The sequence below is a fragment of the Dipodomys spectabilis genome, unplaced genomic scaffold (assembly GCF_019054845.1).
Source record: "Dipodomys spectabilis isolate Male_0828 unplaced genomic scaffold, ASM1905484v1 ptg000039l, whole genome shotgun sequence".
NCBI lineage: Eukaryota > Metazoa > Chordata > Mammalia > Rodentia > Heteromyidae > Dipodomys > Dipodomys spectabilis.
Genome location: NW_024870716.1, coordinates 12,204,618 through 12,348,796, shown reverse-complemented (window position 1 = coordinate 12,348,796; position 144,179 = coordinate 12,204,618). Strand labels below are relative to the sequence as shown.

Here is a 144,179-nt window from a genome sequence, read left to right as displayed (position 1 = left end):
GATTTCAGGTAGGATTATAAGCATGATCCACCAATACCTGGCGGTACAACCTACTTTTTGGATTGAAATCCTCGCAAAGCACTTTGAAAGTATTTAAGTAACACCTAAGCATATAGGGGAACCCCCAAAATAGGCCAACCTTCCCGATTTTTACAAACAGACGAGGAGGACCTGATGATTCCTGGAGATCAGCAAACCAACTTGGCACCAACTGGGGAAACAGGGATTTATCTACTTCCTTACCTCAAACTCAAAAGTAGCCCAGTCAGTACCACCATTTGTATGCATCAGCTGTTTTGCTGCATTTAGAGGAGACGTATTTGACATGTAATAGGTACTTTTCACCTATCACTCAATGTCCTAAAAGTAAGACTGTGGGGATGGCTTTTAATGTGGAAAAAACCAAGATAATACCCAAGTAATAAAAATAGGCTCAGTGCTTGTCAAATTGCTGGACAATGAAATGTCATGCTTGCCCTTGGCTGTGTCACATATAAGATGAATTTAATTTGGGAACAGAAGGAGTTCCTAGTGAAAAGCCAAAGAACACAGGATGTATTCGCCTAAAAGGTCACTCCAGAGCTTGGGAAGCTGTTCTGAGAGCTGCAGGGAAGGAGCCAGACAAAGCAACTGCCCGAGGCCTTTGCATCTTGCTGCTTCTCTTGGGCATCTTCAATGAGCAAAGAAAGCTAACTCAAGGGCCTCTTCATCCCTCACCATGCTGTGGGCAGGGACTGAGGGATGGTAAAACCCAGGTGGCATCTGAGAGGCAGTGAGTGGGTATCGTAGTTCACAGCGAAAGCACAAAGTATCCCATGGAAGCCACTCCAGCCTTGTCCTCAAAATGCCCCTGGCAGCCTGTGCCGAAGAACTACTTTGCTGTTGTGTTTCATTACAGCAGGACTGTATTCCAGATTTACCAGTACTTAGGCTTGAACTCAAGGCCTGGGCACTGTCTCTGAGCTCCTTTTGTTAAAGGCTAGTGCTCTACCATTTGAGCCACAGCTCCACTTCTGGTTTTTGGTTGGTTAATTGGAGATGAGAGTTTCACAGATTTTCCTGCTCCTGCTGGCTTCGAACAGTGATTCTCAGATAGCCTCCTGAGTAGGTAGGATTACAGGTGTGAGACACCAGCACCCAACCTTACTGGTGATTGCTGTTTACCTAAGCTCAGTTCTCCAGCCACGAACAGGTCTGAGAGGTGTCCAGCACTCAAGACACTCTCATACTGATTGCCCCCTGCATGACAGGCAGTGATAAAAGGCACACAGGACCTTTATCACCTTCATCACAGAAGACAGTCTTGCTTTGTCTTCTTTTTCTCTTTTTCTTTCTTTCAGTGACACTAGGGTTTGAGGAGCTGGCTTGAACAGAGTCTCCACTTCTCAAACACCACATGGCCAGTATTGACAGCAACTTACTGACTGTGAGCAAGCACAGCTCCCCATGTGGGAAAAGTATAGACACTTTCTGTTTCTAGTAATAGCAAATGTCTGGAAGAAATATCCTCTCTCACTAGGGATCTAATTAGGTGACAATTCCCTCAAGTTTCACAAAATCATGTGTCAGCATGACATTGGTTATGAAACAAAGCTCAACTTCCTTTAAAGGAGTCTTCTAAAACCAGGTTGAAGCTGGGCATTAGTGGTTCATGCCTAGGATCTAGCTACTCAGGAGGCTGAGATATGAGAATTACAGCTCGAAGCCAGTCCAGCCAGGGAAAGTCAGAAAGACTCTTATTTCCAATTAACCACAAAAAGCTGGAAGTGGAACTGTGGCCTAAGTGGTAGTATGCTAGCTTTGTGCAAAAGAGCTCAGGAATATCACTCAGGGCTGGAGTTCAAGCCCCCTTACTGGTATACACACACAACGTTAAAAGTCATTTTATTTCAATCAAAATGCAATGTACTTATAAACTGATTTGTTGAATAGTACTCCCTCTGTACAACTACTTAAAGAAAAATAAATTTTCAAATCATTTTTCATTTCTGTTTTATTAAAGTATGCACTTTGAAATTTTAGTTTCAAAATTAGTGGCTCACTCCTGTTACCCTAGCCACTGACGAGGCTGAGATCTAAGGATCAAGGTTTGAATGTAGCCTGGGCAGAAAAGTCTGTGAGGCTCACCTCCAATTAACCATCAAAAATCCAGAAATGGGAGTGTGCCTGAAGATCCTCAGATCTCTGCCTCCTGATTTGCTAGGATGACAGGTGAGTGTCACTAGCACCTACCTTCATTTCCTGATTTCCTTATATTTATTATTCCTTCATTGTCATTCTGTCCACTGTTAAAATCAATTTATCAAAGAAGAAGGTTCAAGACTCTCAATCTCTGTGTTTTTGCTTCTTGCTCACACAAATCTGAATCTATACATTTGGAAAGAAAACACATTCCAGACTTAATAGTTGTGAAGAGGGACAAATGAAGACACAAGACCAAAATGTGGTGGATGATAAAGACAAGTTTGGCTAAGGCAGTGACACTGGTGTAGAGGGCTGTCCCAAATTCAGAGGAAGACAGAGAAAGGTACAGGCATCTGTGAGCTCTCACAGAACTTTTTTCTTTTTTCTTTTTTTGGTCAGTCATGGGACTTGAACTCTGGGCCTGGACGCTATCCCTCAGCTCTTCAGCTCAAGGCTAGCTCTCTATCACTTGAGCCACAGCACCACTTCCGGTTTTCTAGTGGTTTATTGGAAATAAGAGTCTCATAGACGTTCCTACCTGGACTGGCTTTGAACTATCTATGATCCTCAGATCTCAGCCTCCTGAGTAACTAGGATTACAGGCGTGAGCCACCAGAGCCCAGCTTCTCACAGAACTTTTAAAACAGGGAAATTCCCAGTTGAGCATAATGGCACAGGCCTGGAATACCAGCACTCAGGAGGCAGAGGCAAAAGGGTCATAGACTAAAGGCCAGCCTGGGCTACATAATGAGATTCTGACTGAAACAAATCAAGGTCTATGAATATCATTCAGTGGTAGACTGATTGTGTAAGCATGTGCAGGCAAGGTCCTGGATTCAATCCCCAGCAATGTGAAAGCAAGACAGGGAATTTCTGAAGTGAGATGGTTCAATGACTAATTTTCACTGTGCTAGGTGCTGGGGCCAACCGAGACCCTGCCTTCAAGGAGCTGACAGATTCAGTTCAGCATGACTCACAGAAGCAGGTGGGCAAGGTCTCAGGGAGAAGACAGGAAGACTCCACCCTCAATGTTGGGATGAAGGAAGGCTTCAGGAGGCAATGACTGCTAAGCTTGTGCTAAGAAACACTAGAAACTAGCTTCCAAAGGAAGAAGAGGAGGAAGATGAACCTGTCCATCACAGCAGGTTCAGACAAAAGAAATGTGGGGCTTCTGAGGAACTGAAAGAAATTCAAGACAGCAGAGATTGCAAAGGGCAGTCTGGAAGTAGAGCAGCAGAGGTGCATGTGAGCCACAGGGAAGACTTCAAGATTTCTTTTAGAGCAGAGGACTCAGTGGATGATGGTAAACAGATAAATCATATACCAGTTCATCATTTGCAAATATATCATATACCAATTTTCATATATCCATTTGAAAGAGAGTGCTGATTTCTGACTGGATGAGAAAAGGAATCAGAAGATGAAACAGAAAATGATGTTAGGGCTTATTTCAGTATCCAAGGAAAAGAGAAGTCTGGAACCACAGCAATGCTTCTCTAAACAATTACCAAAACCTTTGCCAAGTGCCAATGGCTCACATCTGAATCCTAGCTACTCAGGAGGCTGAAATCTGAGGCTCAAACAAGAATATATTTGGGCAAGTGACACATTGCTGAAAATCCTAAAACTAAAACTCCAACTAGCTATGTGGTTCAAGTGGTAACAGTACTTGCCTGGCAGGTTGTTACAAGATCCTGAGTTCAATACTCAATACCACAGATTTTGGTCTGGCACCGGTGATTCATGCCTATAATCTTAGCTACTTCAGAGGCTCAGATCTGGGGATCAAAGTTCAAAGCCAGCCCAGGCAGGAAAGTTTATGAGACTCTTACCTCCAATTAAGCAGGAAAAATTCATTAGTAGAGCTGTGGCTCCAGTGGTAGAGCACTACCATTTGGAAATAAATAAATAAATAAAACCTTAGGGCCAGTGCCCAGGTGAAGTTCAAGCTTCAAGATCTACACCAACAAAACTCTCCAGAGACAAAAATGTTTCTCCAATGCAAAGGATCTTTTAATTTGTGGATTTTCCCAGACCTCATCAATCCAACGCACTGGAAGAAAGGGCTCCTTCCCTACTGGAAGAGGCAGCAACAGCTTTTGTAAATAGAAATTGTACTCAAGAAGAAACATGTTTCTCTGGCCCTTGGGGAAATAAAACCAGTGTCCAAGATGAATGGTTGAGAGGGAGACTCTAGAGTGCTGAGCAGAAACTTCTACACAGAACACCAAGTAGCTTCTAAAACATAAGATTAAGTCTAGTTGCCAAAAGCTTGGTTTTCTTATCAAGAGCACACATTTATGATGCATCTTCAAAGCATGTCTGAGACATCAGTGGATCTCTGGAATGCTAAGCGATCATTTATTTGGATATTGTTGGTGTGTCACTGACAAGAGTATTAAATGAACAGCACTTTTGAGAAACCTACAAACTGCTTTCCAGAGTGGTTGAACAAGTTTACATTCGCACCAACAGTGTAGTAGCATTCCTTCTGACCACATCCCCACCACCATTCTTATTGTTCCTTTCCTTGGTAACAGCCATTCTGACTGGGTTGAGGTAGAATCTCAACGTTGTTTTGATTGGCATTTTTTTTATGGCCAGAGATGTTGAACATTTACTCATGTGACTATTGGCCATTGGCCATTCTTCCATCCTCTAAAAAGTCTCTTTAAATCTTTTTTTTTTCTTTTTTTGCTGGTACTGGGGCTTTATCTCAGGGCCTGGGCACTGTCCCTGAGCCTCTTTGTGCTCAAGGCTAGCACTCTATCATTTGAGCCACAGTGCCACCTCCAGTTTTCTCAGTGGTTTATTGGAGATTAGAGTCTCACAGACTTTCCTGCCTGGGCTGGCTTTGAACCATGATCCTCAGATCTCAACCTCCTGAGCAGCTAGAGTGACAGGTGTGAGCCACCAGCATCCAATCCCTCCACACACTTTTATGGTGAATGGTTAGCTAGAGGGATTGATCAGGAAAGGCAAATAACCAATATTTGTTCAAGTCAGAATTGTGGGCGTGTTCTTGGGGCGCGCAGCAGGGGAAGCGCAGCTGCATACACCCAGTGGAGCTCGCTGCGCTGGAGCCCCGCCTTCTAATTGTTCCCTTGCCGAAACAAAAGTTCCTGCAAAGACACCGCCCCCCACCCCCCCAAGGTGCGGACTGCCTACTGGCAGAAAGTTAGACCTGGCCGAATATGATTTGTTCAGTTACATCGGCCAAAGTCCGATTGGGCTAAAGCACGTGTATAAGTTGCCTAACATTGTACAATAAGCTAGATCTGCACCCCTGAGTCTGGTCCCCAGGTCTCTTTCGTGGGTTCTATCTCCTCTTCACCCCCCACCCCGCCCTCCCAAGCCGCTGGACGGCGACACAGAATAAAACAAATCTTCTTAGCTAAGCTTTTAAATCTGTTACTTCTGGACTTTGTAAGCATTTAATTCCTGTGTAAATTGTTCAAATACCCTTTCATTCATCACTCCTGAAGCTTGTAAATATTGAAAGGACAATATTTTCCATCCTAGTTTTCACAAACAACTTTCTAATTTGGGGGTACAGCATATTTTGTTTTTATGGTTCTGCCACAGGCAAAAAAAAAAAGCCATAAAATATAGGCTTCACTTTTTTATTACATGCAGCTAAAAGATAGTTTTTTCTATAGAGTATTAAATCCTACCTTTTTTGCATATTAGTGAGTTTATAATCTGCTGAGAGTCAGTATAAATAACATTAAAATATGAGATGTAATTTTATTACCTTATTATTTCAAAAACTTACATTAGAAATGTTGCTAGTTTGAAGGAAATGAGAGCCATTTCAAATATTTCCATTACTTGATCCCAAATTGGATCCTGTGCTGGAAAGGAAAGAAAACACTACAAAGAAAAAACAGGCCGGGCACCACGGTTCACACCTGTAATCCTACTCAGGATATTGAGATCTGAGGATCACAGTTCAAAGCCAGCCCCATTAGGAAAGTCCCAGAGACTCTTATCTCCAATTAATCACCAGAAAACTGGAAGTGGTGCTGTTGCTCAAAGTGGTAGAGCACTTGCCTTGAGCAAAAAAGCTCAAGGACAGTGCACAGGCCAAGTTCAAGCCCCACAACCAAAAAAAAAAAAAGAAGGAAGATAGGAAGGAAGGAAGGAAGGAAGGAAGGAAGGAAGGAAGGAAGGAAGGAAGGAAGGAAGGAGAGAGAGAGAGAGAACAGACCTGAATCAATGGAGAGAGGGGGACTGCAGATGGCATCTGAGTATATGTGTGTGTGTGTGTATATACAAGCTTATAGGACAGCAAATGATAAAGAAAAAATGTGTAGCAAAAAGTGATCTGAAGAAAGGCTTTCATTTTGCCTTTTGCAAACTTTTTGGCAAATTAAGGGTTATTTCCTATTGGAGAATTCAAAATTACATGTTACTAAAATTCTTCTAGAATGCTGTGTGCGTGCATGTGCATGTGCATGTGCGTGTGTGTGTGTGTGTGTGTGTGTGTGTGTGTGTGTGTGTGTGTGCCAGTACTGGGGCTTTGAACTCAAGGCCTGGGTACTTTCCCTTAGCTTTTTTTGCCCAAGAGTAGTGCTCTACCACTTGAGCACAGCTCCACTTTTGACTTTTTGCTGGTTAACTGGAGGTAAGAGTCTCACAGACTTTCCTGCCTGAGCTAGCTTCAAATGGTGATCCTCAGAATTCAGCCTCCTGAGTAGCTAGGATTACAGGTGTGACTACCTCCCTCCCCACTCCGGTACTGGCAGAATGCTCCCTATTGAATCTCAACCTGTCAAGATCCTATGAAGGATCAGAGGTTCATGTCACAGCTGTCTCACCAGAACTGGTCTCACCTGTCAGGTAACAACTTCATTGGGAGCCACCCCGATTTTGCATTGTGGGAGATAAAGACAGCCTATTGATTTCACAGAAACTCTTCTTTGGCTTTTAAAAAAAGAAGCACCTTTTAGGCTGATCTCCAAGATTTAAAGATTTTACTCAAAACTGAACAATTACAAATTCTCCACATGGCATGTATACATAAGCTTAAGAACTGAGCAGTCAAACAGCCATGCTGTCGCAGCTCAGAGCTATCTTTAATTTCCTTCTGTCTCTAAAACACTATCCAAATTCCATTCCCTTATTCTGTTATTCCTTACCAGTCTTACCCTGATGTACTGAGGCAGGCTTCATGCCTCCTTCTGTCCAGTCTTCCATTCCTCTCCTGAGGGGCTGAGGAGGGCCTTCTTAGACTGTCATGGGAATGATCACATCCTGACACTTTCCTTTGAGAATTCTCATCAAATTCTTCTGCCTCATTAAGTTCAAGAAATTTTAGACATTTGACCCAATCTAACACAGGTTTTTTTGCTTTGTTTTGTTTTTGTTTTTTTTTTTGGGGGGGGGGTCCAGTCATGGGGCCTGAACTTTGGGTCTGGGCCCAGCTCTTCAGCTCTTCAGCTCAAGGCTAGCGCTCTACCACTTGAGCCACAGCACCACTTCCAGCTTTTTCTTTTTTGCTTTTGTGGTGAGGAATCGAACCCAGGGCCTCATGCATGCAAGGCAAGCGCTCTACCACTGAGCCACCTTACCAGCCCCTTAACACAGGTTTTATGTAAACCAAAAAGGAGTACAAATATATGATCTTAGCATAGGAGGAAGAGATCAATAGTTCTATAAGGGATGATCTGAGCCACAAAGGTTTATGGTTTTGTCTTGTTTCGTTTTTTTACAAAGGAGTCCCATAATTCCTTTTCTTGTGTGCTGCCATTTTTTCCCTTCAACTGTTTCCCCTATTACCATAATCTGAGTGAAAAAAAAATTGTTTGTTCCCTTGCATATCTTTACCACAAATAAAAGGATTCTAAGTGTAATATTCTTGGAAGAATCACTTAAGAATTGAAAGCGCTTGCTGGGTGCCAGTGGCTCACACCTGTAATCCTAGCTACTCGAGAGGCTGAGATCTAAGGATCATGGTTCAGAGCCAGCCCAGGCAGGAAAGTCCATGAGATTCTTATCTCCAATTAACCACCAGAAAACCTAAGTGGCTCTGTGGCTCAAGTGGTAGAATGCTTGCCTTGAGCTGAAGAGCTGAGGGACAGCACCCAGGCCCAGAGTTCAAGCCCCCTGATGACAAAAAAAAGGAAAGAAAAGAAAAAAGAATTGAAAGAGCTCAAATAATTTATTGTTTTTGTTTTGTTTTTAGTCAGTCATGGGGCTTGAACTCAGGGCCTGGTCGCTGTCCCAGGCTCTTTTGCTCAAGGCTACTGCTCTAGCACTTTGAACACAGCGCCACTTCTGGTTTTCTGGTGGTTAACTGGAGATAAAGTCTCACAGACTTTCCTGCCTAGTCTGGCTTTAAACCACAATACTTTGATCTCAGCCTTCTGAGTAGCTATGATGACAAGTGAGAACCACTGGTGCCCTCCTTAAGTTTTATGATGTTAAGTACGTATGTTAACTGTAATAGAGTCTGGAAGTGAAAATTTTGGCACCAAATAAGAATAAATATTCCAAGTCTGGTATGTAAGAGCTATGTAACTAGGCAAATTATTGACTGTTGAACACCACCCTCTCTCCTGTATGTCCTAACTAAAAATAATAATAATTACAAATAGATAACATATATTGAATATTTACTCTTCTAATGTATAAGATTCTAATATTTTGTATTAGCACATTTAACCCTCAAATCACTTCAAAACAATGAGACTTGAGGTTGTCACAGCTAGTGCTTAAGCACTTCAACTATAAACATCATGTTTAAAATACCACTTAAATAAGCAATATTTGAGGCTGGGAATGTGGCTTAGTGGTAGAGTGCTTGCCTAGCATGAATGAAGCCCTGGGCTCCATTCCTTAATACCACATAAACAGAAAAAGTCAGAAGTAGCACTGTGGCTCAAGTGGTAGAGTGCTAGCCTTGAGCACAGAAAGGCTCACGGACAGTGCCCTGAGTTCAAGCTCCAGGACTGGCAAAAAGAAAGAAGGAGAGAGAGAGAGAGAGAGAGAGAGAGAGAGAGAGAGAGAGAGAGAAAGAAAGAAGAAAGAAAGAGAGAAAAAGGAAAGAAAGAGAGAGAGAGAGAGAGATAGATTTGAAATCAGGAATACAAAGCACTTGGGATCAAATATGATATAATCAAGTCTTTAGAATGGCCCAGTAAAGGTTTGGTAATATTTTTGATCGTATCAAAGAATGCTTTAGTTGGCACAAAAAGGGACTGATAAGTAACAGATTAAGGGACAGCTTAGCTTATTAAGTGTGCTGGATAGGCGGATAGGCAACTTCCTTCTTACAGTGAGCAGATTCCTTGAACATAGGCAGTGAGGGCCATTTATTTTTTGCAGCCTGAGATTCTAATGTTAAATGCCTATTTTAGAACAGATTATCTATAAATAGACATGGAGTTAAAACTTGCTCAGAATAGTCATGATATTCAGTGAAATCACATTTATTCTACCACAATCATCAAAACTCCCTAAGAAGCCAGGTGCTGGTGGCTCACGCCTGTAATCATAGCTACTCAGGAGGCTGAGATTTGAGGAACATGGTTTGAAGCCAGCCTGGGCAGGAAAGTCTGTGAGACTTATCTCCAATTAATCAGCAAAAAGCTGAAAGTGGAGCTATAGCTCACGAGGTAGAGCACCAGCCTTGAATAAAAGAGCTCAGGGACAGTGTGTCCAGGCCCTGAGCCCAAGCCCCAGGACTGGCAAAAAGAAAAAAAAAAATCTCTTAAAGCTCACCTTGGTATTAGCAACTGGCCTAGGAAAAAGGCCCTTGCCTCCTGTTACTGTCAGTATTGTAGATATAGACTTCATTATGAGCAAGATTATTTTAAGACCAATTCAAGATGCAAGGTACTCTATCTATCCTACTTTTGCCCTTATTAAATCATATGTAATTTTCAAATTGTAATGAAGTCATATGAGCACAGTAAGGCCTGGCCACTCCCTAATCAAGTCATTGCAACGAAACACTAAAATGCCTCAAAGAGCTTGACTAATTTCTATTGAGAAATGAAAGATTTTGAAACTCATTTCTAAGTAAAATGAATCATGAAAATAAAAATATTTCTTATTACAGTTTTGGTTTATAGTACTCCTTTCTGGAAATGGTTGGGGGGAGGGTTGTTTGTTTTTGTTTGTTTTGGTCCTGGGGCTTGAACTTTGGGCCTGGGCTCTGTCCCTCAGCTCTTCAGCTCAAGGCTAGCGCTCTACCACTTGAGCCACAGCACCACTTCCGGTTTTCTGAGTGGCTTATTGGAAATAAGAGTCTCACGGACTTTCCTGCCCGGGCTGGCTTTGAACCATGATCCTCAGATCTCAGCCTCCAGAATAGCTAGGATTACAGGCATGAACCACCAGTGCCCAGTGGAAATGATATTCTTATAGGTCATTCATAAAATAGTTGAAAGATTGGTCAATGATACATCAACAATGAAAAATAATGAAGTGGTGTACCCTGTTTATAGTAGAAGCATCAGCAATTTTCCAGAAATCAGAAGACAAGATCAAAGGTGCCCTTCAGAACAGTATTGTGACATGCTCAGGTAGTGACATTATATGACACGTATATGTGAATATTGTCTATTCAGATATCTAACATTGCTTAAATTCTTATTTTTCCTGCCGAATTCATGTGACAATTTCATAAACTAAACATTTCTTGTTGCTTATTTTTTTTTTGGGGGGGGGGGGGAGTTCCGGTCGTGGGGCCTGAACTCTGGGCCTGGGCGCTGTCCCTCAGCTCTTCAGCTCAAGGCTAGTGCTCTACCACTTTGAGCCACAGCGCCACTTCCGGCTTTTTTCTTTTTGCTTATGTGGTGCTAAGGAATCGAACCCAGGGCCTCATGCATGCAAAGCAAGCACTCTACCACTGAGCCACCTTCCCAGGCAAAAGTGGAGATTTGAGAGACCCTAGTCTTAGAAATTTCCCAGCAAACACAAGTGGAGCCATCCTCACTGAGTCTAGCCTAATTTACAGATTCATAAGCAAGATAGATGTTGTCTTTGTAAGCCATCACATGGTTTGCTAGTCAGCAACAGGCAGCCAAGGCACCCTGTTTTTGAAAGGTATAACCATGAAGAACAAACTAATTTTTATTTACTTCTACTACATGGACTTTTAATCAACTCCCACATTTTTTCCAACTTTCATTGAACAAAAAACAACGTAAGCCAATGTAAACCTTTAGATCAGTGTCACTGAATTTAACAAAGAAAGCCCTCAGGTAAAAGCTGGCACGTGAGAACATTCACATATTGTACTTCTGACAGGAAAGAGTGTTCCAGAAACACCTGAGATTTGTACGATATGGTCACTGAGTTAGACTAAAGCACGAGCCTAATTGAAGCAGACACTGCCTGCACAGCCTTGCTTCCTCCTGCCCATGGCAGCCCTGCTGCCCCAAAGCACCTGCTGGAAAACTCAATGACACTAATGCAATTTGGAATATTCAAGTTGTCTTCTCAGATGAATTGTGGTAGAGGGAGAAATAGCAGAAGAAAGGCTGAGCACAAAAGGGGATGTATGATGAATGGTCAAGTTTTAAATGCTAGTATGAGATCTGGTTTAAGCTTACGAGCTTTCATGGTACTTGTTATGGAGGGAATGCTTGTAAATCACCAGGTTTCACATTGTAAAATCCAAATGCATTGATTGCCAATGTGATGGAATTAAGAGAAGAAGCCTTTTTTTTTTTTTGATGGTGGTCATGGGGCTTGAACTCTGGGCTGGGCGCTGTCCCTCAGCTCGTCAGCTCAAGGCAAGCACTCTACCACTTGAGCCACAGCACCACTTCCAGTTTTCAGGTGGTTAATTGGAGGTAAGAGTCTCACAGACTTTCCTGCCTGGGCTGGCTTTGAACTTGATCCTCAGATCTCAGCCTCCTGAGTAGCTAGGATTACAGGCGTGAGTCACCGGTGACAGGCCAGAAGCCTTTGAGAGGTCACAAAAGTGAGGCCTATGAATGGGATTGGGGCCCTTACAATGGAAGCTCAGACAGCTCTTCTATTACTATGAGAGTGCCCAAAGGGAAGCTGCATCCAGGTCTGCAACCTGGACTGGGGCGCCACCTGACCAATGCTGACTCCCCAGTCTCAGATTTGCAGCCTTGATAACTCTGAGGGATACTTTTCTGTTATTGTAAGCCACCAGCCTGTGGCACTTTGTTACAGCAATGCAAATGAGCTAAGTCAGAGCCTCCCAATTTCACTCTCAGTTACAGTAGGTTAGGGGCATTCCAGAGAGAGCATACACAGTATTTGAAAAGAAGAAGATGGAAACACCACTGTACACTTGAGAACCATCTGAAGGCTTTTTGTTTTTTGCCTCGTTGGGCTGTACTAGGGTTTGAACTTAGGGCCTCATACTTGCAAGTCTGCTCTGACACCACTGAACCATGCTCCATTCCCGATTTTCTCTGGTTCCCAACTGGGCACTCATTTGAGCTTCAATCTGCCTCCTAGGTGTGTATGTGTGCATGCTGATCCTGGGGCTAGAACTCAGGGCCTGAATGCTGTCTCTGAGCTTTTTGTGCTCAAGGCCACTTAAGCTCTACTTCTGGCTTTTTGGTGGTTAACTGGAGATGAGAGTCTCATGGACTTTCCTGCTGAGGCTGACTTTGAACCACAATTCTCAGATTTCAATTTCTTGAGTAGCTAAAATTACTGGTGTGAGCCACAGGCATCCGGCCCTCAATCTACCTACCTTTATGCTCCCCATTTCTACTAGGATCACAGACACATACCACTACATTCATCTTCCCTTCCATGGAGATGGACTTTTGTAGACATTCCTGTCTGGCTTAGCCTAGAACCTTCTCCCAATTTTCAGCTTTTCATGTGGCTTAGGATCAGCAAGCATATGTCACGAGGTCTAGCTATGTGTTGAGAAAAGGTTCATAAACTTTTCTGCCTAGGCTTACCTCAAACTGCTGTCTTCCCATTCATTCTCAGACTCAAAAGTAGGGTTATATGCTTGAGCCAAGGTCTCCATCTTGTACTTTTTGTGTGCAAAGTGGCAAGGGAAGAATAGCTAAGAAATGACAGCATACCAAACGTCAATGGCTTGTGCCTGTAATCCTAGCTATTCTAGAGGCTAAGATTTGAGGATTGTGGCTTGAAGTCAGCCCATGAGACTATTATCTCCAATAAACCACTCAGAAAAAACCAAAAGTGGCACCGTGGCTCAAATGGTGAAATGCCAGCCTTGAGCACAAAAACTTAGGGACAGTGCCCAGACGCTGACTTTAAGCCCCAGGAAGAAGGAAGGAAAGCAAGAAGGAAGAAAAGCAGGGAGGGAGAGACGGAAGGAAGGGAGGCAGTCAGGAAGGAAAACAGGAAGGAATTAAAGCAGAGGGAAAGTGAAGGTCTTGCTGCTAAGTATCTACTAACAGAAAGGAAAGGTACAGATCAGTAGTGAGCAGGTTCAGAATCATATCATGTACACTTTTGCTCTTCTGTTCTGAGAATGTTAAGCTCATTGGAGCAGAGTTCTGAAGGTCCCCAACATACATCCTGTGAGTGGCCCCATCAGTGACAGAAGGTGGAGATTTCACAGGGTTTTCTGGAAGCTGTTGGGGCCACTACTGTGTACTTCTATAACACTGGCCTGAAAAGGCAGGGGGTGACTCTGTGGTTTTCTTACTTTTAAAGTATCAAATTAAAAAGCCCAGGTGCTGGTGGCTCACGCCTGTAATCCTAGCTACTCAGGAGGCTGAGATCTGAGCATGGCATTTCAAAGCTGCCAGCTGGGGCAGGAAAGTCTGTGAGACTTATCTCTAATAATAAACCACTCAGAAAAAGCCAGAAGTGGCATTGTGACTCATGTGGTCGAACACTAGCCTTGAGCAAAAGAAGCTCACGGACAGCCCCCAAAATATTTGATCTCTGTAAGAATAATTTGGAAATGAATATGCAAAATACTTCCTTAAGGTGAAATTGTACTTTTCAGAGCACTATTTTCCCTACCTCCTACCCAATTAGTCAAATTGGACTTGAAATACTGAAGATGACATTTCTTTCAAATCACATGTGCATCAGCCAAGCAGAAAGTTATAAAATGAGGCCAAGCTCTATCACTGAGCTGTGTCTGCATTTCCAAGGACAAGAAAGACTGGGAGCGGAGCCCAGTTTTGAAAGTGGGAATCCAAAATTGACTAAACATTTTTATAGTTTATTTTGACAAAACTGTCTAAAAAAATTAGAGTTATTTTAGCCAATTAAATTTAGATGAAATTCAAACACAATATGAGAGCCCAGAAAAGAGACATTGTGGCATTTTCCAGAATAAACATAGTGCTTTTTTTTTCTGAGAAAAAAAAAAAGTCCAATGAAAACAGGCTTATTCCTAATTATAGTAGTAAGGGAAGAGATTGGGAATTAGACATAGCTAATTATCTAGGCAAGTGAATTAATCCAGGGTAAAAGAGGCGGAGCTTAACTGTCAGCAGCCTTCCAGATGGATAAATTGGATCCTGACAGAGTCTAGGCCCTAATTTAGGACTGAAAGCTAACTGTTGTTCTGTGTAGAACTGCCTACCGTCAACTATGAGGCTGAAGGTTTGAGCCTTTGGCTCCAGTAATCTATGACTGTGTCCATTAGAAGACGGTCATGCTAGTGCTCACGTCTGTCATCCTAGCTACTCAGGAGTTGAGATCTGAGGATTGTGGTTTGAAGCCAGACGGGGGGAAAAAAGTCCATGAGACTCTTATCTCCAGTTAAACAGTAAAAAGCCGGAAGTGAAGCTGTGGCTCAAGTGCTGGAGCACCCGTGTTGGGGGAAAAAGCTAAGGGACAGCGCCTAGTCCATGGGGTCAAACTCAGAGCTGGCGCATGCGCAGACACGGGACAGCGGCGGGCCTCCCGAGCTGCCCTCGCCCGGCCTGGCAGCGTCCTCAGGTATGGACCTGAGGTGACAGTGCCAGCCCGGAGCGTGGCTCAGACACCGTGTCACAACGACGCCTCTGTGGAGCAGAGAAGGCCCCACCTCTCCCCAGCCCCCTGGACTGCCCCGGAAACCGGCCTCACCCCAAGCGCAGGAAGAGGACGCACCGACGCCTGTTCTCCGCACGCTCCGGCCCTCCCCGGCGCGCGTGCGCCACATGACGCAGGCTCACGTGATGCTTCCACGCATGCGCCACACACAGGCCGACACAGCCACACTCACAGGCGCAGAGGCAAGCAAGCAGATGGATCCAGGTATTCCGAGCTAGGAGTCGTGGTCTCACAGGTACAAGGACACACACTCACACTCATAATCCTATACACACAAACAGCATGGACCTAGAAATGAAACAGCAGTCACATCTGAATGTGTGAAGACCAATGCTGATACAGGCACCTGTCCGTACATGTGGACACACTGATGCACAGATCCACAGATCCTTACGTGTGTATACATGTGTCTACCTATATGTACACTGATGCCCCTACCCCTGTATGGATAAGACAGGCAGTCAGAGCCTTTCTCTCTCTCTCTCTCACACACACACACACACACACACACTACCACATGTACACAAACACCTCCACAAAGACAACCACACAAACCCACATGCACATGCATACTCACACACCCTCCAGACATGCAACAGAAGGAGGAGTGTGCAGAGGCAGCCTACCCCTGACAGTGCATATGCCACCACTTCAGACAGAAGACAGGCCTGCTCAGTACTAATAACTATCTGTTCTAACATGGTTTCTACTGACTCTTTAGGGAATCCTAACATGTTTGGAGCAAGTAAGTGCTTCCCGTTCTATGCAGAGCAACAGTTAGCTCTCAGTCCTGAATTAAATCCTAGACTCTTAACTGTCAGGATCCAATTTATCAATCTGGAAGACTGCTGACAGTTAAGCCCCACCTCCTTCACCCTGAATTAAGTCACTTGCCAAGCTGTTAGCTGCGGGGTTGAGTCTCTGTTTCCTTAGTCTCCCTGCTCCCCTGCTGGGGAGGCAAAATTTGTAATCTTGCCCCCCAAAACAGGCATGAGACCAGACCTCAGCACAGTCAGGGCTCAGGGAGTCCTGTGGAGTCCTCTTCCTGTGGCAGCTCAGCTGCTGCTCCTTCCTCCTTGCCTTCACTTGCAATCCAAGAGTGCCACATTTGAATATGCAGGGCTGAAAGTCAGCCACAGAATATCAGTGTGCTGGGTTTTTGTATTGTAGTGGGCTCTTTGGAGATTTTGAGCATTTCAGATCATCCTTGAAGACCCAGTGTCCCTTGCCCAAGGACCCTAGCTTGACAATTCCACACACCTCTCTTCACCATCTATACCTCTTAACTCACTGTTTCATCTCTGATTCTACGTCTGCTTTCCCATTATACTTGGGCTTTTTCAAGGATATGCAACTGTGCAAATTGATCATCTCAGGAAGATACAGGTACATAGTAGATGCTCAGTGGAAAGGTGATGGTAGGAAAGTCTGGCTGTGTGTATCACCAGGATTTCCTGCACTCACGTGGCTGAACTTCCCTCTATGCTGTATTCCATCTCTGATAACGCACTAGTAGCAGACTCTAACTGTGCCAACTTGATGTTCAGGTGGCAACTTTTCAGACCTTGAGCATCCAAGGTGTCTTGTAATACTGTCAGAGCTGATACTTGGTTTTTTGCGTTATGAAGAAGAAGAAGAAGAAGAAGAAGAAGAAGAAGAAGAAGAAGAAGAAGAAGAAGAAGAAGAAGAAGAAGAAGAAGAAGAAGAAGAAGAAGAAGGAGAAGAAGAAGAGAGGGAGGGGGAGGGGAGGAGGGGAAGGGGGAGGGGAGGAGGGGGAGGGGAGGGAGGGGGTGGGGAGGGGGAGGGAGACAGGGAGGGGGAGAGGGAGAGAGAGAAGGAGAAGGAGAAGAAGACGACCACGACGACCACCACCACCACCACCACCACCACCACCAGTGGTTTGCGTCTGAGACTCTTATATGGTATTCATAGTTCTTTGTAAGTACTTATTATCTTAATCACTATAATAACTTACTTGCTTGGAGGAATCAACATGTTTCAGAGATATTTCTTCTTTTTATTTTTAGGTTCCATTGCCATTGTGCCTTTTATCATGAAGCCCCAGAGCAGTATTTTGATTGGCTAACACCCTGCCTTATCCCACCCCTCAGCCCTTTCCCTTTCCAGCTATAATCCAATGAGCACATACCTGGCCCTGCCTCAAGCTAGTTCTTCCAAGAAACCCATGAGAAATACACCTAACCTGTAAGCAGCAGTGAAAACTTCTGGCACTGTGCTGTTGCATTTTGCCATCTCCTTTCAAAAACACTTACATGATCATTTCATATGATCATTTTTCACTTCACCTAATAGTTTATATTGTGATGCCATCCATTTTTTGCTCAAGACTAATGCTCTCCAACCCAAACCACAGTTTCTCTTCTGACTTTTTGGTGGCTAATTAGAGATAAGAGTCTCACAGACTTTCTGCCCAAGCCATCTTTGAACCAAAATCCTCAGATCTTGGACTTCTGAGTAGCTAGGATTACAGGCATGAACCACCAGCAACTCACTGGCTTTTAATCTTCCATTTTAAAACCCCCCTCATCCTCCCTTTCCTAGATTGGCAGATGTTTTTGAGTTCCTGTGAGCATCATTGGTGGTGGTGGTGGTCATGGGGCTTGAACTCAGGGCCTGGGTACTGTCCTTGAGCTTTTCTTCTCAAGGCTAACACCCTACCACTTTGAGCCACAGCTCTACTCCCAATTTTCTGGTGGTTAATTGAAGACAAGAGTCTCACGGACTTCCCTGCCTGAGCTGGTTTAAAACCACAATCTGTAGATCTCAGCCTCCTGAGTAGCTAGAATTTCTGGCGTGAGCCATCAGGACCTGCCTCCTGTGACCATCTTAATTGGATCCCCTACCAGAGCAACAATTCAGAAGCCTCAGAGGCACTGACAGGCTGAGTCTGGTCCGTGGGTTCAGCCATCTCCCAGCAGGAGTCGACCCCAATGCCCTTCTCTCTCCCTATGCTGCCTGCACAGTTCCAAGCCTCCTTCCAGCTTTTCTCCTTTTTCTCTACCTTAGTTTATATGAAAGCTTACAATGGAGCTAATCAGGTCAGTAGCTATGGTCCTATTTATCCTGTTACATCTCAGCGACAGCTGTTGATGAGCCTGTAGAGCCTGCAGCCCCCTTGGTAGAGTAGTAATCAGATGAGGCCTCCTCATGCCCACTCTGGAAAGTGGATTGCTAGTGTCATCATGGTGACAAGACACTCCCATGCCATGGTACCCGCATCTGTCCAACGCTAAGCCAGTTAAGATGGGCTAGCAGTACACAAAGAGTTTACAAAGGACACCTGGACCTGGCAGATGTAAAAGAATGTATTTTTAAGATTTCCACCTCCATTTTCCTCAAATTGCTTGAAATTTGTACATTTGATTGTGTCAGCCTGGTTCTTTTTCTCTTCCACAGTTACGTTTCTCTCAGTTTACAAAAATGAGGCATCCCTCTTCCCCAGAGTTGCTTTGTGCCACAAGGGCAGAAATTGCTCATGCACTAAACTAACACACAAGTGGTATAGCTCTCTTTCTTCATCAAAACCCCAGAGCCTCAGCATGGAGCTGTGTGTTTCCTATACTGCCCTCTTACGTCTGCAAAGGGTAATGCACAACATTCAATGCTGAGTGTGTGTGTGTGCACCAGTGTACAGGTGCATAAGCTGGTACTAGCGCTTGACCTCAGGGTCTGAGTGCTGTCCCTAAGCTTTTTCACTCAGGACTGGCACACTATCACCTGAGCTGCACCTCCACTTCTAGCATTTTGTTGGCTAATTGAAGATAAAGTCTCAAAGACTTTCCTGCCTTGGCTGGATTTGAACCCACATCCTCAGAACTCAGTGTCTTGAGTAGGATTAGAGGCATGAACCACTGGTGCCCAGATGATACAGGGTTTTTTTTTTGTCCCAGTTTGGGCCATTAATATAACTTAAAAGGGAATACCAAGAAAAAAAGATTTGAACTTTAGGCACAAAGTTGGCCTTCTTTCTAAGAGAAAGGAATCTTATTTGGCCATTTGATTTGCTAATACACAGTGACTTTAATAGTTAGGCTGGATGATATTTCTCCATAAATGGAAGATATTAATACACAACCCCCTCATATATATATGGTCAAAACCTATGCATTGGGAGATGGTTTTTCCTGAGACTAGCTCTTGTTCCTGCACAGTTTGTTGTCTTCTGAGCAAAGGACACAGGTAAACAGCAAACAGCTTTGGAAAGTAGACATAATGCATTCCTCAGTAGGAACTTATGGACACACAAAGCACAGACAGAAGCCTTTGAGAAAGATACTTTATTTTTATGTTTTGTTTTCTTTTTTGGGGTCCGGTCGTGGGACCTGAACTCTGGGCCTGGGCACTGTCCCTCAGCTCTTCAGCTCAAGGCTAGCGCTCTACCACTTGAGCCACAGCGCCACTTCCGGCTTTTTTCTTTTTGCTTATGTGGTGCTGGGGAATCGAACCCAGGGCCTCGGGCATGCAAGGCAAGCGCTCTACCACTGAGCCACCATCCCAGCCGATACTTTATTTTTAAATAGAGTTCTTCACACTTGCTCTTTGTTCATGTGAATTCCTGAGACATACTCAAGGAGGATGCAGAGTCTGTGGTCAACAATGGAACAACAACACTGGCAGGCACTGTCTGCTGCTGAGCAGTGACACTGTCAGATGTTGCCGACGACAGGCTTCAACCCTCGTGGTCTCTCCTGGCTGTGGAGCCAGAAGGACTGTGACACCAGAAGGGCCATGTAGACTCTGCCCTCTATAAACAACAACCGAAAAATTGATATTAATATTAGATAGACATGGCTTCACAGTTTTCAAATGTTTTCATGGAGTTTAATCCCCATAAGATGGCATTGTTTACAGTGGGGGAAACTAAGGCCAGAAGGTGCTACTGCATTGATTTCTGGTAAGCCAATTGTGGGAGAGCCCAGTGAGCCTGAGGTCCGTTAAGGTTGGTGGAAGCAGGGTCAGGCAGTGGAGAAGTAAGCCCTATGGCTCTGCAGGCATTCTGACATCATTGAAGACATTCTCCCCAGACTCCTGGTGATTCTCGCTTCAGTCATTCCTATGGCCCCAGCTGAGTGATGTTGGGTTGACGTGGTCGTCTATTGACCCCTAGGCTGCTGACTTCGATTGACCTCCTCAGTACCTGTGGCTGGGGCCAAGACTCAGCCCTTTGCTCACTGTGATGATTCCCAGACCCAGATTCTGACTGTTCAGGGCTGCTGCGTGGCCTGGCGGCTTGAGGATGCTGCCTTTCTCCACAAAGTCAGGGAGTGTGAAAGTGCGTGGCCTCCTTTCCCCTCAGTTCTGGCCCACAGAGGAGACTCACTGACAACCTTTGCATTCATTCTTCATTCGAACTCCCAAGTAGGTGTGTGTGTTGGGGGGAGAAGACAGGGGGAATCTCTGGTTAGTGTTCAGGCCTAACGTTGCATATCCTTGTCAGTGTGCCTTTCTCTGAGCCTTTTAGGCCATTTCCATCTGTGTTACCTGATTCTGACACTTACACCTCCCTCAGCATGAATCTTGGCTTTTTCATGCCTCTTGGAGTCTTGCTAGCAGAAAGTTCACACTATTTCCTGCGGGTTACTGAGGATTTAGATGTGGTTTCCCAACAGAATACTCTCCAGTTGACTTTTTTTTTTTTTTTTTTTTTTTTTGCCACTCTTGGGACTTGAACTCAGGGCCTGGGTGCTGTCCCTGAGCTTTTTCCTTTTTTTTTTTCTTAAAGCTAGTACTCTACCATTTGAGCCACAGCTCCACTTCTAGCTTTTCAGCAGTTCATTAAAGGTAAGTGTCTGCCCAGGATGACTTTGAACTGTGATCCTCAGATCTCAGCCTCATGACTAGCTAGGACAGACGTGACCTACAGGCACCCAGCTCAAGTGACCATTTCTAATCCAAATGTATGTCCTACACTCACAGATAACTTTTTTGGGGGGGAGGGGGGGTCCAGTCGTGGGGCCTGAACTCTGGGCCTGGGCGCTATCCCTCAGCTCTTCAGCTCAAGGCTAGCACTCTACCACTTGAGCCACAGCACCACTTCTGGCTTTTTTTCTTTTTGCTTATATGGTGCTGAGGAATTGAACCCAGGGCCTCATGCATGCAAGGCAAGCACTCTACCACTGAGCCACCTTCCCAGCCTCACAGATAACCTTTAACTGGTTATTTCTCATTCATCCTCTTTTCTCCTGATATTTCTCCTGTAATCTCTAGCATAGCAGTGATCTGGTTTCCATTATTCTGTGACTATTCTTTCCTCTCCACCCCACAGTCACCAACTAATTCAATCCCTCCCTGTATTTCACTGTATGGCAAAGACTAGCCATGCTTTTCTTAGCACTAGAAAGAAGCTCCCTGTTGCCAGCTGGGCAGATGTTTACAATGCAGCTCTAGAGCCCTGTCCTAGAACTCTACCATGCCACAACCATTCATTGTACCATGCAGATTGGAGCCTGGGATGGTTTTCCTGCACAATCCTTTTGAAAGAGTGCCTTGCCATCAGCCATCACTGCTGGTGCTCGAGAAAGGGAACTACGCTTGCTTGGGTGAGTGGGCGCTGCAGCTGCTGCACTGTGGAAGAGGCAATGGGGACATGGCAGAAGGGGGAAAGCATGGGGCTCTGCAGTACCCTCAGCATCCCTGCACTGATGACCCTTTGATCCTCTCCTGATGTCTCCAAGGGCACAGCTGCTCTTATACATTACAGCTCCTAGCTGGATGCCAGTGGCTCACACCTGTCACCCTAGCTGCTCAGGAGGCTGAGATTTGAGGATCGTCATTCAAAGCTAGCTTAAGCAGACAAACAGGAGAGACTCTTGTCTCCAATTAACCAACACAACGCTAGAAATGGAACTGCAGCTCAAGAGGGAGCACCACCTTGAGGGAAAAAACTAAGAGGGCAGCAGACAGGCCTTAAACTCAAGCCTAGTAGTGGCTCTAGAAAACAAACAAACAAATGTAGTTCCTCTGTGCCCTGGGGGAGCAAATAGAGTTTGTTCTCTTGGTAATTAACTGTTTGGTGCACAATACAAGAAGAGAGGAAGAGGGAGATTGAGATGAGATGAAGCCAGGCACCAGCGGCTCACGCCTGTAATCCTAACTGATCTGGAGGCTGAGACCTGAGGATCGAAGTGAGAAGCCAGCCCAAGCAGGAAATAGGAGAGTCTCATCTCCACCAAACTCCCTAAAAAGCTGGAAGTTCAGTAGTAGAGCACTAGCCTTGCGCAAGCTCAGGGACAATACCCATATCCTGAGTTCAAATCCCAGGACCAGCACACACACAAAGAATAAATAGAAAGAACAAATCAGAGTTGCATGCATGAAGAGCAAAGGCCTGGGCCCAGTCCCAGTGTGCTGAGGAAGGGCATCCCCCCTTCTCCCCTCCCCCCCCCACCACTTCAGACTAGCAAGGACTGCTTCCCAGGAGGTAGAGGCTGCTCCCAGGTCTGTTTCCATGACAACAGCATGAAGATTAGGTATGATCAACATCCTCAAAGATACCTGTTAGAGTAAATTAGACTTTGCCAGAAAACCATGCAGACAAAGAAAAGGTTTATTGCCTGGAGAGGGACCCACAAAATCCCTCCTCACAAGAGAGAAGCAGCTGACTATTGTATCCCGTGACCTTTTATAACCTACAAGGTTTAGGAGGCGGGGCCCCTGGTGTGGACGTGTGGATCAGGGGCTTCATCATGGCTGCTGCCCAAATAGTAGATAAGGGTTCTGCAGCTGCCCAGACCTGAAGGTCAACTTTAAGGGGCTCTTGTTGTCTTATATGGTGGTAGCTGCCCCAGAGAAGTGTCATCTCAAGGTAAAGAGGGTGGAGGCTGATTATCCACTGTTTTTACTAAATGGGCCTTCTGTTGCCTAGGAAAGGAGCATGCTAAGCTGTGGAAAGGGAGCTTATTGGGCTAAAAGACCTCTCTCGTGGCCTGCATTTCCTTCACTGCCACTGCTTGCAAGTAATTGATGACAGGGAAACCGTTGTGTTTGTACTGTGGCAGAATCACACTGTGGTCATTGATTCACTCGGGGAAGTGGCGCTGTGGCTCAAGTGGTAGAATGGTAGCCTTGAGCACAAAGAGGCTCAGAGACAGTGCCCAGGCTCTGAGTTCAAGCCCTAGGACTGGTAGACACACACACACACACACAGATTCAAACTCAGGGATTCGTGGCTCATGCCTGTAATCCTATCTACTTAAGAGACTGAGGATTAGTTCAAAACCAGGCCAGTGGGAAAAATCCAAGAGACTTTTATGGCCAATTAACCAGCAAAACGCCAGAAGTAGAGCTGTGACTCAAGTGGTAGAGCACCAGCCCTGAGCAAAAAAATTCAAGGATAGCACCTAGGCCCTGAGTTCAAGCCCCAGAACTGGCACACACACACACACAAATCCACCAGAGAAAAGTTGCTACATACACAACTCCCCTTTGCTTCTGGCTCTGGATACTATCTCCCCACAATCTACCCACCTGCTGAGTCTACATTAGGCCCCTAATCCCTTATGCCTTCTGGGATCCAGCCTAATACACAGGTACTAGCGTATCTAAATAGTTGAAGCTATGGCTTAGATCTAAAATGTTCACCCCAAAGTCTTAGGTGAGGGCTTTGAACTCAGCAGGTAGTGTCCTTTCCACTTTAGAAGTGGGGAATCTCACTGGAGGAAATGAATCCGTGGGGCAGGCCTTGCAACCACCTTCTCCCTGTCTCTACTTGTCTGTCCCTCTCCCCCTTCCTCTCTTCTTTTCTCTTTCCTCCTTCCCTTTTTCTCCCTTCCTTCCTCCATTCCTTTTTCCTCTTCTTCCTTTTCTCCCCTTCCTTACTCTTCTTTTTCCTATTTTTTTCATCTTTTTCTACTCTTCCTTTTTCTTCTTGTTCACGCTCTCTCCTCTCTCCCCATCTGTTTCTCTCCTTCCTGACCATGATAAGATGAAAACCATGTCTCGTCTCTCTGTGTCTCTCTTTCTCCTTCCTGACCACCAGAAGGTGAAGAACTTCCTTCACCATGCACCTCCCCACCTCCATATTCTGTCTTCAGTAGTCTGTGTCTTCCAGCAACACTGGAGGGCAAAGCAGCTCCAAGTGATGGCGTGTCCCCAGCTGCAACATAGATGGCCTATCTGAGCCACAGTGGCAAATGTGTAACATAACGCTCAACATCCTGTTCAAACCAAAGCTCAACCTCAGCAGCTCATTTAACTATGAGAATTTAGTGCAATCTTGATGAGAATGTTATGACTAGCCAGGCACCTGTGACTCACCCACATTTCAAACTGTAATCCTCAGATCTCAGCCTCCTGAGTATCTCGGGTTACAGGAGTGAGAAACTGGCACCCAGTTTATCATTTCTTTTTCAGTCTCCCACTTCTTTCTTCTCCCAGACAGGGAACTTCACTGTGTATGTGGCATCTTCTGTTACCTCCCATCATTAATACTGGATAAAGGGTGGGTTTTGTATGCAGGTTCTGAGTAGCTGGGATTACAGGCATGTACTGGTGCCCAGTCTGCTAATGGCTTTTTACCACCTGCCCCCTACTCCACATCTCAGCAAACATTGCATGCAGTAGATTGCAGAATCCCGGGCATCAGTCTGCATTTTATTTTACAGTACATTCATGGAAGTTCCCGCATTGCCAAGGTAACCAGATCACATTCAGATTAGCAGTGCTGACACAACCACTACACCATTGCCCTGACTTCCAGAACCACAGGGGTGACGCACAGAACCACAGCTTTCTTTTTAATACTGCCGATGACAATACAGACATCTACAATCGTGACCTGTATGATCCAGTGTGAGCCAAAATTAAATCTTGGAGGACAGAGGGGGAAAGACAAGTTCTAAAGCCCCCTAAAATTCCCCAATGCCACCTGTGTTTTGTGAAAGGGGGAGTGTTCATTTTCCATGCCTACCTAGAGAAGGAATGAAAAATGAGTCATGCTACTCTGTAAGTCATAGCTTTTCAAGCTATTTGTGTAAAAAGCAATTGAACAACCTAAAATGTTTTAAAAGGAGTTAATATGTATAAATAAGTTAATATGTATAAATAAGGAATAGCAATATACGGATCACCTGGGGGGAAAAATACTGTCACTGATGGAAAATTTAAGTGGTAGACATTTCACAAAAATGGAAAATGATGGATCACAGCTGGGAATGTCAGGTCCTGAAAGTATAAAAAACTTCATTTTGCTGAATTAAAACCTTCCGTCCACACCGTTCTCTACAAGTCATCTTACACCACTGCCCATCTGATATAGATCACCAATAAACCCAAGCCTTAAATTAGGATACTAGCCTGAAATTTAACATTGTCAAAGAACATCCAGATGTGAGAAAACACCATAAGTTAGCTTTCTTGACCATCTTGCTAAAGAAAAATGTATCAGCTGAGTGGAGCTGTGGCTCAAGTGGCTCCAGCATGAAAATTCAGGGACAGCACCCAGGCCCTGAGTTCAAGTCCCAGAACTGGCATCAGGGGGAAAAAAAGTATCAGCTGAGCTTCATAGCTCGTGCCTATAATCCCTGCTCTTAGGAAGCTGAGGCAGGTGTACTGTGAGCTTGAGGCTAGCCTAGACTGAGACCCTCCCTCTCCTAAAAAAAATAAAGATCCTAAAATGCTTTAGACTTCAGTGAAATAGCTGGAATGATGAGTTACTGAAGATGAAATCCACATCTGAAGACAGAGTGTGCTCACCTAACATCTGTCTCCTAGATGTTCAAAGTGGGTTAGTACTGTACTTTATTGTGTAAACCAAACTTGCTGTTTGTTACCACTCATGGTCACTGAGTCCCAACTGCTCAACTTTTCAGAGTAGTCTCTGGCCAAGAAACTACTGAATATTGAAGTTGCCAGGTTCTGGACTCAAGTGATACACATGGTTATTGATCCTGAAATACTCACCCCCATTCAAGTCAGAAAAACAAGATGAAAAAGGGAATAAAACACACGTGTGTGTGTGTGTGTGTGTGTGTGTGTGTCTGTGTGCGCGCGTGTGTATGTGCGTGCCAGTACTGAGGTTTGCACTCAGAACCTAGGCACTGTCCCTTAGCTTTTTCTAGCTCTACCACTTGAGCCACAGCTCTACTTCTGGCTTTCTGCTGCCTAGTGAGAGATAAGAGTCTCACGAACTTTCCTGCCAGGGTTGGCTTTCAACTTCAATCCTTCAGATTGCAGCCTTGAGTAGCTAAGATTACAGGCACAAGCCACCGGCACACAACAAAATACTTTTAAGAAAGTCACAAACAATGAAGAGCCAGAGCCAGTGCATATTTTGCAACCCTGAAGTGAGCCCCCTGCTCAAGAGTGGTCAAAGGTGGAGTTTTTTGAAATCAGATTCTCAGTGTAAGTGCTTAACAGTAAATTCACAGAGGAAAATGTACAATATATCAACATATAACCAAAGTTTACAGTATATCTAGAAATACATTTTATGCTTTTAAAAAAAAAAAGCTACAACACACTCCAGAAAATTTTTTCAGATAATTCATGTACAACAGAAGGCACTGTTCCCACGTGGGTCCGCTGATTCTGCATGGCAAAATAACCTGAGACACACAGGCCTATTCAGTCCTCTAGAGGTCGTCTTGGGGCTTTCCAGCCTCTGGATGCTTTATCTTTTCCATGTAATGATTTCTGTGTTGCCTTTAATTTCATACACGACAGTAGCTGTTGAGAAATACATACTTCAAGGTGAGAAGGGCCAAAGGGGAAAGGGAGAGTAGATATGCCGGCACTGGGACCGCAGGGGGCACTCTGCAAAGCAGCTCCCTGCCTCCCTATCCTCGACCCTCACATGTCCACAGTCCAGTGTGAGATCAAATGCAGTGGTGACATTGGGACAGCTCTGATCCCGCCTTCAGTCACTGCTGGGCACTGTTCCAAAGTTAAAGGCCGAGAGGACACCTTTGTTTTCAAATGTGAAGCCTCCTTGCAGTTCAATCTTCTTCTTTGCCTCTAGCAATACCAAAAGAGAAGGGAGGGAAGAAACAATAGTACTTCAAGTGAGAGTCAAAAATAACTGTAACAGTTTTTTTCACAATAAAAAAAAAAAAAAAACTTAAAAAAAAATAACTGCAACAGCCGGGTGCCAATGACTCACACCTGTATTTCTAGCTACTCAGGAAGCTGAGATCTGATGAGCACAGTTCAAAGCCAGCTAGGGGAGGGGGGGAGCGGGGGAGGGGGGGGGCAGGAAAATCTGTGAGATTCTTATCTCTAATATAAACTACAGAAAACTGGAAGTGGCGCTGTGGCTCAAGTGGTAGAGCGCTCGCCTTGAGCTGAAGAGCTGAGGAACAGCACCCAGGCCCAGAGTTCAAGCCCACAACCAACCAAAAAAAAAAAACCACAACAAAAAACTGCAACAGAGCCATATGCGTGTGTGTGTGTGTGTGTGTGTGTGTGTGTGTGTGTGTGTGTGTTGCACACATGCTGGCCTGGATCATATCCCTGAACTTTTGTGCTTAAGGCTAGTGATCTCCCACTTTTGAGCTGCACCTCTATTTCTGTGTTTTTTTTTTCTCCTGCCCAGGCTGGCTTTGAACCGTGATCCTCAGATCTCAGTCTCCTGAGTAGCTAGGGTTACAGGTGTGAGCCACCAGAGCCCAGCAAGCCAGATTCTTTTTTTTTTTTGGGTCCAGTCGTGGGGCCTAAACTCTGGGCCTGGCGCTGTCCCTCAGCTCTTCGGCACAAGGCTAGCGCTCTACCACTTGAGCCACAGTCCCAGTTCTGGCTTTTTTCTTTTTGCTTATGTGGTGCTGAGGAATCGAACCCAGGGCCTCAGGCATGTAAGGCTAGCACTCTACCACTGAGCCACCTTCCCAGCCCCAGCAAGCCAGATTCTTTATGTACTTACAACTGGAACTTAAAGCATTAATTAACTACTAAACTGAATATCAACATTTTTTTTCCGTTTCCTTTTTTTTTCTGGTACTAGGACCTGAACTCAGGACCCCACTCTGACTCAGCAACTCTACCACCTGATCCAGGCCTTCAGCCCAGCCTTCTGCTGGTTAACTGGAGATGGGGGTCTCTCAGATTTTTCTGCCGGGACAATCATTGATCCTCGAGATTTCAGCCTCTTGGGTAACTAGGACTGTAGGCATGAGCCACCAGACCAACAGCCATATGTAATTACGATTACTATCATTGGAAAAACTGTTCGGAGCTGGACTCCAAGAGCTTCATGGTCTCTCCTGCTGAAAGGGCAGACAAAAACTGACACAGAATCTGACACTGTCTCCGCAGAGGAGTCCGAGTTCTCAACTCTTAACTGCCTAAATGATACTAAACAATCTGGTAATCACAGTCTTATCCACTGACAATCGAGGAATGGTTGTAATAATTTCAACTTAAGAGTCACCAACAAAGAACTTCTACTATGATTTGGATCTTAATTGTACTAAAGGCCCACATGTGACAGAACTGGTTATCAGTCCATGGCTATAATGAGAGGTAGTTGAGCTTTTAAGAGGAAGAGACAAGCTGGACACCAGATGCTCCCACCTGTAATCCTAGCTACTTAGGATGCTGAGATCTGAGGATCACAGTTCAGGGCCAGGCTAGGCAGGAAAGTTGGTGAGACCCTTACCTCCAAGTAACCACCAAAAAGCCAAAAGTAGAATTGTGGCTCAAGTGATAGAACACCATTCTTAAGCTAAAAAGCTCAGGATCCGTAGGCCCATACCCAAGCACACACTCATACCCACACCAAAAAAACAAAACAAACAAAAAAAAAACCATCTCTTCATTCAGAAGAGGCAGGAAGACTAAGAGTTCAAGGCTAGGGGTCTGGGAACATGGCTCAGTGGTAGAGCGCTTGCTTTGCTTGCTTGCCCTGGGTTCAATTCCTCAGCACCACATAAGCAAAAAAAAAGAAAAAAAAAGCCAGAAGTGACACTGTGGCTCAAGTGGTAGAGCACTAGCCTTGAGCTGAAGAGCTGAGGGACAGCACCCAGGCCCAGAGTTTAGGCCCCACGACCAGACCCAAAAAAAAAGAGTTCAAGGCTAGCCTGGTCTGACTACATATAGTGAGACCTATCTCAAATCACACCCAAACAAACAGTAACAAAAAAAGACTACCACACAACAAAGTCAACAGCCCCAGTGCTGGCCCTGGGGCTTGAACCAGGGCCCAGTGCCCCCACTTGCCAGTTTTGCTTAAAGCAGGCATTCTACCACTCAAGTCATAGCTCTATTTCCTGCTTTTTGGTGGTGAATTGAAGATAAAAATTTCATGGACTATCCTGCCTGCACTGGCTTCCAACTGTGATCCTGAGATCTCAGCCACCTGAATAGCTAGAGCCACTGGCACTCAGCCTTTCCACAGTCTGTTTTTTGTTTGTTTATGTGGTCCTGAGGAATCAAACCCAGGTCCCCATGCAGGCTAAGCAAGCACTCTACCACTAAACCACATTTATAGCCCTTCTCCCCAATTTTTAAAACTGTATTTTGGTGCCACCTAGCTCACTGAACAAGGATGAACTAGTGCTCTGACGTGCATGCAGGGCAGAGATGGCTGGCTGACCTGCCACTGTCCTCCGATGCTCTGCCAGTGTGTACACCTCCTGTAGTGTTCTCTTCTGGTCTTCGCTGAGAGGTGCCATCAGTAGTTGGTACCAAGCCACATCCCGATTCTGCACAGCTGCACCATGGCAGTGGTGGGGAAGAGGAGGAGAGAAGGAGAACAGTGATGATCATATCAGAGGAAAACTAGTGGCATGCAATTATTTCAGATGGTAAGAGACAGGGTAATAAAACCATCCTGACAAAGGATGATTGTATATGTGTATGTGCAGGTACTGGGGCTTGAACTCAGGACCCTGTGTTCTTGCTTAGCTTTTTCACTCATGTCTTCCACTTCATATCTGTCTGTTGGTGGTTAACTGGAGACAGGAGGTGAACAGAACTTTACTGCTCTGGCTGGATGTGAACCTTGATTCTCAGATCTCAGCCTTCTGGGTAGCTAGGATGACAGGCGTGAGCCACTGGTGCCTAGCTCCAAGGATGATTTACAAGTGCCCAACTATGTGGGGTATCAAGGGAAGGTTAGGACAGCACAGATCTCTAGTTTGCCTAATTCTGTCTTCTTCTGGGAGTTTTCCTAACTATTGTGTAGCCTCAAATGCAGACCTTAGCAAACCATGTCGGCACTTATTAACCTCTAACCTGGGCGCTCTCATTCCAGTCGCAGCAGCAGCACTGCTTGTGAACCCAAGAGGGTAAAATTGACCCTTAATATGATCAATCTTATAAGGACTCCAGGCATTCAGTGAGTCCACAGGGGGACCCTCTTGGGGGAGAATACAAAGCCACAATTTTTGCTTCTGTGCCTCTGATCATAGCCAATATTATTTATTGAAGTGGCAATAAGAGGTTCTTTGCCTTTGTTTGCTCATTTATCTGTCTTCGGGAGGGTAAAGGGAGGCACAGAAATGGAGGGACAAAGGGTGAACAAATGCAGCAGTGATACTCGCTGGATGCTATGTTGAAAATGAACTCTACAACTTGTGGATGAGAACAGGAAGTAAAAACTGGGAGAGAGTAAGAGAAGAGGTGACACTGTCCAAAAAGAAATGCACTCATTACCTGACTTATGTAACTGTAGCCCTCTGTACATCACCTTTATAGTAACAAAAAATTAAACGTTAAAAAAAATTTAATTGTCCTTTAGGCAGAATCCTCCCTTTCAGCACCTGGGCTTTGTTGCTTTGTTTGACCTCCAAACTTACCACAGACTCAGCACAAACGGCTACACTGAAAGTGCTCACCGCTGTCGCTCGCTCTGCATCTCCATTACGGGTTGTGCTTGTCTCCGAGGGAACCATGGCAAACCCCTTTCACACCAGAGGCCGTGCCCTGCCTCTTTCTTAATGTCCTCCACCTACACACTTCTCCCATCACATTTCATCCTCTTCTCCAGGGTCCTATTATTCCTGTTAGAAACCTCCTAGCTGGATGTAGTGACTCACACCAGGAGGCAGAGATCTGAGGATCATGGATCCAGCCAGCCAGGGCAGGAAAAGTCTGTGAGACTCTTGCCTCCAATTAACCACCAAAAACCTGGAAGTAGAGCTGTTGCTGCAGTAAATGGCAGAGTGCTAGCCTTGAGCAAAAAACCAAACAAGTGAGAGCATGAGGCCCTGAGTTCAAGCCCTAGTATCAGCACAAAGAAACAAACAAAAAAACAAAAAAGCCTAAATGTATTTTGGGCCAGATCCTAAAATAACTCCTAGCTGGAAGAAATTAAGCAAGTTTAGCGGAAAAAAAAAAATCTGAAGCCAAGAGCCACTGGCTCATGCCTATAATGCTAGCTACTCAGGAGGCTGACATCTAAGGATCATAGTTCAAAACCAGCCTGTGCAAGAAAGTCCATGAGACTCTTCTCTCCAATTAACCACCAGAAAATCAGAAGTGGAGCTGTGGCTGGAGTAGTAGAGCACTAGCCTTGAGCACAAAAGCTCAGGGATAACATGTAGGTGCCAAGTTCAAGGCCTGGCCCACACATACACACGCACATGCGCGTGCGTGCATGCGCGCGCACACAGAGTGAAAATTCACAGCATAAAAACATACTTAGCAGAGCTTGAGTGAAAAATTGATATTCATCCACACTATTGTCTAGGTCAAGCGGAGTGCTGAATCCTTCCAGGGCCGTCTCCTCCAGGATTTCCTCCTCCCAGTCCTCGTCTTCATCTTCCTCATCTGCACCTCGCCTATTCACAGACTGCATCGCCTGCACAGACACACTTTTCTCCTCCTCGTCACTGGAAATCTCCTCTGGAAATCAATCCATTCATGATTTAAAAGGAATCAAAGCACACAGTTCAAAATACAAAATAAGAAAGCAAAAGCAAGCACTATAAAATACTCTGGAAGTGGAAAAGCTACTGTATAATATCCCAAATCGCTGAGTATAGAATTTATCTTTACTGTAGTTTCCTAAAGTGACACAAAATGTCACTTCCCCACAGAAAACAATTTCCTAAAATCAGTTGTCTAGCTGAACGTTACTGAAAAATTACTAACAATACTGTCTAAGCCAGGTACTAGTGGTTCGCATCTATAATCCTAGCTATTCAGGAGGCTGAGATCTTAGGTTTGTGGTTCGAAGCCAGCCTGGGAAGGAAAATCTATAAGACTCTTATCTCCAATTAGCCATCAAAAAAAGCCAAAGTAACAATCCCACTTTTGGGCATTTACTCAAACGATCCCAAACAAGACTATATTAAAGCTACCAGCACAACTATGTTTATCGCAGCATTATTTACATATCTAAGATATAGAACTAACCCAGATGTCCCTCAGTAGATGAATGGATGAAGAAAATGTATATTTATACAATGGAATTCTATGCCTCCATCAGAAAGAATGATATAACCCCATTTGTTAGGAAATGGAAAGACTTGGAAAAAATTATATTAAGTGAAGTAAGCCAGGCCCAAAGAAACATAGGCACCATGGTTTCCCTTATTTGCAATAACTAGTGTAAGTCTAGGACAAGCAGAAAAGGTCAAAAATCTATGTACATATGACCATATAAGATGATGTTAAGTGAAATGAATCCCAAGATAGGGAAACAAGTGGGTTTTTTTCCTTCTTGCTATTGTTTGTAATGTATTTAAAATGTACTGTGATTTTTTGTGTGTGTTTTTGTTTTTTGTATGTTCTTTCCCCATGGTATAACCCCTGTTTTCACTGTATTTGATGTAGACGCCCTGCATCTTGTATATACATTTTTCTAATCTGGGGAGGGGAAGAGAAATAACAAAATGCTGAAATAAGGATACAGGATGACCCATTGTAACAATGAGATGCACCAGACACTATGTTGAAAACGACCTTTACAACTTGGGGCAGGGAGGGAGCTGGGAAGGTGGGGAGGGAAGGGATGCTAGAGGAAAACCAAAGGAGGAGGTAACAATGCTTGATAGGAAATGTACTCATTACCTTACTCATGTAACTATAACCCCTCTGTACAGTATTTTTACAATAAAAAAAAAATTTTTTTTAAAAAGCCAAAGTAGAACTCAAGTGGAAGAGGGCTAGCCTTGAGCAAAAAAGCTCGGGAACAATGCCCAGGCCCTGAGTTCAAGCCCCAGGATTGGCACACACAGACACACACAAAAAAAGGTTCTTCAAAAGTTATAAAATTATAAATACAAGATATATTTGTAGTTTAAATAATAATTTTATGATGAGATCTCAGTGTGTAACCTAGTCTAGCACTCGAAATTCTCATGCCTCAGCCTCCCAAGTGCTAGAACAAACAAAACAAAAAAATAACTTTTTAAGCCACATGTACCAACTAGTTATTTTTCTTGATATTTTTATATTTTAAAAATATTTTAAAAATATTTACTATTGGGGCTGGGAAGGTGGCTCAGTGGTAGAGCGCTTGCCTTGCATGCATGAGGCCCTGGGTTTGATTCCTCAGCACCACATAAGCAGGAAAAAATGCCAGAAGTGGCGCTGTGGCTCAAGTGGTAGAGCGCTAGCCTTGAGCTGAAGAGCTGAGGGACAGCGCCCAGGCCCAGAGTTCAGGTCCACAACTGAACCCCCCCCCCAAAAAAAATAAAAATTCAATTAAAAAAAATATTTACTATTGGCTGGGAATGTGGTTTACTGGTAGAGTACTTGCGTAGCATCCATGAAGCCCTGAATTTGATTCCTCACTACCACATACACAGAAAAGGCCAGAAGTGGCACTGTGAATCAAGTGGTAGAAGTAGAATGCTAGAAACTCAGGGGCCAGGCGCTGGTGGCTCACGCCTGTAATCCTAGCTACTCAGGAGGCTGAGATTTGAGGATCGCGGTTCAAAGCCAGCCAGGGCAGCAAAGTCTGTGAGACTCTTATCTCCAATAAACCACCAGAAAACCATAAGTGGCGCTGTGGCTCAAGCAGTAGAGTGCTCACCTTGAGCTGAAGAGCACAGGGACAGCGACCAAGCCCAGATTTCAAGCCCCATAGCCGACCAAAAAAAAAAAAAACAACTCAGGAACAGTGCCCCAGGACTGCCAAAAAAAAAAATCTTTCATGGCCTCTTGCTCTCTCCCTTTTCTTTTTTGATCAAGGCTAGCACTCTACCACTTGAGCCACAGCTCTACTTCTGGCTTTTTGGTGGTTAATTGGTGGTAAGAGTGTCTCAGACTTTCCTGCCTGGGCTGGCTTCAAACCATGATCCTCAGATCTCAACCTCCTGAACAGCTAGGGTTACAAGCACAAGCCACCAGTGGCCTGACTTATAGTATTTCTGATGGGAGAAGTGATCTCTTCATGTGGACTTGGTTGGTGGTATTGGAGATTGAATCTAGATCCTCGAGATTGCTTGGCAGGTGCTCTACTACTTAAACCATACCTCAGCATTTGGGCATTTCTGAGTAGTTCCTATTAATTGTGAAGACATATGAATTCTCAATGGGAGGTCATGTCATTTTTACAACACATGGATTGGGTATACAATCATTTCATCTCTCTCTCTTTTTTAATAAAAAGAAATTATGAGAGGCCTGCAGTTAAATAGCATTGTTTTCTTGTTTGGTTTTTTTTTTTGAGAGAGAGAGAGAGAGAGAGAGAGTGTGTGTGTGTGTGTATGTGTGTGTGTGTATGTGTGTGTGTACTGGTACTAAGACTTGAATTCAGGGCCTAGGCACTGTCCCTGCAATTCTTAGCTCAAGGCTAGCACTCTATCACTTGAGCCACAGCTCTACTTTTGGCTTTTTTAGTAATTAATTGGAGATAAAAGGGGCACAGACTTTCCTGCCTAGGCTTCAAACTGTGATCCTCAGATCTCAGCCTCCTGAATAGCTAGGATAACAATCATAAGCCACCAGCACCCATCTTGAAGAACCATTATTTTTAAATGATACAATCTCAACTACCTAAACTGTACTAAGTTCTGCTCTTAATCTAGTGGCTCCTACCTTAGTTCTGCTCTTAATCTAGTGGCTCCTACCTTAACTCTGCTAGCCCAGATAATAAAATACTAAATTGCTAACTTCATAGTCAAGACCACAGGATTCTGTTACAAATTTATTTCTCAAGGTGTAACAAGATCTACTAGACTCCATTTAAAAATTATTGAGGGTGGCTGAGAAGGTGGCTTAGTGGTAGAGTGCTTGCCTAGCATGCATGAAGCCCTGGGTTCAATTCCTCAGTACCACACACACAGAAAAAGCCAGAAGTGGCACTGTGGCTCAAGTGGTAGAGTGCTATTCTTGAGCCAAAGAATCTCAGGGACAGTGCCCAGACCCTGAGTTCAAGCCCCAGTACTGGCAAAAACATAAAATTATATATACATATATATATATTACAATTTACTTATATCAAGTACCAGTGGCACTTCATGGTTTGAAGCCAGCTAAGTCAAGAAAGTCCATGGGACTCAAATCTCCATTTAACCACCAAAAATCCCGACATTTTTGGAGCTGTGATTCAAGTGGTAGGGTGCTAGCCTGGAGCACAAACACTCAGGGATAGCACCCAGGATCTAAGTTCAAGCCCTAAGACCAGCACAAAAGAAAAAAAAAAATCTCTGATCTAAATTTATCCCACATGATCATAACAACAAAGGAAGCAAACTCAACATCCTTGTTAAATGTGTACTAGGTACACTACAAGTCAGCTGAGTGACTCCCAACGGAATAAATTCAAAGACAACAAAGCCTGGTAGAAGGCCACATGCCTGAATCACAGTACTCAGAAGGCAGAGGCAAGAGGATCTCAAGTTCCAGGACAACCTGGACTCCACTGAATGTTTAAGTACTACATAGTTAGACACAGTCTCAAAGAACTAGAAATAAAATAATGAAATAAAAGGATGAAAGGCGATAATAACATGACATGAATTCAGTCACAGCATGCATCACAAGTAGAAGGCGTTACCATTTTCTTCCAGATCATCTTTCTCTACTTTGGGGCGATCTTCATGGTTTACCAGTTGTCTAGAAGCACAGACTTGCTTTAGGCCAAGGAAGAGGAAAAGAATAGAGGGGATGATCTGCCCTGCTACAGCGTCCACAGCAGGAGGCCGGTTTTGTAACTCCAAGAGGACACTCAACCCTATTATACACATTTTCCGGTCATGGTGCCTGGAGGTTTTCAAAGGAAAAAAAAGAGACATGAGAAATGCAATAAAGGACAAAGCCCAAATGCCGAAATGTATACAAGGTTCCTGTGGGAATTACATAAAAATACTCCATGTTTTGTTACACAAAATTCTATGGATATCAAAATTTGTAAGCCAATAACTATCAGACCTAAGGGAAGCAGAGTGTCAGTGTCTCATGCCTATAATCCTAGCTACTCAGGAGGCTGAGATGTGAGGATCATAGTTCAAAGTCTGCCCAGGCAGGAAAGTCTGTGACTCTTCTCTCCAATAAACTACCCTCCAAAAGCACCAGAAGTGTATCTGTGGCTCAAGTTGTAGAGTGCTAGCCTTGGCAAAATGAAGCTTAAGGACAGTGCCCAGGCCCAGAATTCAAGTTCAAGGATTGGTGTGTGTACACACACACTCACACACACGCCTATGGGTGTCAGCAATTAATATGGTGAATCTTGCTGTAATACCAACTTACAATTGATGCAAATGCTGTACCTGAGTGTTGGTGTGATGAGTTTTATTAAAGTAAATGTAACTTTGCTTGACAAGAGAAAATTTCTATACAATAGAAAAAATATGAAGTGTCCAGACTTTTCCACCATGAGTTGTGGGTTTCCTGGTCTGTGTACTTTACACAAATCTCAGCTCCCCAAAAGGTGTTTCAAAAACTAAGTGTCACTGGGCACTGATGGCTCATACCTATAATCCTAGCTAATCAGGAGATGGTGATCTGAAAAGCACAGTTCAGTGCCAGCCCAGGCAGATAAATCTGAGAGACTCTTGATCTCCAATGAACCAGCAAAAAGCTGGAATTAAAGGTTTGACACAAATATGATAGTGCTGGCCTTGAGTGAAAAAGGGATAGTGCCTAGGCCCTGATATTAAGCCCCAGTACTGGCATGCACACACACGTGCTCTCTCTCTCTCTCTCTCTCTCTCACACACACACACACACACACACACACACACTCACACAATCTACAAGGCACATACCCAAGGAAATAGTCAGTGTCATTCATCCACTGGTTTATGAACTGTACGGTGATGGGCCCCGGGTGGGGAGGCAGCTGGATGTGCTCTAAGGTGTGCAGCAGCAGGTCAGGGTTATAGTACAGCGCAGCAATAGCCACCTGCAGACACATAGTGCGGAGCTCGCTCGTTTTCACCCCTCGAGTTAATCTCTCCAAGACAAGTTGAACAAAAAGTGGAATGCACTAGAAGACAAAGAGAAAATCAGAGGAAAGTATACTAGAAACTTCCAGAAAGGTGAATACAAGCAAAAGGTGGTATCAAAGAAGAGTCCTAATGACAATACAATGTTGGCTTCAATTGTTTCTAGTTATTTAATAGCTTTACATTCATGCCAGGTTCTAGTGGCTCACACTTGTAATCCTAGTTACTCAGGAAGCTGAGATCTGAAGATCACAGTTCAAAGCCAGCCTGGGCAAGAAAGTCTGTTGAGTTGGGTTTTTTTTGTTTGTTTGTTTTTGTTGGTCGTGGGGCTTGAACTCTGGGCCTAAGCGCTGTCCCTCAGCTCTTCAGCTCAAGGCTAGCGCTCTACCACTTGAGCTACAGCGCCACTTCTGGTTTTCTGGTGGTTTACTGAAGATAAAGAGTTTCACAGGGGCTAGGAAGGTGGCTCAGTGGTAGAGCGCTTGCCTTGCATGCATGAGGCCCTGAGTTCGATTCCTCAGCACCACATAAGCAAAAAAGAAAAAAGCCGAAAGTGGCGCTGTGGCTCAAGTGGTAGAGCACTAGCCTTGAGCTGAAGAGCTGAGGGACAGCACCCAGGCCCAGAGTTCAGGCCCCACAACCAGACCCAAAAAAAAAAAGTTTCACAGACTTTCCTGCCCGGGCTGGCTTTCACCCGCAGTCCTCAGATCTCAGCCTCCTGAGTAGCTGGAATTACAGGCATGAGCCACTGGTACCTGGCTTAGTCTGTGAGATTTTTATCTCCAAATACCACCAAAAAGCTGGAAGTAGAGCTGTGGCTCAAGTGGTAGAGTGCTAGTCATGAATGAAAAGTTCAGGACAGTGCCCAGGCTCTGAGTTCAAGTCTCAGGTTTGACAGGTGCACACACACAGCTTTGCATTCTCACAAAAACCAGAGAGATTTCAACAAGAGATGTCCTACATGTTCCTAGACTCTACTTCTTTTTTTGTACATGTGTATGTGAAGTGGCTCAAGTGATAATGCACTAGTCTTGAGTGAAAAAGCTCTGGGACAGTGCCCAGTCCCTGAGTTCAAGCCCCAGGACAAACATAAATAAATAAATAAACAAATAAGTTTTTAAAAAGCTAAGCAGGAACACAAATCCCGAGTTCAAGCCCTAGTATTGACACAAAAACAAAACAAAATAAAAACCTTGGAAAGACTTTAGAAAACAGGCTACAACATAGCTCAGCCCCAAACCCTGAATTTAAATTCCAGTACCAGTACCACTATGGATTTAGTAAGGGGATCACTCAATCTACTAGTGGCCTGGACATAACAATTATCTCTGTCCTCATGCAGGCACTGACAGAACCTTGTGCAGAGTGTGGACCCTGATTTATGACAGCAACGGCTCTGCTTCCCATTACAGCAATGATCATGCAGCCTCTGGCTCACAGAACTTCTCAGTGATTCTGAATATGATAACTACATATCATACATATCTGTATACAGAAAACACCTTATGAATGAGGGTTGGTTTTTTTTTTTTTTTTCCAAACTAAATTTTCTTCCTGACAATTAGTTTCTAGATCCTACAAAACCAGCCTGCAAGTAGGATGTAGCCCATAGGCCACAGTTTACCAACATCTGGATTATTGGGCAAGTCTGAGCCCCTAACATGGATCTGTTCGATAGTCCCATCAACTGCTACTCAAAATGCTCTACAATCCAAGCAAAGGGTAAACACCTCTACTGCCAATCAAGTTTAAACCTAACTACCTGCTTGGTTTTTGTTTAACATCAGTTTTTGCTTATGGTACTGGGACTCAAATTCAAGGCCTTGTGCTCCTGGCTTTTCCACTCAAGGCTGGTGCTCTACCACTTGAGCCAGCTCCACCTGCCATAATTTCTTTAGAACACAAAAATATAGGGGATGAGGACCCTCTGAAAATATCTAAAAAGTTCTTAGAGTCATATCAATTTTATTTGTATGGTGGCACATGCCTGTAATCCCAACACTCAGGAGGCAGAAGCAGGAAGATTACAAATATCATGCCAGCCTGGGCTACATGAGACCGTGTATGAAAAAAATGAATAAAAGATAATCCACAAATTGTGAGAAAATGTTTCCAAATTATATATGTCTGGTAAAGGACTTGAATCTACAATAAATACTGAACTCCACTAACTCAACTATGAAGAGACAAAAAAATGAAATAAAACTAAACAAGAATCCAATTAGTCATTTCTCTAGAGACAAAAAAAGATACTCAAGGGCTGGGAAGGTGGCTCAGTGGTAGAGCGCTTGCCTTGCATGTCTGAGGCCCTGGGTTCTATTCCTCAGCACCACATAAGCAAAAAAAAAAAAAAAAGCCGGAAGTGGCGTTGTGGCTCAAGTGGTAGAGCGCTAGCCTTGAGCTGAAGAGCTGAGGGACAGCGCCCAGGCCCAGAGTTCAGGCCCCACGACTGGACCCAAAAAAAAAAAAATCTCAGAATAAAATATCTAGGAATTAACCTAACCAAAGATGCAAAAGACCTATTTAATGAAAAAATCTAAAGAAAGAAAGCAAAGAAGATACCAGGAAATGGAAAGACCTTCCATGTGCATGTATAGGTAGAATCAATATTGTGAAAATGGCCACACTGCCAAAAACGATATACAAATTCAACACAATCCCCATCAAAATCCCAATGATGTTCTTTATGAAATAGAGAAAACAATCCAAAAATTCATATGGAACAACAAAAGGACTAGAATAGCCAAAGCAATTCTAGGCAAAAGAAGTAATGCACAATACCATATTTTAAGCTCTACTATACAGCCATAATAACAACTTGGGATTGGCACAAAAATAGACCCAAAGACCAATGGAATACATTAGAAGATCCAGAAATAATATAGCCAGCTGATATTTGACAAAGGAGCCAAAGACATACACTGGAAGAAACATAGCCTCTTCAACTATTGGTGCTGGGAAAACTGGGCAGCCACATGCAGAAAACTAAAAGTAGACCCTAGCCTATCAGCATGCACCAACATCAACTCAAAATGGATTAAAGATCTTAACATCAAACCTGAAACTCTGAAACTACTGCAGGACAGAGCAGTAGAGACACTAGAACTTATAGGCATAGGCAGGAACTTCCTGAACAGAATCCCAAGGTCAAAACAAATGGGAGAGAGACTCGACAAATGGACTACCTTAAATAAAGTTTCTGCACAGCTGAAGATGTAGCTGCCAAACTAGAAAGACAACCAATCAACTGCAAAAAAATATTTACCAACAACATATCAGACAAAGGCCTAACATCCATTATATACAGGGAACTCAAGAAACTAATCCCTCCCAAATCTAACAAACCAATCTTTTTGGAAGAAAAGATAAAAACGCCAAAGAAACACATGAGGAAATGTTCATCATCCCTGGCTGTAAAGGAAATGCAAATAAAAATAAATTTGAGCTACCACCTTACCCCAGTCAGAATGGCCCACATCCTAAAGCCAGCCAACGACAAATGCTGGAGGGGATGCAGAAGAGGAACCCTGTTTCAATACTGGTGGGAATGTACACTAATACTACCACTTTGGAAAGCAGTCTGGAGATTCCTCAGAAAGCTAAATATAGACCTCCCCTATGACCCAGCCATACCACTCCTACATCTACCCTGAGCAACAGGGACCAGGAAACAAGGACACATGCACCTCCATGTTCATTGCTGCATTGTTCACAATAGTCAAGATATGGAAACAACCCAGATACCCCACTACTGGTGAATGGATCTAAAAATTGTGGTACTTATATACAATGGAATATTATGCAGCCATTAGAAAGGAGAAAACAATAGCATTTGCAAGGAAATGGATGGAACTAGAACAAATAATGTTGAGAGAGGTAAGCCAAGATCAGAGACACAAATGGCACATGATCTCCCTGATATGCAGATGTTAAATCCAAAATGAAGGAGATATGACAAAGTACACAGGACTCAAGAAATAAAGGATCTCTTTTTAATTTGTCATATCATTTCTAGATGACCCCATGTTCTTCACCTCATATATGGTATATACATGTGTATATACCATATATAGGAAAAAGGCACAGAATCAGAGGAAAACATACAGCAGAGGGGCCCATCAGCTGCACTGGACATTGATGAAAGTGAACTAGAAACTCAAGGGCAGCGATGAGAGAGAAAGGGGGAATAGCTTATACTGAGCAAAAGGAAAGAAATGTACATATCACCCAATTTGGAAAAAATAGTGTCAAGGTATGTAGAGACAGTAAGCTTTATAGACCATGACAATAACAATGCACCTCATAAAGGTTAAAATGTGTTTGGCTTTAAGTATCACTACCCCACAATACTATGAATTTTATGAAATTTATGTAATCACTTAATCTCAATACAGAAAAAATACATAAAGAAAAAGATAAAAGAAAAAATATATGGAGCAAATATTACTGAACTAATAATTAAGACAAGCACTGTACCTCATGCCTGTGATCCTAGCTACTCAGGAGGCAGAGAACTAGAGGACCTTGGCTGGAAGTTAGTCTGGACAAAAAAAGTCTTAGAGGCCCCATTTCCAAGTAAGAAGCAAAAGTGCTGACTACAGACATGATCAGCCATGAGAAAAAGACTAAGCAAGAGCATGAGAGCCTAAGTCCAAGCCCCAGTACTGGCAAAAAAGCATAGCATGCCAAATACCAGTGGCTCACGCCTATAATCCTAGCTACTCAAGAGGCTGAGATCTGAGGATCACAGTTCAAAGCCATCCTGGGCAGGAAAGTCTGTGAGACTCTTATTCCAATTAACCACCAAAGAAGCCAGAAGGGGAGCTATGGCTCAAGTGGTTGAGTGCTAGCCTTGAGCAACAAGCTCAGAAACAATTCCCAGGTTCTGAGTTCAAACCTCAGGATCAGCACAGTAAATAAAAAGCCAAGCACTGGCTTGTAATGTAATCCTAGTTTCTCAAGAGAATGAGATCTAAGGATCACTGTTTGAAACCAGCCAGAGCAGAAAAATCTGTGAGACTCCTAGCTCCAATTAAACAGCAAAAAAAAAACAGAAGTAGACCTGAGGCTCAAGCAGTAGAGTACCAACCAGCCTTGAGTAGGAAAAGCTAAGGGACAGCACACAGGCATAAGCCCAACACTGGTATTAAAAAAAAAAATTGCAAATCACTAAGCACAATTTCCACATTTGTTTCTTCATCATCCTATGAACAGCTCCTTATTTCATATTTTTCTGTGCATTTAGTTCTCAGCTAGAATGCAAATTACAAGGCCTAGACTGTATGGCTTTTTGTCATTTGAATAGAATTTGCACAAGTCAGGAAAAGAAACAACAACAAAAAACGGTGGTGGGTTATCGCCTCAGTACTCCATCCAAACATAACCAAAATGTCAATCAGGCCTGTTGATGATAAACACAGATGTTGAGTAGGTTACTTCCCTCACATGCATTACCTGATCAATTCCCCTTCCTTTGCACTGAAGAATGATGACTTCCAGAAGCTTCGCTGCATGACATTCAGCATCTTCTCCTGCATCTCCACAGAGCACCTACAATAAAAGATAACTTGGCTCAGCACCAAGAATCATTGCATAAAATTCGTCAAAGGCTCTTAAAACAAGCATCCATATAAATTCAATCACAGGACTCAGCTTCACCCTAGTACCTGCTCACCCTGAAAAAGGGAAGCAAGAATACAACCCTGCTCTTTGCTCTAGTACCTAATTACATTCCTTGTTTGTTTATTATGGTATGTCAGTCCCGGGGCTTGAACTTTGGGCCTGGGCACTGTCCCTGAGCTATTTTGGTCAAGGCGAGCACTCTACCACTAGAGGCACAGCTTCACTTCTGGCTTTATTGGAGCTTAGTTGGAGATAAAGAGTCTCATGGACTTTATTGCCTAGAATGGCTTTGAACCATGATCCTCAGATCTCAGCCTCCTGAGAGGCTAGGATTACAGGTGTGAGCCACCAGTACCTGGCTTGTCTCTCTCTTAGCTTTTTCACTGAAGGCTGGCACTCTACTACTTAAGCCAAAACTCCCCCTTCCTGCTTTGGGCTAGTTAATTGGAGATAAAAGTCTCACCAACTTCCCTGCCTGGGCTGACTTCAAACCACCATCCTCGGGTCTCAGCCTCCTAAGTAGCTAGATTACAGGAGTGAGCCACAGTGCCTGGCTTAAATTGCTAAACATTTTAAGGAACAATGCAGAACATGTGACTTTCAAAATACAACAATCTAAACTTCATTTTGGAAATGCACACTCACAAATATAGGCTGATCAATGAATAGATGAAACATTTAAGAAATACATGGGGGAAGCTGGGCGCCAGTAGCTCACGCCTGTAATCCTAGCTACTCAGGAGGCTGAGATCTGAGGATCTCAGTTCTAAGCCAGCCCGGGGAAGGAAAGACCTTGAGACTCCTATCTCCAATAAACCACTAGAAAACCAAAATGGCACTGTAGCTCCAGTGGTAGAATGCTCGCCTTGAGCTGAAGAGCTGAGGAACAGCGTCCAGGCCCAGAGTTCAAGCCCCACAACCGACAAAAAAAAAAAAAAAAGAAGAAATACATGGGAGCTAGGAAGGTGGTTTGGTGGTAGAGTGCTTGCCAAGCATGCATGAAACCCTGGGTTCGATTCCTCAGTACTACTTAAATAGCAAAAGCTGGAATTGGCACTGTGGCTCAAGTGGTAGAGTGCTAGCCTTGAGCAAAAAGAAGCTCAGAGACAGTGCCCAGGCCTTGAGTTCAAGCCCCAGGACCAGCAAAAACAAAAACCAAAAAAACACAGAAATCTTAGTAAAGCATACTGTGACAAATGGCTAGGACATGCTTACCTTCCTACACATTGTGAAAAGGACTTCTAAATGTTTTGGATTTGACAGTAAAGTATTTGTATCTATTGTCACATAATTATGCAGGAGAGGCATCATATCTGGAAAAAAAATTTAAAAACCTGTCAGACTTCACAAGAGCAGGAGAAATAAATGATTCCCACTGAACCAATAGCTCTGTAGCAGCCACAAACCTAGAATTAAAGTAACAGACCAGCCCTATTCATGAATAAAGGCCTCAGGAGTCTGAAAGATGGAAATGCTCACCACTGTGGCCCAACTTCAAAATTGTTTCTTTCATCCTCACACTACAAGCTTCTGGCTTGTCTTCTGAGAGTTCCCCTCACCCTCCCTCCCTGAGCCCCCACTAAAATGTCAACTTCAGAAGTTCTACTGCTAGGTGCTGGTGGAAAATGTCTGTAATCCTAGCTACTCAGGAGGCTGAGATCTGAGGATCCAGGTTGTAAGAGTGGGGAAAGGAAAGTCCATGAGACTTTTTTTTTTTTTTTTTGGGTCCGGTCGTGGGGCCTGAACTCTGGGCCTGGGTGCTGTCCCTCAGCTCTTCATCTCAAGGCTAGCACTCTACCACTTGAGCCACAGCGCCACTTCCGGCTTTTTTCTTATGTGGTGCTAAGGAATTGAACCCAGGGCCTCGAGCATGCAAGGCAAGTGCTCTACCTCTGAGCCACCTTCCCAGCCCCTCCATGAGACTCTTATCTCCAATTAACCAGCAAAAAGCTAGAATCAGAAGTATGGCTGAAGTGGCAGAGCACTGGTCTTGAGTAGAAAAAGCCACACAAGGGAGTGAGGAAGGCCTGAGTTCAAGTCTCAGTACTAGCACTAAAACAACAACAACAAAAAAGAACAGGCTCCTGAAGTCCTTGCTAAGATTAAAGTTTAGAACATAGCTGGTATTCAAAAAGCATTTATGGGAAAGAGCTATGGCTCAAGTGGTAGAGCGCTAGCCTTGAGCAAAAGAAGCTCAAGGACAGTGCCTAGTCCCTGAGTTCAAGCCCCAGAACCAGCACCAAAAAGAAAAAAAAAAAAAGCATGTATGAAATTTCATGGAGAGATACTCTGCTAGTAAATTAACTTCAGATACAAGAAATCCCTCTGCCTCCACTGCCTGTATCTCCAGGCCCTTTACGTGACAGGAAAGAAAGAGTCGTTTCTGATTAGTACCAGAATCACATGAGTTTTTATTTCAGGTATCAAGGGAATTCATAGCTAAACACAGAAGACCAAAAATGTTCTAGGGCCCAAGCCATACCTGTAAAGTATTCAAAGCAATCCTGCTGAAAAACTTCATATAAAATACCTAGAAGCTGCCACATATGAGGGGAGATGGTGTGGCAGGTTAAACTATATGCCAGGGAAAGAATTTCTTCATAGAATTCTAGAAGGAAGAAAATCTCTAGTTAGCACAGTAGGAAAAAGCAAAAAGGCAGAGAACAAAGCTCACAGAAGAGAGTGTTTCTGAGCAGAGTGACTACAAGCAGCCATTGCTCAATCGTTTTTTTGTTGTTGTTATTTTTGTTTTTGTCAGTTATAGAGCTTGAACTCAGGGTCTAGGTACTGTCTCTGAGCTTTTGTGCTCAAGGCTAGCACTCTACCACTTTGAGCCACACTTCCACTTCTGGTTTTCTGGTGGTTTATTGGAGATTAAGAGTCTCATGGACTTTCCTGCCAGGGCTGGCTTTTAAACTGCAATCCTCAGATCTCAGGCTCCTGAGTTGCGAGAATTTCAGGTGTGAACCACCAGTGCTCAGCTTTCCTCAGTGTTTTAAGTACAGATCCACTTCTTCCTATTGCTCACCAAGACCACCCTTTACTCTGCCACCCAAGGCAAAACTTAGCTTTTGGTTGCTAGTGGCTCACACCTTTAATCCTTAGTTATTCAGGAGGCTGAGACCTGAGGATTATGATTCAAAGATAACCTTGTAAGGAAAGTTCTTGAGACTCTTGTCTGAAATTAACCAGCAAGAAACCAGAGTGGATCTGTGGCTTAAATGGTAAGGTACCACCAGCCTTGGGCAGAAAAGCTAAGGAAGTACACAAGTACATGTACAAGGAAGTACACACATACATGTCACACACACACACACACACTGAAAAATATGTCTCTGTCCTTAAAAGGTTCCAAGGTCAAAAATCCTTAATTGGGTATAAGTTTATTTCTGAATGAAAATATAAATATTGAACATTAGACAGTATATTCCAAAATTTAAGAGAAAGCAAGTTTCTCCTCAAAATTACACATCTTGTTAAATTTTAAAAGCTAATAATGTACTTTGATTTCCTCAAATTAAAAAATAAAATCTCAGTTTACCTTTATATTCACATGTTGAACTTACCAATTACATGTTTTTGTAAAACAAGATCAATAATCCGTAGACAGATATTCTCTAATTGCTGAGTAATCTAAAAGAAATTTTAAATATTTATTTTAAAATTCATCATGATGATCCTTTTTTTGGGGGTGGGAGTTGCTTTCGTTTTTGCCCCAACTCTGGGCCTGGGCAGCCCCTGAGCTTTTTTCTGTTCAAGGATAGCACTCTATCACTGAAGCCACAGCACCACAACTGGCTTTTTCTGTGATTAAATGGAGATAAGCCTGGGCAGGAACTCCAAGAGTTTCTTATGGCCAATAAACTACTACAGCTGGCTCATACCTGTAATCCTATTAAAGAGGCTGAGATGTTAGGATCCAGGTTTGAAGCCAACTGTGGCACAAAAGTCAATAAGATTCTTGTCTCCAATTAACCAACGAAAACCTAGAAGTGGAGCTGTGGCTCAAGGTGTAGAGCACCAGCCTTGAGTGAACATTTGCTAAGGGAGAGAGTATGAAGCCCTGAATTCAAGTCCCAGTACTATCAATCAATCAACCAACCAACCCATCCACAAACAAGATCTGTTGTGTAAAAAAGATGTTCACAATATAAACAAGTCCTACGCTTATAAACATATACTCAGAGCCAGGCACTGGTGGCTGACACCTGTAATCCTATCTACTCAGGAGGCTGAGGTTTGAGGATATCGGTTCAAAGCTAGCCCAAGCAGGAAAGTCTAAGACTCTTATTCCAATTAACCACCAGAAAACCAGAAATAGACTGTGGCTCAAGTGGTAGAGTGCTTACTTTGAGCTAAAGAGCTCAGGGACAGCACCCAGGCCCAGACTCACATACACACACACACATACAACCATGCTCAGAGCCAGGCTGTAATTCTAGCTACTCAGAAGGCTGAGATCTGAGGATCACAGTTCAAACAACCTGGACAGAAAAGTCCCCATGAGACTCTTATCTCCAATTAACTACTCAAAAACTGAGGTGGCACTGTGGCTCAAGTGGTGAAGTGCTAGCTTTGATCACAAAGAGGCTGAGAGACATCACCCACATCCTGAGTTCAAGCCCTACAACCAACAACAAAATAAATAAATAAAAATAAAATTAAAACATGTTCAGGTGAGCACTAACAGCTCTTGCCTGCAATCCTAGCTACTCAAGAGGCTGAGATCTAAAAATTATGGCTCAGGGGCTGGGAAGGTGGCTCAATGGTAGAGCGCTTGCCTTGCAAGCCTGAGGCCCTGGGTTCGATTCCTCAGCACCACATAAGCAAAAAGAAAAAAGCCGGAAGTGGCGCTGTGGCTCAAGTGGTAGAGTGCTAGCCTTGAGCTGAAGAGCTGAGGGACAGTGCCCAGGCCCAGGGTTCAGGCCCCACGACTGGACCCAAAAAAAAAAAAAAAAAATTATGGCTCAAAGTCAGCCCATAAAGGAAAGTCTATGAGACTCTTGTATCCAATTAAACACCAAAAGTCCAGAAGTAGAGCTGTGGATCAAGCGGTAGAGTGACAACCTTGAACAAAAAAGCTCAGGACAACATCCAGGTCCTAAGTTCAAGCCCCAGGACCAGCACAAAATATATTTTAAAAAACAACTATGTGGGCTGGGAAGATGGCTCAGTGGTAGAGCGCTTGCTTTGCATGCCTGAGGCCCTGGGTTCGATTCCTCAGCACCACATAAGCAAAAAAGAAAAAAGCCAGAAGTGGCGCTGGGGCTCAAGTGGTAGAGCGCTAGCCTTGAGCTGAAGAGCTGAAGGACAGTGCCCAGGCCCAGAGTTCAGGCAAAAACAAAAAACAACAACTATGTTTCATCTCACACATGGTAAGAGTACAAATTCAGTGCAACTTCAGCACTTCAGTCTCACAATGGTTAAAGCTATTGCCTGGGAGAAAAGAGCAAACATCTGGATTTTTGGAGTGTAGTTGGCACATGCCATCAAGGACAAGTTAGTAAGTCTTCAAATTCTGCTTATCTGTACAAAATGACATGTAAGAGACTATTCCTACCAGGCACCAGTGGCTCACTCCTGTAATCCTAGCTACTCAGGAAGCTGAGATCTGAGGATAACGATTCAAAGCCAACCCAGGCAGGAAAGTCTGTAAGACTCTTATCTCCAATAAACCAACAGAAAGCCAGAAGTGGCGCTGTAGCTCAAGTGGTAGAGCGCTCGCCTTGAGCTGAAGAGCTGAGGGACAGCACCCAGGCCCAGAGTTCAAGCCCCACAGCAGACAAAAAAAAAAAAAGAATACTCATTGAAACAATGCTTATGATTGTTAATAACCAAAGTTCCATTTAAACAAGGAACAAGTAAACAGTACAGATTACCTAAGAATACATTACATAAATTCATATAGAATTTTAGTGAGAAGTTTGACAGGATCACCAGGATAATTTTAAAAAATCAACTAAAAACTATAACTATGCTAGCTTTTTCATAAATGAAAAATATAGCTGGGTGTCAATGACTAATCCTAGTTACTTGGGAGGCTGAAGTAAGAGGACTGTGATTTCAGAGCAGCCCAAGCAGAAAAAAATTCAAGATCCTTCTCGATCTGTAGCTGGGCACAGCAAAACAGGCCTGTCACCCCAAGCTACATGGGCAGCTGAGAATGGGAGGATTCTGATTTAGGCCAGTGTGGGCAAATGTTCATGAGTATCATCTCCACAGAGAGAAGCTGCACCTTCCTGTGATAGAGCAATGGCAAGAAGCCAAGCAAGATGAATGATGGCTCTGGTGTGTAAAAGGAGGGAAGCAACACACTATTCTAAAAGCAGGGCTGGAGGTGTGGGTTAAGTAGTAGAGTGTTCTGAGTTCAAACCCTAGCACTTACAAAAAAAAAAAAAAAAAAGACAATAGTGGTTTATGCCTGTAATCCCAGATACAGAGGAGGCCAAGATCTGAGGATCACATTTTAAAGCCAGCCTAATTAACCACTAAAAAAGTCAGAAATAGAGGTGTGGCTCAAGTGGTAGCGTGCTAGCCTTGAGCAAAGCAGCTCAGTGACAGCACCCAGGCTCTGAGTTCAAACCCAGAACTGGCATGAAAAGAAGGAAAGAAAGAGAGGGGTACAGAGAAGAAGGGAGGGAGAGAAAGAGAGAAGAAGGGAGAGAGAAAAAAAAAGACAAATATACACAGTAATTTTAATTTTTGCTTATATAGTAACAGAAAACTCTGGAAGAATAAAAAGTAACTTGAAAAGGACTTAGATATCTGGAGAGGTAAATAACAAGGTTCACTAAATATCTTATCATATTTTCAAAACTATTTAACATACGTTTTTATTAAATACTTTGTGTGTCCCAGCAGCAGAACTTGAACCCAGGGCTCTATGCTTTTGCTTAGCTTTTTTGCTCAAGGCTGGAATTCTACCACTTGAGCCACATCTCTAATTCTGGCTTTTGGCTAGTTATTAGAGATAAGAATCTCTCAGAATTGTCTGTCTAAGCTAATTTTGAATCCTCAGATCTCAGCCTTCTGAGTAGCTGGGAATACCTGAGCCACCAGTGGCTGGCTTTATTAAAATACTTTTTTTTTCCCCCATCAGTTGTGGGGCTTGAACTCTGGGCCTGGGTGCTGTCCCTGTGCTCTTCAGCTCAAGGCAAGCACTCTGCCACTTGAGCCACAGCGCCACATCCAGTTTTCTGGTGGCTTACTGGAGATAAGAATCTCATGCACTTTCCTGCCCAGGCTGGCTTTGAACCGCAATCCTCAGATCTCAGCTTCCTCAGGAGCTAGGATTACAGATGTAAGCCACTGGCATCCAACTAAAATACCTTTAAATAAGAAAAACTTACAATCCCTCATGGGTTATAGTTTTCATTTAAATATCCAGTTTCAACTTTTGAGCACAGACTAATATTCAGTTAAAACTATTTGGTATTCTATTTTCTATTACTTTTTTATTTTTAATTGGCCCATAATATATATGTGTTTGTGTCTGTGTGTGTGCATATATATATACATATACATATGTATATTTGTAGAATGCCCTTTAATAATTTGATACATTAAACTATTAAAGTTCAAAGGACTGAATATTTCCCAATTTAAAAAATTGCCAAACTGGGCACTGGTAGCTCATGCTTGTAATACTAGCTACTTAGAAGGCTGAGTCACTGTCCCTGAGCTTTTATGCTCAAAGCTAACACTCTACCACTTGAGCCATAGCTCTACTTCCAGCTTTTTGCTGGTTAACTGGAGGTTAAGTCTCACAGTCTCTCCTGCCTGGTCTGGCTTCAAACTATGATCTTTCAGATCTCTGCATCTTGAGTAAACCTAACATTTTTAAAGCCAAGAAGCAATTTTCAAAGCTAAAACCTTAAAATTCATAACTACTAGTCATCTAAATTTCAGGTAACATGCTGTAAAACTCTCACCTCTTGATGATCTTCCACAACTGTTAAAATTGTATCAATGGTATGTAAAATTCCCATAGCCATTACTGTTTTGTCCTCAACTTCTTCATATTCATCACTTTGAAGAACTTTGCCAAATATTTCAGCCTATGAAATCACATTAAAATATTCAACAATTAGTACCATAACATCCCCACAGAAAAAAGGCAGTGAGTGCCACCTATCTAAATGCTGGCAGTATTCAGTCTTTTAATTCTGCATTTGGCTGACTGAACCCTCGATTTTTTGTTTTGTTTTGGGGTTTTTTTGTCAGTCGTGGGGCTTGAACTCTGGGCTTGGGCACTGTCCCTAAGCTCTTCAGCTCAAGGCTAGTGCTCTACTACTTGAGCCACAGCGCCACTTCTGGTTTTCTGATGGTTAACTGGAAGTAAGAGTTTCACAGACTTTCCTGCCCAGGCTGGCTTTGAACCATGATCCTCAGATCTCAGTCTCCTAAGTAGCTAGGATTACAGGTATGAGCCACCAATGCCCGGCTAGCCTCTTGTTCTTTACAACAAAACATATCATATTTTTAATTTATCCAGTTTCTCTAGTCTATTCATCAAAGTGAGACATACATTAGTTATTACAACCACTACCTAATATTTAACTTTTGATTATGATTAGGCAATAAAATCAACATTTAGAAAAATTAAAATCGAGTAACACTAAAAAGAAAACTGAAACTGGGTACTGGTGGTTCATTCTTATAATCCTAGCTAATCAGGAGGGACTGGGGTTTGAAGCCAGTCAGACTAGAAAAATCTGAGATGCTGATCTCTGATTATCAACCAAAAAGACAAAAGTGGAGCTATGATTCAAGTTGGCCAGCTTTGAGTGGAAAAGCTAAGAGACAGAGTATAGGCCCCACTTCAACCCTAATATCAGCACCAAGGAGAGAAAAAAAAAAGCAATGAGAGGAAAGAAAAAAAGAAAAAAAAACTGAGACAAGAAAGACACAGAAAAACAAAACAAAAAGAACAGACATGCACTTACACCTTTAATCCTAGCTATTCAGGAGGCTGAGATCTAAGGACCTTAGTTGGAAGCTAGCATGGGCAGAAAAGTCCTTGAGACTCTTATCTCCAATTAACTACAAAAAGCTGGAAGTAGAGCTGTGGTTCAAGTAGTAGAACACTAACCTTGAACAAAAAAGCTTAGTGACAGCACCCAGGCCTTAAGTTTAGGCCCGAGAACAACACTGCGGGGGGGAGGGGGGGGGCGATGACACACAAAACTAATAGGGTAATATGAAAAAAATCCCTAAAGGAAATTCTAGATTTGAAGTCCAGAAAATGGGAATTTATGTTAAATCAAGGCATATCAGTATGAAACTTCAGAAGATTTAAAAAATTATCCTAAATGTTACTAGATGTAAGTTAAATTAACATAAAAATACCATAATCAACTGAGCAAATATTTCCAGCTACAAGTCACTAAACTCCCAAAGGTGGAATTTAATTTTCAGATTATTCTAACCAGCATGACCTTTGCCCCATCTTACCAGGTTCTGGGTCATGTCCACAGCAATGGAAGCCACTTCCTGATTGTATTCACAGATCAGCTTCTGTATCACATTAGTGACATCATCATTTTCTGTCTCTCGAACAATGTGCAACAGTTCCTGCATAATTGGCCTCACGTGGGGCTTCATATATTCCTTAGCTAATATAGTAAAATACAAAATTAGTCATGCACAGAAGGTAAAGAAACTAAATTGGTCACAAGGTCCAATGACAAGTCACTATCCATCTAAACTTCAAGATGAGTACTTGCTCTGCAACAGATAAATCACAAAGCTATACCAAATCAGGCTTATCACTACAATGATTTCCTCACAGGTAACAGAAAGATAGCAATTCTTCCCAAGAAAGGACTGACCAATCCAGTTGCAGTGGCTTACACTTGTAATCCTAGCTACTCTGGAGGCTGAGATGTGAGCATATAAGTTAGAAGCCAGCCTTTGCAGGAAACTACACGATAGCAGGAAAAGCCCAGGAGAGCAACCTTGAGCAAAAAAGCTAAGAAACAGCAACCAGGCTCTGAATTCAAGCCCCAAAACTAGCAATTAAAAGAAAAAAAAAAAAAAAAAAGACTGTCCAGCCCCATTGCCACCGACTTCAGACTCAAAGGAGAATTCCTAATTATACATATGTTCTGTCATCAGCATGACCTGAAGAACATAAACATCATCAGTAATAATGATGAGTATTTTAAAAAAAAATTATGGGCTAGAAGGTGGCTCAGTGGTAGAGCGCTTGCCTTGCATGCCTGAGGCCCTGGGTTCGATTCCCCAGTACCACATAAGCAAAAAGAAAAAAAGCTGGAAGTGGTGCTGTGGTTCAAGTGGTATAGCGCTAGCCTTGAGCTGAAGAGCTGACGGACAGCGCCCAAGCCCAGAGTTCAGGCCCCACGACGGACACCACCCCCCAAAAAAAATTATGTAGCCAGGCCCCCAATGGCTCATGCCTATAGTAGCTACTCAGAAGGCTGAAGTCTAAGTATCATGGTTCAAAGCCAACTTGGGTAGGAAAGTCAGTGGAACTCATCACCAATTAAGCAAGAAAATCCATAAGTGGAGGTGTGGCTCAAGGGGTACTTCCTTGAGCAAAAGAGCTAAGGGAGAGCTTGAGGCCCAGGAGCAGCATAAAAACAAATACATGAATACATAAATACATAAATGCATGAATACATAAATAGGAACTGCAGTAAAAGGTGCTTTGGCTTACCCTGGATCTGGTTAGAAATTAATGACTGCAGGGCCAGGGCGGCTTCCACTTTGACAGGCATCTCTTTGTCTTCAATCAGGCTCTTCTTTGCTAACTCGACTGCACTTCCTAGGTTCTGTTCATTATGAAATTTCAAAGAACTAAAAGCATGCAGCACCCAGCAGGACTGTGTTCCCAAAAGAATCAAGGAAGGTAGCATCAGTACTAATGTTACACAGGTAAGAGCTCCATAGTAACACTTTACTTTTATTTCTAGAGTTACTAAAAAGATGGAGATTTTAAGATACATAATAGAACTAAGGAAAACTTACTCGAGCTCGAAGATATCCCAGGTTAGATAACAACAAAGGAAATACGTGATTCTGAAGAAACAACTCAATTTGGTCCTTGAATAAACTTTTCTGTTAAGAAACAGAAATTAAACTTCAATGCAACACTTTCTAATAATGTATGGTTAATATGACTTGCATTTATATATTTCCCTTTTTTATACTGACATAATTTCTTTTATAAATAAGTTGCTTCCTGTCTTTCATTTCCTTTTTTAAAAAAATATACTTCCCCCAGGTGCCGATGGCTCACAACTGTAATCCTACTCAGGAAACAGATCTGAAGATCATGATTCAAAGCCAGACTGGGCAGGAACATTCAGAAGAGGTGCTATGGCTCAAGTGGTAGAGCAACTGCCTTGAGCTGAAGAGCTCAGGGATGGCGCCCAGGCCCAGAATTCAAGACCCATAACCGACAAAATAAATAAATAAATAAATTTTTAAAAATACACACTTCCAACATGGACCAGTGGCTCATGCCTATAAACCTAGCCTACTCAAGAGGCTAAGATCTGAGGATCGTGGTTCAAATCCAGTCCAGGCAGAATAGCCCCTATGAGACTTTTACATACAATTGACCACCCAAATACCAGAGGTGGAGCTGTGGCTCAAAGTGGTAGAGCACTAGTCTTGAGCAAAAGAGCTCAGGGACAGTACCCAGGCCCTGAGTTCAAGCACTACAACCGAAGGGGAGGGAATATATATATATATATTTCCATTTACCATTTGTAAAATTGTTTTGACATATTGTACTGTTGTGTTTTTTGTTTTATTTTGTTTTGTCAGTCGTGGGGCCTGAGCTCTAGGCCTGGACACTGTCCCTCAGCTCTTCAGCTCAAGGTTAGCACTCAACCACTTGAGCCACAGTGCCACTTCTGGCTTTTCCTGCTTCTGTGGTGCTGAGGAATCGAACCCAGGGCCTCATGCATGCAAGGCAAGCATTCTACCACTGAGCCACCTTCCCAGTCCCATATTGTGTGTTTTAAAAATAAGACAAATGGTACCTTAGATTAATTGAATAATGAGTGATTTTTGTTGAAATAAGAAATAATGCTAAATGGGGCACCAGTTGCTCTTGTCTGTCATTCTAGCTATCCAGGAGGTGGAGATCTGAGAATCACACTTTGATGCCAGCCAGAGCAACAAATCTGAGACTCTTATCTCAAGTAGGCAGCAAAAGACAGATAGTGGAGCTACAGCTCAAGTGGTACAGTGTCAGCCTTGAGTAACAAAGCCAATTGGTATCAAGTTCTGAGTTCAAGCCCCAGTACTGGAACAAAAACAAAGAAGTTATTTTGGATCATTTTTTATAGAGCAATAGTTTCATGATGAAAAACTAACAAAAGTAAAACTTCCTTTTTATGAAATAAGTAGGTCATCTAGAAGTAGTCACCAGTTTAAAATTATGGATAACTTCCAATATTTGCATCCTATTGAATAAAACAAATTTTGTTCGTCTTAACCTTTAATAAAATCTCAGCTAGGGAACCAATCACATGCAGGGCTCCATCTTTCTTCCTAGGGTCAAAGTTCAGGTCTGTTAGGATTTGATAACAGAATGTCATCATTTTTGGCAACACCTAAAGAAATAGAGGAATCCATTTTAGTGCTCAGGAATTTGCATTGGATTATTACAGTATTAGTATGATGCACAAATCTTCAAAAATAAAGATATTTTATGGTGTTTTTAGTCAAACAACTATATGCTCAGTAAGAAAGGTATTTATTACAGGAATATAAGCAAAGATATTTCACCCTTTTCTCTTTACTAGAACAACTAAACATCCTTAAGGGGATAGGCTATAATTAATAACAATACAATTTCCAGACACTAAGAATATGTTCATCAAACAGGCTACTTTTGTCTGGGATATAAGAGAAGCAATTACATACCTCTTTCCTCTTCCTTGCAGCAGTGTATAGCAGAGTCTGAGCCGCTGTGGTGGGAGAGGCATAATCTTCAAAAATATCTGTGATTTCAACATTAAATCACATTAGTGAACAAACTGTCACTTAGTAAATACATTTTATTACCTTTAAATAACTGTACAAAGGGGTTTGAATTCAACAAACCAGTTTTTAATATAGCACATCTCAATCAACGTCACCTCTCCCATCATTCTCATCTCTCCCAATCCCACCCCTCAAGTGACCTGCTTCCATTTTCAAATCTGTACTAACATCTACTGTTGGTTATATTCTTTTTTGTTGTTGTTACTTTTTTTTTTTTTTGGTCAGTCGTGGGACATGAACTCTGGGCCTGGGCACTGTCCCTCAACTCTTCAGCTCAAGGCTAGTGTTCTACCACTTGAGCCATAGTACCACTTCTGGCTTTTTCTGCTTCGGTGGTGCTGAGGATTTGAACTCAGAGCCTCAGGTAAGCAAGGCAAGCACTCTACCATGGAGCCACCTTCCCAGCCCTATTGTTTGTATTCTTGATGGTGGCCATTCTGCCTGGAGTTAGATAGAATCTCAGTGTTGTTTTGACTTACATTTCCTTTATAGCCAGAGATACTGAGCATTTCCTCATGTGTTTCTTAGCCATCTTTACATCTTCTGAGAAGTCTCTATTTAGCTCGTTTGCCCATTTATTAAACGGGTTATTAATTTTTTGGAGCTTTCATTTTGTTTTTTGTTGTTGGTTTTTTTTTTTTTTTTGGTCGGTCTTGGGGCTTGAACTCTGGGCCTGGGCACTGTCCCTCAGTTCTTCAGCTCAAGGAGAGCATGCTACTGCTTGAGCCACAGTACCACTTCCAGTTTTCTGGTGGCTTATTGGAGATAAAGAAGTCTCATGGACTTTCCCTGCCCAGGTTGGCTTTGAACCGCGATCCTCAGATCTCAGTCTCCTAGTAGCTAGGACTATAGGCGTGAGCCACCGGCGCCCAGCTGGAGATTTCATTTTTTGAGCTCCTTGTATATTCTGGATATTAAGCCCTTGTCAGATGTATAAGTGGCAAAATTTTCTCCCACTCTATAGGTTGTCTTTTGAGCTGAATAACTATGTCATTCTCTGTGCAGAAACTTTTTAGCATAATGCACTCCCATTTGTAATTCTTTCTCCAATTTGCTGAGCCCCTGAAACTCTACTCAGAAAGTTCCTGGCTATGCCAGTTAAGTTCTGATTTTCTCCTACTCATTCCTATAGTATAAATAGATTGCCACCTGATCAATACTTTTCTACAACACAAAATAAAACAGCTCCCCTGATACTTTGGTTACAGCAGAGAAAAAATAAGGACATTTACTTATCAGCACTGTCAGATATACCATGGTCACCGAATTCTACAGGCTGCCCTTTCATTATGAGCATAATAAAAAAAAAATTAAAAAAAAACAAATCTAGCTGTTGCTATTTCATGCCTGAAACCCTAGCTACTCAGGATACTGAGATCATTGGATTCCAGTTCAGAGCAATCCTAGGTAGAAAAGTCTGAAACTCTTATCTCCAATTAAGCAGGAAAAAGCCTGAAGTGGAGCTGAGGCTTAAGTGGTTGAGCACTAGCCTTAAGTGAAAGAGCCCAGTGAGAGTGCAAGGCCCTGAATTCAAGCCTGTGTATTAGCACCTCCCTCCACCACACACACACACACACACACACACACACACACACACAAAAGGGGAAAATTAGAAGTCTTGCACTTGAGTAATGATTTCCCAAAGAAAACTAGAGACATGAAGTAGGTTAAAAATGTTTTCTGCTTTGTTTGCTTTTCCTATACTTTGCCTTTAAGAAAGCCAATGCCAAGCTGAGTGCTGCTGGCTCATGCCTATAATTTTAACTACTCATGAGGCTGAGATCTGAGGATTGCGGTTCAAAGCCAGCTCAGTCAGGAAAGTCTTATCTCCAATTAACCACCAGAAAACCAAAGTGGTGTTGTGGCTCAAGAGGTAGAGCACTCACCTTGAGCTGAAGAGCTCAAGGACAGCATCCAAGCTCAGAGTTCAAGCCCCATGACTGACAAGGAAAAAAAAAAAATAAAAGAAAGCCAATGCCTCCTCACTTACCGAATCTACTAATAAAGCACTATAACAATATCCTAGTGACCATACCAGCTTAACACAGATACATCAGTTCCATAGAGGGTACTTTCGATGTGCTTGTATGGAAGGCTATGGCTAAGCACTACAGAATTGTGGAAGGGAGGAAGGAGGGAGGGAAGAATGCAAAATGAAGCAAATAAGATAAAGTTCCCACCTAGGTGCCAGTAGCTCACACTTTGAACATCACAGTTCAAAGCCACCTGGAGCAGGAAAGTCCATGAAATTCTTCTCTCCGATTAACCACCAAAAAGCTGGAAGTTAAGCTGTGGTTCATGTGGTAAAGCCACAGCCTTGAGTGAAAAACCTAAGGGCAACAGGTGCTAGTGGCTCATGCCTGTAATCATAGCTACTCAGGAGGCCAAAATCGAAGTCAGTCCAGGAAGGAAAGTTAGTGAGATATTTATCTCCAATTAACCACCAAAAAAGTCAAAAGTGGAGCTGTAGCTCAAGTGGTGGGGCTCTAGTCTTAAGCAAGAAAGCTCAGGGACAGCACTCAGGCCCTGAGTTCAAGTCCCAAGACTGACGCATACTCACACACGCACATGCGCACGCACATACACACACACACACACACACACACACACCAATCAAAAAAATAAAATAAAAACCCTAAGGGACAGTGCCTAGGATCCTGAGTCCAAACCACTGGACTAGCAAGAAAAAAAAAAAAAAAAAAGGTTTCTGTCCTCAGATAGTAACTATTTGCTCTGGTAAGTGCTTAAGGATTAACAGGAATGGGGTTGGGAATGGGGCTTAGTGGTAGAGTGCTTGCCTAGCACACATGAAGCCCTGGGTTCGATTCCTTAGTACCACAAAAACAGAAAAGGCAGGAAGTGGCTGTTGCTCAAATGGTAGAGTGCTAACCTTGACCAAAAGAAGCTCAGGGACAGTGCCCAGGCCCTGAGTTCAAGCCCTAGGACTGGCCAAAAGAAAAAAAAAAAAAGAAAGAAAAGAAAGATAAATAGGATGACTCCACAGCTCAAGGGCTTCTATGCAAATCAAAGCAAAAAGGATCCCCTCCTCGCCCAAAACAGCCACACACAGGATAGCCACTGGAAGATCTTATTCCTTTGTGGAAAAGGAAGCACACTAGGGGTGCTTCTAAAGTATGCAGGAATCGAAAGGATCTGTCAAACCTGGGAGCACATAAGTCTAAGACTGGGTGTCCAAATGGCTCAGGAAGAGGTGGGGCCACAGACCAGTGCCTAGGTGACAGCTGAAGCAGCAAGTGCTTACAATGGTCCCGCATGCTTGAGAGTTTGTTTGTCGTACACATTTTTTTGGCATACAAATCTGGCATACAAATGATTTTCCCCCCCAGTACTAGGGTTTGAACTCAGGGCCTTGGAGCTGTCCCTTAGCTTTTCTGGCTTTTTGGTGGTTAATTAAAGAGTCTCATGGACTTTCCTGCCTGGGCTGGCTTCAAACAGCCATAATCAGATCTCGGCCTTCTAAGTAGCAAGAATTACAGATGGAAGCCACCAGCATCTAGCTTTTTAGGAAGTTTGTAGTTTGATTATAATATTTAGGAGAACTGGGCATCAGTAGCTCATGCCTGTAATTCTAGCTACTCAGAAGGCTATGACCTGAGGGTCTTGGTTCGAAGCCATCTCAGGCAGGAAAAGTCCAGGACACTCTTATCTCCACTTAGTAACTAAAAAGCCAGAAGTGGAGCTGTGACTCAAGTGTTAGAGCTCTAGCCTTGAGCAAAAAAGAGCTCAGGGGCAATGCCTAGATTCTGAGTTCAAGCCCTAGAACCAGCACACACACACTCTCTTACACCCTCACACACACACACACACACAAATGATTATAATATTTAGGAACCATGCAGGAAAAAGTTTCACTTACCAAATTTCATCCTGATATACTCATAGGGATCTTCTTGCCACAGCTCCTCATCTTCATCCTTGTAGCACATAACAGAAAAAACCACATCTTCACAGATACTCTGAGAAATATAAACAAAATAGTGAGTGAGATTGGAGATTACAAGTAATGTACTCGTGCACAGTCTTTATGATGTTAGTTTTCCCAACATTTTTTTTTTCTTTTTGGTGCCAGTACTGGGAATTGAACTCAGGACTTCGTGCTCTCCCTTAGCTTTTCTCACTCAGGACTCTATCGTGAGGCACACCATCACTTCTGGGTTTTTGGCTGGTTAATTGGAGATAAGCATCTCTCAGGCTTGTTTCCCTGGGCTGGCTTTGAATTGCAATCCTCAGATCTCAGCCTCCTGAGTAGGCAGCTAGGGCTATAGGCGTGAGCACCAGCACTGAGCCTCAAATAAGTACACAAGTCCTTTGGATAAGCCTACATTCACTGCAGTACAACAAGGTAACAAGAGCTTCTGCAAAGGCCAAGGCACTAAAGAGTTAAATAGAAGATTGATTTTAAATAACAAGCAATTAAAAGTACAGAAAAAGGAAGTGTAAATGCTACTCTTTGAAGGACAGGGATAATACAGGTTTACTAAGAAAAAGAAACCAATATTAAATAGGCTTTGATTTATTTAAAGAAGATATGTGTTGTGTCAGAGTTATATTTACTATTTCTCATTTTGAAAGTTTTTAATATTTCCATGTTCAGCTTAAATAACAATGAACTAACAATATGAACTACTTCTATTCTTATTCCATCTTCAATAAAAACCAAAAAACAATACTCAGCAGAGAAACAGTGGTTCAGGCCTATAATTCTAGTAGTTAGGAAGCTGAGATCTGAGGATCCCAGTTCAAAGCCAAAGCCTGGGCAGTAGAGTCTGTGAGGTGTCTTATCTCCATGAAACTACTCAAAAAGCTGGAAGTGGCGTTGTGACTCAAGTGATAGAGTGCTAGCCTTGAGCCAAAAAAAACAAAAACTCAGGAGCATCCCCCAGGCCTTGAGTACAAGCCCCAGAGCCGGCATACACTCACACTCACACACACACACACAAAACCAATACCCTACTGCACAAATGTGTATTTCAGGGGAAATCCTACCTTTCTGTCCACTGCTGCAAATGGTCTACAGACCACTTACATAAAAATAGGACCATTTCATACCACTTCTTCCAAATTGATTAATTCTAGTAAGAAAAAAACCATTCTAAGGGTCAGAGTTTTCTTATCCCTACATTCCAGACATATCAAAATAAGGCCAAAATACTGAAAAGAGAAGAAATACAATCACAATTCATCCTTTTCTAGGGATATCATAAGTAAAATGAAGTCAGCATTTTATTAATTACAAGGAAATTATCATAGTTTTATCAAAATTAATAGGAAAACTGTTATTACGATGCCTACAAAAACATATCTAAAAGGTACTATAAGTGACAGGTGATAGACACCTGTAATTCTAGCCTAAGCTCTGAGGATCCCAGTTCAAAGCCAGCCTGGACAGGAAAGTTTATAAAACTTTTAATTATCCAATTGTTTATATACATATAAGAATTTATTTTTAACGTTTCACTATTTTCCATTTTCATTTTTAAATTAAATAACACACAATTCTACTTTTCAGTAAACAACTGGTATAAAAACAGAAAATTTGGAGCTGGGATGGTGGCTCAGTGGTAGAGCGCTTTCTTTGCATGCCTAAGGCCCTGGGTTCGATTCCTCAGCACCACATAAGCAAAAAGAAAAAAGCTGGAAGTGGCGCTGTGGCTCAAGTGGTAGAGCGCTAGCCTTGAGCTGAAGAGCTGAAGGACAGCACCCAGGCCCAGAGTTCAGGCCCCATGACTGGACCCAAAAAAAAAAACCCAGAAAATTTTAACTTCTGCTAAAGCACTTCATCTAAAATAAAGAGAATGTCTGCCGATACCTACCAAAGAAAATGGTCACATATCACGGTTCATTTTCTGCAAACAGTTTTAGTAGATACTTGCTGGCAATTCTCAAAATGTTTTCACACAAAATACCTTATTTGATCCTAGGTCCTAGCAACCTTTAGATAAAAAGGGTATGTGATGGGCACTGTGGCTCATACCTATAATCCTAGCTACAAAGGAGGCAGAGATCTGAGGATCACAGTTCAAAGCCAGCATGGACAGAAAAATCCAAGAGACTCATATCCTAACCAGAAAAACACTGGAATTGGAGCTGTGGCTCAAGGTCACAGAATACTAGCCTTAAGTAAAAAAAAAAAAAAAAAAAAATCAAGTCAGAGTATGAAGGCCCTGAATTCAAACCCCAGTAGTAGCACAAAACAAAAAATGGAAAAACACTATCTCTTTCCATAGAACAGAAACTGAGGGGAAAAAAAAAAATCAACAGTTCCAACTTACCAAATTATAAGGGCTCACTCTTTTCAACTGCTTAAATTTCCAAGCCCTTTATTATAAATATATGATTGCATTTATGAAAAAGTATTATTGAGCCTGATACAGGTGGCTCACACCTGTCATCCTAGCTACTCCAGGAGGCTGAGATTTGAGGATCCAGACTCAAAGCCAGCATGGGCAAGAAAGTCCATGAGAAACTAACTAATCGCCAGAGGTGGAGCTGTGGCTTCAGTGGTACAATATCAGCCTTGAGCGGAGAAAGTTCAAGGACAGTGCCCAGGCCCTGAGTTCAAGCCTCTAAACCAAAATATACACACACACAAAACTACTAATGGAAGTAAGGAGTTCTAAATATAGAACTCTATTGAGAACCTGATGATTCACTGGGCACAATTTTGGAAACTGTTCTCTGAAACAAACCTGTATGTGTGGCTTCATCTGCTTCCAGGTCACGGAGTGAAGCACCCCCTGGCTGAGATAGTTGAAGGCCTGCTGAAGAACACGAGGAGCCACATATTCTTTCTGTCTATACTGATCTAAAATTTTTAGTAGAACCTACAGAAAAATAGGAAGGTAAAATATAGAACAATGAGTTAAAAAAGAAGGGAACCTTTTAGCAATGATGTAATTACTATCCTATATACACAGAAATAAAAATTAACAGCTTCCAGGGGAAAATCACTATTTGGGAAGAAAACTCAAATAGGCAGTTTATACTGAAATACAGCATGTCTCTGTGACTTACTTCAAGCCATTTGTTTGACTAACCAATGGAACTATATAGAAGAAATTTAAGTTTTATTCTGTTACTAGCTCTTCAAAATAAATTAAGACTCTATTTTTAAAAATAACAGTCTAGGGGCTGGGAAGGTGGCTCAGTGGTAGAGTGCTTGCCTTGCAGCCATGAGGCCCTGGGTTCGATTCCTCAGCACCACATAAGCAAAAAAAGCTGGAAGTGGTGCTGTGGCTCAAGTGGTAGAGCACTAGCCTTGAGCTGAAGAGCTGAGGGGCAGTGCCCAGACCTAGAGTTCAGGCACCATGACTGGCAAAAACAACAACAACAAAAAAAAATAACAGTCTAGGGCTGGGAAGGTGGCTCAGTGGTAGAGTGCTTGCCTTGCATGTATGAGGCCCTGGGTTCGATTCTTCAGCACCACATAAGCAGAAAAATCCGGAAGTGGCACTGTGGCTCAAGTGGTAGAGGGCTAACCTTGAGCTAAAGAGCTGAGGGACAGTGCCCAGGCCCAGAGTTCAGGCCCACAACTGACAAAAACAAACAAAAAATAAAAATAAATAAAAATAACAGTCTAGAGCCAGGTACCAGTGGCTCATGCCTATAATATCCTAGCTACTCAGGAGGCTGAGATCTGAGGATCATGGTTCAAAGTTAGGCAAGAAAGTCCACAAGACTCAGACTCCATTAAACCATCAAAAATCTGGAAGTAGGGGAGCTAGGAAGGTGGCTCAGTGGTAGAGCGCTTGCCTTGCATGCCTGAGGCCCTGAGTTCGATTCCTCAACACCACATAAGCAAAAAGAAAAAAGCCAGAAGTGGCTCAAGTAGTAGAGCACTAGCCTTGAGCTGAGGGACAGTGCCCAAGCCCAGAGTTCTGGCCCCACGACCGGACCCAAAAAAAAAAATCTGGAAGTAGGGGCTGGGAGTGTGGCTTAGTGGTAGAGTCCTTGCCTAGCTTGCAGGAAACCCAGGGTTCGATTCCTCAGTACCACATAAACAGAAAAAGCCAGAAGTGGCACTGTGGCTCAAGTGGTAGAGTGCTAGCCTTAAGCACAGAGAGGCTCAGGAACAGAGCCCAGGCCCTAAGTTCAAGCCCTCGGACTTGGGGGGGGGGGGGGGGGGGGAGAAGCTGGAAGTGGAAGTGCAGCTATGGAACAGTGCCCAGGCCCTAAGTTCAAGACCTGGGACTAGATAATAAATAAATAATCTTAACCAGGAGCTGCTTACTTGTGCCTATCCTCGTAGTTACTCAGGAGACTGAGACCTGAAGATCCCAGTTCAAAGCCAATCTGGGCAGGAAAGTCTATGAGATTCTTATCTCTAATTAATCACCAAAATGCTGAAATTGGAGGTATGGCTAAAGTGGTAGAGCATCAGTCTTGAGGCAAGAAGTCAACTGAGCATTCAAGGTCCTAAGTACAAGTCCCAGTACTGGTACAAAAAAATATAAATAATACTAACTGGAAAACATTAAAAAATTTCTATATAGCAAGGGACAGCACAAACAGATTATATTGCTTGATAAAGAAATTGTTCAAAAATCTAAACATGATTTCAAAATTAGTAATAAATACAACATACAACTGATCGGCTCTTAAAAAAATAAGCTGGATCTCTAAACCTCATGCCAAAACAAATTCCAGAAGCAGATATTTCTACATCTACAAAATAATGAAAACAGAGTTCCTAAGAGAAAAATATGACAAAAAGTTTTACTTTATATTCTCAGGTGGAAGATCTTTAATGAAGAGCTTTTTTTTAAGCCTGAGTAAAGCAGTTCACAAACACCATTGCAAATCAGCTTTTTTTTTAATTCTTTTTTTTAATTGTGAAAATACTGTACATGGGCAAGATAATGAGTACATTTCTTATCAAGCATTGTAGCCTCCTCCTTGGTTTCCCCTTCCCATTCGCTCCTCCCCCCCACCAAAGTTGTAAAGTTAGTTTTTCGACATAACAACTTATACCTTGTAGTCTCATTGTTGCAATGGGTCCACCTGTATCCCTATTTAAACGATTTGTTTTTTCCCTTCCCCTCCACAAATTATAACAACATCAAATACAGTGAAAGCAGGGGTTATACCGTGGGGGAGGGACATACAAAGCAACAAAGAAATAATCTTATAAATGTGTTAGAAATGCAAATCAGCTTTGACTGGTCCAAGGGCCTATTATCAAGTTTGTAAGTAGGTTGCAAAATCTTTCAAAACACAAAATTTACTCGTTACCTAAAATCCAGGCTTATTTTATAGAACTTGTCAAATTAGCCAGCTAATGCAGGCTAAATAATGATGCTGAGCTTATTATTGCTAATACAATGTAGCTTACACACAGTGTGGTGCCTAAAAGAATGGTTCTTTGCGAAAGGAAGGAAGGAAGGAAGGAAGGAAGGAAGGAAGGAAGGAAGGAAGGAAGGAAGGAAGGAAGGAAGGAAGGGAGGGAAAGAAGGAAGGAAGGAAGGAAGGAGAGAGACAAAAAGAGCCAGGAACCATGGTTCATGCTTGTAATTGAGGCTGAGATCAGAATGTTTTGAAGCCAGCCTGTGCAGGAAAATCTGTGAGACTCTTATTTCTAATGATCCAGCAAAAAACTAAAAGTGAAAAAGTACAGGTATGGCTCAAATGGTAGAGTACCAGCCTTGAACAAAAAAATCTAAGAGCAGTACTTCAAGCTCCAGTACTGGCACCAAAAAGAAAAGATACTTGTAAGAAAGCAATCAAACTGAACTAATGGAAGCAGCATGCAATCTAAGCTAAACTAATCTCACTGCTAGGACAATTTCAACAAAAGATCAAAGTCCAAAGCCTAGGAGAACTCAGGAAGGGTAATTCTGATGATGGCTGCCAGAAGAGACTGGATTTTAAAACTCCCAAAGCTGCCACTGCATCTTCTTTAAATATGTAATGAGTTCATTTGTCTGACATCTACTTTTTTCCTCATGCTGGAACTCAGGCTTGAGCCCAGAACCTAGGCACTGCTTTTTCACTCAGAACTAGTGCTCTCCACTGGAGCCACAGTTCCACTTATAGCTTTTTGATAGTTAATTAGGGAGAAGAGTCTCACAGACTTTTCCTGCCCAAGCTGGCTTCAAACTATGATCCTTAGATCTCAGCCTCTGAGTAGCTAGGATTACAGGAGTGAGCTAGTGGCACCTTAATCAAAAATAGTTGTCAATTATAATCCTATTTTAAAAGTATAAGTTTATTACCTGCTGAATTCCTACAGCATAGGTTTTCAAAAAGAATTCAGAAAACTCAAAGTATTCTTTGGTGACATTTCCTGGGCTTCCATACCTTAAAATTCAAAGAAGAATCATGTCAGTGCTATAAAGTTGAAAAACAAAGGATGCTCAGCCATCAAAACATGGCCACTGAAAGATGTTTTCTACTGGGCCAGAAAACTACCACATTCCCTTCCACATAAGACACAGAATGAAGCATGCCGAGCTGTGCGGACACTGGCAACCCTTCACCTTTCAGACAAAGCGGTCACCTTCCAAACCAACAGCTGCTAAGGGATTAATAATGGAGGGCAAAAACATTCTACCTAATATGTTTCTTTTCATTAATACTTTTAACATTAAAACTGGCCAGGCACTGATAGTTCATGCATGTAATCTTAGTTATTTAGAAAGCTGAGATCTGAGGATCATGGCTCAAAGGCAGTCCCAGCAGAAAAATCTAATTAACAAGCAAAAGGCCAGAAGTGGATCTGTGGCTCAGAGGCAGAGTACTAGCCTTTGGTGAAAAAGCTAAGGAATAATGCTCAGGCTCTGAGTTCAAGCCCCAGCACTGTCATACACACAAAAAAATACATAAATGCATCCATAAATACTTTTCTTTTTTGTTGTCGTTGTTGGTTGTGGGGCCTGAACTCTGGACCCGGGCACTGTCCTTAAGCTCAAGGCTGAAGAGCTTGAGCCACAGCGCCACTTCCGGCTTTCATAAATACTTTTCTTTTTTCTTTTTTTTTTTTGGTTGGTCATGGGACCTGAACTCTGGGCCTGGGCACTGTCCCTCAGACCTTCAGGTGAAGGCTAGCGCTCTACCACTTGAGCGTCAGCCCCACTTCCAGCTTTTTCTGCTTATGTGGTGCTGAGGAATCGAACCCAGGGCCTCATGCATGCAAGGCAAGTGCTCTACCACTGAGCCACCTTCCCAGCCCATAAATACTTTTCAAGTTAAAACTGACCTTATTAAACTATATGGTTTCTTGCATAATTCCTGGATAGTTCTAAACACCTAATGTTAATTTTTTCATGTTTTTCACAGAATAGAAAGAGCCAAGTGGCTCTGTGGCTCAAATGGTAGAACACTCACCTTGAGCTGAAGAGCTCGGGGACAGCGCCAGGCCCAGAGTTCAAGCACCACTACTGACATAAACAAAACACAACTTGGGCTTGGACTGTGGCTTAGTGGTAGAGTGCTTGCCTAGCATGCATAAAGCCCTGAGTTCAATACCTCAGTACCAGCAGAAAAAGCCAGAAGTGGCTCTATAGCTCATGTGGTAGAGCACTAGCCTTAAGCACAGAGAGGCTCAGGGACAGTGCCCAGGTCCTGTAGTCAAGGCCTAGGACTGGTCAAAAAAAAAAAAATAGAAAAGAGCCAGAGAAAGCTGCCCAATTCCTTTTGACTGCAAAGGCATGAGCACATGTAAAGCGACTTTAAACAAAGGGTGACAGGAGGGGAGCAAGGAGACTGTGAGGTAGGGGGCGTTTTGAGGCTTGAACTCAGGGCCTGGGCATTATCTCTGAGCTTTTCACTCAGCACTGGTACTCTACCATTTCAGCCGTATCTCCACTTCTGGCTTGTTTTGTTGTTGTTGCTGTTAGTTATAGGGCTTGAACTCAGGGTTTAAGTACTTTTCCTGAGCTCTTTTGCTCAAGACTAGAACTCTTACCACTTTGAGCTACAATTCCACTTCCAGTTTTTGAGTGGTTGATTGGAGATAAAAGTCTCAAGGGGATATTTCTGCCTGGCTGGCTTCAAACCTCAATCTCAGATCTCAGTCTCCTGAACACCTAGGATTATAGGTGTGACCCACCGGTGCCCAGCCACTTCTAGCTTTTTGGTGATTAATTGGAGATAAGGGTCTCCAGCTCTCCTGCCTGGGCTGGCTTTAAAACGGAATCCTCAGATCTCACTCTCCCAAGTAGCTACAATACAGGTGTGCATCTTGCATAGGGTTGGCTGGTTGGCTCTTTCTTCTCTATGGTATTAAAAAGGAGGGACTGGGAAGGTGACTCAGTGGTAGAGCGTTTGCCTTGCATGCATGAGGCCCTGGGTTCGATTCTTCAGCACCACATAAGCAAAAAGAAAAAAGCCCGAAGTGGCACTGTGGCTTAGGTGGTAGAGCTCTAACCTTGAGTTGAAGAGCTGAGGGACAGTGCCCAGGCCCAGAGTCCAAGCCCCACAACCGGACCCAAAAAAAAAAAGAGGAATAATCATGTTTAGCAGACCAGCAAAGGAACTAGCCTGCTCTGTGTAATGTAGAATCACTGTAATGGAGAATTACCGTTCAAAGAGACGAGCTACAATATGCAGGGCCCACTTCTTACACTTCCACCACACCAGCTCCGGTCTGTCATCCTCATCAATTTGTAGAGTCTCCTAAAGGAGCAAAAACTCAGATTAAATAATACTAGCTACTCAGGAGGCCAAGATCTCAGGATCCAGGTTCAAAGCCAGCCTGGGCAGGAAAGTCCATGGGGCTCTTATCTCCAATCAATCAACAAAAAGCCAGAAGTTGTGACTCAAGTGGTAGAGATATAGCCTTGAACAAAAGAGCTAAGGGACTGTGCCCAGGCCCTGAGTTCAACCCCTTTACTAGCATTAAAAATAATAATAAATTGCTGGGTAGGAATTAAATAAGCACAATACATTTCATTAAACATTGCTATTAGGCACATTCATCATTCGCCACACCTCCACTTTCAGAATAAGCAGGGAAAAAAATTACTAACACCTTGGTAAGACTCTGAGATAATGAAATGGTTCTACATTTTGATCTTGGTGAAAGGGACACAAGTGTATCTTGTCCAACTTTGCTAAGCTATACCCAACATGCACGAATCCTGAATACAATCCTCAGATCCAAAAATAAAAATCTTGAACTTTTAAAATACAAGGATGTTTTGTTTTTATTTTGTCAGTTATGGGACTTGAACTAAGGGCCTGGGCACTGTCTGAGCTCTTTTGCTCAAGGCTAGCACCCTACCACTCTGAGCCACAGCTCCACTTCCGGTTTCAAGTGTTTAATTGGTGATAAAAGTCTCATGGAGACTTTTCTGCCCAGGCTGGCTTCAAACTGTGATTCTCATATTCTCATATTTCAGCCTCCTGAGTAGCTAGAACTACAGGTGTGAGCCACCAGCACCCAGTGCCCTATAGATTCTTATCTTCGATACTCAAAAGATGGAAGTAGATCTGTGGTTCAAGTGGTAGAGTGCCAGCCTTGAGCAAAAAGCCAAAGTGACAGCACCTGGGCTGAGTTTAAGCCTCCCCCAACCCCCACACAAAAGGTAAAAATTATATATATATATATATATGTTTTTAAAATAAAATAAAATGTTATTTACATAAAGAAAAAAAGAGGGCTGAGAATGTGGCTTACTGGTAGAGTGCTTGCCAGGCATGCATGAAGCCCTGGGTTTGTTTCCTCAGTACCACATAAATAGTACCACCATAAACAGAAAAAAGCTGGGAGTGGCACTGTGGCTCAAGTGGTAGAGCACTAGCCTTGAGTACAGAGAGGCTCAGGGACAGTGTCTAGGCCCTAAGTTTAAGCCCAGGACTGGCAAGAAAAGAAAAAAGGAAGGAGGGGAGGGAAGGGAAGGAGGAAACTAAATAAACACTAAGCTTTCAAAAGGATTTTTACTATTTTTAGTTATAATTATTTTTATAAATCTAAGCTTTCTAGACGTAAGTATTACGAGTTATTTCATTTTAGTTTGTCTGTTGTTTTGTTTCTGTGTGTGCTAGTACTGGGGATTGAACTCAGGGCCTTGTACTCTTGCTTGGCTTTTTCATTCAAGATTACTTGAGCCACACCTCCACTTTTAGCTTTTTGCTGGTTCCTCATACATAACAGTCTCATGGACTTTCCTGCTCAGACTGGCTTCAAACCTCAATCCTCAAATCTCAGCCTCCCAATTAGGAAGGATTAGAGGTATGAGTCACCGGCCCCTAACTGTTATTTTACTAACATTATAGTAATCTTTTCTTCTTGTTGTTGTTTAAAATAGGCTGAAATAATGCATTGGCCTATTAAAAGTACTCTAAGCCCATTTCCCCAGTTTTAATAAGAAACAGAGCTCCATCTTACAGGAGGAACAGTCCTGTCGAGAATGGTTTGGAAAATCTCCATCCACGTTGTCATGATTTGCTTATTCACCAGCTGAAGGGGCAAGGCATACTAGAAAACAGAACAGAATATAAACAACTCTTCTTCCTGTCCATCAAGATCAGTCATTTTATCTACAATGGAAAACTCAAACATATAAACAAGCCAGAATTTAAGCATGAAAATAGCAGTTTCATATGACTGAACCTAAAATTTAACTTAAAATAGATCCATAGCATATATATATATATATATATATATATATATATATACACATGTGTACTTAAAATTTAGAAATATACATGTCATGAGTTGTCTCTCTGAACGGTTTTTTCAATTTTTTTTAAATGAAATATAGCTAGATGCCAATAGCTCATGGCTGTAATCCTAGTTATTCAAGAGACTGATATGTGAGGATCAAACAAGCTGGAACAGACAAATCCAAGATACTTTTATTTCCAATTAACCAGCAAAAAGCTGGAAGTATAGCTGTGGCTCAAATGGTAGAGCACCAACCCTGAGCAGTAAAACTATGCAGAGAAAGGAAGGAAGAAAGGGAATGGAAGCAAGAGATAGAGAGCGAGGAAGGGAGGGAGAAAAAGAGAGAAGGAGAGACAGAAGGGAGAGGGAGGGAGGGAGGGAGAAGGAAGGGAAAGACAGAGGAAGGAGGGAGTGGAGGAAGAGAAAGAAAAGGGAGGAGGGAATAGTTAAAATCAAGGAAATTAAGCTACTAACCCTTTGTTAGCTTTAGTTTGGGTCAAAAGCAAAGAAATCATCAATGATTTCCCAATAAAAGAGGACTCTCTTCTTCCCCTTCCTCTTCTAGAATGATGGCCCACCTACCAGTAGGGATGCTTTAAACTGCTAAGTACAAGTTTAAGGGAAATAACGCTTGGTTCTCGATTACTCAGACTTCATACATGGAGCAAGAGCACAGAGACACTGATGGTTGTGGGAAGTTGGGTGAATTCTATGAGCCTGTTTCTCCTGAGAAATTTTTAAAAGAAATCTGTGTGAGAATATATCACAATTTTCAATAACAATTCGCTTACTGGGCACTTTTCACAGGTTAGTCTTCTGCAGTGGAAACCTACCTGAACCAGTGCATAAAAGATTTTCAGAATCTGCTTCTGTAGTAATACAGAATAATGGGAGGGATCAGGAAGAAGTTGCATAATTTGTTGCTGAATTCGTGGCAGAAATATCTGCATTGCTGCTATGAGTGGTTCTCTTTCTTCTGCTTTCTTATATCTACATGAACAATAAATAATAAAAGAAAATAAGTAATTTCTTTCCCTTTCCCCCAAAAGGCTACAACAATTAATGAAATATACAGATTATGTCTGGTGCCAGTGGCTCACACCTGTAATTCTAGCTATTTAGGAGGCTAAGATCTAAAAATCAAGGTTCAAAGCCAGCACAGGCTGTCTTTCTTTCTTTTTTTGCCAGTCCTGGGGCTTGAACTCAGGACCTGGGCACTGTCCTTGAGCTTCCTTTGCTCAAGGAGACCACTCTACCACTTGTGCCACCACACCACTTCTGGCTTTTTCTGTTCATGTGGTACTGAGGAATCGAACCCAGGGCTTCACGCATACTAGGTAAGCACTCTACCACGAAGTCACATTCCCAGCCCTGAAAGACTCCTATCTTCAAGTAACCACCAAAAGCCGGAAATGGAGCTGTAGCTTAATGGGTAGAGTGAGTGAAAAAATTAAGGAACAGCAGCTACCTCACCTCCAACCTCCAGGCCCCAAGTTCAAACCTCAGTACCTAAACTAAAAAGTTAAACTAACCCAGTCACTAGTGTGACTCATATCTGTAATCCAGGCTTCTCAGGAAGTTGAGATCTGAGGATCACAATTTGAAGCCAACCAGAGTAGACAAATCCTAGAGACTCATCTCCAACTAACAAACAAAAGCTGGAAGTGGAGGTGTGCCTCAAGTGACAGAGTATCAGCCTTAAGTAATAAAACTAAGAGTGCCCAGACCCTGAGTTCAAGCCCTAGTATACATACACACACATACACACACACACACACACACACACACACTATATATATATATACACACACACATATAATAGCTATGTAGGTAAGGAGAATAAAGTTTCTTTGAATACATGTTTAAATGTGTTAACTCTGATGGTTTCAGTCACATCATCTTGCATAGCACACCAGCAGATCCCCTTGTACTGACTTTCAGTGTCCCCCAGGGCTGTTCTCCTCAGTCAGAGAGAACCAACTTACTCATAAGTCTTCACCAGCTGATACAAACACAGCAAGCTGCCCAGCCAGCTCCCACTGCTCTGTGATTGCAAGTAGCAGTCTATCTTGTCCACCACGGCCGGCCAGTATCCAGGAAAATCATGCTTGATAATAACGCGAAGACACATAGTTAACTGCACTCTGGAAGGGGGCAGAGGGGAATGCAGTAGTTATGAATATCACATATCAAAGAGTTCTAGCATTTCCCATGAAAGTGTTCTAGCAGCCAAGAACCTGTGGCTCAGGGCTGTAAGCCTAGGCACTCGGAAGGCTGCTTGTCTGAGGATCATGATTTGAAGCCAGCCTGAGCAGAAATGTCCATGAGACTCTTAACTCTAATTAATCACCAAAAAGCCAAAAGTAGTGGAGCTGTAGTTCAAGGGGTAATGTGGAGCCTTGAGCAAAAGAAGCTCAGGGACAGTGCCCAGGCCCTGAGTTCAAACCCCAGGACACACGGACACAGACACACACACAGTATTCTGTTGCTAGGCACTGCTCAGCAATTGTTTTAACACACACACACACAGTATTCTGTTGCTGGGCACTGCTCAGCAATCGTTTTATCCAATTAACTACCAAAAAGCCAAAAGTAGAAGTATAGCTCAAATGGCAGAGTGCCAGCCTTGAACAGAAAAAAAAAAAAAAAGGGAGAATGTGAAGTTATGACTTCAAGTCCCAGTACTGGCACCAAAATAATCTAAATAAAATAAATAAAACATAACCTGAGGCTGCAGAGTAAATCACACAGATCCATCACCAGACCAGTCCCTCTTCCCAGGAGCCACCCAGAGCACGTCATACCTCACTAGATCAGGAGAGCGAATGATGCCTTCCACTATATTATCTCGAATCTGTTGCCGGTCATTTTCATGGATGTTGAATGGGAATACAGCTTCTCCGGGTGGAGGTTCTCGGTCTGGCCAATACTGCGTCACCATGTTCTTCAGGTAGATGGCAGCTATGTGATAGGGAAAATGTCCTTAGTCCATCTCTGGAGGACAGGCTAAACCCCTCAGTGTGAATGAACCTGCCATCTAGCAGACACAGAAAATCTTACAGGTGTAAATAAATGAGTTGGGAAGGGGAGTGGGTACAAATTTAAAGGTTTCACTTTGGCTAGGTGCTCAAGCCTGTAAGTTTAGTTACTCAGGAGGCTGAGATCTGAGGATCATGGTTCAAAATCAGCCCCAGCAGGAAACTTCTTGAGACTCCCCTCTCCAACTAACCAGCAAAAAGCCAAGTGATAGAGTGCCAGCTTTGAGTGTAAAAAACTAAGAGACAGCATTCAGACCCTGAGTTCAAGCCCCAGTACTGACATACACACAAAATTTTTCAATAAAAAATAAAATCAAAATAAATCCAGAAGAGCACCAGTCATACATAGTAGCTCACATTTGTAATCCCTGATATTCAGGAGGTACAGGCCAAGAAGATCAATTTGAGGCAAGCCCCAGGACCAGCAATAAATAAATAAATATAAATAAATAAATGTAATAAAACTAACGTAAAGCAAAAAGGTCTAGATATGTGACTCAGGAATAGCACTCAGACCCTGAGTTCAAGCCCCAGGACTCACACACACAACACATACACACATACATACACACACACATCCAGCCAGAAGCTGGTGACTCACACCTGTAATCTTAGCTACTCAGGATGCTGAGATCTGAGGATTATGATTTGAAAGCTGAAAGAGGAGTTGTAGCTCAAGTGGAAAAGGAAAAAAAAAACAAGCAAAAATGATAGGCTCTGAGTCAGTCCCCCAGGACTGGCATAATATTAAATAATTAATTGATACATATATAAAAAGGCAAAAACCAACTGAAGGAAAATATGTAAAATACATGAAATATATATGACAAATATATAAAAGGATTAAAAATCAACTCACCCGCCTGGCGTACTGGGAATTCCACATTGTCAGAGACTATAATCCGAAGTAAACTGGGAGCAAAATTGATAATCTTGTACGACTGAAATCACAAAGAAATGTTTTAGGAAAAAAACAATATAAATGAGCAGCTATCAGCATCTGTTACTGACTACACTACTTACACATTATAAACAAGACAACAGCAGAACAGACAAAATAGTATTAAAACCAACTGGAGACTAAGCACCTGTAAATCCTAGCTACTCAAGAGGCTGAGTATGAGAATCTCAATTCAAAGGCAGTGTGGGCAAAGTCCATGGGATTCTTTTCTCCAATTAACCAGCAAAAGCCAGAACTGGATGTGTGGCTCAAATAGTAAAGCATCAACCTTGACCAGAAAAACTAAGAGACAGTATGAGGCCCTAAGTTCAAGCCCCAGTTCTGGCACTGGCACTGACACAGTGACTCACCCCTCTCTCTCTCTCTCTCTCTCTCTCTCTCACACACACACAAAACACACACAGAGGCACCTGCAGCCAGAAAGGAACCAATACAGACAGGATATCAAAGGCACTCTAGTTTTGATTCTATCATCTTTCCTATGAATTTAATTATAATAGCATTTGTATGTATGCGCGCGTACATGTACATGTGCACACACCAGTACTGATCATTATTACTTGGCTTTTTCCCCTCAAGACTGGCATTCTACCCCATAAGCCACACTTCCACTTCTGGCTTTGTGCTGGTTAGAAATAAGAGCCTCTCCAATTTGCCTGAGCTGGCTTTGAATGAGGATCCTTGGATTTCAGCATCCTGAATAGTTAGGATCCTTGGATTTCAGCATCCTGAATAGACTGCAGGCATGAGCCACCAGAGCCCAGTTATACTAATTTATTAAAGTAAATGTTTGATTAAAAGATAAATTTGGAGAAAAGTGGCATTCTTTAAGGTATTGACCATTATACCCAAGAGCACTGTGCCCTGCAAACTTCCCTATATGCCTCAATAAAATTCTGAGTTAGGGCTGGGAAGGTAGCTAAGTGGTAGATTGTTGCCTTGCATGCATGAGGCCCTGGGTTCAATTCCTTAGCACCACATAAGCAGAAAAGGCCAGAGGTAGCACTGTGGCTGAAGTGGTAGAGTGCTAGCCTTGAGCTGAAGAGCTGAGGGACAGCACCCAAGCCTAGAGTTTAAGCCCTATGAGCAGAAAAAAAAAATCTAAATTATAATTATCCTACCTTCAGCCAGGTACCAGTGGCTCACTCCTGTAATCCTACCTGTCTTACAAGGCTAAGATCTGAATATCAAGGTTCAAAACCAACCCAGGAAGGAAAGTTCATGACACTCTTATGGTCCAATTAACCACTAAAAAGCCAGAGTGGATTTGTGGCTCAAGGGGTAGAACACCAACCTTGAGCAAAAAAACTCAAGGACAGCATCCAAGCCCTGAGTTCAAGCCCTAGTACTAACACAATATATATTATAGTAATCACAAAAACTGACTTAATTTTTTAAAGCCTTATAATCTATAAATACAAAGTATCTTTTACACTGGATGAATGCTCCTTACTTGAAAGTATCTATTTGATTTCAGCACTGATGCCACTTGCCACACTACTTTGCAACTGTTTATCATTTTCAAGAACTTAGGAAACTTTGTCTCCTTTTAACTTGCATTAAAGGAAGACTAATTTGGTCAGTTAAAACTATCAGGAACAAATTCTAATATATCTGATATGTCAAAACATTTTATTTTCACAACTCTTTTTTTCTTTTTTCTTTTTTGGGGTCCAGTTGTGGGGCCTGAACTCTGGCCTGGGTGCTGTCCCTCAGCTCTTCAGCTCAAGACTAACGCTCTACCACTTGAGCCACAGTGCCACTTCCGGCTTTTTTCTTTATGTGGTGCTGAGGAATCGAACCCAGGGCTTCATGCATGCAAGGCAAGCGCTCTACCACTGAGCTAACTTCCTAGCCCCCTCTTTTTTTCTTTTAAATGCTGGTACTGGGGCTTAAACTCACAGCCTCACAGTCTCCCTAAGCTTTTTCACTCAAGGCTATCACTCTACCACCTGAGCCACACCTCTACCTGCAGATTTTGGTAGTTATTGGCAATAAGCATCTCTTGGTCTTTCCTTTCCCAGCTAGCTTCAAATAGCGATCCTTAGATTCCAACCTCCTGAGTAGCTAGGATTACAGGTGTGAGCCACTGGCACCTGGCCCATCCAATTTCTTGTTCTCCAGGCTTCAAGCAATCCTTAGATTCCAACCTCTTGAGTAGCTAAGATTACAGGTGTAAGCCACTGGCACCTGGCCCATCCAATTTCTTGTTCTCCAGGCTTCAAGTTTCTAACAAAATAAATTGGTTCGTGTCTCAATGATTGATTGGAGATATTTACTTTGATCTGTGAAGCGTTCTGAAGAGACAGATTGGGTCCTTCATGAAATCCAGCATTTTCTGAGAATTCATATAAAGCAAAGACTGAGCTAGGCACCAATGGCACTTGAACACACATTTGCACATGTACACAGCAAAAACCTGCTGTTTCCCTATTCTCTGACTCAGTGGCCCAACTCCATGTGCTTTTCTATTCTCCAGCATATCAGGTCTGGGGCAAAGACTTTTGTAGAATCTACTAGTTCCTTTGTTCAGAAAAGGTCACTATTGACAACCTAACATCTGAGTATCTGCCACAGTACAACACCGCTGTTTATAAGTCATAGCATGCCACCTCAGGCTTTATTCAGTATTATCCTGAATTCAGGACATACCTGAAATTATATCACTTACTTGTCCACATGCCCCATTAACAGGTAAGCAAGCTCCATGTTTTCTGCTTTTTGTTTTTGTTTTTCAAGTACTAGAGCTTGAAATCAGGGTCTGGGTGTTCTCCCTTAGCTTTTTCATTCAAGATTAGCACACTACTGCTTGAGCCACAGTTCTATTTCTGGCTTTTTCCTGGCTGACTGGAGATAAAGAGTTTCATGGACTTTTCTATCCAGGCTTGCTATGAACCTCAATCCTTAGATCTCAGCCTCCTGAGTAGCTATAATTACAGGTGCAAACCACTGGCTCCTGGCTTGAGAACACAATCTTTTGTCTATAATACAACTTGGCAAACGGATTCATTATCCTCATAAACAAAATGTCTTCAAGAACTGAGGGTGTTCAATTCTAAAGCACTTGCCTAGCACACATGAATGATTGGGTTTAATACCCAACACTTAAAGAAAAAAAGACTTGTACAGCAAGAAAAATAGGAATTCCAAAACTTGGCCATAAAAGGTGATCACTTATTCCTTATTGGTACATGTGGAAACTGATTTATTAAAAGACAGCTATTGCTGGGCATCTAGGACAAATCCATAATCCCAGCACTAAGGAAACAGATAAGAGAATTTCAAGTTTGAGATCTTTCTAGTGAGATCCTCTTTCAAAAAAAGAGAAGCCACCAGGTGCTGGAGTACATGTCTGTAATCCTAGCTACCTAAAAGAATGAGATCTGAGGATCACAGTTCAAAGCCAGCCCAAGCAGAAAAGCTCATGAGACTCTTATCTCCAATAAACCATCAAAAACCTCGAAGCAGAGATGTGGCTCAAGTGATAGAGTACCAGCATTGAGCAAAAAAAAAAAAAGCCAAGTTAGAGCTTACACGCCCAAGTCCAAGCCCCAGGCCTGGCGCTCATGCACACACATGTACACGTACATGTATACACACAGAGTGTATAGGATTCATTCTTGATATTTTGAGGAAAAAGTCAAACAGAATTCCCAAGTGACAGTCACTTGTGAAAAAAACATGTTGACCTGGAAATACAGAGAACTTATCTTTCACAGAACAGGCTATGAAGCTGAGAGCTGAAGAAACTTGCTTCTCTGAAAGCCATGCAAAGATCAGTCAGTACACTGAAAAAGCTGTCCCATTTCCTGGGCAAAGAATATTTGCTGAGAGAAAAAATACATAAATAAATACACTAAAATAAATAGTCTGGGTGCTAGGGGTACAGCTCAGTGGTAAAGTACCTCCCTAGAATGTGCCTAACCCTGGAGTTGATCTCCATCACTGCAATCAATTAGTAAGTAAATAAATGAAATATAAAAGAACTGGACTATAACTGTTTTTGGTGTGTATACTGGAAGTGGAACTTGAACTCGGAGCCTCATGCTCTTGCTCAGCTTTTTCTGAACAAGACTGACAGTCTACCACGTGAGCCAAACCTCTACTTCCAGCATTTTTGGTGGTTAATTCTCCAATAAGAGCCGGGCGCTGATGGCTCACACCTGTAATCCTAGCTACTCAAGAGGCTGAGATCTGAGGATAGCAGTTTGAAGCCAGCCTGGGCAGGAAATTCCAATAGACTCTAATCTCCAACAACTACTCAGAAAAAGCTGGAAGTGATACTGTAGCTCACATGGTAGAGTGCTCTCCTTAAACAAAAGAAACTCAGGAACAGAGCCCATGCCCAGAGTTCAAGCCCTACAAGGGCGGGGAGGGAGAGTCTCTGGACTTTGGGCTTTTCTGCCAAGCTGGTTCTGAACCTGGATCATCAGTAGCTGGGATTACAGGTGTCAGCCACTGCTGCCTGTCTAGACCATAACTGCTTATAGGAGGCATCTACTCATTTATTTGAAAAAACAGGAAGATATTTTGGTAGTAAAGAATCAGAATACACACCCCAATATCATATCTATAGTCTAGAGTGGAAGGTTAAGTGGCATTTCATTTTAGTCTTCTGCTTACAATTACTAAAAACTTGGTGAATGCACATTACAATACAAAGAGCATTCTGTATAACATAAAGAGTGGCATAGCAACAAGTTACTTTGGTAGATTGATTGACTGACTGTAGTCCTGAGGATGAGAGGATGAACCCAGGACTTTGTGCATGTACAGACCAGGATTCTAGGCTGCAGGAGAGACGGTCTGTGATAAAGCATATAAATATGGGCAAACAACAGGAATAGATTTGGACTAAAATACATCTCCTAGTACTTCCAGCTTTCTCATCTACCTCTCCTACTTTTACAACATCTCCTGATGTATCAGATACAAAGCAAGGTTGGGCAGAAAAGAGGCCAGAAAGTAATGACATCAAAGATAGGTTCCTGATGAACAGGATCAAAGAGATTAGCAACTTCAGCCTAAGGAGAAGATCACAAACAGGCCAACTCTCTCTTCAAATGGTACATCACATGTTCAGCTTTCTTTCTCTCTTCTCCTTTCTTTCGACTTCTTTCCTTCCTCCCCCCCACCCTTCTTTTTTTTTTTTTTGGTTGGTCGTGAGGCCTGAACTCTGGGCTTGGGCGTGGTCCCTCAGCTCTTCAGCTCAAGACTAGCGTTCTACCACTTGGGCCATAGCACCGGCTTTTTCTGCTTATGTGGTGCTGAGGAATTGAACCCAGGGCCTCATGCATGCAAGGCAAGCACTCTACCACTGAGCCACCTTCTCAGCCACCCTCTCTCCCTCCCTCCCTCCCTCCCTCCCTATGTGTGGTTGTACTAGGGCTTGAACTCAAGGACCTGGGAGCTTTCCCTTAGCTTTTTCCCACTCAAGACTATTACTCTACCACTTGAGCCACAAGTCCCCCCCCCCCTCCCCATATATATACATGTATGTATATATATGTATGTATCTCTTGCGAATCCTGGATTCACATCTACTTTGAACTCCACAGATTCACACGGCGAACTGATCTGAAGTCAACTCAAACAAAAAACAATCCTGCCAGGTGCTACTGCTTCACATCTATCATCCTAGCTACTCAGGAGGCTGAGATCTGAGGATGGACATTTGAAGCAAGCGGGGTAGCCAAATCCTGGAAACTCCTCGTTCTCCAAGCAACTAGCAAAAAGCCAGGAGTGAAGCTGTGGGCTCAAGTGGCAGAGCACTATCCTTGACCAAAAAAGCCAAGTAAGAGCAGGAGGTCTTGAGTTCAAACCCCAGTATCCGCAAAGACCAAAAAAAAAAAAAAAAAAAAGAATGATGAGGATAATGCTTGGAACCAAATCAAGGCTGGTTTGAACGCAAGAGAAGTCTTTTACATTTTGGCATTTAAAAGAAATTCCACCAAACACACCTGACTTAATTTGTCTTTGGAAAGGCCCAGGGCAGCTGGCTGCTCTTCCCGGAGCAGCTTCCAACAGCGCTGCCCAGCTCCGGTAGAACGGTCCCCGGTGTCAAAGCTGTCCTGCCAACCCCACCCACGCAGGCTAAGGGTAGGCTCGGCCACGGCAGCACCTGGGTGGTGGCTGGGTCTGGGGCCGAGCGTGCTCGGGTTTGAATACGCCCTGACGCCCGTGCGGCCCCCGAGCTGAGGTGCAGGGAAGGAAAAGAAATCCATCTCCGTTCCTAACCCCCGAAAACGCCAGCAAGGTGGCAGCCGCTTCTGGACGCGTCCGGAACAGGCTGCAAGGACCTCCCGAAGAGGCGGCGGCTGGGGCCAACAGGTGCCGCCGGCAGCTCGCCCAGGTCCCGGGCCGCGGGGGGCCCGCGGGGGGCCCGCGGGGGGCCCCGCAGGCCCGGGGCGACCGGAGGGCGGGGCGCGGCGCCCCGGAAGGAGGGCGAGCCCGCCCGCGCCGGGGCCCCTCCGGCCGCCAGTCGCGCGCCGCGGCCGCCCCTCACCTGGTTGAGCTCGTTCTCGGCCGCGATCCGGAGCTTCGGGTCGATGGTGCCCTTGAGCGCCTGAATGATCCGGTTGAGGTCCATGGCCCCGGCTGGGGGCTCCACAGCCCCCGGGCGCGCTAGGCCAGACTGCAGCTGTAGTTCTTCTCCGGACCCTCGCCGCCGCCGCCGCCGCCTCCCCCCCGCGCCCCCTGGCTCGCCTCAACCCGCACCCCCGCCGCCGCCGCCACCTGCAGCCACTGGCTGCGCCACACCGGCTCCGCGCCCCCGGGCCTCCCGCTGTCCCCCCCACAACGCGCTCTCCATTCACCCTTTTACGACGGCCAGGGGGAGGCGGGAGAAGAGGAGGAAGCCACACCTGCTTTACGGCGGTCTCTGACCCGCCCCCTCCCCGCCCCGCCCCACCTCCCGGGCGTCAGGCGGTGAGCCGCTCCCGCAGGAGGCCGCCATGACGCCGTACGGAAATCCAAAGGCCGCCGAAGTCCTACAGGAAGCTGCCATGTTCTTGTACGGAAAGCGTCCTCCCGCCGCTTCCTTCTAACTAGCACTACCTCCAAATTAAGCACATCTACGGGGAGGGACACTTTTAAGTCAGCTGAGAACTGTTTGGGCATCCAAACCGAGTCTGTTCCAGGAGAAAGCGCTGAGAACTTTTAGTCATAGAGCCTATTGAGGAAGAGCATGAGGATCAGGAAGCCGCAAGGAGGCTGAGACCTGAGGAGCAGGTTCAAAGCCACCCTGAGCAAGAAAGTCCCTGAGACTCTTATCTCCAGTTAACCAAGAAAAAGGCCAGAAGGGGCGCTGTGGCTCAAGTGGTGGAGCGCTCGCCTTGAGCAAAAGAAGCTCAGGGGTCAGCGCCCAGGCCCTGAGTTCAAAACCCAGGACTGATTTTTTTTTTAATCTATTTCACAATGTGGAACGAGGTCAAATTATAAAGCCTGGGATTTTGAGAAAAATAATTCCTCAACATGCTCAGAAAAGTGCTCAAATGGAAGAAGGGTTCCATTACCCAGGCCCAGCAGCCATGTCCGGTTCCATAAGTTGAATACCATTAAAAATTTGGAACTAGCAGGGTGTTCGTGGCTCACAACTGTAATCCTAACTACTCAGGAGACTTGAGAGCTGAGGATCACAGTTCAAAGCCAGCTAGAGTCAGCTAGAGAGAGAAAAGTCCATGAGACTCTCATCTCCAATTTAACACCAAAAGGAAGCCAGAAGTGAAGATGTGCTTCACGTGGTAAAGTACTAGCCTTGAGTTAAAAGCTAAGCGCAGAATTCGAGTCCCAGTACCAGCACACACACGTGTGTGCGCCACACACACATTAGAATTAGTTTTTCCTCCATGACTATCTTTACCTCCTCTACCTCTGAAATCTTACCTCAAAAATCCTCTTTTCTAGTTAAAAATCCATTCTCTGTATCTGTTTTGTTTGTCTGTCTGTCTCTCTTTCTCACACACACACACACACACACACACACACACACACAGATTATATTGCTAGGTTTTTGATTATTTAATCTCCCCCTTCTTTTTGTCAATACTGGAATTTGAACTCAAGGTCTGCACTTGCTAAGCAGGCCTCTACCATTTGAGCCATCTCTATCCCTTTATGCTTTAGCTTTTTAATACTCTCACATTTATGCCTGGAGCAGCCTGGACTACCATCCCCCTATTTACACTTCCCACAGAACAGAAATATCAGGACATCACAACCAGTCTGGCCTCAAGCCAAGATCCTTCTCATCTCAGCCTCCTCAGTTGATAGGATGAGATTCCTGAACCACTACATCTGACATAATCATCTACTTCTTTTATTTTTAATGTATTTACTTTTTTTCTTTGTGTGTGTGTGTAGAGACAGAGTCTTACAGACTTTCCTGCCTGGTCTGGCTTCAAACTATAGTCCTCAGATCACAGCCTCCTGAGTAGCTAGGTTTATAAGAGTGAGCCACCAGCATCTGGCTGAGAGGATTTCTGTATTAACAACTATCTTCATGTTTCAGTTGGAATTTGAGCCAAGCACGCTGTTTTGACTATCATGGCTTGTATACTGCACCTCTCCATGACTGCTTCTTCTTCCAAGAGCCAATGTGAGGACTAAATATGATCTTTATCCTGCCTACAGAGCATGCTCAGTTAGTGTATTACAAATAAACGATGACTGTACAGTAGACCCTTATTATCCATGTATATGTGGTTCCAAGGAGACTAGCAGAGGGTAAATGGTGAATGTATAAGATGCAGAGTTCAGTACTCTATAAAATTACTTAAAGTTATCTCTCCCTTACTTAGATCTGAGTATCCATAACTTGAAACTACAGGAAGTAGGTAGGCTACATTATGGTCATAAAAATTACTGTTGCGCCCATTAATACTGCTCACAAAACTTGATCTTATTTCATGTTTTGGGTGTGTGTCAGTCCTGAGTCTTGAACTTAGGGTCTGAATGCTGTCCCTGAGTTTTCTTTGTCTGTGTGTGTGTGTTCTACCATTTGAGCTACAGGTCCACTTCCAGCTATTTGGTGGTTAATTGAAGATTAAGAGTCTCATGACTTTCCTGCCCAGGATGACTCAGAACTGTGATCTTCAGATCTCAGCCTCCTGAGTAGCTAGGATTACAGTCATGAACCACCAGTGCCTGGGTAAATTTTTGCTTTTGAAAGTTGTTTTAAAATTATTCTCAAAATTCAAAACAAACCTGGGCAGGAAAATTCATGAGACTCTACTCTTCAATTAACCACTAAGAAGCTGGAGATGGAGCTGTAGCTCAAATGATAAGAGCACTAGCTTTGAGCAAAAAAAGCTCAAAGGAAGTGGCACTGTGGCTCAAGTAGTAGAGCACTTGCCTTGAGCTGAAGAGCTGAGGGTAGGTGCCCAGGCTCAGAGTTCAAGCCCCATGACCACAAAAACAAATAAACAAACAAAAAAAAGCTCAGAGACAGTGCCCAACCCCTGAGTTCAAACCCCAGGACTGGCACAAAAAAAGGGATACTTAGACTATTTGAAAGATGCACCTTATTTGTTGAATGACACATAGAATAGCTTGACAAGGTGTCTGGCACAAAATGAACAATCAGCAAGTGCTGATTAAATAAATAATAAATGTAGAGGTAGGAGCCTGAAATATAATATCCACAGTAGGAATGAAGGTAAGATAGATAGATAGATAGATAGATAATTATATATAGATGCCATATATATATAATAGATGGCATATATTTTTCCCCACAGGTAAAGTGTACAGGGATGTATGCCTAATTATATAGATACACAAAGTAAAGAAGTCCAAGAATGATGGTCAAATTTTAAGCTTGAATGTCCTATGAATATCACTAATTAGGGAAAATGTAAATTTGGGGGGAAATGAGTTTGCCTGGTTTTCTTTTTTTCTTTTTGGTCAGTCGTGGGGCCTGAACTCTGGGCCTGGGTGTTGTCCTTCAGCTCTTCAGCTCAAGGCTAGCGCTCTACCACTTGAGCCACAGTGCTACTTCCATGAGTTTGCCTTTGAGCATGCTGAATTAGAAGTTTTGGGGTAGTTTTTTGTTTTTGGGTTTTGGAGTAGCTTTTTTTTTTTTTTTGGCCAGTTTTGGGGTTTGAATTCAGGATCTGTGTTCTGTCCCTTGCCTTTTTTGCTCAAGGCTGGTGCTCTACCACTTGAGAACAGATCCATTTCCAGCTTTTTGCTAGTAAAATGGAGATGAGTCTCACAGACTTCCCTGCTCAGGCTGGCTTTGAACTACCATCCTAAGATTTCAGCCTCCTGCATAGCTAGGATGGCAGGTGTGAGCCACCAAAGCCTGCCTGAACTAGGAATATTGATAGTTTATGTAGAGATTTCCAGCGAAAAATTCACATCTATGTGAGTAGAAAGTAAGGATACTATGGAAGGGGCAAAAGGAAATAAAAGCAAGCAAAGACCTGTGAGTCATCTGTGTTTATAGGGCAGCTGACACCAGACATGATGCCATTATCCTAGTGCAGCATATAACCAACGTGATTACAGCCCAAATTACAGAAGGTAATTTTACTCCAAGCACTGCTAACTGTGCCTTTCAGAGACTCAACATTTCAGTCATCTAAAGGAGTATTACACAGCTGTCCTTCCATCAGTTGACAATCTTGTCTGTGGATCTGTGTCAGCAAGTTTGAATCTATATGTTAAAGAAAAAATGGGAGTTAAAAAGCCAATACAAGCTGGGTGTCAGTGGCTCACATCTTGTAATTGTAGTTAGTCAGGAAGCTGAAATCTGAGGACAAGGTTCAAAGCCAGCCTGGGGGGTAAAAAAAAAAAAAAGCCCATGAGATTCTTTTTTTTTTTTTTTGGGGGGGGGGTCCAGTCGTGGGGCCTTAACTCTGGGCCTGGGCACTGTCCCTCAGCTCCTCAGCTCAAGGCTAGTGCTCTACCACAGCGCCACTTCCAGCTTTTTCTGCTTATGTGGTGCTGAGGAATTGAACCCAAGGCCCCATGCATGCAAGGCAAGCGCTCTACCACTGAGCCACCTTCCCAGCCCCCCCCCCCCAATGAGATTCTTATCTCTAATTAACCTGCAAAATGCTGGAAGTGGATACGTGGCACTAGCCTTGAGCAAAGAAGGTGACAAAGAGAGAGCTCAAGACTTGAGTTAAAGTCCTCAGTAATGGCATATGGGACAGTAGATGTAGCTCAGTAGTAGTGTGCTTGCCTAGCATGCACAAAGCCCTGAGTTCCATTCCTTAGTACCACATACACACACAAAAAAACCCCAGCCAGAAGTGGTGCTATGGCTCAAGTGGTAGAGTGCTATCCTTGAGCAAAAGAAGCTCAGGGACAGTGCTCAGGCAACCCCAGGACTGGCAAAAAAAAGTAATGGCATATGCACCAAATACAAAATCCAAATCCACCACATACAAAAAAAGAGTCTGAGACTAACCACTATAATCCTAACTACTAGGGAGACCAAGATCTGTTAATCCCAGTTCAGAGCCAGCTAAGGAAGACAAATCCAAGAGATTCTTACCTCCAATTAACCAGCGAAAAGCCAAAAGTAGAAGCTGTGGCTTGAGTGGTACAGTGTAATCCTTGAGTGAAAAAGTTTGGGCCCCAGGATGAGCACCAAAAAAACCCAAAATCTTTCCATATATTTACAATCATTCTGTCTGTAAGAACTGCTCACCATACTCCTTCCTTTTTAATTTTCCTCCCACTGCAAATAGTCTTTTGCTATTTTCCTACACACACATTTGGGGGAATAAATTCTGTTTGTCCAACGGATTCATCCTCTGTGGCATCTGGGGTTTATGTCCCACCAGGAAAGCTGCTCTATATCCCCCACACCAGTGTTTCTTCCTTGTCCCTGAAAAACTCCTGCTACCACTAAGCCCAAATGCAGCAAGTCCCACCTCTGCATTCACAGCTCCTAATACCTTTTTGGCACTTCTATTCTTTAATATGAACAGTTAGCCAACAATCAAAAGATTCTGATAAATATAATGATACAGAAAAGGGGGTAAAACAGAAAATGTGTAAGGAAGATTTCAAAGTGAAGACAACTTGTAAAACAACTTTGTCCTTGCATGATGACAATGTATAATCAGGAAACAAGGCCAAGCATGTCTACTCTTTTTATTTCTTGGTGCTGGTACTGGGACTTGAACTCAGGGCCTGGGTGTTGTCCCTTAGCTCTTTCACTCAAGGATGGCACTCTACAACTTGAGTCACAGTTCCATTACCAACTTTTTCCTGGTTAAATGGATATAAGGGTCTCCTGGACTTATCTGCCTGAGCTGGCTTTAAACCTCGATCCTCAAATCTCAGCCTCCTGAGAAACTACAATTATAAGCATGCAACATCAGTGCTTGGCTCAGACCTTCTATCTTGAGAACTCTATACTGCCACTGAAAAGATCCTAACATTGAGAAGTTAGTTAAACATAGAGAATTAAACTTCAGGGTTTAATTACAAATACCCCTACCCATATCCAGATCAAAAATACTGTTACCAGGCACTATCTATAATCCTAGCTACTCAGGAGGTTGAGATAAGAGGAATGCAGTTCAAAGCCAACCCAGGCAGGAAAGTCCATGAGACTCTATTCTCCAGTTAACCACAAAAAAAGCTGGAAGTGAAGCTATCATTCAAGTGTTAGAGTGATAGACAAGCAGAAAAGCTTCAGGACAGCACCCAGACCCTGAGCTTATGCCCAGGACTGGTGCACATGCATACATACACACAAACCTGTCATAAATATAAAACTTTTATACTATCTTCCTTACATTACTTAACACCTTAGAGTGAGAAGAGAATCAAAATATCTTTTAGCCAGGCACTGGTAACTTATGCTTGTAATCTTAGCTAGATAGAAGGCTATTGAGAGGATTGTAGTTCAAGGCCAGCCTAGGAAGAAAAGTCTACAAGACTCTTTCTCACCCAAGAGTAGAACACAGTGGCATGTGCCTGTTTTCCCTGCTATGTTGGAGAGCTTAAAATAGGCACATCACGGTCCAGGTACACATCTAGGCTGGAAACAAGACTCTATCTCAATAATATTTCAATAATAACCAGCAGTAGAGTGTCTGCCTAGCAAGAATAAATTCCCGAATTAAAACTACAATACAGGGAGGGAGGGGGGGATGGGAGAAAATGAGGGAGGGATAACACTGTTCAAAAAGAAATGTGCTCATTACCTTACTTATGTAACTGTAACCCCTCTGTATATCACCTTCACAACAAAATTTAAATTGAAAAAATAAAACTCCAGTCCACAAAAATGGAAACAAAAAAATCACCCAAGTTCTCCGTTAGCAGATGATTTACATATTAATGGTGAAAATCACCCAATCTTTACTGTATTCCTAAATACCGCAACAGGTACTTCTTAACATGATTCTTTAAAAGAGTTAAAGATAAAATACAGGGGCTGGAAATATGGCTTAGTGGTAGAGTGCTTGCCTAGCGCATGAAGCCCTGGGTTCGATTCCTCAGTACCAAATAAACTGAAAAAGCCGGAAGTAGCTCTGTGCCCTATGTAACGGAGTGCTAGCCTTGAGCAAAAGCTCAGGGACAGGCCCTGAGCTTCAGTCCCCAAGATTGACTACACACACACACACACACACACACACACACACACACACACACACATGTAAATAAAATATAAGGCCAGGTGCTGGTGGCTTAGGCCTGTCAGGTCTGTAATTCTAGCTACTCAGGAGGCTGTGATCTGAGGATCATAGTTTGAAGCCAGCACCACACAGACTTTCTGTGAGACTCTTATCTTTACTCCCCCAAAACCAGAAGTGGAGCTGTGGCTCAAAGTGGTAGAGTGCTAACCTTGGGCAAAAATATTCCAGGACAGAGCCCAGACCCTGAGGTCAAGCCCCATGACTAACAAAAAAATAAAAATGGGAAGGTGGCTCAGTGGTAGAGTGCTTGCCTTGTATGCATGAGGGCCTTGCTTTCGATTCCTTAGCACCACATAAGCAAAAAGAAAAAAGCCGTAAGTGATGCTGTGGCTCAAGTGGTAGAGCGCTAGCCTTTAGCTAAAGAGCTGAGGGACAGCACCCAGGCCCAGAATTCAGAACCACGACCGGACCCCCCCTAAAAAAATAATAAAAATATGTAAGCTATTCTTAAGATATTTAAACTTAAACAAGGAAATACGAGAAAACATCACATCATCAGAGAATGCCAAATTCTAGCAGTGCCTGCCATGCTACATTAAAGATAGTATAGACACAGAGAACTAATTTGCAGAATGAGAAAAACAATTTCAGCATCTATTATTTATGAAATTTTTTTGATGACATTATGTTAAAATCCTCCCTACTTGAATTTCACAACTGGTCCCTGTGACTGGCCCCTTATCACCCTAATTTTACACTTTTTTTTTTTGCTAGTCCTGGGACTTGAACTCAGGGCCAGGGCATGTCCTTGAGCTGCTCAAGGCTAGTGCTCTACTACTGCAGCCACAATGATACTTACAGCTATTTTCTGAGTAGTTTATTGAAAATAAGAATCTCACAGATTTTTCTGCCTGAGCTAGCCTCAAACAGCAATCCTTAGATCTCAACCTCGTGAGTACCTAGGATCACAGGTATGAGCCACCAGTGCCAGCTACAGGAGTCTTTAAAACTAGAACAAGATGGGCATTGGTGGCTCACACCTGTTCTCCTAGCTACTCAAGAGGCTGAGATCTGAGGATGGCAGTTCCAAGCCATTCTGGCAAGAAAGACCATGAGACTCTCATCTCCAATTGACCACCAAAAAGGCAGAAGTAGAGCTGCATCCCAAGTAACAGAGTCTGCAAAAAAGTGTTCAGATCCCAAGTTCAAGCCCCAGGACCAGCACAAATACATGCATACATGCATACATATATACATACATACATAAGACTGGGGTCCTCTGGTGGCTCACTCTTGTAATCCTAGGTACTCAGGTGACTAACATCTGAGGACTGTGGTTTGAAGCCAGCCCATGTAGGAAGGTCCTTGCAACTCCTATATCCAATTAACCACCAAAAGGCAGAAGCAAAGCTGTGGCTCAAGTGGTAGTACACCACCCTTGAGTGATAAAACTATCAGAGAGCACCTAGGCCTCAAGTTCAAGCTCAAGTATTGGCACAAAAATAAAGAGATTTTAGGCATAAGCAAGCTTATCCAAGATCAGTTACCAAGTGGCAGAATCAAGAGTCAGTCACAGCATTGTCTGACCACAAAGACCACACTTTTTCATGACTTAGCACTTTGTTATTCAAACTAAATCTGAATTGGGAAGCTGGAGTGGCAGTGCACACTTGTAATCCCAGAACTAGGGAAGTTGAAGCAGGGAGGATCACTGAAGGCCAGAAATGATGTCAGTCTGGGCTACACAGTGAGGGCCTTCCACCAGGGAGGATAAGCCCTGCTGGTGTAGAGCAGAGTATCACCTGTGTATTTCCTATGGCATCTTGTCTATTACACACACAGTAGGTGCTAAAGGCAACTGCTAAAGAAAGAATATGCTCTTTTGTTTCTTTTTAGGTCTGAGATAGGGACTTAAACTCAGTACCTGATGCTTTTGTTCATTGGCTAGCACTCTACCAACTGAGCCATGCCTCCAACCCCAAGAATCTGTTCCTTTACAAAAAGAAAGAAAAACAAAAAGAAAATTCAAAGGATTCTGCCCATGGAAGACAGATCAGATCACTTAATGAATTAAATGCATTATTGGAGAAAGTGACATTACAAGGTCCTCATATTTTAAAGTAATGGCATAAATGCATAAACAACCAAGGGTTATTAGTGATTACTTTTAAAAAATGAGCTTATCAACTAAATGTTTAATGAGATAAGAACAACCAACAGTGCGGATAAGTTTTGTGGGTTTTTTTTTTTTATTGAGGCACAACAAGGCATTGTAACTTGCCCGAACTTGAGGCAGTCAGTTTAGTAAGCTGAACTTTAATACAGTTAAAGGATTAAGTGCAAACGATATACATTCACAGCCTGACTATGAGGCTACAGCACAACTTATAAAGTGCCAGGTTAGTGCTGTCATTCGGGTGAAATTTCCCACCTAGGGAGGAAAACAGAAAAAAGTAAGGACCTCCTCCTTTCTCTAGGAATGAAACCATTTTCCTAAACCAGTCACCAGGGCAAGGATTGTTTTCCTTCCTTCCCTCTCACGCATTTGAACACCATCCATTCTTTCATGGTCAATTCAATACCAGCTCAATCTTGATAAAGAAGATAGCCTGAAAATGTAGAGTATTTCCAGCTACTTCCATAAATGGCTCCCCTGTGCAAGCGTAGCCATATTTGGTCTCCCTGCAAGAGTTGAAGAATTGCATGGTTGCTAGCTGTCTCATGATCAGGAGCACCATCATTGGCATAGGCAGACACCAAGACCTCCTCGTTCTTCATGAGGTTGACATACAGGGGCACATTCACTGCCAGCTTCAGCATGTGGAAAATGAAGACGTAAGTGCCATTCACAGGACAACTGAATCTACCCAGCTGAAGATCAAAGGTCTCTCCCAAGTTGTTTAGCAGAAGATCAAACACAATCGGTTGGTCCAAAGACCCAGGGGCCAGGTTGGAGGTTCTGGCTGCTGAGAAGGCAACTCGCATCTGCTGAGGCAGGGGATAGACATGCACCGGCATAACGGTGGCCGCTGGGTTTGTCACTGGCACATCCACAGGAGTCATGCTACGAGAGTCTCCTTGTCCAGAGTCAGCGCTGTGAAAGGTGTCGTCGCGCTCTGGGCTGCTCACCTGCGAGGAGTCACTCCACCCTGCTGTTTTATTAGCAACAGTGAGTTTCTCATAATGAAGCAGTTAGCTTTGAACACAACATTTAACATTAGTTGGCTACTGAAACACAGATAAAAATACATTTAATAGTAAATTCCAAAGCAATAAAATGTGACTATAAACTTTCTTAAAAACCTCTTTTTTGTCCAATAGGCTTTTATGATGCTATTCTAAAGCCACAAGGGACCTATATAATCTTATCTGATTGCCTCTTTTGGGCCCCAAAAGGTTAAACTTCCCAAATGTAGCTAAGATTAACCAACATTAAATTTAAAAAAAAAAACAAGTGCTATTTTTTGGGAGGGTGATACTAGAGCTTGACTTGGGTCTTGTACTTGTTAGGCAGGTATTCTAATACTTGAACCATGTCATTAACCCTTTTTGTCTCTATTTTTCAATATACAGTCCGGAGTTTAGGTCCACAATCCCATTTATGCCTCCTATATAATTGAGATGAAGATGAACCACATGCTCAACTTTTGTTTTTGTGTTGTTGGTCATGGGGCCTGAACCCTGGGCCTGGGCACTGTCCCTCAGTTCTTTAGTTCAAGGCTAGCGCTTTACCACTTGAGCCACAGTGGCTTTTTCTGCTTATGTGGTGCTGAGGAATGGAATCCAGGGCCTCATGCATGCAAGACAAGCACTCTACCACTGAGCCACCTTCCCAGCCCCCATGCTCAGCTTTTTATTGGTTGAGATGGGATTCTCAAAGAATTTTTTGGCCTGGGCTGAGCTTAAACCATGACCCTCCTAATCTGTGCCTCCCAAACAACTAGGGTTAAGGACTAAACCAACATACCCAGATTTGGTAATAATTTTCTCAGTTTTACTGAGTCTTTTCATAGTCCCTTGCATTAAAAAAAAAATGTTTCTAGCCTGGCTAGAAACTGGTAGCTCATGCCTGTAATCCTAGCTACTCAGGAACCTGAGAACTGAGGATTACAGTTCAAAGCCAGCACGATCAGGAAACTACTCAGAAAAAGCCAGAAGAGGCACTGTGGCTCAAGTGGAAGAGTGGTAGCCTGAGTAAAACAATCTCAGGAATAGTGCCCAAGCCCAAAATGCAAGCCCCAGGACTGGCAAAACAACAACAACAAAATGTGTTTCTAGTCATGTGTCCAAACTGTTGCTTATTCAAATCTATGTGTTCAAATCAATGTAAGGATAGTAGAGAACTAAAAGCATCCCTTTATACTATTTTTTTTTTCAAGTCAAGCAGGAACCCTTTGTACTATTTATAATATCATTCTGAAACGCTACATGAATGTATTTCAAGTAGTACAGGGAACACACACACACACACACACACACACACACACACACACACACACACACACACATATGTTAATTATCTTCTCTCTCTGTGGTTACCTTCTCTCTCTGTGTGTGTATATGTATGCATGCACCCAATCCTGTGACTTGAACTCAACGCCTGGACACTGTACTTGAGCTTTTTCACTCAAGGCTAGTGCTCTGCCACTTGAGCCACACCCACTTCCAACTTTTCACTGGTTAATTGGAGAAAAGAGTCTTACAGACTTTCCTGCCCAGGCTAGCTTCAAACTGCAATCCTCAGATCCCACCCTCCTGTGCAGCTAGGATTATAGGCATGAGCCATTAGTGCCTAGCTAAGAAAAAAAAAGTTTTTTAAACATATACTTTTAACTATATTTACATTTCTGGTTTCTATGTCCTTTCTAGTAATCTTTTATCTCCTTTAATACCTTAGTACTGTATTTAAGCAAACTGAAAACTTCAACAAGTGCTGAATGCAATGTGTTTTGGGAGCAGATTAGATAGCAGACTCCAGAATAAACTAGAAACTAGAAATAAGTCTGGGGACAAAAACTTATTAACTCAGTTCCCTTACCTCTGGAATCTGCCCGAGGGCCACCAGATGTCCCTCCTTGTTTATAACACTGCTGGAAGTTATCCTAAAATGAACACATGAATATTTACCATAACACCAAAACCACCAGATAATAATTCGTCATTACACCGCATTATTGACTGATGTCTATTTTGAGACATGGTCTCATTATATAGGCCAGGTTAGCTCAGAAATCATAATCCTGACTCATCTCATCCTCCCTGGTACTAGGATTATAGACATATATTACTGTGCTCAGCTAAAGCCTTTTTTTTTTTTTGCTGGTCCTAGGGCTTGAACTCTGGGCCTAAGCACTGTCCCTGGGCTCCTTTTGCTCTACCACTTGAGCCACAGGGCCACTTCCAGCTTTTTCTGTGATTAATTGGAGATAAGAGTCTCACGGACTTTTTTGCAGACTTTCTTGCCCTGGCTGGCTTCAAACAATCCTCAGATCTCAGCCTCCTGAGTAGGCATACAGGCCTGAGCTACCTCAGCAGTGGCTGCTAAATCCTCTTAATTCTTCATTTAGCCTTCCCCAGCAACCAAAGAAGAGATGTTGCCAAGCATCAGGAAAAACAAATGAAGGATGACAGTGGTGATTTTGCTCTACTGTTAATTAACCTGACCAATTAGATGCTATTTCCAAAATAATAAAGCATTTACAGAATACCATACAAAAAAGCACAGTGGTAGGTGATAGAAATCCAGAAGTGCAACCTGATCCTGGGTCTCAATATAAATATATATAAATATAAATATATAAACATAAATACCTCAATATAAAAGAACATGGGAAAGCCAGAACAAGAACAGACTTCTTCAAACCATCTTCTCAAACTTCAAAGACTAATACAAACTATGTTAGAGTGAGTTCTTTGTTTTATTTTTCCACATAAGAATGGAAGAGAATTATACTGTGAGTGAGTCATCAGAGGCTTATGCCTATAATCCTAGCTACTCAAAAGCCTGAGATTTGAGGATCCTGGTTCAAGGTCAGCCTGGTCCATGAGACTGAAAGTGAAGGTGTGGATCAAATGGTAAAGCACTTGCCTTAAGCTAAAAAGCTGCTAAGGAACAACAATCCAAGCCCTATTGCAAACACAAAAAAGAAAAAAAAAAGAAAAAAGAAAAAGCCAGGCATCATTGCAGGCTTATGCCTGCAATCCTAGCTACTCAGGAGGCTGAGATCTGAGGATTGTGGTTCAAAGCCAGCCTGGGCAGGAAAGTCCATGAGACTCTTATCTCCAATAAACTACTCAGAAAGGGCCAGAGGTGGCACTGTGGCTCAAATGGTAGAGCGCTAGCCTGAAGCACGGAGAGGCTCAAGGACAGAGCCCAGGCACAGAGGAAGAGAGGAAGAGAGGGAGAGGGGGAGAGAGGGAGAAGAGAGGAAGACAGAGAGAAGGATGGGGAGAGAGGGGGGAGGGGGAAAGGGAGGGAGGAAAAGGAGGAGAGAGGGACAGGAGAGGGAGACAGAGGGAAGGATGGGGAGAAAGGGGGGAGGGGGATAGGGAGGGAGGGAGAGAGAAAGAAAGAGAGAGAGAGAAAGAGAGAGAGCGGCTCAAACTCAGGGCCTCTCACTGTAGCTTATCCTTGTTGTTCAAGGCTGGTGCTCTACCACTTGAGCTATAGTTCTACTTCCTATTCTTTACTGATTAACTAGAGATAAGTCTCAGGGACTTTCCAGGCTGACTTTGAACTGTAATCCTCAAATCTCAGCCTCCCAAGTAGTTAGGATTACAAACATGAGCCACTGGTACCCAGCAGCAACATGATTAATAATGTCCTTAATGCCTGTCAAATGATTTTATCATTTTTGGGCAATTAGAAAAGCTATCCAACCCAAACTTCCCTAGGACTGACATGAAGTTCTAAAGTGAAGATTGCACTGCTACAAAACAAATGAGGACTCTGAAGTGTTTTATCAACAGTTATACTCTACTGAATAGAGATAGATATTCTTACCATTTGGGAATAAGCTGCTCCAGGATATTCTCTAGCTTGCAACTGCAGTGGGTTATAATTTCCATTGGAAATTGAAGAATGTCCTCTATAACTATCAAAACCTAATAAATAAACAACAACTTACCAAAAAAATGATGAACAAGAGCATACTGAATTGTTCAGCTTTAAAGCTAAAATGAGCTCTTAATGCTATCATTGGATTTATGTCTTAAGTAAAGGCAATCAAAATTGCTGCCACATTTAAAATCTATATTTATAAACTATTGCTAATGATTGGTAACAAGCCAGGTTCAGAAATTTATTGCTGCTGAATATAGATGGGGGGGGGGGGGGTGGTAAATGGTAGCGCTAGGTATTAAGTATTCTATAATGAAGGCAATTTGGTAGCAAGTATTTGGGCTTCTTCTTCTTCTTTTTTTTGGTTAGTCATGGAGCTTGAACTCAGGGCCTGGGAGCTGTCCCTGAGTTCTTTTGTGCTCAAAGCTAGCATTCTACCACTTTGAGCCACAGCTCACATATAAATTTCTGGTGGTTAACTGGAGATAAGAGTCTCACAGACTTTCCTGCCCAGGCTGGCGTTGAACCTCGATCCTCAGATCTCAGCTTGCTGAATAGCTAGGATTACAGGTAGGAGCCACCAGCGTCCAATGGTATTTAGTATGCTGTCTCAAGGACTTTTGCTAATAAACAAGCAGAAATCACAATACTTGGAATCCTAATTAAAACTTAAACGAGGGCTGAGAATGTAAGTGGCAGAGTGCTTGCCTTGCATGCATGAAACCCTGGGTTCGATTCCTCAGCATTACATAAGCAGACAAAGCCGGAAAGGATGCTGTGGCTCAAATGGTAGAGTATTAGCCTTGACTGAAGAGCTGAGGAACAGCGCCCAGGGCAAGGGTTCAGGTCCCATGACCAACAAAAAAAAAAAAAAGAAAAGAAAAGAAACTTAAAAGAATATCACTATTAATCACTTTGATAGTCTCAAATTCTATGTTCTTATCTGTGGCATAGTCTAATAGACAATAACTAGAAAATAAGTATTGTCTAAATTTTTTTTTGGGGGGGGGGTGTTGTTGTTGTTTTTTGTCGGCCATGGGGCTTGAACTCTGGGCCTGGACACTGTCCCTAAACTCTTCAGCTCAAGGCTAACGCTCTACCACTTGAGCCACAGCACCACTTCCAGTTTTCTGGTGGTTAATTGGAGATAAGAGTCTCATGGACTTTCTTGCCCAGGCTGGCTTTGAACTGTGATCCTCAGATCTCAGCCTCCTGAGTAGCTAGGATTACAGGTGTGAGCCACCAGTGCATAGCTTAAGTATTTTATTTTTGATGCCAGTCCTAGAGCTTGAACTCAGGGCCTGGCTACTGTCTTTGAGCTTTTTTGCTTAAGACTATCACTCTATACCACTTGAGCTATAATCCACATCTGGATTTTTTTGGTGGTTAATTGGAGGTAAGAGTCTCATGGACTTTCCTGCCCAGGCTGGCTTTGAATCACAGTCCTCAGATCACAGCTTCCTGAGTATCTAGGATTATAGGCCTGAGCTATCAGCATCCAGCTTTAATTATGACATATTTTTATCAGAGGTATATCAATTGACAAAACACAAAAAGAAATCACTCAAATATAAAAAAACAAATTCATTCCTTAAAAAACAAGATAATCAACTTTTCTACTTCAGTTCCAGAATTAATCTGCTTTTCATACAGAAGTTAGTTATGTTGTAAAGAATAGGCATATTAAAAATACTGTTTAGCCATTAATAGGTAAGTCTTTCTTAACATTATAAATAGCAATGATGAAAGGAAATAATGTAAGGTAAAACTAATTTGGATCAAGTAAATATAGAAAAAAAAACAAATTCAGGATACCCAGCAGATTCAGAACATACCTTTATAACCACCAGGAGACCGGTAGGAATTAGTGAGCAGTCTCCCACCACGAGGACATCCTCTCACAGTTCCCCGACTGCTGATGAATGGCTGAGTAGGTCTAGGGAATACATTTGTCTGAGCTGGGTAAAAGGTAAGGCTCCCATTGCTTACTTGAATAGTTCCATCAGGATGGTAAGTTGAAGCTTAAGAAAAAAGTTTTATAGAATCCAAGAGTTAACTGGTAATAAAGGACCAATAGTCTTTATGCTCAAAAGTCAATATCAAAACCTTTAAAATATTCTCTTCTCTCTTAAAAAAGAGAATCACCATATATGTGTATGTGTGTGTATGTGTGTGTGTGTATGTGTTTATGAAATGGAATGTTATTCAGCCTTACAAAGGAAGGAAATTTTGGCACACGCAACAACATGTCTGAATTCTGAGGGCATTCTGCTAAGTGAAATCAGTCAATTCCAAAAAGACAAATATTCTATGTTGACTTAGAAGAGGTATCTAGGGTAATCAGAGTGATAAAGTAGAACAGTGAATGTTAGGGGCTAGAACAAGAGGAGAAGGGGGTTAGTGTTAAATGGAGGCTGAGTTTCAGCTGAGAAGGACAAAAGGTTCCAGAGATAGATGGTGGTAATAGCTAACAACAATTTGGATGTAATGTAATAAAAACTATATGCTTAAAAATGATTAAGATGTGTCTGCCAGGTGCTGATGGCTCATGCCTGTAATCCTACATATTCATGAGGTTGAGAACTGAGGATCACAGTTTGAAGCTAGCCTGGGTTAGAAAGTCCAGGAGACACTTATCTCCAATTAAGTACAAAAAAACCTGGAAGTAGAGCTGTGGCTTAAGTAGTAGAGTGCTTGCCTTGAGCACAAGCTCAAACACAGTGCACAGGCCCAGAGCTCAAACCCCAGGACTGATACATAAAAAGAAAAGGTACTTAAAATGTTTAATTCATTTGTTCAGGCGTAAGTTTTAGAAAAATCAACAGGGGCTAAAATGCCAACACTAAAAGTCTAGGAGTGAGCAAGGCACTGGTGGGTCATATCTGTAATCCTAGCTCCTCAGAAAGACTGAGATCTAAGAATCACAGTTCAAAGGCTGCCTAGGCTGATAATTGGCAGAATCTCTTATTGCCAATTAACCACCAAAAAGCCACTAATGGGCCTGTGGCTCAAGTAGTAGAGTGCCAGCCTTGTTTGAGAAAAACCAAGTAGAAAAAGCCAAGAGATAGCTCAAAACCCAGAGTTCAAGCCCCAGTACTGGCACCAAAAAAAAAAGTCGAGAAGTGCTTCTTACATTAATATGTATAATTCAGAGCAGCATGAAAAAATCTAAAGCCATAATCAGAAAAAATTAAAAGCATAATTGAGAGCAGCATGAAAAAACAAAAGCCATTGGGCCTTAAAATTAACTAGGGTCTACGCATAACAAAGCACTCCGTTTAAAGTTTTAAAAGTATAAAATATACAAAGTTATTTGCAAGGATTTTTTTTGTATGGGGTGCTATGTAAATTTTGTATTGTTAACAGGTAAAACCATGAACTCGATGCCAGTAGCCTGTAATCCTAGCTATTCAGGAGGCTGAGATCTGAGGATTGAGGTTCAAAGCCAGCCCAGGCAGGAAAGTCTGTGAGATTCTAACCTCCAACTAACCACCAAAAAACTGGAAGTGGCGCTGTGGCTCAAGTGGTAGAGCACTAACCTTGAGCTAAAGAGCTGAGGGACAGCACCCAGGCCCAGAGTTCAATCCCCACAACCAACAACAACAAAAAAGAGGGGCTGGGAAAGTGGCTCAGTGGTAGACTGCTTGCCTTGTATGCATGAGGCCCTTGGTTCAATTCCTCAATACCACATAAGCAGAAAAAGCCAGAAGTGACACTGTGGCTCAAGTGGTAGAGCGCTAGTCTTGAGCTGAAGAGCTAAGGGACAGCACCAGGCCCAGAATTCAGGCCCCACGACGACCTCGACAACCACGACAACCACCACCACCACCACCACCAACACCACCACCACCAACAACAACAACAAAGAGCCCCGGTGCTGATGGTTCATGCCTATAATCCTAGTTACTCAGGACTCTGAGATCTGAGGATCCTGGTCTGAAGCCAGCCCAAGCAGAGAAGCTCTTAGAAAAGGTATCTAGTGTGGTCAAAGTTTTATCTCCAATTAACCAGCAAAAAGATAAAAATAGAGGTGTGGCTCAAGTGGTAGAGCACCATCTTTGGGTGAAAAATCTAAGCAAGAACATGAGGCCCTGAGTTCAAGTTCCAGTACTGGCACAAAAAGTTAAAATGTAATGAAAGTATTGACAGGGAAAAAATATATACAGTTTTTATAGTGAATTGTAAATGGACTGAATACATTTAAAAGAATATTTATTGAAACCTGTTTGCCATGAATAGAGATGACTTATTTTGCTGTTGGTTTGTTGTTTCTTTTGCGGGGGGGAGGGGGGGAGGGTCCTGTCGTGGGGCCTGAACTCTGGGCCTGGGTGCTGTCCCTCAGCTCTTCAGCTCAAGGCTACCGCTCTACCACTTGAGCCACAGTGCCACTTCCGGCTTTTTTCTTTTTGCTTATGTGGTGCTAAGGAATCGAACCCAGGGCCTCATGCATGCAAAGGCAAGCACTCTACCACTGAGCCACCTTCCCAGCCCCCTTGCTGTTGGTTTTTTAAGTAAAGCTTCTTATTGCATAATTAGTTTGCAATGGATGCATTAAAAATAGTCCCTAAGCTTGTCACTGGTGGTTCATGCCTGCAATCCTAACTACTCAGGAGACTGAGATCTAAGGATTGAGGTTTGAAACCAGCCTGGGCAGAAAAGTCTGTAAGATTCATTTTCAATTAATCACTAAAAGCAAGAAGTGGAGCTGTGGCTCAAGTGGTAGAGCACTAGCCTTGAAAAACTAGCTCAGGGGGGCTGAGAAGGTGGCTCAGTGGTAGAGCGCTTGCCTTGCATGCCTGAGGCCCTGGATTCGATTCCTCAGCACCACATAAGCAAAAAGAAAAAAGCCGGAAGTTGCGCTGTGGCTCAAGTGGTAGAGTGCTAGCCTTTAGCTGAAGAGCTGAGGGACAGTGCCCAGACCCAGAGTTCAGGCCCCACGACCGGACCCCCAAAAAAAAAAAATCAGTTCTGTTACTCCGGGCGCTGGTGGCTCACGCCTGTAATCCTAGCTATTCAGGAGGCTGAGATCTGAGGATCGCGGTTCAAAGCCAGCCCGGGCAGGAGAGACCGTGAGACTCCTATCTCCAATAAACCACCAGAAAACGGGAAGTGGCGCTGTAGCTCAAGTGGTAGAGCGCTCGCCTTGAGCTGAAGAGCTGAGGGACAGCACCTAGGCCCAGAGTTCAAGCCCCACGACCGACAAAAAAAAAAAAGAAAAACTAGCTCAGGGACAGCACCCAGACCCACGCACAGGCAAGTACACACACACACACACACACACATACACACACACACACACACACACACACACACACACACACACATCTGAGCAAAACAAAACAATATACTAAGTTTTATCTTCAAATTAATTCAGCATTTAATATAATAAAAGAGGGCAAAGCCAGATAATTACGTCTGTGATAAAAAGATTAACAGAGGGTAACAGTGTGCAAGTATTGTACTTATTTTCCGATTTAAAATTGCAACTCATTTGTAAAACTCCTTAGTGTTAACATATATGTGTGTATACACACAGACACACACACACAGACACAGACACACACACAGACACAGACACACACACACACATACACGTATTTTTTTTTGTCAGTCCTGGGCCTTGAACTCAGGGCGTGGGTGCTGTTCAGAGCTGTTTTACTCAAGGCTAGCACTCTATCACTTTGAGCCACAGAGCCACTTCCAGTTTTCTGGTAATTAATTGAAGATAAGAGTGTTCTCACAGACTTTCCTCTCTAAGCTGGCTTCAAATATCAATCCCCAGATTTCAGCCACCTGAGTAGCTAGGATTATAGACATGAGCCACCAACATCCAGCAATAATTTTTTTTTTAAAGAAAAAAAAGCAGGTAACAGACTGGTTTCACAATCACTAACTAGGATAAGCAAACAAGTAGGTTCAAAAACAAAAGCCTACAGGTTAAATCATCCACGTTTTACTTAGAGAACATAACAAAAAGCATTACAGGGCAGAAAAGGTGCTTCTCAACCCTTCAGGAATATGTGAAGAAATGATTCTTACTAGGCAGGAAAGGACTTTGAAAGTGTTACCATCGATTTGCTTTTCAGTTCATGAACTGTTTGTCTAAATCTTGAAAATATATGCAAAGATCTTACCAGGCTCCTGAGATAGGACGGTTTGTTCTACATGAATAGCTGGCAGTTGGCACTGGGGCGGTGTCTGTGTGCTGGCTGAAGTAAAACTCTGATTGTAGCTAGGTGAGTAAGGAGGTTCTTTTAGTTCTTCTTTCCGAGGGGGCAAAGGGGCATTCACATTAAATACCTTAAAAGAGAGAGGTTACAAGAAGCTATTAGTGAAGGTTCCGAGCACAGGCATAGAGCGGACATCCACAACATTTTAAAACTTCTATCTCATGGGCAGAAGACGAACAGACATTTCTCCAAAGAAAGGCTAATGAGTGAATGACAATATGTTCAACATTATTAATTATTAGGAAAATGTAAGCCAAAACCACAGATGCCACATAATATCCATGAGGACCGCAGCTGGCAAATGACAAAAAACAAGCTAGTAGGATATGGAGAAACTGGAACCTACATACACTGCCAGCCACCATGGATAACAGTATGGTAGTTTCTCAAAAAGTAAAACTAAGCTGTGTGCCAGTAACTCACACCTATAATCCTAGATACTCAAGAGGCTGAGATCTGAGGATCACAGTTCAAAGTCAGTCTGGGAAGGAAAGTCTGTAAGACTCTTATGTCCAATTAACCACCAAAAAGCTGGAAGTGGAGGTGTGGCTCAAGTAGGAGAGTGCCAGCCTTGAGTGGAAAAATCGAAGAGACAGCACCCAGGCCCAGAGTTCAAACCTCAATGCCAGTACACACACACAAAAGTGAAGCATAAATTACCATTTGATCCACCAATTACACTTCTACAGAAAGAAATGACAAAAGAAGTGACAGCAGGGACTTGAACAGATATTTGAATACCATATTCATAGCAGCATTATTTTTAAGAGCCAATAGTAAAAACAGATAATCTAAGTATAACAGATGAACAAAACATAAACATAAAACATATGTACATAAAATGAAAATATTATTCAGTCATAAATACAGAAGCTGTCACACAGATGAGCTTCAAAAACATTGTGCTAAGTGAAACAAACCAGACACCAAAGAAAAAGAACTCCATGATTTGAGTTACATGAGGTAATTTTAATAGGTAAATTCAAATAACCTGAAGGTAAAACAGAAATCAATCAGTCCTGGCTGGAGATGGGGAGAATTAGAGTTATTATTTCATGAGTTCAGTGTTTGTGTTTGAGATCAAGAAAAAGTGCTGGAAATAATGGTATGGTTTCTCTGAATGTGCCATTGAGTTAATTGATAACACTGAATTATACACTTAGGCTGGGAATGTGGCTTAGAGGTAGAGTGCTTGCCTAGCATGCATGAAGCCCTGGGTTTGATTCCTCAGTACCACATAAATAGGAAAATCTGGAAGTGGTGCTTTGTCTCAAGTGGTAGAGTGCTAGCCTTGAGCAAAAGAAGCTCAGGGACAGTACCCAAGCCCTGAGTTCAAGCCCCAGGACTGGCAAAAAAAAAAAAAAAAAAAAAAAAAGAATTATACACTTTTTTTTTTTTTTGGGGGGGGGGGGGGAGGGCATCAGTCATGGGGCCTGAACTCTAGGCTGGGCGCCATCCCTGAGCTGTTTTTTGCTCAAGGCACTAGCCTACCACTTGAGCCACAGTGCTACTTCCAGCTTTTTCTGCTTATGTGGTGCTGAGGAATGGAACCCAGGGCCTCATGCATGCAAAGCAAGCACTCTACCACCGAGCCACCTTTCCAATGATACACTTTAAAATAGCTAAAATGAAAAAGTTATGTTTTTTATATATATTTACGTTATGTACCACAATAAAGAAACAGAATTCTGATTTCTACCAGAAGGGAAACTAAATAGTAAAAGTTAATCCTTCTATCATAATAATGCTCACTGAGCATAAAAGTCATTCAGGAGAAAGGGTCCTTTTTATTAAAACAAAATAAAACAAAAAAAACTAAAAGGAGGCTCACTGAAGTGGTTTCACACCTGTAATCCCAGCTACTCAGGAGGCAAGGACTAGGAGAACTCCATTTTAGTCAATTAAAACAGCTTAGCAGCCATCAACAGGAGGATCCTGGTCTGAGGCCTCTTCTTGGCAAAAAAAATCAAATTCTACTTAAAAGTAAAAAGGGCTAGGAGCATGGCTTAATTGGCACAGTATCTACCTAGCAAGTGTGGAAGGAAGGAAGGAAGGAAGGAAGGAAGGAAGGAAGGAAGGAAGGAAGGAAGGAAGGAAGGAAGGAAGGAAGGAAGGAAGGAAGGAAGGAAGGAAGGAAGGAAGGAAGGAAAGGGAGGGAGGGAGGGAGGGAGGGAGGGAGGGATGGAGGGAGGGAGGACGGGCTAGAAGATCTAGAGATACATATCTCAGAGGTGGGTTCAATCTCCAACAAGGAAGGGGGGTGGGAATAATGAAATAATTTGCCATTTACTAAATTACCACATGGTAGGCCATGACCTTCTAGCTTCTGGCAAACAGTCATAAAAATAACACATGTATTACTACTCTCTGGCTTCTTGATCCCACTCCCTTTTTCCTTACTGTGCATGGAAGCTGATTTGTGTGTGTAAGTGTGCGTGTGTGTGTGTGTGTGTGTGTGTGTGTGTAAGTGTGTGTGTGTGTGCGCGCACGCGCGCCATTCCTGGGGCTTAGACTCTGGGCCTGGTCACTGTCCCCAAGCTTTTATGCTTGAACTTGAACTACAACTAAACTTCCAGCTTTCTGTGGTTAATTGGAGATAGAGTCTCATAGATTTTCCTGCCCAGGCTGGCTTCAAACTGCAATCATCAGATCTCAGTCTCCTAAGTACAGCTAGGATTACAGTCCTGAGCCACTAGCACCCAACCAAAAACTGATTGTCTCTCTGTCCCCTACCTCTACCTCTGTGAGCATTCCCTTGTTAGTTTTCATTGCTAAACCCACTAATTAAAAACTGTGCCCAACTCCATAAATACTAGCTAGCTTCATAAATGAGTGAATAAGAACTAATTTGAACTTAACAGGCTTCAAACAGGAAGAGCAGACAGAGGCCTAAGCAAATGGTACTGACAGGCATGTCTAAGTCAGCCTAGAGGATGAGTCTGACAAGTTACACAGGACTTCAAAAGGTAAAAACCTCAATTTCATTTGTAATGGACTATTGATTCACATTTGTTTGTGGTCATTTTCCCATCCTAGTACTGGGGCTTGCACTCAGGGCCTGGGTGCTTTCCCTTAGCTTTTTCCTCAAGGTTAGCACTCTATCACTTAAGCCAAGGCTCTACTTTTAGCTTTTTACTGGTTAAACTTATGTCTAGCACCTCATTGAATTTCCCTTTTCTTTCGTCAAATTTAAGAGTGAACAGTTGAGCTGGGAAAGTGGCCCAGTGGTAGAGTGCTTGCCTTGCATGCATGAGGCCTGGGTTTGATTCCTCAGCACCACATAAGCAGAAAAAGCTGGAAGTGGCACTGTGGCTCAAGTGGTAGAGTGCTTGCCTTGAGCTGAAGAGCTGAGGGACAGCGCCCAGGCCCAGAGTTCAGGCCCCACGACCGGCAAAAAACCAGTTGCTGGATGCCAGTGACATGCCTATAATCCTAGCTATCCATGAGGCTGAGATCTGAGGTTCACGGTTCAAAGTCAGTCCAGACAGGAAAGTCCATGAGACTTATCTCCAATAAATGACTCAGAAAGTAGCATTGTGACTCAAGTGGGAAAGTGCTAGGCTTAAACAAAAGAATCTCAGGGACAGCGGTTAGGCCCAAAATTCAAGCCCCAGGACTGGCAAAAAGAAAAGAAAAGGTAAATCCAAAGTGGCCCTGTGCACCATCAGGGAAAGAAGGAAAGCAAGCCAAGTAACTGACCATGCACTGAGAAGTCCCCCAGCCTATCTCCCAGCACTGTGTCTGTTCCCACTGCTACTCCATGGCCTCACTGCAAATAAGCTGGAGTGGAACACAAGGCCCTGTAAAGAAAAGAACTGAATAGCTCACTAAGGGGTTTTCCTTTGGGAAGAACTATTGTATGGTACTCTTGTGTTTCGATAAAATATAAATCCAGTTTTAACTACAGTTTGTAGAGAAATACTTAGTCATTTAAAACACTACAAAAAACTAAACATAAAACAAAGACCCTCAGAACCAGCAAGATCAGGGTGAAGTTATAGAAAGATTCTACGATGACAAACACCCAAGTACCTGTCCTTATTCCAGGCTCCCCATCACTGTCACACTATTAGTCATCATCACTACTGTTGATGCCAGAAAATAATGTTTCTCACCCATGTATTATGCTAGTTTTCATTTTTCTTCCTGGTGTGAATGTGCTGGGTATTAAACCACCCACACATTTTGATGGTTTACCACGTCTGCCTGCTAATTGTCACAAAGGAAACAATGTTTGAATACACTTACTGAAAAGTCAACAGGTTATGGATTTAATATTCCTCTATCACCAACAGTATTTCCATTGGATAAAATCTGTAAATACTACTGGCCCAAATAAGAGTGGTACAAATGGCAGATTTTTCATATAAAGTCAGCAGACTTAAGAGAAACAATGAGTCTTCAATGGAACACTGGACTGCAGTCCTCATCTTAGATTCATACTCACTGTCTGCATGGCTTGAAAGGGCGCTGTGTTCATGGCTAGTGAACTACTTGCTGGAGGTGACTGGAAGCCCTGTTCAGTGCCCTTTGACACAGGAGGGTTGGGAGACACCAGGCAAGATGGAGGCTTGCTTGGGGGAACTGCAGCCTGGAGAGGAGAAATGCACCATCAGCCAATTACCTGCCATATAACAAGCAGTGAACTTACACTCAACCCCAAACTCACAAAAGTCAGCAATTCTTTAGGCTGGCATTTGAATGCAGGAATGCAAGACAATAGCTTTTGCTTGCAATTTCAAATCTCAGTTGCTGAGGAGGCACACTAGTATTTGCTTTGCACGGCTTGCTGACTGAGCCAAAGAGTCTCCCTAATAATCAGTCTAACAAATGAGGGGCTCAACTTTTTACAAGCACGTAGATCTTTCAAATTGTGAAATCCTATTTTTGAATAAAGAATCGAATAGCATTAAAACTTTATCCAACACAATTTGACCTAGGAAATACCTGGGGTTAGAATCCTAAGTGTTACTGTTTAAAGACACCCTAGTGGATTTTTAATTCAGCTGCCGGAAGAAAACCAATCCTGTTCTGAGTAATCAAAAAAACAATCTAGTTGTTGACATACAGATGTCAAAATCTTAAAAAGATAACAGAATCCAATCCTAATCAGATTATGAAGCAGATAACTGTGAGTCACTAACCAACAATCACTTCCTCCTTTTCTTTAGAAGAACCAGGTTTGTAGGAGAGGAACATAAAATAAATACATTGAAAGAATTATTAAAGTAAAAAAGGGCTGTCTCAATTTTGACCAAGTTAGCACCATAAAAGCAAATTATTATTTATGCTTTCTTTTTTTTTGGGGGGGGGGGAGGGTTCGGTCATGGGGCCTGAACTCCAGGCCTAGGCGCTGTCCCTCAGCTCTTCAGCTCAAGGCTAGCACTCTTACCACTTGAGCCACAGTGCCACTTCCAGCTTTTTTCTGCTTATGTGATGCTGAGGAATCAAACCCAGGGCTTCATGCATACAAGGCAAACACTCTACCACTGAGCCACCTTCCCAGCCCCTATTTATGCTTTCTTATATTCTAGAAATGAATACATATTCATATACAATAGTTCATCCCAAAGCAAAACCTAATTCTTGCTAAATTGTCCTCCAAAATTCTCAAGACTTTGCTCAAATGGCAAAAACTACAAAAACAGCTCTGAGCACCTGTGGCTTATGCCTAAAATCGTAGCTACTCAGGAGGCTGAGATCTGAGGATCACAGTTCAAAGCTAGCCTGGGCAGGAAAGTCCATGAGATTCTTATCTCCAATTAACCACCAAAAACTAGAGTTGTGGCTCAAGTGGAAGAGCTACAGCCTTGAACAAAAAAAGCTCAGGGACAGAGCCCAGGATATGAGTTCAAGTTCCAGAACACACATGTGCAAGCATACACACACAGAACTAAAAGCATGACTAATAACTGTCAAAGTGCTTTTTGAAAAGACTGAACAGAGACTAATTCTAACTGAATTAATATTAATACTATAAAAGTTAAGACATCAGTTATATTTCTAAGAGATTTTTCTCTTAAGTATTCCTTCAGTATTGTACAACGAGAAACTTGACTTAGTCTTACTTACAATTTTGCACTTTTTCCTTTTAAAAATCAACATATATTACATATGTGAAGGTAGTAAGTAAATATAAATCTACTTATGCAGCCATTAGAAATGACAAAATAATGGCATTTGCAGGGAAATGGATGGAGCTAGAAGGAATTATGTTGAGCGAGGTAAGCCAAGAGCAAAGAGACAAATGGTACATGGTCTCCCTGATAAGTGGATGCTAAATCCAAAATGTTAGGGATACGACAAAACTAACAGGACTTAAGAAACAAAGAACTCCCACTCATCTGGTCGAACCACTACTAAATATTCCCATGCTGCTGATCACATGTATGGTATATAACATGTGAACACCGTTATATGTTATAGACTGTGATAGACAATTTGCTCCAGGAAAGTTAGAATGAACTTGTGACTTTAAATGAGCATCATTACTCCACAATACTGTGAAATTCGGGAAATTATGTAATCATTTAATCACAATAAAAAAAAAAAAAGAACTTCGGGGAAGGTAGGGAGGGAAGGGATGGTAGGGAGAAAACAATGGAGGGGGTAACAATGTTCAATAGGAAATGTACTCATTACCTCACTCATGTAACTGTAACCCTCTGTATAGTATCTTTACAATAAAAAAAAAATATATATATATATATAAATCTACTTATATGGGACAGCCACGATAAAGTACCCTGTATAAATCTTGGAAGACCAATATCTATAGAAAGTAATATATAATCAATACAAATACCACATCATTCAACTTATCATGCCTATAATTCATAAGACGGTTCTACTTTATTTTGGGGGGGAAGAGAAAGGGTTGGTCATGGGGCTTGAACTTAGGGTCTGGAAGCTGTAACCGGAACTTTTGCAATCAAGACTTAGCACTGTAACCTACCAAGCCATATCAGGTTTTCTGGTTAATTGGAGATAAAAGTCTCACAGGCTTTCCTGCCACAGCTGGTTTCAAACTGTGATCCTCTGATCTCAGCCTCCTGATTACAGGCATTAGCCACCAGCACCTTATTAATTCTTTTAGACAGGAAAGAAATGAAGACAATTGCTTGCCTATGTAATTGTAACCCTTCTGTATGGTATTTTCACAATTAAAAAAAAAAGAAATGAAGACAATTGGTATTTAGCTACCTTAGCAGTCTGTGAGGTCATAAAATCTGCTTCAGATCCTGATGAAGCCTGATTAGTCATCAACAAGCAAGCATCTGAACCACAGGTAACTGGAGAAGTAGCCTAGACACAGGAAGGTATACATTGTAAAAGGCATGTTTTCTTTATTTTTATTTTTTTGTGCCAGTTCTAGGCTTGAACTCATGCCCTGGTAGCTGTCCCTGAGCTTTTGTGCTCAAGGCTGGCACTCTGCCACTTGCACCACAGCTCAAGGACAACATCCAGGCCCTGAGCCCTGAGTTTAAGCCCCAGGACACACACACACACACACACTCTAAAATGACCAGAAGGCCTGAGTTTAAGCCCCAGGACACACACACACACACACACACACACACACACACACACACACACACACACACACACACACACACACACACACACACACACACACACACACACACACACACACACACTCTAAAATGACCAGAAGGCCTGAGTTTAAGCCCCAGGACACACACACACACACACACACACACACTAAAATGACCAGAAGGCCAGGGAACCTAGGGCATGTGATGTGGCAGTCAGAGATCTCCCTTTGGTGGTTTTTTTTTTTTTTTTTTTTTGCCAGTCCTGGGGCTTGAACTCAGGCCTAGGTGCTATCCCTGAGCTTTTTCGCTCAAGGCTAACACTGTACCACTTTGAGCCAAAGCACCACTTCCAGTTTGGTGGTTAATTGGAGATAAATGTCTCCTGGACTTTCCTACCCAAGCTGACTCTGAACCACAATCCTTAAATCTCAGCCTCCTGAGTAGCTAGGATGACAGGTGTGAGCCACTGGTGCCAGGCTGTCCCTTTTGGGTTTTTTTTTTTTTGGGGGGGGGGAGGGTCCAGTCATGGGGCCTGAACTCTGGGCCTGGGCGCTGTCCCTCAGCTCTTCAGCTCAAGGCTAGTGCTCTACCACTTGAGCCACAGTGCCACTTCCAGCTTTTTTCTTTTTGCTTATGTGGTGCTGAGGAATCGAACCCAGGGTCTCAGGCATGCAAGGCAAGCGCTCTACCACTGAGCCACCTTCCCAGTCCCCCTTTGGGTTTCTAAGCACACTCTGTAAAGCATAGTTTCTCAGATTGTTAATTCTTATGAGGATGAGGGAGGAACTAGTTAACTATAGACTAAACAGAATTAGTTTCTTTTTTCAGACCCTTTCCTATGCTAATAGACTAGGTGACTTCCTAGCACAACAACAATATAATATTTTAGACAAGGCATCTATTCTTCAGGATTGCTCTTTCCTTACTAATTTAGATAACCTTTCCTTTTATAACCAATTTTTGCAACAGAAGTCATCATATAACATTTTAGGGCCACTTGTTTTTTATTTGAAACACTAGATATTCTTTTTTATTAAAAAAATTTTTTTGGGCTGGGAATGTGGCTTGGTGGTAGAATACTTGCCTCGCATGCAAGAAGCCCTGGGTTCAATTCCACAGCACCACATAAACAGAAAAAATAAACAGACGTGGTGCTGTGGCTCAGGTGGCAGAGTGCTAGCCTTGAGCAAAAGAAGCTCAGGGACAGTGCACAGGTCCTTAGCTCTTTTGCTCAAGGTTAGAACTCTATCACTTTGAGCCACAGCTCCACTTCCTGAAACACTAGATATTCTTAGAACACTTTTACCAAGTCAGTTAGATATATTAGAACCAAAAAGTCAAGTTCATTCTTGCCAAAGCAAGAGTCCTTCCATGGGTAGCAAAGAGTAAATGAAAGGCAATCCAGAGAAGTTACCTTTAATGGCTCTTGAAGAAAGTCATTTGGACTGGACACATTTTGTTCTGTAGATACTGTAGGATGAAATAACCGAGGGAGAAAAGTCAATGGACATTAATGGGAAGAAAGTGAAGTTTACATTGTCAAAGGAAGCACTGGGCAAAGAACTAGGTCGTAAGCCCCACCATATACTATAAGAGCCCAAGAATTCTTCATCTGTGCAGATGGTACAGGAGTGGGAAAGACCAAGTCTACCTGTGATAGGTGTGATGTTTTAATGTGACATGGGTGAAAGGCTTCCAAAAGAAAAAAAAACTGCCTTTTAAATATAACGTGCTGGGCACTAGTGGCTCAGGTCTGTAATCCTAGCTACTCAGGAGGCTCAGATCTGAGGATTACAGTTCAAAGCCAGACCAGACAGGAAAGTCCATGAGACTCTTATCTCCAATTAACCACCAGAAAACCAGAAGTAGCACTGTGGTTCAAGTGGTAGAGTGCTCGCCTTGAGCTGAAGAGCTCAGGGACAGCACCGAAGCCCAGCATTCAAGCCCTACAACCTACATAAATAAACTGGTAACACTGGTGAAACTGAGAGAGAAAATCTGAGGTGCCAGGAGTAGTTATTAACTAATATACTTAAGTTTCATAATTAAGTCTTAGCTGGGTCATCTAGGGTTTCTTTCTCTCTATGTATATTAACAGGCTTTGCAACTAACCACATAGTTTTCAGTTCTGTTTCTTTCAACATCCATCACTTCTGTTACATAATCTCTAGGAATAATTACTGCACCAGTCTCGTGTTGGTGTTCACTGCCCACACAGCTGGACTATGGCTATGGTTCAAGCCCCACTTGCCTAAGAAAAGCTGGCATGTGCAGAAAGCCTAGGCTGTGAAGTACCCCACTAGATTCCCATCCATGCTGCATCATCAGTGACTATATTAATCTCTGCTTTGAGGTAATCTTACTCACAGTGAGGATCCACAAGCCTTCATACTAGATTTAGAAACCAAGAGAGTCAATAAAGTTCTAGTCAGAAATCACTGCAAGGGCATTTTTTTAAACTGCAGAAACAGCTATGGGCATTTTTATTTACAGATTTGCTCCAAAAAATGCAAAAAGGTCAGTTTAAGCCATTATTGCCTAATGGCAACTTACCTAGTGATGAGAGATAGACAGGCACAACGAATAAGTTAATACAGAGGCTACTAGTTCAAGCTATCTAGAGTGAATGATTTGTAAAGGAAACAACTGTTAGCTATGGAAGTGGAGCTATGGCTCAAGTAATAGAGTGCTAGCCTTGAGCAAAAAAGCTCAGAGACAGATCCCAGGCCCTGACTTCAAGCCCCAGGACCAAAACAAAAGAAAGAACAACTACAAGCTCTAAAGCTGTTTGTTCTATGTCTCCAATGATTACATACCTAATGGGCTACCTGGCGGAGCTGATGGCGGCTGGGATGGAATTGCACTTGACGGTTTGTCAAAGTCCAGAACAGACTCCTAGTCACAAGATTTTAAATTGTGAGGATGAACAAAAACTACTCGGTTTAAAAGCTATTATCATTGTTATTCATGGAGTTACTCTTAGGTTATTAGTTGGAAGTATCTGGCTAAAGTGTAGGTAAGTAGCTATTAACTATCTCACGATGTTACTTTACTCAAGATATTAACTTACTTAAGAGTCAAAATTAAACTCTAAGCTGGATACTGGTGGCTCAGGCCTGTAATCCCAGCTACTTAAGAGGCTGAGATCCAGAAGAAGCCAGCCTGGCAGCAAAATCTATTTCATCTGCAAAATAACCAGCAAAAAGCTGTTCAAGTCAGGTGCTGGTAGCTACTCAGGAGGCTGAAATCTGAGGACTGAAGTTCAAAGCCAGACCAGGCAAGAAAGTCCATTAAGACTCTTGTCTCCAATTAACCACCAGAAAAATGGGAAGTGGCACTGTGGGTCAAGTGGTAGAGCGCTCACTTTGAGCTCAATTGCTGAGGGACAGTGCCAACATCCAGAGTTCAAGCCCCACAACCAACCAAAAAAAAAAGCTGTTCAAGTGTAGAGTGCCAGTCGGGAGCAAACAAGCAGAGCCAGCACAAAGCCAGCACAGTTCAAACCCTAGTATCAGCACAAAAACTTTAAAGTAACTGTCATACCTTAAGGTTGAATTAAAACCATAATAGCAGTCTGAAGGCCTAACTTTGGAAAGTCATTCCTGATCTGAGGTCTTAAGCATAAAACATTAATCCTAGTCTAGTCCGAACTTTGATTTCTACTATACCCAATTATCTAATTATCTAATTATCTATCTCAACCATTCACTGGATTGTGCTGCTAAACATTTTTATAATGAGAAAGCATTCTCTTCTCCTGTCTGTACATCTTGCTTCTTTCAGAGAAACCTTCCATATTTCACTTACTTATGTTATATACTTATAGTGAGCATTTTAGTTCTTTAAGAAATATATAATGTGTTTGCAAATAAACAAGGTTGGGAGTTAAATAACTCATCTTGAATATAGCTGGCAAGTGACAGGAATGGAATTTAATTCCAGTCCTAAATCAAAAGCAAAAATATGTTATTCCCTTAAAAATATATTCATTTGACTATTTCAGCCCTTCATGAATATCACACTATTCTGTAATTCTGTTAAGAGTCTGTATGACACAGTTTAAAGGTACGTTCACACAATTTTAGCATTTAACTATTGATTTTGTGCAAGCTTACAACCTGCTATGTCTGGATGCATGTTACATCCCTGGATGTATTCCAGTCTTCAATGCATGGAAGACAAGGCAGGAGCAGGTTCTCAAAGGCTCTGTACAACTACTGATGACCTATGGCAGGAATCATGCTTGAAGCACTTTCCATGTTTACTTCGCATCTTTACTCATGACACTCAGGAAGTAGTAACTATTACCTTAATTTTTCAAATAAAAAAACTGAGGCACAGGGTAAGTTACTTGCTCTGGGAGCTAGGGGCCAGCAGAACCGGACTCTTGCTCATTTGGACAGTGGAATTCATGTGCTTAACAATTTCACTGTACTGCTTGCTTCAGTTAGAAGTTAGTAGCTCCATGAATATCACTTAAGAATCTCTTTAAAAACAGCTCATACTTGCATAAAGTTACAAGTTCCTTGAATCTGGGTCATCAGATCCTGCAGTTTTTCTTTCCTCAGTATTGGATCCTTTGGAAGGGCAGAGGAAGAACCTACAGGCTGAGGCACTGGCTTAGGCACCTACAAGACAAACCCACCATGTATAAGAGTGAAATTCAAAGTCAACAGCCTAAGTCAGGAATCTTAGGTTACCATCACATCTTAATGAAACTAAAACAGCAAGGATCATTTGCTACAACTATCACAGGTAAAGAGTTTCCACATAAAGGCATTTCTTGCTGGCTGTGCCTCACACCCTTTATCCTTGTTACTCAGGGAGGCATCTTAGATCAGTAGGATCTAGGTTTTAAAGCCAGCCAAAGCAAAAAGTTTGCCAGACTACTTCTCAACCAATAAAAAACTGCAAATAATAGCATACACCTTCACTTCAGCTATGTGAAAAGCAGGAATAGGAGGACCACAGCCCAGACTAACTCAGGCAAAAAGTCAAGACCCTTTAAAAAATAATGAAAAAAAAAAAAACCAGAGAGAGCAAGAGTCATGGCTCAACCAGTAGAATGCCTGCTGGGTAAGCACAAGGTTCTGAATTAAAACCCTAGTGCTGTGGGGAAAAAAAAAAGCATTTTTAAATAATTTCAGTTTTTCCTGTTCAGAGTAACTTTAATGTAAAACAAATCTTCCTAAAATTAAAATATTCTTTTTCTAAAAGAAAGATGTTCAAAATAGAACTCCCTTGTTAAAAGAGTGTTTTCATAAAACTCCCTTGAATTATTATTGTATGATATTTTTAAAATAAACACAAAAAGCCGGACACCAGTGGCTCATGCTACTCAGGAGGCTGAGACCTGAGGATTGTGGTTCAAAGCCAGACTGGGCAGGAAAGTCCTTGGACTTATCTCCAATTAACCACCTAGAAAACTAGAAGTGGCACTGTGGCTCAAGTGGTAGAGCACTAGCCTTGAGCCTAAGGGCTGAGGGACAACACCCAGGCCCAGAGTTCAAGCCCCACAACAGACAAAAAACTCCACAAAAATTAGTAAAAAAGCCAAGTGCCAGTGGTTCATACCTGTAGTGCTAGTTATTCAGGAGGCTGAGACCTGAGGACTATAGTTCAAAGCCAGTCAGGGAAGGAAAACCCATGAGACTCTCATCTCCAATGAACATTCAAAAAAGCTGGACATGGGCTGGGAAGTTGGCTCAGTGGTAGAGCGCTTGCCTTGCATGCCTGAGGCCCTGGGTTCGATTCCTCAGCACCATATAAGCAAAAAGAAAAAACCCGGAAGTGGCGCTGTGGCTCAAGTGGTAGAGCGCTAGCCTTGAACTGAAGAGCTGAGGGACAGCGCCCAGGCCCAGAGTTCAGGCCCCACGACTGGACCAAAAGAAAAAAAAAAAAAAAACAAAAAAGCTGGACATGGATGTATAGCTCAAATGGTAGAGTTCTATCCTTGAGCAAAAAAGCTCAGGGACAGTACCAGGCCCTGAGTTCAAGACTCAGAACCAACATCAAAAAGAAAGAAAAAAAAACAAAGAAACATTTTAATAGTATTTTTATTACTGATATTGGTTACCATATTTTCTCTATGGTAAGATGCACCAATCATCTTGATTTTTCCCAAGGCAAAAATACCATTACATTAAACATACATACCATCTTTAAGATGTACATAAGTTCAAAAACATTAAGATGTATGTATATATAAGTATACACAGACCCATAAGACAAAACATACACACACTTTGAATTAAGAAGATAAATTATTACATTTTGTTAAAAATTACACTCTTGGGGACTATTACATTTATAAAGTGCTTAGCTCTCATGCTAAAATGCTAAAAGTTGTTGCATATCTCTAATTAAAAAACCTACAATACTACGATTTACAAGCACTTCTCGGAGCCATCAGCATGCCTGTCTTCATCAGTATCTCTTCACAAGTGCCAGATAAACATCTGGGCCTGTAAGATGGCCTCTCTGGGGAGAAAAGTACTACCTGTAGTGGTTAACTTTGGGTTATATAGTCTTTTGGATTTGAACTCTACTGTGTCCTAGATTATAATCATATTCTAGGCAAAGGGAGACTGCAAAGCCATACAAAAACTGCATTAGTAACTCTGTCCTCTGAGTCTCACACACACACACACACACCTATGACAAATTATAATGCTCTCTTTGCCATAAAGGTGAATTAAATATGAATTTCAACCTTTCCAACTAAGCACCCCTAATTTAAATCCCACCCAATACATAGAATGTCATCAATATTCTAGAATGGTAAAGGAGTTTTCAAACAGTTTTCTTGAGGTATTAAACTGGGTTTTTCAATACGTTTGTCAAAAGTTATTACTCTACAATTACTATTGTAATGGTATTTAATGAGTTAAATGTGACTATCAATCTTCTAAAGGGTATAGAAGATAAATTAATATTAGGACTTGAAGAAACAGAGCGGTAAGGGTAAACCAAAAAGAGAAGAATACATTGCTTGGAATCCTACCATTCAGGGGAGTGAGACAGAAGGATCATAAGTTCACAAGTTTGAGGCCAGCCTGGACTATACAGCAAGACAAGTGTCTTAAAAAAATTCATGGGCTGGAAATGTGGCTTAGTGGTAGATGCTTGCCTAGCATGCATGAAGTTCTGGGTTCAATTCCTCAGCACCACATAAACAGAGAAAGTCAGAAGTAACACTGTGGCTCAAGTGGTAGAGTAATAGCCTTGAGCAATAGAAGCTCAGGGACAGTGCCCAGGCCCTGAATTCAAGCCCCAGAACTGGCAAAACAAAAATTCATAGGACAAATAACTGAATTTTTCTGTCTTCAAGGCAAAAATGAGCTAAAGGTAGTTTAGTTATAAAACATAATGCTTTGCTTTCCCCAAGCAAAATGATTCCTCACATTGGCAGAAAACAAAAGACTTAGAAATCCACTGGCTAATATGGCACAGAAATATAAATCAGGAACTGGTTGCCAGTGGCTCATGCCTGAGTTCCTAACTACCCAGGAGGCTGAACTCTGAGAATGGCAAATTGAAGCCAGCCTGTGCAGCAACGTGGTGTGAGACTCATCTCCAGTTAACCACTAAAATATCAGAAGTAGATCTGTGGGTCAATTGACAGAGCATTAGCCTTGAGTGCAAAAACTCAGGGACAGTGCTCAGGCCCTGAATTTAAGGCCCAGGACTAGCACTGACACATACACAGGGAAGGAGAAGAGAAAGGAAGAGAAAAAGGGAAAGGGGAAGGGGAAGGGGAAGGGAAAAGAAAGCTGCCAGGTGCTGGTGGCTCAAGCCTGTAATTCTACCTACTCAAAAGACTGAGATCTGAGGATCATGGTTCAATGCCAGCCCTGGGCGGAAAGTCTAGGAGACTCTTATTTCCAATTAAAAGGCAAAAATCTGGAAGTGGAACTGTGACTCAAGTGATAGAGTGCCAGCCTTGAGCAAAATATCTAAGTGAGCTGGGCAATGGTAGCTTATGCCTATAATCCTAGCTACTCAGAAACTGGAGATCTGAGGACCACAGTTCAAAGCCAGTTCTGTCAGGAAGTTTATGAGACTCATCTCTCATTAACCACCTGAAAATTGTAAATGGAGCTGTGGCTCAAAGTGGTAAAGCATGAGCCTTAAGTGAAAGAGCCCAGGCCCTGAGTTCAAGCACTACAATAAAAATAAAAATAAAAATAGGGGCTGGGAAGGTGAGTGATAGAGCGCTTGCCTTGCATGCATGAGGCCCTGGGTTCGATTCCTCAGCACCACATAAGAAAAAAGAAAAAAGCCAGAAGTGGCGCTGTGGCTCAAGTGGTAGAGCGCTAGCCTTGAGCTGAAGAGCTGAGGGACAGCTCCCACGCCCAGAGTTTAGGCCCCATGACCGGACCCAAAAAAAAAAAAAAAAGTAAATAAATAAATAAATAAAACTTTTATAATTGTAGACATTTCATCAAGGTAGACTAAAGATACATTGCACTGAAACTTCCAGTGTTCTATGGAAAACAATAAATCTAACCCTAAGAGTTAAGTATATTACATTAATTTTATATAGGTCTTATTGTGGATATGAAAAGAGAACTAGAAAGTTACTATTAACTCCTAGTAGGCCTCTACTGACAGCAGACATTTGAATCTACTCACATCTTTGGGTTCTGTATTCATCTTCCCGGGCAGGAGCTGATCATTTGGTAGGCCTGCATTGGCTGCACCCCAAGGCTGTGGAGAATGCGGTGACTGTGGTGTTCCAGAGTGTTTTTGACTCTCAACACTGTCTTCCCAGGATTTGGGAGTCCCTGGCTGTTTTGAGTCCTGCTCTTTGCCTTTGGGAGTAGCCCACGACTTGCCGACATTCTGTTCACTCTGCAGGGAGGATGTCCAGGACTTTGGAGTCTGTTTCTTCGGCTCTTGTTCTTTCTGCAGTGGAATGGCCCAAGGCTTTGGTGTCTCCAGCCTCTTCTGCTCCTCTTCAGGGCGTCCTGTTTCAGAGTTTGGGGTTTCTTGCTTCCACTGGCTGGGAGGTGGCTTGGGCTTGGAGATCTCCTGCTGCTGCTTCTGTCCTTCCTGCACAGCCAACCTGAGCTTGGGAATCTCTTGTTTCCTCTGTTCTAAGGAACCCTGGTGCTTTGCAGGAGGCTCCCAGGACTTTGTGTGTCTTTCCTGTGTCTTCTCTTGAACATCTGGTTGACTAAGCATATCCCAACATTTAGGGAGATTTGGTTTCTTAGCAAAATCTGCTTCCCAAGATCGCTCCTCATCATGTTTGTTCAAATAATCTATTTCTGTCATGTAGCGTCTGTTCAAAAACTTAACCAGAAAAATAATTACTTGAGTCATAGGATTTATAGACCTTATATGTTCAGTCTATTCATATTAATGTATCCATTGGCCTGAGCTACTATGCAGACATGAAGCTTTTGTCTTTATTTGAAAATACTCACTGACTTCTTGTCCCTTTCTTTTTCTCTCAATTCACAGAAACTTTGACACTTCAAAAGCAGCAATTTATGGTTTAACTTACTACTACTAACTGCACAGTATGGTACCACAACTGTTTGATTTAGACCTGTAATTTACCCGGACTATTTTGCCTTTGCCAGCCATAGGACCTTTCACCTACTTAACGCCCTCACACATTACAGCACAGGACAGTTCAAACACAGGAAGTTATACTGTTTAGTTTTATTATGAGCTTTTTCTTTTCTTTTTTGTGCCAGTATTGAGGCATGCACTCAGGGCCTCATACTCTTGTTTAGCTTTTTTACTCAAGGAGAGTATTCTACTATTTGAGTCACAGCTTTACTTCTGGCTTTTTGGAAGTTAATTGGAGATAAATGTTTCAGGAAGTTTCCTGAACCAGCTGGCTTCAAATAGTGATTCTAAATTCTCAGCTTTTTGAGTAGCTTGGATTACAAATGTGTGTGTCACTGGTGCCAGGCTAAGAGCCTTTTCTTTATTTCTGTCATATATCAATTATTTCTCCCATTCTTTCCAGCTTCCACAAATTTCCATGTTAGTTAGAAAAAGAGCAAATATACCCTCTTCTCCTGCCAGTATGAATAAACTCCAAAGATTAAAATCCTGCACATCTTTAAATTCTAACATAGGGATCAAAACAATATAACAATACAATGTCATTATATGTCAGACCAAAAATCTAAGTAATTTAGGTTAACAGCTTTAAACCTTATAATAACCCCATCAAGCAGATATTATTAATATGCTCATTTTAGGTATGCAGATAACAGACACAGTGGGCTATCTTGCCCAAAGTCATGTTAGGACACAAGCAAGCTCATGCAGTCTAGCTCCAGAGCCTCATCTCCCTTCCACAGCACTGCACACAAGTCTGAGAAAATACCAGCTGCCGATGGCCTCCCAGCCTCTTACCTCCTGCGGTTGTATCGCTGGCTCTGGAAGTTCCATAAGACACTCTGAAAGGTAAGACAACATTCAATAATACTGGCTAATGACAAGTTTTTAGATGGAGTACAACTGGGTTCATTCCAGGAATACATTTCAGGGTATGTGATAATGTAATTAAGTGCATTTATTGCAGAGCAATTGCTAACAATTGCCTATTGGTCAAAAGTATGTAAAAGGGCTGGGTTGGAGCTCAGTAGTAGAACTTCTCCAGTATGCACAATGCCTTGGTTTAATCCCCCTTACTGCAAAATAAAAGAAAAAGCACTAGGCTGAGGGTCACTGAATCAAATGTTTCTCCTGTTTTTGTCAGTCATGGGGCTTAAACTCTGGGCCCTGGGCACCTTCCCTCAGCTCTTCAGCTCAAGGTGAACGCTCTACCACTTGAGCCACGCGCCACTAAATGTCTCTCTTATGTATGACACTTGTGAGTCATGGGTGTGGCTCAAGTGGTAGAAGGCCTGCCTAACAAGCACAAAGCCCCAAATTCAAACTCCAGTACTACCACATAAAAAAAAAAAAAAAAAAAAAATCCAAAAAGCAACATACGTACATGCAAAACAAAAAACAACACTAAGGTCAAGTTCTAGCTACAAAATTATTCTTCTGAGATAGGGTCTTGCTGTAGACCAGACTTGTGCCAAACTCATGATCCTCCTACCCCAGCCTCCAGAGTGCTGGGATTACAGGACTGTGCCATCATACATAGCTAATCAATTTATTCTTGTTCAAAAATTAAGATTATTTTCTCCTACCAACGAACATTGCTTTATTAAAACTGAAATTTTAGCCAAGTGCCACTAGTTCACACTTGTAATCCTAACTACTCTGGAGGCTGAGATATGAGGATTACAGTTTGAAAACAGAAAAGTCCCTGAGGTTCTTATGTCCAATCAACCTGGAAGTAGAGCTGTGGCTCAAATGGTAGAGCATCAGCCTTGAGCAAAAAAGCTAAGTGACAATGCCCAGACCCTAAGTTAAAGCTCAGTACCAGCAATAAATAAGTAAGTAAATTTAGAGTTCAGATCTCATGACACAATAACTAGTCATCTCAACTTGAAATAGAGCCTTTTAAAACCTCTTTTTTTTTGGGGGGGGGGGGGTTCCGGTCGTGGGGCCTGAACTCTGGGCTTGGGTGCTGTCCCTCAGCTCTTCAGCTCAAGGCTGAATAAATAAAAATTTTAAAATAAACAAATAATTAAATAAAACCTCTTCCAAGCCAGATTAACATCAAGAAATTCTTAAGAGAAAGGTAAACAGAGGAACAGACTTTACCTAAAGCCCTGCCTTGTTTACCTCTATAGAAAGATTATTTCTTTTTTTTTTTTTGGTTCCGGTCGTGGGGCCTGAACTCTGGGCCTGGGCGCTGTCCCTCAGCTCTTCAGCTCAAGGCTAGCACTCTACCACTTGAGCCACAGCTCCACTTCCGGCTTTTTTTTATTTTGCTTATGTGGTGCTGAGGAATCGAACCCAGGGCCACAGGCATGCAAGGCAAGCGCTCTACCACTGAGCCACCTTCCCAGCCCGAAAGATTATTTCTTTAGTAAATCCAACCCAATAAACAGAAAGCAAAAATTCTGCTTAAAGTATTTCTTTTCCGGGCTGGGAAGTTGGCTCAGTGGTAGAGTGATCGCCTTACATGCATGAGGCCCTGGGTTCAATTTCTCAGCACCACATAAACAGAAAAAGCTGGAAGTGATGTTTTGGCTCAAGTGGTAGAGCTGACAGCCTTGAGCTGAAGAGCTGAGGGACAGCACCCAGGCCCAGAGTTCAGGCCCCATGATCAGCAAAAAAAAAAAAGTATTTCTTTTCCAAGAAAATGATAATTGTGAAAATTCCTTCCCTAACTTTTTCCCCCCTACATCAACACACTAACCTTATGTTACTTACATTCTCATCCTACAACAGGATTTGATTCTACCATACCTTACATTTAAACTACAGGTTTGTTTGTTTTTTTTTTGGGGGGGGGAATGTTAGTTTTGTTTTTTTGCTGGTTGTGGGGCCTGAACTCTGGGCCTGGGTGCTGTCTGTTAGCTCTTCAGCTCAAGGCTAGCGCTCTACCACTTGAGCCTTCCCAGCCCCTAAACTAAAGTTTTAAATGGAATTATCTTACAACAGGTTTAACAGTTCATTCAGATTTCACAAATGTCTCACTTGGGACTAATGTAGTTTCTCAGAAAAAAAAATAACCTAATGTTTCTATTAGGCTTCACTCTGAATTCTAACAACAACAAAAAAAAGAGTGGCTCCTAAACCTAGGTTTATCTTGCAGCAAGTAATAATTTCCATGTATCTAGAATCCAACAAATTAAAATCATGACTGTTTAAAAATGCAGTGTTGGGGCTGGGAAGGTGGCTCAGTGGTAGAGTGCTTGCCTTGCATGCATGAAGCCCTGAGTTTGATTCCTCAGCACCACATATGCAGAAAAAAGCCAGAAGTGGCACTGTGGCTCAAGTGGTAGATTGCTAGCCTTGAGCAGAAGAGCTGAGGGACAGCACCTAGGTCCAGAGTTCAGGCTCCAAGACCAACAATCAATCAATCAATCAATATGCAGTGTTAAAGAGGGTGAAAGAGGATGAATAGTCAAAATACACTGCATGAAAATAAAACAAGCAACACACTGAAACTGTATTAGGAAGGAGGAAGGGGTAAAGAAAGGTGATGGGTGAGCTGATAGATTAGAATACATTATATATATGCATGCAAATCCATGAAATCATCCTTGTATAACTAATTGTATGCTAAGTTTTTAAATCAGGTTAAAAATGTAACCACTAAAGAATTTCAGAGATTACAACAAACCTGGCTCTTTGATAGATTCAGTCTTCAATAATTGTTTTTTCTTTTTTGACTGTATTAGCATATCTTCTTCTAAGGACACTTCTTTTTCCTTAGAATTTTGGGGAACTGGAATGCTTTCAAAATAACCTGAGTTCAGCAACTGAGACAGTAGCTCTTTCACATGTTTGTCTAAAAAAAGAGTGATTAAAAGTTATCATATAATCAAATAGTTTATTAAAATTCTAAGAACTAGAAATCCTTATTTTGTCTGGCTAGTTATACTTAATCCTTATTATACCTTATCCTTATTTTATCCTAATTATAGTATATAGTTTACAATGGGGAAACTTGGAATAGTAAGTACCATGAAAAGCTAATAGGTAGTCCATCTTTATTTGATGCTGCAGCAACTTAAACTTTAGAAGATAAGATCTCAAAACTGAGCAAATAACTTAAGCTTATCTGGGCCTCCATTTCTTTTTCTTTTTTCTTTTTTATTATGAAAATACCGTACAGAGGGGTTACAATTACATGGGCAAGGTAAACTCCATTTCTACTATTTGAAAATGAGTAAACAAATATCAGCGCACCTAATCAGAATGTCACAGAAGAGTACACTGGTTCCCTGGGCTGAGAGAGAGAAGGCACTTTTCTCATCTACTCCTCAAACATTGTAATTAGCTACTATTCTTCCTTATTAATTAAGGCTTTGGTAAAGGAAAAGTTAATTCCTCAAACATAACCCATTCAAAACAATCTCTTAAGTTGTTTCTTGCTTTGTTTGAGGCAGTAACTGGGGTTTGAACTAGGGCCAAAACTTGGTAGGCAAGACTTCCCAAGTGGCTGGAATTACAGGCATGAGTCACCATTCCAGGACGTTAAGTATATTTAAAACATTTTTTATTAAATTTATTTTATGATTATGTGGTACTAAGAAATTAAACCCAGGGCCTTATGCATGCTAGGCAAGCACTTTACCATTAAGCCACATTCCCAGCTCCTTAAGTATCTTTAAACTACATAATTTAAACCAGATGCTGGTGGCTCATGCTTATAATCCTAACTACTAGGAGGCAGAGATCTTAGGATCACAGGTTCAAAGCCAGCCCAAACAGGAACGACTGTGAGACTCTTATTTCCAATTAACTACCAAAAAAGCTGGTAGTGGAGCTGTGGTTCAAGTCGTAGAGCACTAGCCTTAAACCAAAAAGCTCAGGGACAGTGCCTAGGCCCTGAGTTCAAGCCCCAGGACCAGCATAAAAAAACAAATTTAAAAATCCATAATTAAATATTTTACTTGAGTTAAGCTTGATGTCACTCCTAGCACATCACCATTAGATGATCAAGAAAAATCTTAAGTTGCTATTAAAGTTGCTATACTACAAAATACAGATCTAAAGACTATTTCATTTTAAATATCCAGTAAAAACATAATTCCCAAACTAAGCAATCATCATAACTTAATTTTACTATTATTTCTTTAAAAGACAAAATCTACTTTTTTGGGGGGGGGGGTCTGGTTGTGGGGCCTGAACTCTTGGCCTGGGCACTGTCCCTCAACTCTTCAGCTCAAGGCTAGCGCTCTACCACTTGAGCCACAGCACCACTTCCGGTCTTTTTACTTTTTGCTTATGTGGTGCTGAAGAATCGAACCCAGAGCCTCATGCATGCAAGGCAAGTGCTCTACCACTGAGCCACCTTCCCAGCCCAAATTTACTTATTTTTAAGTGCATAATTCTAACAGATACATAGTCATGTTACTACCTTTAGAACCATGATATAAAGCATTTTCACCACCACACCCAAAAGTTCCCTCATGTTCCTTTACAATTAATCCCCTCTTCTGGTCCCTGGCAACCAAAAGCCTTTCTCAGAATTTCATATAAATTAAAAACAATAAATACTCATTTACTGTCTGGCTTCTTTCACCATAATTTCAAGCATAATTATTCTGAGATTCATCCATACTGTTTCCTGTGTCAATTACAGTGATGTGCATCAAGACTGTGTCTAGCTGAAGACTATTGAGAATAGAAACAGGGCCAGGGGCTGGTGGCTCACATCTGTAATCCTAGCTACTCAGGAAGCTGAGATCTAAGGACCACAGTACAAAGCCGGCCTAGGTAGGAAAGTACATAAAACTCTTATCTCCAATTAACAACCAGAAATCCAGGAGTGGTGCTATGGTTCAAGTGTAGAGTGCTAGCCTTGAGTGAAAAAGCTCAGAGAAAGTACTCAGTCCCTGAGTTCAAACCCCATGACTGATCAAAAAAAAAAAAAAAAAAAGAAACAGGAAGAACATTCACACACAGGTATTTGTATGAACACATTTGCATTTTCCTTGGACTGAAGTGTTATTACTTGGTTGTACAGGAAGTATAATTTAATTTTATTACAACTACCAGCCAGGTGCCAGTGGCTCACACCTGTAATCTTTGCTATTCAGGAGGCTGAAATCTGAGGATCACAGTTTGAAGCTGGCCCAGGCCAGAAAGTTGGTGAAACTCTTATCTCCAGTTATCCACCAAAAAAATCCAGAAGGGGGGCTGGGAAGGTGGCTCAGTGGTAGAGCGCTTGCCTTGCATGCATGAGGCCCTGGGTTTGATTCCTCAGCACCACATAAGCAAAAAGAAAAAAAAATCCAGAAGTGGCACTGTGGCTCAAGTGGTAGAGCGCTAGCCTTGAACTGAAGAGCTGAGGGACAGCGCCGAGGCCCAGAGTTCAGTCCCAACAACCGGACCAAAAAAAAAAAAAAAAAATCCAGAGGGAAGCTATGGCTCAAGGGTAGAGTTCTAGTCTTAAGTGAAAAATCAAGGACAGTGTCCAAGGGGCTGGGAAGGTGGCTCAGTGATAGAGCGTTTGCCTTGTATGCTCGAAGCCCTGGGTTCGATTCCTCAGCATCACATATGCAAAAAGAAAAAAGCCGGAAGTGGGGCTGTGGCTCAAGTGGTAGAGCGCTAGCCTTGAGCTGAAGAGCTGAGGGACAGTGCCCAAGCCCACAGTTCAGGCCCCACGACCGGACCCAAAAAAAAAACAAAAAAAAAACAAGGACAGTGTCCAGGCCCTGAATTCAAGCCCCATACAGGCACACTAAATAAATGAATGAATATCAAAAAACATAAAATTTCATTATTTTTAAAAACTCCCAAACAATTTCCAAGGCATTTTCTTTCTTATCTTTTCTTTTTGGAGACAGTATTCCCTATATTTAATCAGGCAAGCCTCAAACTCCTCATCTCAAGCAATCCTTCTGCTTCCTCAGTAACTGGGAACATAAGTACACTTGTGATTTACATGTAAAACTTAGAAATCTTGAAAGTTATATGTGCTTGGGTATTTTCTAAACAGGAAGAAATCAAAAGACAAAAGTTTATTAGTTTTAATAGGTTTTATCTCATAAACCATGCAATTTCATTCTTCACATCTGGCCATTTGTACTTGGTCATTTTACCCAATGGCTATTTAAGAAGCTAAAAGGACTAGTCTCTTCAGGTTATCTTCAAATCACTTAAGAACAAGCCATTCATGTTTTCTGGTGGTTAAGCCTTCTTATTAATGCATAGATTTAAGATTCTTAAATAGAACAAGTGCTACACTATTCAGGACACTGAGCTGAACCCCTAAATGATCAAGATAGTGTGGAAGCCAGCAGTGGTACTTAACTCTTGTTCCAAATCATACTGACTTGCCACTTCAAATTCTCCTGAAGGCCCATTTTAGAGTGCAATACCACACAACAGCTGCTTTGAACACAATTAAACAAAGGGACCATTCTCCTACTGAAGACATATGGTACAGTCAGATGTGTAAGTTCTGATGCACTGACAGTTTAGATCCTCCATATCATACTAAACCTCCTGACATCAAGCTTAGTATTTGCTATAAAAGTCCAGAATAGAGGAGACTCACATGTCGTTCCTACCACTGCTTTCTCACTACCTTCCACAAGGTCCCAAAAGCACAAGGATGACTGCTCCATCTGGTCTTCAACACTGCCAAGAAAAGCAGCAGCAGAACATATGTATCACAGATTGGAACAGTTTATACAATGTAATCCAGCATCAGTTAATACATTCAAGTATTAATTTTGCCCTTTTACACTTTGGAAATAAAACTAGAAATGTATGAGAGGTGATTAAATGCCCATTTAAGAATTTCAAGGATAAAAATTTTTCCCTAAAGTTACTAAATATTACAGGGGCTAGGAATGTGGCTTAGTGGTAGAGTGCTTGCTAGTCATGCATGAAGCCCTGGGTTCAATTCCTCAGTACCACATAAACAGGAAAAGTTAGAAGTGGTGTTGTGGTTCAAGTGGCTCAAGTGGCATTGTGGCTCAAGAGAGCCAGCTTTGAGCTAAAGAAGATCAGGGACAGTGCCCAGGCCCTGTTCAAGCCCAGGACAGTGTTCAAGCCCCAGGAATGGGGGAAAAAAATTACATACACCAAATCAAAGTATCAAGAATAGATCAAGAATTCAAAGCTGCACTATAGTATCATTGGTTATCAAGTATATGTCTCAAGGAAAGAAAATGCAATGGAAGTATTAAGAGCTGCATTTAACTTTAAAGAGATCAACTTATTATTCAAATTATGTTTTGCCAACAGCTGTATCACTGAATCTACTGAAGTGAGGAGAAAGTAACAGAAATAAAAATACATAAAAATGCAAATAATTAGCTGGATGCTCATGGCTCACACCTGTGATCCTAGCTACTCAGGAGGCTGAGATCAGAAGATCACAGTTCAAAGCCAGCCCAGTCAGAAAAGTCTGTGAGGCTCTTATCTCCAATTAACTACCAGACAACTGGAAGTGGTGCAGTGACTTAAAATGGTAGAGTGCTAACCTTGAGCCAAAGAGCTCAGGGACTGCACCCAGGACCCAAGCCCCATGACTATCACCACCACCACCACTAACAACAACAAAAAAAAAAAACTTTTTTTTTTTTAAAAATTTTTATTTTTGTCGGTAATGGACCTGGACCTGGACGCTGGGCACTGTCCCTGAGCTCTTCAGCCCAAGGCAAGCACTCTACCACTGAGCCACCTTCCCAGCCTGTTTTTTTTAAAATTATTTTTATTAGTGTATATTAATTGTACAAAGTACTGGGGTTTGAACTCAGGGCCTGAGTTTGCTAGGCAGACATTCCACTGTTAAGCCACACTTCTAGACCTGTTTTTTTTCCTGGGTATTTTTGACAGAATCTCAATTCTTACCAAGTGCTGGATCTGCCTCTGTGAGGCTTCTCATCTTGTCTGGATAGTGAGTGGATGACACTGGGTCTAGCTCTTCTTTCAGAAGGGCTCTCTTGAACTTTTCTGCCTGGTTTGGTCTTGAACCACTGTCCTAAACACACACTCACTCACTCACACTCACACACACACATACACACACATACACATATAACTAAAAAACAAGATTAAAATGCTTTTTGTTCTAGTTCAAGAACTTACCTCAGACTTTCATTTCGTTCAGGGCAGGTCAGTTTTGAAAACTTAATGAGGTAGTCAAGTTCTTTTGAAGGCAAATACACTGCACCATTCAAGCCCCCTTTGAAGTCATTTTGCACATGTTCCTGTGTCAAGTTCTGCAATACATATTGAACCTGGAGTATAGTTCGGAGCTTTTTCTTCTCAGCCTCAAGCTTTAGCATTTGTTCCCTTCTCTGGGCCTTTTTCTGTGCTTTCAGTAGCTGTTAAAACAAATGCAGGTTGACAACTGTCCACTACCCATATTAGCAATTCGTATGTTACAGAATTGAACCCCAGAAAGCTGAGAATAGATGGTAATTCTCACAACTATCAACCAGTTTATTGAACCTATCTCCTTTCCCAGCTAAGAAGTCACTGAGTAAAAAACTGATTGGTCTCAGATAACCAGAGCCAAGGAATTCCAATATCTGACTCTCAACTCCAGCCTATACTATAGCATGATAGGTATTAACCATTATGTCCATACTATCAACACAGAACATTTCCTTACTTATGTATGTTATTTTTGGTCGGTCATGGGGCTTGAACTTAGCCTGGGCACTGTCTCTGAGCTCTTCAGCTCAAGGCTTGCACTCTTCCACTTAAGCCACGGAGCCACTTGCAGTTTTCTGGTGGTTAATTGGAGATAAGAGTCTCACAGACTTTCCTGCCTGGGCTGGCTTTGAACTGTGATCCTCAGATCTCAGCCTCCTGAGTAGCTAGGGTTACAGGTGTGAGCCACCAGCACCCAGCTGTAAAGACTTTTATGGTAACTGTTTAAAGAAAATTGCTTTAGGTTGGGTTCCAGTGGCTTGTGCCTATAATCTTAGCTACTCAGACTGAGAACTGAGGATCACGTTTCAAAGCCAGCCTAGGCAGGAAAGTCTGTGAGTCTCTTATTTCCAATTAACCACCAAGAAGTTGGAAGTAGAGCTGTGACACAAGTGGTAGAGCACTAGCCTTGAGCAAAAGAGCTCATGAATAGTACCCAAGCTCTGAGATCAAACCTTAGTACCAATACCCTCCCAAAAAGAGTTTTAGTTTAATTTGGAGGATTTTTAAAAAAATTACCAGGGGAAAAATAATTTAGAAGTCAATTTTCGGGGTTGGGAAGGTAGCTCAGCAGTAAAGTGCTTGCCTGGCATGCATGAGGCCCCAGGTTTGATTCCTCAGCACAACATAAACAGAAAAGGCCAGAAGTGACACTGTGGCTCAAGTGGTAGAGTGCTAGCCTTGAGCTGAAGAGCTCAAGGACAGCGCCCAGGCCTAGAGTTCAAGCCCCACGACTGACAAAAAGAAAAAGAAAAAAAAAAGTCAATGTGCAACTAATAGAAGATTTGCTCAAGTATAAGGACTTGAAAGATAGGTGCCAGTGGCTCATGCCAACAATCCTAGTGACTCAGGATACTGAGATCTGAGGATCAATGTTCAAAGCCAGCCTGAGCAGAAAGGTCTGTGAGACCCTGATCTCCAATTAATGAGCAAAAAGCCAGAAGTGGAGGTTTGCACAAAATGGTAGACCACCAACCTTGAGCAAAAAAGCCCTCAGTTTGTGCCGGGCGCCGGTGGCTCACGCCTGTAATCCTAGCTACTCAGGAGGCTCAGATCTGAGGATCATAGTTTAAAGGCCAGGCAGGAAAGTCCATGAAATTCATATCACCAATTAACCACCAGAAAACCGGAAATGGCACTGTAGCTCAAGCGGTAGAACACTTGCCTTGAGCTAAAGAGCTGAGGAATAGTGCCCAGAAAAAACAAAAACAAAAACAAAAAAACCCTGAGTTTAAGCTCCAGTACCAACACACACACACACACACACACACACACACACACACACAACTGAAAAGTTAACACTTTTTCTTAGAAATGTAACACAGTTTGATCATGCTTGACTGAAAATTCCAAAATTTGGAATTAAGTTGTAAAATACTATTTAGCAAGTATGAGGCCCTCAATTTAAAACCTAACACACACACACACACACACACACACACACACACACACACACACACACACACACATTTACTGAGCACCAACATGACATCTCAAGTAGAAAATCCCACACCTAATCGCCTGTGATTAGCTAATCAAAGATTAGCTAAAGATTAAGGATTTGAAAGTCAGGCACTTGCCTGTGATGGATCATAGTTAAATTGTCGATGCTCTGAATACAGTATATTACTTTCAGGCTATGTGTGTATATATATATATATATATATATATATATATATATATATATATATATATATAAAACACAAATGATTTTCATTTCAAAACTTCAGTCCTAGCCCCAAAATATCTCATTACAAATAGGCATTTACTCCAAAATTCAAAATGTACAAAATAAAGAGTCCATGAGACTCTTATCTCCAATTACTATCAAAAACAAAAAAATGAAACAAAAAAAAAGTAGAGCTATATCTCAAGTGGCAGAGCACTAACCTTGAGCAAAAAAGCTCAGGGATAGCACCCAGGCCCTGAGTTCAAGCCTTAGGACCAGCAAAAAAAAATTGTGTGTGTGTGTGTGTGTGCGTGTGTGTGTGTGTGTGTGTGTGTGTGTGTGTGTGTGTTGTGTGTGTTGTGTGTTGAACTCAGGGCCTAGGCACTGTCTCTGAGCCTCTTTGTGCTCAAGGATAGTGCTCTACCACCACTTGAGCCACAACACCACTTCTGGCTTTTTCTGAGTAGTTTATTGAACAGTCTCACAGACTTTCCTGCCCAGGCTGGCTTTAAAATGCGATCCTCAGAGCTCAGCTAGGATTATAGGCATGAGCCAATGTTGCCCAGCCTCTCATAGGTTTTAAATGCAAAGTTTTCATCATATTGGATATTTTCCAACAAGAAGATAAACAAAAACTCTTAAGATTCTGCCAATGGATATGTTGTTGATACAGTAACAATAAACTCTGAGAGATGTTTAGCCAGGCATGGTAGCACATTAATATTAACACTAAGGCTGAGGCAGGATTGTCAAAATCCTATCTGAAACAGAAAGAAAAGAGGCATGTTTCCTTCAGATTCCAGAAACTCAGAAAACTGCTCTTCTCAATCTCCTATCCCCAGTACAATATTAACAGAAATCTAGTGGATAAAGTCTGGTGTCAGTGGCTCATGCTTATAATCCTAACTACCTGGGAGGCTGAGATCTGAGGATCGTGGTTCAAAGCCAGCCCGGGCAGGAAAGACCATGAGACTCTTATCTCTAATAAACCACCAGAAAATGGGAAGTGGCGCTGTGGCTCAAGTGGTAGAGTGCTAGCCTTGAGCTGAAGAGCTGAGAGACAGCACCCAAGCCCAGAGTTCAAACCCCACGGCCACCAAAACAAAAGAGAGAAAGAAAGAGAGAAGGAGAGAAAGAGGGAAGGAAGGAAGGAAAGAAGGAAGGAAGGAAGGAAGGAAGGAAGGAAGGAAGGAAGGAAGGAAGGAAGGAAGGAAGGAAGGAAGGAAGGAGGAAGGAAGGAAAGAGAGAGAGAGAAAGAAAGAAAGAAAGGAAAGAAAGAAAGAAAGAAAGAAAGAAAGAAAGAAAGAAAGAAAGAAAGAAAGAAAGAAAGAAAGAAAGAAAGAAAGAAAGAAAGAAAGAGAAGGCAAGCCCAGTGATAAACAAATACTATTATTAGATACTAACATTTTCTTCAGGGTAACTGACTGAAAGTGTTTTGGGAAAAGCAAACATACTCACTTCTTGGCTCAGTCCAGCAAAGGTTTTCTGAAGCTCCTTTGCAAATTCCAAATTATGTAGCACTTCTTCATATTTCTCTACTGCTTCCTATCAAATCAGATAAGAAAACGTCAATTCTGTGACTATGTATAAACAAATATCTCAAAATAAGTGTTCCCATAACACAGCAGATGGGCTGGAGGTGTGGCTCAAGAAAATACATCACGAGAGTTAAGATTTTATAAACTGCCGGACACTGGTGGCTCACACCTATAATCCTAACTACTCAGGTGGCTGAGATTTGAGGATCACAATTCAAAGCCAGCCCTGGCAGGAAAGTCCATGAGACTTTTATCTCCAATAAACTACCAGAAAAACGGGAAAGTGGTGCTGTGGCTCAAGTGGTAGAACATTAGCCTTGAGCTGAAGACCTGAGGGATAGCACCCAAGCCCAGAGTTCAAGCCCCATGACCAACCAAAAAAAAAAAAAAAGACTTTAGAAACTATCCATTTACTACAGAAACACAGAAAACTTACCTTAAAAAAAACTTTACCTTAAAAAAAAAAATCAGTAGAGCACTGGTATTCACTAGACACCATGTTGAAAATGAACTATACAATTTGTGGGTGGGGATTGAGGGAAAAATAGGGAGAGAGCAAGGGAAGGGATGACATTGTCCAAAAAGAAATGTACTCATTATCAGACTTATGGAATGGCAAACCCTGTGTACATCACCTTTATACTAAGAATAAAAAATAAATGTAAAAAAGCAATCAGAAGCTATATAAAGTTAAATGCAAAAATTTGAGCTTACTGCTAGAAATTCAATTTTAGTGCTAGAAAATCTCTCTTTTTTTTTTTTTTTTTTGTCGGTCGTGGGGATTGAACTCTGGGCCTGGGCGCTGTCCCTCAGCTCTTCAGCTCAGGGCGAGGGCTCTACCACTTGAGCTACAGCACCACTTCCGGTTTTCTGGTGGTTTATTGGAGATAGGAGTCTCACGGTATCTCCTGCCCGGGCTGGCTTTGAACCGCGATCCTCAGATCTCAGCCTCCTGAGTAGCTAGGATTACAGGCGTGAGCCACCAGCGCCCAGCTTAGAAAATCTCTTTACATTAGAAATCAGAGCCCTTATTCTACCTGATATAGAGAGTTTAACTTAGGCCTGTAGATTCTATTTTTGTTTTGTTTTGTTTTTGCCAATCCTGGGGCTTGAACTCAGAGCCTGGGCACTGTCCCTGAGCTTCTTTTGATCAAGGCTAACATTCACTTGAGCCACAGTGCCACTTCTGACTTTTTCTGTTCATGCGATACTGAGGAATCAAACCCAGGGCTCATGCAAGCTAGGCAAGCACTATTCCACTTCCCAGCCTGCCTGTAGATTTTACAAAGCACCAAATCAATAAGATTCCTTTGTTAATATTCATTTACCACTGAAAAGTAGTACAAAGTATCACAAAGAACTGGCTACTTGAAGACATTTACAATATGATAGAAAGTATGTGTAAATAACTACCTATAAAGACATAATTAAGTATTGTAAGAGAATAACAAGTGATACTAGAAAGTATCACTTTAAAGAAGCAAGTTTTTAAATGTTGTGGACTGATAAGAGATAAGCAGGAGGTAAGGGAATTTAACTCAAATCTTTGTGGAAAGCCAGGTGCCCTTAGCTCATGCCTTCAATCCTAACTAATCAGAAGACTGAGATTTGAGGATTACAATTCAAAGCCAGCTGGAGTAAAAAAGTACAAGACTCTGTCTCCAAATTAACCAGCAAAAAGCTAGGCCTCAGTCCTCATGTCTCAGGTTCCTGAGTAGCTAGGATTACATGCATAAGGCATCAGCACCTACCTGTTTCCCTAGCTTTCCATATCATTACACTTCCCTTTTCCCCCATTTCTCCAATAATTTACCAACAATATTTCCATTAACTTCTCACCTGTTTTTAGTGTCCATAAAATAGACATAATAGGACCTAATTCACATAAGATGAATTACAGTTAAATGATAAAATACATATAGGGCAACTCAGAAAGATGCCTGACCCCTGTAAGTGCTTATTTCTAGCCATTATCAGCCAAACATTACATGTCAGAGCTCTTCAGAACTCTGTCCTTGGCTTCTGTTCTGCTTTATTCTTGCCCATGATAGACTCTTTTGTAATGGTTTAATTAGCAGCCAAACTGGTGATGTATCTCTAGACTGAACCCTATGCTCCAGACTTATATACTTAAATACCTACTAGACACGACCCCTTGATAACTCATAGGAACATTAAAATCAATAGTTTATAATTGAGCTCTTTATTGTACACATTCTCCTAAAACCATCTTCTCTAACAATATTTGCATTCAATACATGGTTTTACCATCCACCCAACCACTTAAAAATATGAGAGAGGACTGAGAAGGTGGCGCAGTGATAGAGTGCTTGCCTTGCATGCATGAGGCTCTGGGTTTGATTCCTCAGCACCACATAAGCAGAAAAAGCCAGAAGTGGCGCTGTGGCTCAAGTAGTAGAGTGCTAGCCTTGAGCTGAGGCCCAGAGTTCAGGGCTTATGGCCAAAAACTCAAAAACAAAAACAAACAAACAAAACGACAGAAAGCACTTTTGGTTCTACCCTCTGGTTCCTACATTCACTTAGAAAACCATATGGAGTTTACCCTCTCACATTCAGCTACTTTACTCCAACTTTCCCACAGTTCCTTGGTACAGTTCCCCTAACCTTCCCCTAGATTGCTAAATTTACTAACTCCAAGTCAGTATGCTGCAATCAGAGTGGTTTTGTGTAGTACTGAAGCCTGAACTTAAGGCCTGGGCACTGTCCCTGAGCTTTTTCCCTCAAGGTTGGTGCTCTACCACCTGAACCACAGCTCCATCTCCAGTTTTTTTGGCTGGTTAAATTGGAAATAAGAGTTTCATAGGCTTTCTTACCAAGGCTAGTTTTTTTTTTTTTTTTTTTTTGGGGGGGGGGCCGGTCGTGGGGCCTGAACTCTGGGCCTGGGCGCTGTCCCTCAGCTCTTCAGCTCAAGGCTAGCGCTCTACCATTTGAGCCACAGCGCCACTTCCGGCTTTTTTCTTTTTGTTTATGTGGTGCTGAGGAATCGAACCCAGGGCCTTGAGCATGCAAAGCAAGCGCTCTACCACTGAGCCACCTTCCCAGCCCCCAAGGCTAGTTTTGAACCATTATCCCCAGATCTATCGCCCGAGTAGCTAGGATTATAGGCATGAATCACCAATACCTGGCTTCCAAATCATTCTTTAAACTTCAAAGTGATTTTTTTTTTAAACTGAACATTTGTATTTGTTCTCAGTCTAAGCCACACCTATGTTATTTCAGATGCCCTTGGACATTGATGGCACATAGAGACCTAAATCATGTAAACTTCCCCTCAGTTTCATCACTATATCACTCAGGCCTCCTTTCTAGTTTCATAGAAAGGGTCTTCATGAAAATATTGTGTTCTTTCTCAAGCGTATGGTACCATCTGCCTGGCCAGCTACTCCTTCCCCCTATCTCTAGCTAAGTCTTACCCACTTTTTAAGGCTTGTCCTAGCTCAGGGTTAAGTCCAAACTCTCCAGACTAGACTAGAGCCCTCATCACCATCTCTTATTCTCCTAACAACTTTGTATCTACATTTGACTATTTCCTTTTACTTATTTCTTCCCAGGGCTGATTTGGGAATCCAGGGCCTTACAGATGCTAGTCAAGTACTTCACCACTGAGCACTCCACCCCAAGTCCACATGGACTTGCTTGTTTCCTCTCTGTCTGCTCACGATCAAGTCCATGAACATAAGGCTCATACTAGTTAAGATAACCCTGACAGTAAACTAGGTATTGTCTTGAATAGGTTGTTCCTAGAGCCTCAAAGACGCTGCATTCTAAACAGAATCATATGACAATTTAACGTCCCTCATCCCCAAATCCAATAATCTGAAATGTCCTCAAATACCATGCTTAGAAATTCTCAGATTTTAGAGTATTTCAGATTTTCACATTAGAAATGTTCAACCACTAGCAGTTAAATATATCCCAAAAAGTCCAAAAAAAATCTTAAATGATTCTGGTCCCAAGTACTTAGTTAAAAGATACTCAACTTAGCCAGGTACCAGCAGCTCACACCTGTAATCCTAGCTACTCAGGAGGCTAAGATCTGAGGATCACTGTTCAAAGCCAGCCTGGGCAGGAAAGTCTGTGAGACTCATCTCCAATAAACTACTAAGAAAAACCGCAAGTGGCACTGTGGCTCAAGTGGTAGAGCACTAGCCTTGAGCTGAAGAGCTGAGGGACAGAGCCTAGGCTGAGTTCAAACTCCACAACCAACAACAACAACAACAACAAAAAGATACTCAGCTTGTACTGAGATCTCCATTTCAATTAAGAACAGAACCAATGGGCACTGGTGGTTCATGCCTGTAATCTTAGCTAATCAGGAGGCTGAGATCTGAAGACTGAACTTCAAAGCCAGCCCAGGCAGGAAAGGCCATGAGATTCTTATCTTTAATTAGCCACCAGAAAAACAGAGTGGTGCTGTGGCTCAAAGTGGTAGAGCACTAGCCTTGAGCAAAAGAACCTAGGGTCAGCATCCAGGCCCCGAGTTCAAGCCCCATACCAAAAAAAAAAGTCCATAGTCCAGCAGCCAGGCACCAGTGGCTAACACCAGTGGCTAGCACTTGAGCAAAAATGCTCAGAGACAGTACCTAGGCCCTGAGTTCAAGCCCCACAACTGACAAAAAGAAAAAGAAAAAGTTGCTACAAAAGCAGTTATTATATTCAATGTACATTATATAAAAATTGAACTATATAACTTGAGGGAAAGGGGTAACTGGAGTAAAAAGATGAAAGAGGTGAGCATTGTGCTCATAATCTGGCCTGTACAATTATAACCTCTTTTTTTTTTTTTTTGTCGGTCGTGGGGCTTGAACTCTGGGCCTGGGCGCTGTCCCTCAGCTCTTCAGCTCAAGGCGAGCGCTCTACCACTTGAGCTACAGCGCCACTTCTGGTTTTCTGGTGGTTTATTGGAGATAGGAGTCTCACGGTCTTTCCTGCCCGGGCTGGCTTTGAACCACGATCCTCAGATCTCAGCCTCCTGAGTAGCTAGGATTACAGGCGTGAGCCACCAGCGCCCGGCTAATTATAACCTCTTTATATAAGTACTTATTAATAAAATGGAGGCGGGAGGAAGAGTGAACAAATGCAATCATGCTATTCAGTATACACTATGTGAAAAGTGAACTATATAACTTGTAGGCAGAAATGGGAGGGGAAAACTGGGGGAAAGTAAAGGAAGAGTGACATTTGTCCAAAATAGAAATGTACTCATTATCTGATTTATGAAATGGTAGACCCTCTGTACAACACGTTAATAATATTTTTTTCTTTTTTTTTTTTTTTTTTTTGGTCGGTCGTGGGGCTTGAACTCTGGGCCTGGGCGCTGTCCCTCAGCTCTTCAGCTCAAGGCGAGTGCTCTACCACTTGAGCTACAGCGCCACTTCCGGTTTTCTGGTGGTTTATTGGAGATAGGAGTCTCACGGTCTCTCCTGCCCGGGCTGGCTTTGAACTGCGATCCTCAGATCTCAGCCTCCTGAGTAGCTAGGATTACAGGCGTGAGCCACCAGCGCCCAGCTCACGTTAATAATATTTTTTAATTGCAACTTCAGCTGGGCATGGTAGCTCATGTCTGAAATCCAAGTTACCTATGAGGTGGAAATCAGGAGATTTGATGTTCAAAGCCAGCTCAGATAAAAAGCTCATGAAAACCCATCTCAACAAAACACACAGTTCAGAGAACTGATCTCTTGGCAACTGTTGACTTATTACTTAAGAAATCAACATTCGGGGCTGGGAAGGTGGCTCAGTGGTAGAGTGCTTGCCTTGCATGCCTGAGGCTCTGGGTTCGATTCCTCAGCACCACATAAGCAGAAAAGAAAAAAGCCGGAAGTGGTGCTGTGGCTCAAGTGGCAGAGGGCTCGCCTTGAGCTGAAGAGCTGAGGGACAGTGCCCAGGCCCAGAGTTTAGGCCCCACAACCGGACCCAAAAAAAATTAAAAAAAAAAAAAAAAGAAATCAACATTCATATATTCATTGCAGAAACAACAAGTGGTTATGAAATATGAAGATTACAGTTTGCCTGGTGGGGCATGGTGGTATATGGCTGCAATCCCAGCACTCCAGGTGGCAAAGGCGAGAGGAACATGAGTCTAAGGACAACCTGGACTATGCTGTGAAACCACGTGGCAAAAAGGAAAGTTAGAAAAAAAAAATTCCCTGGCTACAGCTTTGAAATATACCATATTGTTGACATTTCTTTCAGAAAATCAACCCTCCTACCTTATTCCCTACATTTCAGAAAAGCACTCCTGTATCAGAATACTTCCTTCAAAGATACATACAAAGAAAAGTCAAATGTTACTGGCTCTAACATGTGACTACTTGAAAACAAAGCCATATTGAAATGCTGGGTGTCTAGCTAAGTCCTCTCATGGGCTATGTTTGCACACCATTCTCAGAGCCCACACAATCAAAACATGAGCCTCAGCAAAACTGTAATTCAGAACATCACAAAACTTTTGAGTTAGAGAAGACAACTCAGTAAATGAGAAAATCCTTGAATACCAGTATCTATGATACAAAAATTATAGTTGAAAAAGATATCAGACTCACGAACTAAATCAAATAACTTTTACATAAATTTTGTCCCTTCTAAGAAACCAGGAATAAGATCAACTCAAAACATAAAACATCAAGGAAGTATTCTTTTATTCCATATTGTAAAGACTCTTTTTTACAAATTAGTTAAAATTTACCATTACCAGGTATACTGTGAACCAAGTTAAACAATGTAAAGGAAAAAAGATACATATTTCTATATTTACAGTAAAGATTTTTATGTGTGGATGTGAATGTCAATACCAGAGACTTGAACGAAGAGTAATTCTCTCTCAGTTTTTGTGCTTAAGGATGGTTGGTGTCTATCACTTGAGCCATGCCTCAACTCTACGTTCATACAGTAATGTTAATTTTGTGCGTGTGCCAGTTCTAGGGTTTGAAGTCAGGGCCCTGAATGCTAGGTGCTGTACCTGACCTTTTTTGCTCAAGCCTAACACTCTACCACTTGAGCTATAGCTCCACTTCCTGCTTTTTTAGTGACTTATCGGAGAAAATCCAATTTTAGAGATTAATTGGAGTGTCATGGATTTTCCTGCTGGGGCTAACTTTGAACCTCAATTTTCAAATCTCAGTCTCCTGAAGAGCTAGGATTTCAATGAGCCACCAGCACTCAACTTCACTAAGGTTAAATTTTAAAAGGCTAGGTATCAGAGGTAGGAGTATACTTCAGAAGTACAGCGTATGCTTGGCATGTATAAAGTTCTAAATTCAATCTCCAGGACCAAAAAGAGGCGGTAAGCCAGACAGCTTATCAGATAATCGCGTCTACCAGGGTCATGGAAATCCAAGGCAAAAAAGTACAGGAAAACCATGAAAAAAAAAAAAAAAATACCACAGGGCCAGGCACTGGTGGCTCATGCCTGTAATCTTACCTACTCAGGAGGGAGGGGGGGGGGCATCGGTGAGACTCTTATCTCCAATTAACTACCTGAAAACTGCAAGTGTCACTGTGGCTCAAGTGGTAGAGCACTAGCCTTAAGCTGAAGAGCTCAAGGTCAGCGTCCAGGCCCAGTATTCAAGCCCCACGACAGAAAAAAAGAAAAAAAAAAAAAAACATGGATAAGCAACTGGAGAAACTAGAGATAAGCTACAGTAAATACTGAGAAAAAATACTGAAAAAACTTCTCTTTCAATCTATCCTAGCATAAATTTAATTCTAGATAGTAACTAAGCTGCTTTACATTTTCATCCTATTTAACCTAAACCACCTATCAGACAGCAGAAATAAAGCCAATCTGTAAGACATCATAAACAAATATGACACCGTCTTTAGAGAGAGCCAGTAGATTCTAACTCCCTTTCAGCCTATCATTAAAGCCACCTAGAGTTTTAATGAGAAAAAGAAACCAGGTCTGACCAAGGATCATGTAAGCCACTTACCAACTGGTCTGGGTTAAGTTGCTCTCCATTTTTTAGGCGATCCTTGTAATCTTCCAGTTTGAGCTATGAAACAAAACATCTATTATAGTCAGTTATAAAATTAAGGCAAATAAACAATACAAGATAGTATTCCTTTGGGGGAAAAAAGTAAGCTGTCAATCTGTAAAAATAGTATTTTACTACAGACATACAGCTACTGTATATGAGTTCTAGTCTGGAGGAGAAAAACACACATAGCCTGCTTTGAGTAGCTGGACTTTGTCCCATGGAATCAAGGGGGCTCATTTGTCATTTGGGCACTGGCTAAGGAAAAATGAGAAACTTCCCCCTCCAGCCAGGCTGACTTTGGGCTTCAGGAGTTTCTCTCCAAAGGTCCAGGGGCCTTAGCTCTCAGAGCATATCGAAAAATACAATTACAAGTCATGAATTCTGGGATACTCTGATGCTGACATAGCAAACATTCTGACTTACCCACTTACCACTCTTTCAATAGGAAAGTGCCTCTAATGGGGTAAAATATGCCCGCAGGAGCCATGTATCCAAGATCCACCCCAAAGTGAAAGCAGCAGGACTGTGCTGGAGGTGAAAAGCAGTGTAGCTTCCCTTTTCACAACTCTGATATAGGTAATAGTCTCATTTTACTGATGATGGGGTAAGTGGACTGGGAATGTGGCTTAGTAGTAGAGTGGTTATAGGCATGAAGCCTTCGGTTAGATTTCCCAGTACCACATAAACAGAAAAAGCTGGCCAGAGACACCACTAAATATCCTCACAATTTCCAAGACAGCCTCATAACAAGGAATTATCTGGCAAAAAAAAATGTCAGTAGTGTCCATGCTGAACAGTCCTGCTGTAACTTCATTCTTAAACCACTAGTACTAGTTCAGATACATAGAATTATGTGGTCTTTCCCCTAACAAAAAACTTTACAATGCAAGTACAGAAATGTAAAATTCTTTTTTCTTGCACTATAGAAGCTACATTGTGAAGCTATGTTTATACTAGATTTGCTATTTAAGGTAATGCATGAAAAATAAATTGCATTTATTGGTCCATAAATGACAAAGACCAACTATATTTATAGTATTCTACAAGTATTTTTCAGACTTCTTTTACATTGGCTTTAAAGTCTTAAAACAGCTGGGCCCTGATGGCTCACATTTGTAATACTAGCTACACAGGAGGCTGAGATCTAAGGACCATGGTTTGAAGGTGGCCCAGGAAGAAAAGTCTCTGTGAGACTCTTATTTCAAATTAACTACTCAAAAATCGGAAGTGGTGCTGTAGCTCAAATGGTAGAGTGCTAACCTTGAGCACAGAGAGGCTAATGGATAGCGCCCAGGCCCTGTATTCAAGCTCCACAAACATAAATAAATAAAGTCTTAAAACACTGTTACAGAAGCTTCAAACAAAAGCACGAGTACTTCCAGATAGGAATAGAAAGAAGTACTGTAGTTACTCTAGAGAGAATAGCTAGCCACACATGCAGTTTCTCCACTTATTATTTTTAAAAGACTAAAGCCACTAGTGAATCTCCACTAGTACATCTGGCTCTCACTAGTTCTCATAGTGGTAGGGATTTGTACTGACTGGGAAAACCCACTTTATCCCACAGTGATCAACTGTATTCATTCAAGAGAAAAACAGTGAGAGCTAGAAAAGCTATTAGCAACTGACCCTTCTTCACACCTCTCTAGCTTTTAAAAGCACAGCAGGGAGACAGAATCTGGTTGACACACATCTGTAATCCTAGCTACTCAAGAGGCTGAGATTTGAGGATCATGGTTCAAAGCCAGCCCAATCAGGGAAGTCCATGAGACTCATTAACTACCTAAAAAACCCAGAAGTGAAGCTGTGGCTCAATTGATAGAGTGCTAGCCTTGAGCAAAAAAATCTCAGGGACCACACTCAGGGACTGCATTCAAGCCCCCAAACCCATACACAAACATGTGCGCATACTTGCACCCACACACACGTGCGCACACACACACGCACAAATTTCTTCAAATCCCTCCAGTAAAAGTAACTTTCCTAAGGTTTAACTAGGACTTAGACAAAAAAATGTCTGCCAGCACATAGGGCCATATAGTGAATCATTCAGCCTTAATTAGCTGCTTAATTGTTGAAAGCAAAAGAATCATGATACAACAAAGCAACAAGAAGTACTGTTTCACAGGCTACATGACTCAGGAATGACTTTGCATCAGCATTTACTGTAACATCAGGCTGATGATGAATCCTGAATTTCTTTACAAAGCTGTCTACAATACTTTCACAAACCAGTCTTAAACCAATACCTAGCAACACAAAAATTAGTGTTGAAACATTTTTTCTGGCTCCACCAGTTAAAGCTTCCAAGAACTGCAGCAACTCTACTGCAATATCCACTCTGCAGAAAGTCACAGGAAAGCATGCTTAAAAATCAGCACATGGGGGGGGGGGATAAGAAGGGATGGGAAGGGGAAACAAAGGAGACAACAATGCTTGATAAGAAATGCACTCATTACCTTACCCATGTAATGGTAACCCCTCTGTTCAGTATTTTCACAATAAAAAAAAAATCGACACATTACTCATCTAGAAGACACATTAATACTACACTCAAGGAATCCATGTAACCTAAAATATCTAATGTATTTCAAGCTCAGCATTCATAATTTTACTCTAAAGAATATCGTTTCTCAGCTGTGATGACAGATGAAACAAATATTTCATACATCCACCATTTAGCCTGCTTGTTTATTCTCAGGCAAGTAAATCCCAAGGTCAGTCAAACTGTCAGGAAGGAAGACCTATGATATTTGATATAAAGAAAATGTCAGCTCTTTAAACTTGTGCATATACAAGTCTGAGAGATGGGAGAATTACCTTCTTTTTCTCGATGTTTCTAATTTTGTGTTTAAGACATATGAGTCCATTATCGATATAGGTCTCATATGCCTGGGAAGGAGATGCAGCAGAAACAAGGGTAGCCTGCTGGCTTTCCCCAGGCTGACTGTGATTCACTTGGGGCTTGGCTGACTTCATATTCCGGTCTCTTCCCTCCTCTGAATGGCCTGAAGGTGACTGGTAACTACAAGGGGATGAAGAGAGTCGCACCATGGAAACAGATGATGCTGGAGGACAAGACAAGAATATTCAGTCAAACAGTAATAGGACCTAATAGTGCTTCAGATACTGCACTTCTATCCCACAACTTTGAAGGTGATTATGGCAAAACGGAAGCCAGTAAGGATTGCCTTTATGTTGGCAAAATCTACAACATCGAGGATGCTTCCAGAAGTTCGATTTTCCACAGGGAGGAAGAACTGCTAATCAAGCAATAGCTTCCAGCTCCTCTCTTCACAGAAGGACAAAACATGCTGGATTTTCTACGGTCAAGGGATGGCCATTGGACCCTCTTTCTAACCCCTCACTGCCCACCCTCAGTCATGAAAAACAGGTAAATGACAATCTCCCAACAGTTTCTAGAACAGAAACCTCAATTCCCTAGGATAGCTCTGGTTAGATCTCTAAGACCTAGAAATAAGTTCATCATTGCTAGGCAGATGACCAGGCAACTCTCCAGAGGTGAACCCCATCATCATTTCTTGTGGTTTCACATCCCAGGTGGCCTACCAGCTTATCACTGGGGTGAGTGAGCCCTCCACTGAGCCCATCAGTGGCCCCGGGTAGCTAGGCACCCCCCCCCCCGTTCCTCTCTGGAGAACCCCAATGTCAAGGCATCAGGGCTCCTTGCACCCCGACAGAGCTGAGGGGTCTCCCGGCCCTAACAGGGCCCACGCCTCCCATTCCCACCGCCCTGGGGACGCGGGGGTCACTCTTGCAAGGCCGCTGGGAGGCAGGGCTGGGGGAAGGCAGGCGCCGCTGCCCAGGATGCCGACCCCGCTCTACATGGCGCCCCCACCCCGGCCCTCGCCACGCCGACCGCGCCCACCGAGGCCGCCACCGGCCGGCTTCACCTCCCCTGGCCGCCGCGCCCGCCGCAGCCCGCGCCCGCCTCCGAAAGCCAGCGGGAGCCAGGCGAGCCGCGCAGGTGGACCGGCGCCACCCCGCACTCGTGAGTGTCCTCCAGTCTCCTCCCGCGTCCCCGCCCGGCCTCGCCCGCAGAGTCTGCGGCACCACAGGCACCACAGACTCCGCGCCTCAGCCGCCTCAGCCGCCTCAGCCGCCTCCGCCCGCGCCCAGGCCCGCCCTTTCCGCCGAGCGCGCGCACCAATTTTATAGGGCTCGCCCTAGGCCCCGCCCCTTCAGGCGCTCGCGCCGGGCCCCAGGCCCGCCTCTTTCCTGTGGTCCCGCCTCCTTCCTGTGACCCCGCCCATCTAGGACGGTCAGTCTGGCGGGAGAGGGCGCGTGACTTCGCGCTTGCGCAGATCGCTGGCCGCCAGGTGGCTGGAGTGAATCGGATCACCGGCTGGCAGGAGCCGTGCCTTCCTGGCCCGACCCGCAAACCGACTGCCCCACCTTGAACAGGTGATTTCAATCCCGCCAGGGAGCCGCGCCACCTTGGCGGCATTGCCGCTTAAACTGGCCCTCAGGCCCTTTGGCTTAGGGTGGGTACCCACGGTTGAAAGGCCCCCAGGGCACGTTTTATGGAGGGACGGAGGGGAGCGGAAAGCCCAGGTCCTGGT

At 42.6% G+C, this 144,179-nt stretch overlaps 2 protein-coding genes across 5 annotated transcripts; both read right to left on the bottom strand.

Annotated features, from left to right (window-relative positions):
• Positions 1–26,427: 26,427 nt before the first annotated feature.
• On the bottom strand, positions 26,428–81,401 carry Ipo8 (importin 8). The gene is made up of 25 exons (XM_042677645.1): positions 81,227–81,401; positions 74,620–74,701; positions 73,527–73,683; positions 72,708–72,866; positions 71,556–71,712; positions 70,444–70,533; positions 68,635–68,729; positions 66,329–66,413; positions 62,807–62,941; positions 59,974–60,073; positions 55,977–56,053; positions 55,547–55,663; positions 54,066–54,155; positions 53,755–53,920; positions 52,530–52,690; positions 51,008–51,133; positions 46,643–46,709; positions 45,559–45,684; positions 44,292–44,389; positions 42,909–43,004; positions 37,275–37,495; positions 36,065–36,270; positions 31,756–31,959; positions 29,708–29,824; positions 26,428–27,135 (listed from the first exon to the last, which is right to left on the bottom strand). The coding sequence occupies exons 1-25, from the start codon at positions 81,308–81,310 to the stop codon at positions 27,038–27,040; spliced, it is 3,114 nt and encodes a 1,037-aa protein (XP_042533579.1). The 5' UTR covers positions 81,311–81,401; the 3' UTR covers positions 26,428–27,037.
• A 9,170-nt stretch (positions 81,402–90,571) lies between these two features.
• Positions 90,572–143,725, bottom strand: Caprin2 (caprin family member 2). Of its 4 annotated transcripts, none has more exons than XM_042677684.1 (19): positions 143,486–143,725; positions 142,417–142,664; positions 139,549–139,611; positions 131,517–131,603; positions 127,820–128,058; positions 126,279–126,361; positions 122,391–122,558; positions 119,552–119,595; positions 117,806–118,468; positions 113,677–113,799; positions 111,988–112,066; positions 110,586–110,641; positions 108,819–108,920; positions 106,063–106,206; positions 101,520–101,685; positions 97,221–97,406; positions 95,329–95,429; positions 93,364–93,427; positions 90,572–91,477 (listed from the first exon to the last, which is right to left on the bottom strand). In XM_042677684.1, exons 2-19 carry the CDS (start codon positions 142,648–142,650, stop codon positions 90,912–90,914), a joined length of 3,168 nt encoding a protein of 1,055 aa, XP_042533618.1. In that variant the 5' UTR covers positions 142,651–142,664; positions 143,486–143,725; the 3' UTR covers positions 90,572–90,911. The 4 variants fall into 4 exon arrangements, with proteins under 4 accessions (XP_042533618.1, XP_042533617.1, XP_042533620.1 ...); XM_042677683.1 differs by having other exon boundaries at positions 143,511–143,586; XM_042677686.1 differs by having other exon boundaries at positions 91,361–91,521.
• Between the last annotated feature and the right edge of the window lie 454 nt (positions 143,726–144,179).

Coding starts and splice junctions, on each gene's coding strand:
- Ipo8 (XM_042677645.1), bottom strand. CDS start 81,310: ATGGACCTCAACCGGATCATTCAGGCGCTCAAGGGCACCATCGACCCG. Junction 56,054..59,973: donor GTATATCAGGATGAAATTTG/GTAAGTGAAACT, acceptor TTGAAATCACAG/ATATTTTTGAAGATTATGCC. Junction 51,134..52,529: donor TGGACATGACCCAGAACCTG/GTAAGATGGGGC, acceptor GTGATTTCATAG/GCTGAAATATTTGGCAAAGT.
- Caprin2 (XM_042677684.1), bottom strand. CDS start 142,650: ATGGTGCGACTCTCTTCATCCCCTTGTAGTTACCAGTCACCTTCAGGC. Junction 118,469..119,551: donor CAGCGATACAACCGCAGGAG/GTAAGAGGCTGG, acceptor TTTCTGGTTAAG/TTTTTGAACAGACGCTACAT. Junction 95,430..97,220: donor GTCTCCTGGTGGTTATAAAG/GTATGTTCTGAA, acceptor TTTATTTATTAG/GTTTTGATAGTTATAGAGGA.